Source organism: Gavia stellata, chromosome 7 (assembly GCF_030936135.1).
Source record: "Gavia stellata isolate bGavSte3 chromosome 7, bGavSte3.hap2, whole genome shotgun sequence".
Classification (NCBI taxonomy): domain Eukaryota; kingdom Metazoa; phylum Chordata; class Aves; order Gaviiformes; family Gaviidae; genus Gavia; species Gavia stellata.
The window spans coordinates 40,266,078-40,410,256 of record NC_082600.1 but is presented as its reverse complement, the minus strand read 5'-3'; the positions used below and the strand labels follow the sequence as shown (position 1 = coordinate 40,410,256).

Genomic DNA, 144,179 nt, shown 5'->3' with positions numbered 1-144,179 from the left:
AAAAAGCATTATGTTTTTCAAACACAGTTCATTACTAGCAGCATGCCAAAGGGTCATTGTCCTAGTTTTCCTAGTTTCCAACTTGGAAGAGCATCTCCACTTGGGAACAGTGACCTCTGACACTTCATAACTACAAAAAAAGCAACATGGAAGAACTGCAGATCTTTGGTACAAATGTGTATGGTGTGCCAAGCACGGTAATGACAAGGTGAAAATCCTCACTCGCAGAGAGTGCACCTTTAGGGACTGAAATGGAAACCGCGCGCGCGTTTGTATAGAAGAGGGTTGCTGGTCCCTGTTAGTATCAGCCCATTACGGCACTGCTGTCAGGGTGGGCAGTGAAGCCTGCTGGCTCGGTTTCCACCATCGCTGGCTGCCTTATCCCTGCTGGCACGTGTGATCGAGAAGTATTTTGTCTTAAACGTGAAGGTGGGCCCTTCTGTTTTTAGGTTCCCAACATCGGTGCCTAGGCAAGACCTGATTAACAGAAGCAGCGCCTCTCCAAAAATCTAGTGTGTGAAACAGCTCAGCTGGGCAAAACAGGCAGTCAGAAGTCCCAGAGACTGACCTTAGATGGAGGTCAAGTCGGGCATTTGCCCAGGGCAATATACACGCATGAGGGAGAGATCTTCAAGGCTCACAGCAGCCGGACAGCACCAGTCCAGCAGCAGCAGGACCACTTCCCAGGTAGCAGGACACCAAAACCAAACAAGCTCACAACTCCCCTTGACCCCTCTGGCTGCTCATCCTGCTCTGCCCGTCTTTGCACCTCTGCCAGATAAATCAGCTGATACATTATTCCTCTACCACAGCAAAGCCGAGCCTTGTCCAAATCACTGGGAAACCTTGAGCCAGTCCTGATCATGGGTATCTCTAATGGGAACTAACAGGTATTTTATATGCATTAGCCCCCTTCTTATAAAAAAATTTACTAAAATCTAAATTTTGGACCTCAGCCAACTGGGGTCCTCCAAATGCGTCATAAAAATGAGTCTTGCACATTTTTTGCCATCCTCCAAAGACCATTTGTTGCTCTTCCCGCCGCTCTCTGTTCCCAGTGCAGCACTATATTCCACAGTTATCTCCTGCAGGAATCCAGACTTTCATACTCCATCTTTATATTAGCCCTTAAAGTCTTTTGGTGCCAGAAATGCTCCCAGTTCAATAATGCAATTACATTGAAAGACACAAGAAGAAAGGAAAGCAACTAAGTTCCTGTGAAGCGGAATCAATTTGCAGCAGATTTAAGTACTTCAACTACTTTGTAGTGCTCACCTTGTGTCCGGACCCAGAGTCATAGAGGGTCTTGATGGGAAGTCCTGTTCGTTTCCATCGGTCAGTTCTCTGGGGTCCCGGGGAGGAATGCTGCCCACAGTGCATCTCGGAGGACTTTGTCACATGCGTTTGTAAATTAAACAGTCTTCAGCTATTGAACAAGAACTCAGACAGAAGAAGAGCACTGAGGGGAATTTTAGGTTTCACTTCGCTCAGACAATTAATATAATATAATGCTGGCTCCCCATTGCCTCCCATCCTGCACAGTTAGGCAGGCTAAATCTACAGAGAGATTATTCCTTCGTTCAAAATGCAAATCCTCAGAGCCCCCTTTTCAGCTGTTGCCTAACTATGGAGCTGGCTGAATCCCCGTGACACCTAAGATCCCATCAGTAAAGCTCTCTGGTTGCTTAAATTTCTGCCTCTGGGCCTGCCCAAATATACTCAAGTCCTGACAGCACTGAATAACTCAATATTTCATTCCTACAGGGATTCACAGATAAGGCGTTCCTCTTCTAGCAGCTGTATCTGCTAACTGGGATCCCGCAGGAATTTCGGCAACCCAGAGCTAGCACAGACCATAGCTGCAGGAAGGCGGCGGTGGGGTGGTATAAACTGCCACTGCTATAATAAGGAAGAGGGGGGGAGAAAGAGGGGCAAGGTATTTCTGAAGAGCTGTTTGTGGTGTGTGTCTGTCATTCCTGGATGTACCAGCAAATCCCTAGTCTAAATCTTGCAGAAGGAGGATTTCACTTACCTGGTGAATATCATGGATAACAGCTGGGCCAGTCACCCAGGTAATCGATGCCTTGGCTGAGCAGCATGGGTGAAGGGAGGTGCCCCCATCATTCAAAATTAAACAACGTGGCTCCTGCTCCTCTCTTGGCATTTGCTGCTGACCATCTCAGAGAGTCTCGGACTCTGCGTGGCAGCTTTTGTAGCTCTAATTAGGCACCTAAATATCCACTTAGCCAGGCTATTCATTTCACTGGGCATCAGGGCACCTAAGAACTAAGCACTGAAACACTAAAATCAAGTTCTCTGCATGACTTGGCCTCTACTTTGCAAGTGAGCTTTGCCTGGGAATCCCTTTTTTCCTCTTGGATGATAAAAAGCTTGCAAAGCAGCAAATTAGCCCTCTGGATTTAATTATACACACGCGTCAGTAATGGGAGTAATCGCACTATCTCAGTCACATTGTACAGCGAACTTACTTGAAACCAAGCTGAAGAAATACCACTGGCAGCTACAGGAAGGCAGACCAGGTAAGAGGACACCACGTGCAATGAGGCTACAAGATGATTGTTATCTTACCTACTGTGGTAATTAACACCGTGCAGATGACAATTCTCCCTGTCACTCCCTTCTGATGAAGGGTTACTATCAGATTGTGATCCCTCTGCAAAACATCCTCATGTATGAAAGCTAAAGAGCTGCAGGAGGAGGTTTATCTCCTTACTCTGTGTTCACTAAGAGCCTCAAATTACCTGAGGGCTTCCCTGGAGCCGTCTATAGAATAGGGGCATGCTCTGGTATTCATGGTCTTAAGCTGAAACAACCCAGGGCTCATGTCTGCACTGCTAGTCCTGCGCTGCCGTGCAAAAGAAAAAAACTAATATGCAGGGAAAACTTCCTCCTCATCCACCAGGAAGTCCCAGGACAGAACCCTCATCCTGCACTGAGCCCAGCAACATATTACTCAGAGCAATATGGGGACCCATCGTCTGTTCACTCAACAAATTATTTAAGTTGAACTGAATGTGGGAGACAAACCAGAAGTGTTCCCCATGGGCACTGTGTAGTGTTACGAAGTACTGGAGAAGGTTTGTGGGTATGGCTAGCACAGGCTTAGAGAGGGAAGCTCAGTTTAGTCTGACTTTGTGGAGCAACATCTTTTTCTCCTTCCTGGTGCAAACACTTGCTAAGGCAGAGCACACTCCATCGAATTGCTCGTGTTGCTGTCAAACCCTTCTGGTCCTCCGTGGTCTCTCCCAGAACAGTTGGCACTGCCGCCTTGTTTCAAAATAGTCACGTACCCCCCATGGCCGTCTCCTTTCTGAAGGCCTGCAGGTGTTTTCATCTTCTTTGACACCATGCCAGGTTTTAGTTCCTTGATCCCAGCAGTATTCTTAGAGCTCTCCAAATGCACACAGTGTCCTCCAAGCTCACCCTCCTCCTGTCTGTGGTTTTATAATTAGTAACTCAGAAAATAGCAAATAATGGAAATTTGGCACAGTTATCCTGTCATTTGCCTTCATCAGATACAGTCAAGTTTAAAGATCCATAACAAATTACTGAAGAAACATGTTTTCAGATGACACAAAAATATCACATTCAGAGAGGGATGTGTAATGGCACTTGGGAACGAAAAAAGTAGACCTTACACTCCTGAAATGACAATGCTACTGTCAACTTGAGGTTTTATTTAAAATGGCAAGTGAAATAGCAAAATTTTAGGAGTTGAATTTCATGCAGTATTGACAACATGGAAGAGAAATTCTTGGGCAGGTCACAACCCTCTGTGCCAACATGATCAAAGCAAGCCGTTTGCTGGCAAAAGGGGAAGCACGATTTTGGAGTGTGTACATATAAGCGCGTATGGTGATCTGGAAGAAACAGCAACCCTTTTGGTAAAAACGGCGTGTCTGTCACAAAGCATAGGTAGGTCTCACAAGGTGAGGTGCTGGTGGTAAGGACTGACTGATCTATGGAGCTACAAGCATGTGTGGGAAATCGTACCAATTCTAAGGATAGCAAGCAGATCACATGCTTCTGCTGCGGGGTCTGTTGTGTATGGGTGACAGGGTAATAAAATGACTTGACAGAAGCTTTTTAATGCAAAAAGGTTTTACTACTTTCTTTCATCTTTTGTGTTATGCTGACTTTTGTCTTGGCAAAGACAGTTCAAATGAGTGCATAACACGACCTCTGTCTCCAGTGAGTGGAAAACTCTGAACAGGTATGTACGTGCTCAAAACCTATTTTCCATAAGTGTAAGCAATTATAAAGATTACATGACAAAGAAGAGTCAACGCATTTGTGTATGGAGTTTGAGTGAGTGACACCAACCCAAGAACAAAGAAGATCAAAGTGCCACTCTGCATGCCCACATGCTAACTGGGAAAAACATGTCACGTTTATACTCAACAAACCTTCTAGAGCTGTGTATTTCAAGTAAAATGGTATGCTACTGGATAAAATATGCTCCTGTCACTTTTTCCTTCTATCATCTGCCCTGTAAAGCCAGGACAGCCATAAGATGATTTACCTGCATCATCAACTTAAATACCTTTGGCCAAGACACTGGAACTAACAGAGGGGATTTTTGAAGAGTACAAAATCTGTGAGAACACTTACCTAAAACACATCCCTACAGTCATAAGTGTGGAATGAGATAACACCATTCAGCAAACTGACTGGTCATGCAGAGTCCGGCATTTCTCTTTGGGCATTAAAACAGAGACAAAAATATGCATATACAACCCAAGTTCTAAATAATGGAAGGGACTTCCAGCACAGTTAATTAAAGCATTGAGGTCGTTATCTGCCAGTGTCCACCCATCACAATAGGAAATACTGTCCTTCTTTCAAAGGTCCCAAATTATATAGGACAAAAATGCATTCTTTCCTCATCCTTCCCTCTCCCCGTTCTACCCTTCGCTACGAAGATTTGTTTTTCTTCTGAGAAAAACAACATCTGTTTCACCATCCACTTTTAAATATTTATTGGTGAATTTAATGTTCTTTAGTATTCTTCAGCATTCCAGCTTCCCCCATCATTTTACCACAGCACATTAATCCTGATTGGTGAAGACTAGGAAAATGTTGTGTTTGGTTTTTTTCACCCTTTCTCAAATCAGTGTGATATAAGCAGCCTCCATAGCCACTGAAGCCTGTGGTTCTTCATCAACACGAGGAGCAAACACAGCCAGGACTTACTGGCCTGCGGGAAGCTCCAGCTGAAACAGTGGTAAACTTCTGCTGCTGCTCTCAGTGGCCCTAGAAGAGGGCAAATATACATATATGCATATGTATACATGTGTATATATATATACACACACATATATATAATGTATGCACCCACAGAGTAAAAGAGACAGGTGAATTTGTAAAATGATGGCTCTCCCTTCAGAGAATTGTCTGAATAGCAAAACCACCATGGGAGAGCTCCCTAAAGCTGAAGGCAGTGCTGGCTGGAGGGATGAAGCTGGTGGGGTTCATTCTGAAGCAAGTTCACTGCAGACATAAGAAGCCACTATCCGAGAGCGAGGCAACACGTGGGATGAAACAGCAGGACAGAGATGGGCAGAGCAGGCACGTACTGCCCTCAAACTGGTTCCCTGCATCCCCTTGCCAAACTTGTTCCTGACATGTGAGAGCTGCCACTGCTATTGCCAGTGCTGGAAAGAGGGCAGAGCCTGCTCCCAGGGAGCTGGGAGAAGATAACCGCCCTTTGGTACTTCAGGGCTAAACAGCATATGGAGGGGAAAAAAGGTCCAGCCATCCTTTTCCAGTTCAGGGAACACCTGTGAGCTCTCCTAAGAGATGACCTAAAGATAATTTATTCTGTATTACACTTTTATTAAGCATTAGTGCCCTAATTAAAATGATTCACAGCCCTGTTTTAGTTTTGTGGTGGTGGCAAATGGGATGAAGGAGGGATTTTAATGCCCCTTTATATGATGTCTGACAAGAGACAGCTTATCTGCTCTAGCCTATCCCAAGGGTCCTGTTCAGCTTTCAGTTCTGCTGCCACCACTGGCACATCAAACGCCATGGCTTTTAGGGCTAGGTTTCCTTTGCAGGGTGGAAAAGATGAGGAAGGACAAAGGGGACTTCCCTACCTCTCAGCCACATGCTGGCAGGCAGCTCCAGCCCGCCGGCACTGAGTTCTTGCACTGTCAGCCCCAGTGCCGGCATCACTCCCTGAGGCGCTGCCAGGAGGAACCGCGGTGGCCCAGCTGTCCTGCAGCGAAAGGGTGGCCCCATGGTGATACTCCGCACCAGCCAGTCCTGCCACCCGCATCCTCTGCTCTGTCATTTTCTTTGCATGAGACAGCACAATTGGAGTTATAGCCAAATACTGCAGGTAGGTAGCAAATACTAAATCGCTCTAATTAAACAATGTCAGACCTTAGAAACTACGTGCTTCATGTTAACATGCCTGATGCTAACGTGACATGTCAGGATGGAGAATTTCAGGTTTTCCTCCAGGTGAAACCAAAATCCAAGACCTAGATCTTGATTCCCAAGGGAGCCCAGACCGACTTGCATAGACAGCCTACATCGTTACTACAGTGACAAAACCCAGTGGCATCATAGGTTTTATTAGCTAGTTCCAAGCTCCATATTCTGCCTCAGATTGCTGAAGTGCTCTTTCAACACTTTACTGAACTACTGAGTGGCTGATTAATAGTTTGACCTCAAAACCAGTCCAGATTCAAATAAGTTTCCAAAAAATTTCAGGCAGGTCAAACCCATGTGACTATATGTCTTGGAAATGGCTGCTCACAATTCTCAGAACAAATCCCCGGGGCTTTCTACAGCTTTTATCCAAACAGTGGGCAAATACTGCAATTCTTTGGTGTAGAATCCCTGATATTCTCCACCACCCCTTCAACGCACACCCTTGAAATACAGCTTTCAGAATGGATCAGAAAGATTATAAATATAAAAGGTAGCAAATATACTAAGCTGAAGAACTAACTCAAGTCCAAAGCCTAAGGATATTTAAGATCACAACAAAATCAGTATCACTCATAAAATAAACTAGACAAAAAAGCAAAGAAATAATTATACAAAAGAGATGACAGTAAAACAGAAAGGTTGGGAAAAGGAATGCTAGTGTGAAGCTTAATATCTCTGCAGAGATCAGTTTGCGTTGTGTCCTGGGATATATGTTCAGATGGAGCCAAGTGCACATCTTGCTCTGTCTACAAGGAGCAGCAAAAGCTCTGCTGACACCCTGCAGTCAGCAGCTACATCTATTTTGGGGCTCAGTGCACAGACTTTGTGAAGGAGCAACGAGGAAGGGAGCAAGAATAAAGGCTATCACCTCCAAAATCTACATACATCCAAGTGGGAGTTACTGCAGTAACAACACAAGCAATACAAATCCCAACAGGAGTCTTGTCAGTTCTTCTTACAAGTGCCCCTTAACCTGATTCTCTGCTCCACCTCCTCCTTACACAGGCAATATTTAGCAATAATCTGGTAGTTGTGGATCACAGAAGATCCTGACAGAGAATTTTCCACACAGGAGGAACACCCACTGATAGCGCATAGGTTCACAGGGGATCATCCCTTGTTCCTACAGGGAGCTCCACTGAAACAACGAATCAATGGGACGATACTGTGGATGACCTAGCTTACATTTAAGAAATTAGCAGTGACCATCATTGCCGACATTGCTCAGGAAAACTCAGTGTAAACAGGGTATTTCCTAGAAATAAAAAGATGTGCTGCACCCCTGAACTGTGGCGAAAGGCATCTCTCACTGCTTTCTGGTATCTTTATTAAGAACTTACGCCGAGTGACCATATTCAGTAAAGAGCTTTAAGATTTTGGTGACACAAATAAGCAGCAGCAAGATGAGCTGTGGAATGGGTAATAACTTATACAGTAGGTCATAATCATCATCTGTCTATTATAGCCACAGTAGAGTGTTACCAAGAGAACAAGAAAAAAATTGATATCTAATTGAGTCATAGGGCAATGACTTCTTTTGCTACAGTGATCAGTTTGAATTACAACGAGCGTAGAGCATAAATTATGATAGACAGTCTATGCCATTGTCCCTGTGTTTTTAGGAAGCACCATTTCCATCAACTTTCGTCACCATACAGGAAAATCTTTCAGGTCACTCATTAAATAAGAGGATGTCTTCCACTTCTCTGATAAGTACACAAAAGGCCAGTAAATTGTGAGTGTATATCAGAGTTCGAATGCTTGTATAAAGGAATTTCATACTAATTCTGAAAAGAGGATAAGAATAACCTACGTTCTAAACATTTCTGAGGGCTCCCAAGTGATGGCACATCAGTTGGGAGTGAGCCGGTGCCGTGCGCCCAGGAGTCCCTGCGATGGAGCTGTGGCAGCTGCTGGTCCTGCAGAACCAGGCGTGCGCGTGGGGACATCTCTGTGTGACAGTGCCCAGCGCTCCTGGCTGCGTCAGGGAGAGCCTGCAGGATGTCTCTGAGTTGGTTTAATTCAGAGAAAATAATCTTACTGCCAGAACAGGGACGTGGTCACAAGGGTACGGTGTCTGTGCCTTAATCCATCCCTCTCCATTCCTGGGGGGGGACATGCAAATGTGAAACGATTGCCTGTTTTAGCCGGTGGTAAGTAAAATGCTCTAAAGCTGCTCACCACAGCTCAGCCCTGCCAGGAACCCGCATTAGCCACTGGCTCTGGCAAACGCTGTAGTTCCCCTATCTCGCGGGGGGAGCTCTGCCAGGGTTTTTTGGAAGTCTTGGTGGTTTCTACAGTTATCGGATCGTGCCATGAATAGGTCTGTATTTATTGTCAGACTTGTGATGCTTTCAGCCCTCTCCGTGAACACAAGGCTTTTTGTTGCCTTTCCAAAAAGTAGAGCTGCTAAGACTCGCTGAGAAGGCTTCCATAAGTGCTTCTAGTCCTGGGGACATCATAGCAATCAGTCTAAGACATTCCACAGAAACTTTCTCGTAACTTTCTTGCACTAACTGCACACTGCCAGGGTTAGCTGTAGTAACTCGACTGTGCTATAAGCCATCTCAGCAGAATACCCTGGATTTTCTGCCGCCTGTCATTAGCTGATAGGAGGGTCAGCCATTCTATCCTTATCCCACTTGCCACACTGCTCCAGAGGTGAGGAGCGGACACAACAGAGAGAGGGAGGTCATTAACAACGCAAAAGTCCTTGAGAAAGCAGATTGGGAGCTACGTTTATTAATTTCTCTGCTACAGTAAAACATGTAAGTATAAATCTGATTTACCGTCAGTGGGCAAACGCTGTACGCCAAGTGTCCCCCAAATAGGAGAGACTGGCAAAGAGGTTCTGGAGCTGCATGTGGGCAGAATGGACAAGCTGCAAACTGACAGCGGCCTCCCCTGGCATCCCCCTTCAAAGGGGACGCTGCCAGTCCTGCGGCTCAAGATGAGCACGGGGGGAAGGTAGGCTGATGAAGCAACACCTTGTCTAGCCCACAGCACACAAGATAATAAGAAGAGATTGAAGCAGTATGGAAATTCTACACATATAAAATGTTAACGAAACACAGTTTGCTTTTGCACAATAGAAAAAAACCTGAGACCTTGGAGAATTACATTAATTCCTTTAAGATTCACTTAAGTGTATGTTAGATTAAGATTCAAAGTGTATGTTACAGCAGAGGCACTTAATAGTAAGTACAAGCCATTTACTAAGCTTTTTTATATTACTGTAATTTCCTCTTTTTAATGGCTTTGCTTTATTGGAAAACTTTTTCTATTAAAGGTGATTGTTGTTTCTACATGTCCTTCTCATGTAGAAAAAAAGATAGTCAGGTATGCAAGGCGAGAGGATTTCAATGCCCCGAAGTTAAACACATGCTTAAAGCGCTTTGGTGGGTGGCTAAAGTGTTAACCAATTAATTGGGACTGAGCCTTGAGCACAGGAATACTCCTCATTCATCCTTAGGGGGAGCTCAGCCACAAATTTCTGTGACAGTGCCTGCAACACAGTTCAAACTTCCCAACAGCGAGAGGTGCCAAGGTCGAGATTATAAAACTGACTCATGCTTAGGTCCTCAGGAAACCAACAAGTCCTTAAGAAACCAACAATACCAGCATTAAAAGGCTTCGTTAACAGTGATGATCAAAAGGAAACTTTACCTTGGTTTTTCTTTTTCCCTTGGCATGGAGTAATCCTGTAAGAATTCTTTTCTAAAACTGGCAGGTGGATGCGGAGTCAGTTTCCTCTGATGGATGCTGTAATTTTTTTGCCCCCTGTAAAGGTGTATGGCACAGCAGTTACCCCACTAATGCTCCCAAAGTGGAAGAGGGTGATGCAGAAATCGGGAACTGACAGCTGAGGTCATCTCGTGGTTTTACTACTCTCCCAGCTTGCTAGTGCTACCTGCCGCCCCGCTGCGTGTGCCGCTTCCATCTCCAGGTATGGGGAAAGATGGACGAAATCAGGAAGGAGTCTGCCGGAAGAGCCATCAAAGATCGGCAGCAGCGCCCACCATGACCAACCTGGGGCCTGCCCCCGGGGCAGCCAGGCTGAGAACAACAACTTGAAGAGATGCCAATATTTGTTAAACCTTCAGACCTTTTTCCATGTGTTGTTCAAGCAGGACAGTACAGCACAGGCTAATGGACTGGACTGCTCTTGTAACAGGATGGTTTTGCTATACCACACTGTTAATGCTGAATTTATTTGTAAACTCTGGGTTGGTCTCTGTTATATAGCAACAGTTTTGCACATACACGAGCACGCAACTCGCTAAAAATAGGTACAGAATTAAGTCAATACTATCACAGAGTAGTCAAAACCGTGATTTGGCAGCGTGCGGCACAGCTCCCCTGCCAATTTCAGCAGCTGGGGCAGGGAGGTGGTGTGAACTCTGCGCTGCTGAACTCCACACATGGTTACAAGTCCCCTTCCAACCTGCCTAATGACGAGAACTTAATCTGGAATACACACAGAAAGAAAAACCACTAAATGTGATTGTGCCATTTCAATGAGCCTAATTAGCTAATAAAGGTCAGTCTCATTAGAAGCTCTTCAGGGAAGGATCCACTGAAATAAATTAAACAGCAAAAGAATTTTAACAAGCTGTCCTCCCTCGCCTGCACCAGACGTTTCAAGGAGGACTCGATGAGAAACCAAATTTCTTGAACAAGCGATGAGGGAAGGTGTTGATACACAGGCGTTCTGTGGCAATAAAAATGCATTTTTTTAACCGTCGGATAATTCAACGTCACGCGGAGGGACTCTGCTTACTCTCTGCACAGGAGATATTGGCTGCCCTGGGTCCATAAAGCAAGATTGCCTCTGAACTACATCTCCAATTTGCCTCTCTACTCCCCAGCACCCAGAATCCCATCCTGCTCCCTGTCCTGGGCAGTCGGGCTCCTACACAGCACCCTGATACACCATTTCCTTTGGTTCCAGCACATTCTGCCTCTTTCAGCTACAGGTTACTAAAAGTTGTTGTCTGCTCACGGGTCTGCCATCCTACTGCTGGGATAACTCCACTCACGTATTCATTCACTCCAGTAAAGACCACTCCTAAGTTATGTCTACCTCCTACTCCCCTCCTCAGCAAAATCTACCTCCAGAAGTCATAAAGTGTCACAGTACAAATCTGTGCAACTAAGTTACACCAAATATTTTTTCAAAGCATAGGATGGATCTTTGCCACGGTCTCCACTTTGACCACCCCAGCTAAGGAAATGCTTTTAGCTTTTTCCCTGTTCTGAAATGGGTTAGATCAAAGGTGTAGGTGCGTTGGATTTTCCTCCCATGTTACTAGACCTTCCTACAGCATAAAAGGGATAAAGAACAGGTCAGGCCATTTTGGAAGCTGGAAGTTTAACTGAGAAAGGGACTGACAGCTCTCTGGCTTGCACTGGGCACTGAAAAAAAAATGCAACGGTGAAGGAAGAGAAAACAATTCTCTGTTTTTTTCCCATTGCTAGGCCAGAAGAATCCAGCAGCAGCACTCCTGATGCTAAAGTATGTTCTAGTTCCAGATGTCCTCTAATCTTCTGTGGTCCTTCTGCCACAGCAGATCCCAGAAACGTGGAGGTTTGGAGGCATAATGGGGAGACAGTTGTTGCTTTGGACCAGGAACATGCACTGGTGTTAATGAAGACTCATAGCATCTCAGAGATTTCGACACCTATACTTTTTTAATGAGACATGAAGATATTTTTTTAGCTGAGCCATGTTGAGAGGGGCAGAGCTTTACCACGTCTTCTTGTCTGAGACCAGAGAAATTTGACCTAGCCCTCAAAGAGACAACCATCTCGCTGGGGCTGGGCTGATGTGGAGACCGATTTCCCATGTGGACAGTCACGGGAACAGACTCACCTTATCAGCCTGTCCGTCTCACAGACATCTACTGCAGGTCCCTGCAGGAGGTACAGGCATCTTCCAGCAAAGCAGAGTAGTAAATGCATAGGAAGTGTGTGAGTGCAGAGGATCTTCACTTCCATTGGGGACCAGAGTAAAATACAATAGGCTTTCTCCCACGGGGCTGTTGTCCCTCCTCTGGTTTGATCTGCTTCAGCGGAAAGGTCTGGAAGAAGGGATGACTGGTCCATGAGATCTATATATAATAACAGATGCATAGCTGCTACCCAGACAAAGAAAGGGATAAGGGGAGTGTCATTTCTCTAACAACGATGTAGATGAACTTCCTTATCACCGATCCTGCAGTGCTCAGCAGGCTCTGGGCACCCTGAGTCACGCTTTTGTGTTTCTCTGCTGGACACCTTCCCCATGGGATGGAGCTGGTGGCGGCTGCAGCATCATTCACTCCCGTTGGGCTCTTCTCTAGGTGCTTGGTGCAGCTCCAGGGGAAAAGAAAGAAAAGAAATTTTTAAAACCTCCTGAGCATCCTTTAAATGCTGCTGTCTGTGACAGAATGCATGTGGGGGTGTCTTCCTTCCCTTAATGTGGGAAGAAGAAATATGTTTTGTATTTGTTCATTCTTTTGTAGTAACCACAACAAAGATGAAGAAAACATATTGAAGTTGATTTTTCTTAGGTAGACAACATTTTAAAAAATTCCCTGTAATCTTTTGCCTGAGGTGGAGAACAAGCAGAGGAATCAGGGAGTTATCAAGTAAATAAATGAAGCAAATCCCCTACATTCAGATTTTAGAACCATCTCCTGTCAAAATGCTTTGATTTTCTTTGCTTTGTTTACTTTCTAATTTGTTACTAAAATCAAAATTTAAACCCCTCCTAAATATTCACCTTCATAGCCAAATCTTACAGAAAATTATTTGGATTAAATTGTCTTGACTAGCTCTTTTCACAGCCATGGAGCCTTTTCTGACTGATGCTCTGCCTTAGTGCTACAGCACTAAGTTACTGCTGCCATGGGGCTTGCAAAGGTAACGTTTGGGAAGACTTGGGCTCTTATGTTTGCTTTGTTTTTAAAGACAGAGTTTAAGGGGCTTTGAGGCCCTGAAGTGGCCCCTTCACTCCTGATTAAGCGATAGCTGTTCACGGGGACTGGTTTTCTCCCCTTGTTTTTATACAGAGACATTCGCTAGCCTTTTTTCTAGTAAAATTCAGCTTTGTCCCTAGCTGGCCAGAAGCAGCTCTTCATTCAGTGTTGCCTTGCCCCTTCCCCGTCTCTGCTTTCCTTGTGATTTTTGTACCCCAACCTTTCCGGACAGGGAAGCGCAGCCAGCAGGCAATAAGCAGGGAGCTGCTCCACCCAGTGGGTGCAAGCAGCAGGCACCACGCACCCTTCCTTAGCAGAAAAGCGTAGAAAACCCCAAACAGTGAAGTAGTTTGAGTGAAGGCTGCATACCCCCTTCCCTCGTGGGGGGAGATCACATCCCATCACGTCCCATCTTCCGGCTGCTCCAACTCTAAGTGGCATGATAGAGTTGGGAAATCAGGTCTGAACCCACAGAAGAGCGGTACCCAGTGCAGTTTGTTACTCGTAGTGCTGAAGCTGGATGCTGGTCTGTTGGCTTGGGGCTGTCTACAAAGGCTGGCCAGTTGCATGGACTCTGCCCCGGCCCGCCGAGGAAAGCCAGGGTCCCCAGCCTGACACCGGAGAGTCAAGAGCCCCGGTCGGGCAGCCCGGCTGGGAGCACGTGGGTCACATAGCCCTGGCAAGGGAATGACAGGGCCGCCACAGCCGAGGGCGGGCAGGGCTTGTTACACCAAAAGTAGCACTGTGCAAACGTATTTGAGCTAGTCTGACCCCACAAAACCTGGCTGCAAATAAAAGCAGTCCTTGCTCTCAGTAGTCCAGTATATCAAAGCTCGCGTGTTGAACGCACATCCCCACAAAGCGTAACTACAACATCGCAATAGATGGGGGCCAGGAAAAACCACTTCAGCCCGTGTCCTGGCCTTTCCCTCCTATGCACTTCGGCACCGGGCACAGTCGGGCAGGCTTTTGTGTCAGACAATACAAGCGGCTCTGCGGACGGGCGAAGTGAAGCGCGGGCAGAAGCACTCCTGCTCTGCTGACTCACCCGGGCAGGCAGTCCGGGTCAGCCCCATTAATGTCAGCTCTGAAATGTTAACAGCCAAGTTCCCTGGGGGAAGGTAATAACTCAAAGGAGAGGCAAGGCCAGGGCATATACAGTATAGAGAAATACTTTAAGGTTGAAACTGTAAGTACAGCACTATTTTGGAAGGAGGTAAGCTCAGGTGATAAACCACCGAGCGCTAGAAGCTACTGAAAAATAGTTGTAGAACTGGATTTCTGCCTGTCCTTTTCTGCAAAGGGATAAACAAAAGGGAGATTTAAAAAGAGTGTTGTGACACAAGCAGCCCTGGACGGAAAGAGAAGACTTCTGTGCTCCTCACATAAACCAGCCATATAGGACTTGACCCTCAGGTGTACTTTGCAGGAGGCTACAATGACTCCAAACCAAATGAGAGTTTAGAAAGCTGACATTGGTTTCTTGCAGCACTGGGTGCATGGGGGATTTTTCCTCCTAGCATGCACACCCAGTTGAAATGACAAGTATTTAAACAGTTAACAAAGTTAGTTATATCTACTGGTCCCACCCCTTAGCTAACTATTGCTTAGTATCTTTCTTACTTCATCTCAAAGATACAGTTCTCTCTTAATTCACTACACATGCCCAAGGAGTAGGGGGCTTATTTGGGTTGGGGGCTTTTCTAGCTGGGAGGTGTGGTTTTTAACATTATAAATTAACATTATAAATTATAAATTATAACATTATAAATTATAAATTTAACATTATAAACTAACATTACCTACCTGAGGTAGGTCAGCCTTAGGACACCCATTTGGGGCATTTCACTGACTTTGCTGTTTGGTGCGTAAACAATACCAAGTCTCAAGGTTGTATATCAGTCATTGTCAGGAGACCCAGAAGCTCCTCCAAGGTGCTATATCTCAGTATATCGTTTATCTCAAGGTAAACAACACCAACATAACCCAATACAGCCAATCACCACAGCCAGCCCGTTTCCAGGAAAACTAATGCATATTTCAGTTAATGGGACACAGTACCTTCTTATCTGTACAAAGTTTGCACAAAAGGGGTCTGTTCTTTGTATGCTAACTAAATTGTTTAAGTCTTTGGTATCACTATTATTATTTCGTAGCTTCATACTGCAACAGCTGCAAGAGCATCGGGAAAGTTCATCTGAACTGTGCGAGGTGCCGCACAGATTTATAATTGATGGTGCCCCCTTGAAGCATCTCCAGCGCCTGACAGCGGGCAGGCAGAACAATCGCTTGCAGCAGGTGGTTCAGGTCAGTGCGTAACAAAGCATGACAGGCACTATTCTCTGCTGACCAGAAATTGAGATCGGAGCTCCTTGATGCCTTCCTCCCTCAGGTTTGGGTGCATGGAGGGCCTGGCAACATCAGGCAACTTCTCTGCTCTCACTGTTGCTCCTATCCATCTCCCCCAGGCTGCTGGGAAGATGCTGAACACACCACTGCAGAAGTCTGGGGGAGTGCTGGAGGCTGGGATCACTCGGGGTTAGGCTTTCACAGAGGGCAGGCTTCTCACCCCCGAGAGGACCTGGGCCAGCGGAGGAGGGTAAGAAGTCAGGGGAACCCATCCCGAGCATGCCTTCACTACAGCATTAAACCTAGCTTTTGAGCAGGAGCAGCCTCTCTCCACATCTCCTCTCCACGTTCACACCAGGTTTTAACAGTGCTCCCAACCTGGGCTAGCGGACCTGGTGTGGACCACACACTCAAGATAACTGCTGGTTTTGCAGAATTAATAATCTACTCACCTTGGCAATGTGGATGCATGCAAAACACATTTATTTCAGACCTACAGTGTTAGTTTTATGAAACTGCTCCACAGCTACTGCCCAGACGAACAAAATGGTTGCAGGAAGGTGTAAAGCTTCCCAATTGCAATTGCACACATGTTTCTTCTCTGCTCCGTAACACCGCACAGTGCTGGCTACGCGCTGACTGCGAAGTACTTGTGGGACTGACGAGCCTTTTCCACCTGGCTTCAAACACCGACAGCTGTGGGGCAGAAGAATGCGATACGTCAGAGGTGGCCAAAGAGGCCATTTTGATCTGAAGAATGAGCCCAGCAGGAAGACGAGATGATGTGTGTCAAGCTGTCCCCTTGAGTGTCAATGTGGCCTCTGGACCAGCCTTGCTGACTGCATCACCTCTGGCCTTTTGGGTCCTCACGGTGCAGCTGATGGGCTCCCCGAGAAGAGCAGCTAGGGAACCTGACATAACTTGCATTGGCTGAGCAGAGAGAAAGACCTCAGTGTTTAATTACCCTGCGTCCTCCTTGCTGGGCTGCAGCATTTGCAAACATTACGTAGGATAAGGAATAACCTCATGTCGCCACGGCAGTAGCGATGGTGCAAAGTGCTGCAGCTGTCAGGAGGACAGGCAGGACGCCGCACGCATTGCTACCATTAAGTTATTATACTGCCTCTTTCCCACCATGGCATTAGCAGGACTTTGGGGATTTGCTCACGAGGCGTCCAGTGCAAAAATTAGATTCTCAAAATGTGTCTTACAAGCAGAAGGATAACGAGGATGAAAGAAGCAAAGTTCATGAGAGAAAGACTAGCTTGGCAGGCTGCCTGTTGGCATTCACTCACCTTCATTTTGAAGGTAGGAGCGGAGTCAGTTTTTGGCAGTACCTCCAGCTTTGCTGATCCACATTCTTTTAGCAGAAGCGAGACAGGTGCAGGAGAAGGACGAGCTCCCAGCAGCAGGTAAATGCAGCTTTGTCTCCGAGTCTTGCTGCTTGTTGCCAGGAAGACTAGAGTGGACTATATACAACTCCGTTACCAAATCCCGCATCTTGCCTTTACTCCTCTTGCCCTGGGAAAATTGTTGAGATAGACTGCTCTTCAGCCAAATCTTTAAGGACAAGTTTTTCACCACTCATAAAACCGCTGCTTCTTTCTCAGCTTGCTCAACTGAATACAGCTGAGCGCTTCAGCTCTGAGCCTGCTGTAGGAAAAGGGCTGAAAGAATTCAATAGTGATGGCAACGGACATACACAGGAGGAGGAACTGGCTGGCCTTCAGAGCTCTGTTGGGGCACAGGCCTACAGAGGATACACCCCCTCCTGTTGCCCCTTCTTCTTAATTAATGTGCTGCTTAATCAATTAGTGTGGCTGCAGATTTGTGGTCCCAGGCAACAATAGCAGCCCCACACTGCACCCAGCTGCTCCTTGGGTCCAGCGAGCTGCCAGCTGCCCCTAGGAAAGAACCTCCTACATGTGGCAAAAGCTCTGTTATATAAACCCTGTGAGCAAACCAAGTTTCCAGCTGTTCGTGTACGGACAATACGTTCCAGCATCGTTTCCATGCTTACGTAACTTCACTGGAAGCATCAGAAAAGAGTCAGCAGTTTTCTTTTAGCTGAGGAACACTTGCAGCAGCAATTTTACAGGTGATGCTTACAGATCAAACTGACCCCGCCGCCACCTTACGCCCAGCTGAACAACTGAAAACTTCATCCCAAGAAACACTAAGGCATAGCCAGGGTATGTTCTGCGTCTGCTGCTGCTTTAAGCTTAGCAACCACATCCATTAGCCCACAACAGTGCATGTAAAAAGCAGAAATTGCACATTTCTTGTCACTTGACAGCTGATTCCACCTGCTGAGAAGAAGTTCTGCTGTCTACAGCCTTGATTCAGCACAGCAGGAGGAAAATGGCCTATGACAACCACATTACACATCTAAAACGCTTTACAACCATAAAAAGGTAGGAGGAGAAACAGGGATTGGGCAGAGCTGCCACTTATAAAAAGTTGAAGGAGCATTCTTGAGAAGACAGTGGGTTTTGCAAGAAAACCAGGATGTGCAACTCTTTTCATCTCCAGCCTGGACCTGTGGAAGACGTGAAGCAAGAGGAGAATAGGGAAATCGTGCAATAAGAACATTACATGCTTTCTTTTACCAGGGAACTTCTGCCAAACTACCAGCACGCTTTCTTCTTTATCATGACAGCTATGTGATATTAATAGCATTTACTAGCTGAGAAACACACAGTTACCCCCAGAAACACAGCTGTAAAACCAAAGATAAATCAGTTCTGATTGCTTGAAGAAACAAACTGCAACTTTTATGCTTGAAATAACACGTGGACACATAGATTAAAAACTGTAACTGTAAGCAATGGGATCTTTTTCCCAGCAGACAGCATTCAGGCCTGCAAAGAACAGTTTATTACAATAACCTGGGCTTCAGCGCAGCCCCCAAGTGTGGGGCTGCCCCAGGTCTTTCCACGAGGCTAGCAGCAACACTCTTCCTACGCAATGTTCTTCATCAGCAGAGAGCACTGTTCCTATAAAAGTTCTTTTATAATCAGATTTCAAAACACTTCACAAGGAAAGTGAGCTCCTGTGCCTGTTCTCCTCACTGGGAACCCGGAACAGAGGCATGAAATGGCTTGCACAGGCTTACTCCCCCCCGAATGACCACACCACTGGGGAAAAAAGCACAAACCTCTGGAACAACTGCCTGTCCTTGTATCCAAGGGGCCAAGCTTTCCACCCAGCTGTGACGTAGCGGGGCCGTGTCCAGCTCCGCGGGTAGAGGAGCGGGGAGATAATAGCGTTTTTCCTGCCCATCAAGGAGCAAACGGCCTCCTGGGTGCTAAAAGCAGATGGCAACTTTTGGGGAGGGGGGATTGTTGGAAACCACTTCCAAGAGCATCGCAGTCAACGCCGTCAGCGCAGCCCCGAGCGCGGGGTTTCGCCCTTCGGTTTTAACGGGCATTTCGAGGCCATTGCCGCGGAGGAGAGAGGTGCTCGGGCGGTGTCTGCTCTTCGCGCCGGGCCCGAGGAGAAAGGGACTGACAGTAGCAAAGGGGGGAAGCAAAGGAAGGGGCCAACCAAAGGGCGAGGGCTGCCTGCAAAGAGAAGGCTGCGTCAGGAGATGAGGGAACCGCGCGCTGCTACGAGAGACGTCCTGGCGCTGGAGAGCTGCCCCGCCCCGGGTCCCCGGCCCGCACCTCGCGTGGCGGCTCTGCCGGGCCTGCGAGGGGGGGAGCAGAGGGGCTCGGGGGGAGCAGAGGGGCTCGGGGGGAGCAGAGGGGCTCGGGGGGAGCAGAGGGGCTCCCAGCGCCGGCCTCCCGCCTCGGCGGGCTCTTCCGCAGGCCGGGGCCGGGCAGCGGGGCCGGCGCAGGTCCCGGTGCAGGTCCTGGCGCCGGTTGGCGCAGGCACCAGCAGAGGGCGCCCCGGCCCTTCGCACGCGCCGGCCGCCGCTGCGCCCTCCGCGCTGCGGGGTGGAGCGGGTCGGGCGCGGTGCGGGGAGGCCGGGGGAGGCCGGGGCAGCCCGGCTGCGGGCCCGGTGCCTCCGCCACCAGCGCTCCGCCCGGGGACGGAGCGAAGGAAACCCCGCCCGAGGAGAGAGGGTGCGCAGGGCTGAGCGGGGGGGGGTGACCCAGGAGGACCCAGGCGGGGAGTGCCGCCCCGTCAGCGCCGGGGCCCCGCAGCGCCGGGCGCGGTGCTGCCTGAGCCGGCGTCTCATGGCTTGACTGTCTCTGAGCCAAAGCACTTTGCAGGGAACGCAGCCCCTCCTGCAGGCAAAGGGTCCCAGACTAAGTCCCACAGGCCCGTTACCAGTGACCAAACTGACCGCAACAGAGTCAATCACCCCCGGAATCGCAGGGTCAGTGCGGGAGCCTCCCTCCCTCCCTCCCTCCCTCCCTCCACTTCATGGGAGGGGAAAGAACCCCGCCATGGCGTACCGGGCCACTTCTCCCCTGGTTAGCTAACCAGCCCTGCACATCTTCCCCACCAGGCCCCTCCACGCTGCTCACCTGAGACGCTCTTCGACCCACAGCGAGAGGAGCCCCTCCGTCTGCCACCGAAGGGCTGTCACACACAGGGAGGAAAGGACTGCTCACCCCACCCAGCACGGAGTCTGCTTCCCCGTGAAGCGTTGCGCGTCTCTCACTGGTAAGTTTACACCTGGATGCAGACCCAGACTTTCCATTACTTGTGACAAGTAAGCGGATGGCTAGAAAAGCCTTTGGAGGTGCCCGAAACCTTAGGGAGGCTCAATTGGCAGCAACTGAAAGCAGCCTGTTCTAGAGCAGCAGGCCCACTTAAAAACAACACCTGTGAGCTACGGTAGACATGTTCTGCTCAAAGCACGGGAAGTGCGCTTATACAGAAGACCCGTAGATAGACCCAGACTGATTTCTCGTGGTCAAGGTCAAAGATCCTGTGTTCAGTGGACCAGTGGACTTTGGCTAGAAGAAGCCCTAGCTGAGCTGCCACGGGAATGGAGAGCACTTGACACCTTGTGTGTTGGTCCCGAGCGCCTGTTGCCACCTCTCCAGCTCAGGACAAGCACTTACAGAAAAGCTCGCATTTCTAACAAAGTTTTTACCTCTGCCTAAACCCTAGATATGCAAAAATTGCAGTGCAAAGGCCAGGCATTTCTCAGGTGTTACATTCTTTACCTTTCCAATGGACATCTTTTTCAGACCATGGTCAGAAAAACATGCTAATGACAAGGCTAGTGTTTTGTGGCTCCTACCCGCCTCCCCCTTCATCGTTACCAAAGTTGGTGTTCTCAGCTATGTCTGATCCCTCCTACTGCATCAAGCTACCTCCCAGCTGCCTGGCAGGCCACAATCTGCTCCTCTTCTCCTAGTTCCTGTCTGCCACTGAAGGCACACAATATCACAATCTGACAGCCATGCAAGCTGCCAAAATCCTACCCGATGTGAGCCAGCACATGCTGAATTCAGTGCAGATCTTCCTATTAGCTTCGGCCGGCACGAACCAAAAACCCTCTCTGCCACTGAAAGTTCTTTCCAGGTCAAGGGGCTTTTGCCCCCACCCAAGCAGCTCCCAGCCATCACAAGGCTGTTCCCAGAATCAGCCGCTCGGTAACTGCGGTGATCGGAGAGTTAAACAGAAGCAGCCTTGTGGCACCGAGAAGGCCACTGGAACCAGGCAATTTCCAAGAGCACTGAGTACACCTGAAGACATCAAAGCACTGACAGGAGAAGCGGTTGGGTCCAAATTATTATCTGAGGCCAAAGGGTTTAGTAAGGGAGTCCTGAAGCCAAGTTCCTGGCTCTGTCTTAGCAATAGCTTACCGCTCTCTTCTGCCTTCTTAAAAACACGGAGGAAAGCTACCACACAGAAACATTTTTATCATTGTCTCTCAATACCCAAAGTACCTGACACAGCAAGAAGAAACCTCTCCAAGGAGGCCCTGCAGTTCTGAAACACATTTTGGAAACAGCTGTCTGACCTCATGAATAAAAAGTAAATTACAAAGTGCATTGGAGTATCCCTGTGTCAGCTAATACCCTGCTAAGGGTTTCTGGCTTTATCACAGACATCGGATACAGAAAAAAAATCTTATTAGGCCTAGCTCATCCTTGGGGAACACAGCAGGATTAGTCTCTGTAGGATGAGTGCAAGTGCTTTGTTTTACTTCGGCAAGAGAGATTTGCGACCGATTTCCCATCTGCAAGGTCCTAAGGGTGGAAGTAGTGAAGAGCTGAACTGAGCAAATGCTCCTCTACTCCTGTCCAGAGCTTTACACCATTACTGCAAGCCCAAAGGGAAAACAGTTCCTTGCTGATCAACTGTCATTTGACTTAATTATAATCCTCCTATACCTACCTGGTTTCAGTGACATCCTTTTTCCCCATCAGCTGGCAATGTTCATCCCTGCTTTCCCTACCTCTGCCAGAGAAGCTGTCCATCACATGTGCTGGGATCTGGCTAGGTCAAGGGGTTGTGAATATCCACAATGCGCTTGCTGAGAGCAGTGACATCCACAAGAAAGGGAAATGCTCTGAAGAGCTAACCCGGGCACTGACCTCTCCTTTCAGCCAAAAGTGGGGCTGAAAACTGGCTTGCAGCTTGTCAGAGCACTGAGAGGCTTCAAACACGGTGAGGTGTTAACAGGGGGCTCCCAGGACATCACACCAGCTAGGGACCCTTTGTGTCCCTCAACACACCTCCTTACCTATTTCCCTGCCTCTGTCCTGTCCTTCATTCCAGGGATCACTTGCAGGCCCTTCTCCCATGACAGCTGTGTGTGCCCCAAACCTGCCTTCTCCCCATCATGTTCCCTTTTATTGTGTTTTCCATCTTCTCCTCCAAGTGCAGTGCAGGATTTGGCAATCCTCCCTGTTTCTGGGGTCTCCTTCCAACTTGTCTGCTAGATGTTAGGGTCACCATTCCTTTCCTTGTTGTAGGAGCTCTGGGCACACGCATCCCTGCGTAGCTCGCACTTCCAGTAGTTCTGTCCCCAACCTCTTCCCCATGCGCATCATCCCTCAAAATGTCTGAAGACAAAGCAGGACTGTTCAATAGAGTAAGGTGTTCTCTGGGAGGAAGAGGAGCAGGTGGATGATGGAGGCTGGACTTCACTGGGAAGAAGGTGGTTGAGGTCTCTCTGGCAGTGCCACAAAAGCCAGCACAAGCCTTCTCAGATCTACGTCTCTCACTCTCTCTCAATCAAGCATCCTCGTGTGTGGGCTGTAAGCAATTCTGCTGTCAGTCTTTTTCATTGCCATTGGTTCCACTTTCAACGGGAGGAACCAAATATTCACTGAAACAGCAATGGATCAAAAGGAACCTAAATGACAGTCACCAGGCTAGACATTCCCATCCCTGAGTCAATGCATATTTTAAGGCAAATGAAAGAGATCTAACATGAAAAGCTGGGAGAAAATACAAGTTAAGCTAATAGTCTGGTACTTTGGATGCTTCCCTGGGAGATGCAATATCAAATCCCTTTAGAGAAAGGAGGCAATGAAGCAGTCTTTCAGCATCCCGGACAAAGTCTATACCCACTGGGCTGTTTGGTAGAAGGGAAGTAATACTGGCACTTTCACCCTCTCTCTCCGTTTCCACCCCCCACGTTGTCTTCTTGCTGGAAAATCTATTAGAGGTCTTTGAAGCAGCTATCAAGTGTGTAAACAAAAAAGGCTCGGTGCATAGAAGTGCCTGCTTATCCTACTGAAGGGCCTTGAAGCAAGCTGCTTCCCCAAAGGTTCTCTAGGAATATAAACTCTCATGGGATAAGGAGTGGATGAATGATTAAAGGATGGGAAATAAAAGGTGGAAATAAGCAGCAACCTTTCACAGCAGAGGGAGTTCACCAGGGCAGTATCAGAGGGATGAGTGTTGAAGGCTGCAATGTTCAGTGGACTTGGTAAATTACCTGGCAAATGAGTGGGTAATAAATGTGACAAACCTCCTGGTGGCATGAGGATATGCTGAGTAAAAACAGAAGGGTTATCTGTGAAAAGCTGCAAAACAACCATATGCTACCAAGTGACAAGGTGAGAAATCAGCAGAAAAACCACAACCTCGAAATTCAAAATAAATGGACATGGGAAAAGCAGTGCTGACATTCTAGCAAGATGGGTTCTTGAGCTGATTCTTAGAAATAACGTCAACTTAGTTTATGTTCAGTAGCAGTTAGAAAACGAAGTGTTAGGAATACTTTGGGAAGGGGTAGAGAACAGAATGGAGAATGTCAGGATAACACGGCCGTGCATCTGCATCCCAAAGGCTCCAAGCACTTCTGGTCCTGCCATCTGCAAAAGGACTTAGCAGAATGTAAAGGGTTTGGAGAAGAGCAAGGGGAAAGATTTGAAAGTGCTTCCATACAAAAAGTAAGACTAAGGCCAAACTAAGATTGGAAAAGAGACAACTGAAGGACAACACAATAAAGGTATTTTAAATTATGAATGTTTTGGGGACAGTAAATAGGGAGTGATCATTTGCTGTCCCTGCCTTCCACAAACTGAGAAGAGTCAGGTGAACTAGTGGGTAGAAACTCAGAATAAGCTAACGGGGGTTAGCCGCAGAGTCACTGCGGGACGGACACAGGAAGCTTACACAGGTTCTGAAAGACATAAAACAAGTGCATGGAAGAAAATCCACTGGGCGTTTTGCATACAATCATGACCTCCCTGGTCAGGAATTCACTAAACCGAATTGCCGTAGGTATATTCTAGGGGAATAACCCTGTACACCTGCCCTGTTCTTGTCTCTGTAGCTAGACACCCAGTGCTGAACACCAGGCTGGGCTGGCTTCCATCCCATCCAATACTACCGACCCGCTGAGCTAACATGTACCCCGGATGGGGAGTACTGCTTCAGATCAAGTAGAATACTTGCTTTATGTCAAATAAATAAAAAAATGTTTTATTGGTCTTTATTCATGTCCAGATGAGGATAACTAAAACATATTTCAGCTTAATAAGAACTAATTTATTAATATATCTGGTCTCAGAAATTAAACCAAAACTAGCTCACAGCATAGACATGGCAGCAGAAGAAACTTTCAGCTGCTGTCAGTGAGGCATTAAATATATAGATGGCTACAGACAGGCCAGAAGCATACCATCCTATGTCACTACATTTTGATTTCTCTTTTTTTTTTAATTTCAGAATCAGCCTGGTTCTGTCTGTGATGCTACATCATTCCCTGAAAACGTGAAAACAAATGGATTTAGCATTAATGTATTTTTCCATGGCAGGCAAATACAAACATGCTATGACAATTTAAGAAGTTTCTGCAAGACTGGCTGATAAATACCATTATAAGCACTAAACAGTTTAATTACCAAAACCTTATATGAACAAATAATTAATGGATTACTCTACATGCCACAGTTTGCCTGTCAGGTAGCTCCTGGTATGTGTTATCAGACCAAGACTGCAAAGAACTTGGAGGAAAGGGGATGGCACTAAGATTAAGATGTCCTCAAAGGTTGCTACTAATTTTGAATGCCTTAATTTGTAAATTCTTTGTAGGAAGCGATTTTTGGTCATGCCTTACATACAAGGCTTCGACCTCGTGAGTACACAGTAGCAGTTAAGCGATGGGTGCTGGTGCCCTGAAGGTTGGGTGTGCAGAACTAGCGAGTACTTTGGCAGGGGACCTCTGCGATGTCCCCTCCAGTCTCACATCAGAGCATGACAGATCTGGGACGGGAGTCTTTCAACCCTGGCTCCCCAGGCCCTGCTGCCGGCACTGCTCGTGGGTGTAAATTCAGCTTCCTGATCCCACCCTTTTAAAATAATGCCAGCACAGACCAGTACACATGAAATAATCTATGGTCTGCTAATAGTATTGAAATCATATTAAAATAACTCCAACAGGACATTTTTTACTGACACTTGAAAAAGCAGGTAATCCAATGACTTGATGGAAACCACTAAGAACCTGGAATCAACATTCACTAAAGCTCTACAGCTGTCTCTCACCAACAGGCACCCCTCCTGCAGGTGCAGACAATGTATTCCTCATTCCGGTTTGCCAATTAGTGCAATGCAGCGATCAGCTCGTTTAAAGCTGAGAAACAAATGGGAAACTGAAGAAAGAAGGCTTCTCCCTGCTTTTTCTAATCTAGGTGAAAAAAAAAAGAGATTTAGCAATTCTAAAAGTTATGGGACAAGGGGATTTGGATCAATCATTTTAATTAACTAAGCAGAAATAAAGCCTTTTCATTTAAAACAGAAAGTAAGGTCTAATAAATTATTTGTTTTTTTATTATATCGTACTTAATGATATTCTTTTTAACTGATAAATCTTGCTGTATTGTTGTACTAAGTTTCAGTTTCCATCCAAATGGACAGAAGTCAGGCATGTAAATTAATCAAATTAAAAAACCAAATGCATCAGCCATTATTTTCTGACATAAGAATGAGGACAGCAGAAATGCGACTTGTTAAAATCCATACAGCAATCTGTATTTCAGTAATTAACGTATCCCCTGATTAAGAAAATATACTGTAATTACAATACAAAAGGTCACGTTTAGTTGCAAACCAGCATGCTTCAGTGCTGTGAGACACACTGAGAATCAATATATCTTTCTTCAGCAAAATATCTAAAAAGTATAAACACAGGACAGAATAAGACCCCTCTTCTATAATGGATTTCTCTGCATCCGACAGCAATTGTGTTCAACTGTTTAAATAAGCTTAATTTAAAACACCCTCCTGGTTTATTTCTTACTGCAACATAACCAACCCAGAAGCGTTCATCCAAATCTTTCAGCACAGGGTGCAGATAAAATACGAGCCAGAGCCAAACCACAGCTGCTGGTGAATTTGCAGGGAACAAAACCTCCACCGACGAGAGCTCGCCCAGGAGCACGAGGCCTCCCCGGCTCATCGCTTCTTACGGAGGAAGCGCAGCGTCTGGCTCAGGCTGTGGCACGGGGACCCAAATCCCGTCTCTGACCAAGTCCACAAGAGCTCTCACTGCATCCAGCACGGCGTACACAGGGAAAGCTCGTTAGTGGCTACAGGGGGGATCAGCCTACTCCCCCAAGCCTGAAAATCGATTATGCTTGGCTTAACAACAGCAACTCCAAATGCAATAGTCTAAAAAGCGGGTCAGCCAGCCCTTTCCCAGCTCAGCCTGGGCACAGCCTTGGCCCAGGACCCGGCGGCGGAGTGCCGGAGCACGGGGCTGCCCCGTGCTCCTGGCCAGGCGTACCTGGGCTTGCTGCCGCCTGGGCACCTCACCTGCTCGGGCCCTTTGGGAGATCCCGCTCGGACTCTACCAGCCCTCTTCTGCCTTTGAGAAATCTGGCCCCATTTTCTTGCTTCCAACCTTTCTTCAGGTCTCTCGGTAGTCTCCCAAAAGGACTCAAACTCATCTGCTTTCTTCCCTGACCCAAAGAGAGGCTCTTCTGAAAGCATGAGCCTTCCCTTCAAGCCTCCTGTTTTGAGCTGATTGTGGCTACAAAGCCCACAAGTACAAAGCTACGTAAGGGGAAACTTTGTTGTTACTCCCCATCACAGCGGGACAGTGGTGAAGCTCAGGAGCCAGCAGAAATTCAGCATTTTACCCACTTCGGCACCTTGTGAAACCAATACAGCCATTATCTGTGTACTGAGATGCTGCCAATTGATCTTTTAAAATCTGCCCTGTAAAAAACCGCTAAAATACAGTCTATTTTAAAACAGACTGGGCTGCAAGTGGATAGCATGCCTTAAAAAAACAACACAACTCCCCCACCCCTCCTAAAAACCCCATGAAGCTGAAGCAAAATTTTCTGTGTTCCCACAGGCATGCTCCAAGACTACTTTGCCGCTTCTCACTGGGGAAACTTCAGTAACAGAGAGCCTGGTGTGCGCCTACATGCAGAGTTTCACTCTGCCTCTCCCTTTTCTTTTGTGCAATCGACAGCATCTCACCGAGAGCGGCCCTGGTTTTTCCTGTTCTGCTGGCCGCTGGCTTGCTGGGAAAACACCCCAAGGGCTCTTGTCCAGGCTGGCTGTGGCTCCTCTATTGACTGTTGTGTGAGGAACTTGTCTGCCTTCTCTTGACCTCAGACAGGGATGGTTTTGCCTGCCAGCACCTTTCTGTGAGGCGCTTCCCATCATTTCTACCCATTCCAGCCACAAAGATGACACGACACAGGTAGCACACCCGAGACCCACAGAGTGGCAGGACTCGGGGAGGACATCGTACAGCAGACTGGAAGCCTACATTACATGCTCCAAGTCTGATGTGTTTCCTCTACGTAGGCTGAGATATGTCCCATATTTTGTCCATCTAATGATGATGGCTCAGTTAGAAAACAAATCTGGCTAAAACCCGCAAGTGGAAACGTAAGATGAGATCTAACTGGGAAAATTAGGGTAAACAAATCAGAGCTCTGGAACTAATGGTTTTAGGCCATGGAAGCCTTGAAAGAGAAATCACAGACATGGAGGAGACTCATGTTTTCCATGCTATAGATGTGACCTCAGCAAATTTCTCATCAAGAAGAGGAGACAATTTCTTGCTTGGTGCTTGAGTGGCTAGCAGAATACGGAGCAGCTCTCAGATGTTTGCCTTCCATGAGGGACTTCCAGGTCATCTTGAAAACTTCATGCATACAAAAGTCTCCAGTTTCAACAGTCCTAAGTATGGCAAAACACAGGCAAGCATCAACATTAAGAGGCAAATACTCAGTAGGCAAGAAGCTGGTTCTATGTACTCCTCTCTGCCTTCTTTTTCCCCAGGCTGCAATGTTGAGCATGAGCAAAGGAAGAATATAAAGCAAAGAAGGTCACAAAACAATCTGCCAGTCAATAATACTACTAGGACTCACAGGCTGTGGTGACTGACCGGTCTACCAATGTGGAGCTGTCACTAGGTAGAATGACATTTGTCAAATGCTTGTGCACAGCTTGGAAAAAAGTAACCTCTTAAAAAAAAAAAAAGAGTGCTGCAAAGAATGTTAAAAGCAAACAGACATGTATTTATATTATCCCAGTATTAGGATCAAATGTGATGGGTCAGGGAGGAACCAAAAGACTGAAATCTCCCCAAACTGTCATCCATGCTATGCCTGAAGCAGAAGTTGGCAGAGCAGAGCTCTGGGACACTCCTCTCCGCAGAGCTGGACTGAGCTGAAACCCCCAAGCGATGAAGTGCCAGGCAAGCACATACCGGTTGTTTCTGCTGCATGCGGGTAGGCATATCCCAGGCGTTATCTCTGGCATATAGCTCTTTGGGCATGACATAGCTTGTTCCTTCCATACAGGTAAGTTATCACTGAACCTCCCAGCTCCAGCTAAGCAAACTCAATTTTGGGTGTGAGATGCAAAGAAGATGCAAATGCACCTCGACCCCTTTCAGAAAATCAAGTGAGCAGTCAAGCTTTTTTGTTCAGCCAAGTGCTTCAATTGCTGGACTCAGTCTTGCGTTTCAGCTCAGCCACAGGCAGTCACTGCTTCGCTGCCAGGATCAGCGCAGCAGTCACTCTTGCTGCAGCAGATCCCGGGCAGCAGAACAGCAGTCACCAGCCACCAGACAAAACGAACAAACTCTGCTGAAAGAGAAGTGCAGGAGCAGGTAGGAGGAAGCAAGAGAGAACAGGAATGAAGTTTAAAACAGCACCAGGACAAATCCCTGGTTTTTTGCCCCTGTGATGTGAGACCTCTTTTAGTTACTAGTTGGTGGCATTTACCACTATCATAATGCGAGGTTAGGGAACCACATTCAGTCCTAGTCCTTGAACATATCCTGGTTTCAGCCTCTTTGTGTGCCAAAAGCTGACAGGCTTCCTTCGGCTGCCGAGAGCATCGCCGGCCCAGCAGCCGCACCTCCCTGCCTGGCAGCACGCCTGTCCTTGCAGGCAGTGCAGAGTGAAGCAGAACCAGGGGGCTCAATCCAGGCCTTGGTTAAAGCATGAGTAAGCGGTACTGAGTACAGAAACGACAAATCTCTATGAAAAAAAAGAATCAGAACTGTACCGTAGGAAGCTGATTAGTGGAGCAAAGCTCAGCACACACCAAAGCCGCAAGGCCTCCCTCCTGCCAGGCTCAACAGAGGGAAAGAAAACACGGGTGCTCTGCTGCTGGCCCCAGGCAGGGGACAGCTCGCAGGCTTTCAAGGAGGGAACAGACTCCTGTGCCATGAGCTCTTGGAGGAATGCAGGCAAAACGTAGTCTGCAACTGCTGCTGAGGTTACACATTTCTACTAATAACCCTGATAAAAAGTGTTTTTCATGATGAGGAGTCATGCATTGCCCAGAGAGACCGTGCAGTCTCCATCCTTGAAGGTTTTTTTTCCAAGACCCCACTGGATAAAGTCCTGAGCAACCTGGTCTGACCTCAGAGCTGACCCTGCTTTGGTTGGACAAGAGACTTCCTGAGGATCCTTCCAACCTGAGTTACCTCGTGATAGACCACAAGTTCTGCAGCCCCTTCCCCTGCGGTTTGGGAAGGCCATGCATGTTGCTGCAGCACCCTGATTTTACTCCCCGTAGGAGCTCCCACTCGAGTTGGCCACACTTCGCCATGCCACAAACAACCCGCTTTAAATCATTCAGACACCAAACATCTGGGAGAAACACAAGCTAGTTGTGACACACTGAAATCACCTTCTGGAGGGAGACAGGTCCAGGCAAGCGCAGGACAAGCCGGAGAGAGGGACTTGCCTGCTGTGACCGTGCATACCAAGTGGGGCAAAACCCCGCAAGGCCCCCCCGGCAGTCAGCTGTGTCTCCCCAAAGCTGAGCGCAACTCCCCCAGGCTACTGCAGTGGAAAGCGGGAGGGGGGTCTCCCTCTCCCAGACAGTGGCTGCAGCTGGGCTTCATTGCAGAAAGGGGGTGTGGGTAGCTGCCATCAGCCACCACCTGCCTTGGGGAAATGGGGCTCCAAATCCAGACCTTGGCCTCCAACAAGTCCGACTCACACAAACGCCTCAGCCTCGCTCCCCTCATGCCAAGCTGAAACCTCTGCTAGGGGAAGGGGCTCTTACTGCAGAGCTCTGAAGTAAATGAGAGGTTTTTTTCCCCTCCAGCATTGCCTCAAACAGCACAACAAGGATTTCCTCACCACAGCTAGGATTAGGAAGAGGTGAAGGTTATCTGTACAAGCCTCATCATCTCATCGCCCAGCTCCTGTCCAGTAGTAACCGCCTCAGCAAAGCCCATGTCTCTGCTCCAGCTGCAGCAGTGGAGGAGGGACAGTGTCATCTCTCCTGCAGGGAATCCAGTTTCGGATGCCACACCAGCTGATGAACAGCAACCGCCTCTGTTCACCTGCTGTCTTGCAGCAAAGCAAGTTGCTCACATACAGGACTAAAACCATACTGAAGTGTCTGCTAGGAGGCAGCCGACTGCTTTAAAAGAGGATTTGTTAACTGCCTCCCCAAAAGAAGGCACTAGGAGATGAGAGGATGATTACATAAAAGTTTTTAAAACAGACAAGACAACCCTCCCAAGTTGTGCCTGGTTCATGGACACCTTTCCCACAGAAGGAAAAGCTGGGGAAAAGGCTTCCTCACAATACCCATTCATCAGGTCTGGAACACAGCTTCCTAAAGAAACAACGGACTATTGTACAGTAACCAGGCTTTTAAAGGAGTAAAACCTGGATGTGTTGCATTTCATCCCCACATCTCTCCCTTAAACCCGTAACTGGCTCCCCAGTCCCCTTCCCACCAGCCTCTCTCCCCTCACAACCCCAACTCCTGCGTGCCTTACAGCTCACCTCTTACCACAGCCCGATACCCTCTGACCTGTTACCCCCACCCTGCTTCACTTCTGATAGAGTATTATCAACCATGCAAGCTGCAGACCCCCTGTGGTGACCCCCCCCCCCCATGTGGGGATTTTGAGAAGGCAGCCTTCTGCTGCTGTACCAGCCACATCTGGCTATCCAAAACACTCACAGGGAGAACAGTACTTTCGCACTGGAACGTAGACAAAGAATACAAAACTTTCCAGGAATATAAAAAAATCTCTGTCTTGGGAGAAACAGGTGAAATAGGAAGGCAGCCCCTGTTACCCACACTCCTCCCACAGCCACCCGCCTTCTGCCAGTAACTACTCAGGCTGTGAGGAGATGCCTGCAAGTTAGGTCTTGCTCTGGTCTAGACTGACCTGGCAGTGTGCATGGTGGAGTCTGGGAACCTCTGGCATCAATTAATTACAAATGTGGGCAGGGGAACCCCTGGACCTGCAGGAAACTTTCTGCTTCAACTCAATTACCAGTACGCAATTACAAATGGTAAGACAGCATCTAGTTTTCTTTCCAAGATTCCACCCCTATTTTTCAATCAGATGCTTCTGTTTCCTCTTGCTGCTTCAGAGGTCTCTTGGTTGGGTACTTCACTGCTAGAAAGAGACGGATTTTCTTTCCTCACGTGCCTTTTAAGGATCTATTCAGTGAACCTGGAAGATGCTTTCCTGCAGACCAACCACATTTTTGAGCTGTACAGAACGCTGATCCACTAGGCCAAAAAAAGGTTCAAAACATGTCCAAGGTCATCTCCCAAGTCGAAGGAGGAGATCTGGAAAACAAAACAAATGGAGCATCTGCTTCCCCCACCCCAGCCAACCCCAACACCTGAAGTTGCATGCTCACAGGTTTGGCTCTGGGATACTGAAAGCTCTGCGTGCCCTTGGGCAGACGTGCCAAGCAAGTTTGGTTTTGATCTAAATTGGCTTCAGTTTTTCTAAGTAAGTTCTAAAATCCTGATAAATGATAAAAAAACCTAACCCTCCTTTACTATATGAGCCTGGTGAAGCTCAGAGTCACCGTTAAAGGTAGCAAAACCTTCTAAATGGGGAAAGAAAATACATTTGTGCAGTAATACAAGTAAAAAGTCAAGGGATGAAGTGCATGTATACCTACCAAGTAATGGCCTTCAAAGGGATAAAAAGTAGAAATCTGATAGAGAACAAAAATCTTCTATCGCTAAGCACTGAGAAAAGTAGTACAAGAAGAAAACAGGAAGAAATGGACACTCTGGAAAGTCTTAAACAACAAACCCAACAAAATCAGAAGAAAATGGTTTAGAAGAGCCTTTAAAATGAGTTTTATTGTCAGAATTTTACAAGTAGCCTTCAGTGGCATCATACAAGAAGAACTCTGTTGCAAAACTCTAATAAATAGTCTGCCCCAAGTCCCAAAATATTTTTTGAAATAAAATAAAAACCAAACTTAAAAATAAAAGAGAATAAAAGCAAGACTTCAGGATGCTCAGAGATGTTAGCAATATTTCCCATTTACAAATAATATCAGGCATTATATAAATCTCCTTCATACAAGTCATTAAAAAACCCAAGACATTCTAAACCTTTACAAAAGCACTCCAGAAATAGTTCCAAAGAGATCCATTTCCATGACAAAACATTAGAGAAGAACTCCATGGGGATTAGCATCACAAATGAACTTTTGAGGTTGAAGTGTAGTGTGTACTTGTGTGGAGCAAGATTAACGGGCATGAAACAAGGATTTGAAAAGAGCGTGGAAGTTTCTGTGACAAGACTATGCCCGATGATTTTAATCTGTCTATTTGAGAATGTGGTAAAGGGGAGGGAGTGGATGCTCTTGAAATTAACCCCCAAATATACTGCACTTTATGCAAGGCAATATTTATTAAGGTAGTGACTATATCCTCAGAAGGGAGTAGAAAAGGTTTCTCAGCACGCTGCACAGTTCAGTGCCTGTGCAGATTGCGGCGCTTGAAAGTCATATTCTGACACCTGAAAGAGTATTTTCTGGAGAGGTAACACGTTGTGGCAAGTTAGCTGTTCCTTCAAAGAACAAGAAATTAACTTTCCCGGCATGAGGCAGTTTGGGAAATCTCATGCTAGACAGTTTCACTAGGGATTGGGGATTTCAGAGCTCTAATCCTATCCCAGTACTTTCAAAAATACACTTCTCTAATTCACCCTTACATATTCCTCTGTCTACCATAGTAAAAGATTTATAAGACCTCTCATGTAATAAAACACAAGTTGAATAAACATTTCTCAAATCTGTTGTGATTTGAGAAGTCCAGAGAAATGGAATGGGAGGACAGGTGCACAGAGATGGTTTATGTGGATTTTCATGGAAACCGTTCAGGGGAAAGAAATCTTAAATCTCTTTACAACTTCAGCCTAAGTCTTCTGCACATATGCAAGTAACAGATTCCCCTGGAAGGGAAGGGGACTATACTTAAGCGGTACAGCAACAGTACTCAGAATCTCTCAGCCTGCCTGATGAACTCCAGCATGCCTGGTTTTGCTGTTCGTAAAGTTACTTGCAGCCATTGTTTCCACAGGAAACAAAGGCTACCGGAAATGCTAATGCAATAGATGTGTGATAATATGCCTCACCCATGGCTCACGTCTCTATAGTCTCTCTCCAAATGTTATGACGCTGGTTGTACTGTACCATACACTATGGACACGCGTTCTCTGTAATGTATGGGAAGGTAGCACTGGCAATCAAGCGCAAATTGCTAAGGAGACACCTAAAACATTGCATTACATCCCCTTGTCTGTGGCATACTTCAGAAAACAATGTAAGAAGAGCAGTAAAATAAACATTTCTTTCTAATTTTCTAGATGTTGTAATATTTGCCAAAGCTGCAAGGAAAAGCAGATTACCTGAAACAGAGAGAAAGGAGTTAATGGAAACAGAGGCAGACGGAACAGCAAGCCTGATCCAGCCTCCAAATCATTTTGTACATGACAGATAAAGAGACAATGTGCAAAAAATAGACATTCACATTTTAGCCGTTAAACTTTTATTTTACCTTTTTAAAATTATTTACTTTGTTTTTTCTACAAAAGGCAGACATTGATTGTTGATCTGCAATTGTTCTGAGTGCGCGCAGAGATGCAAAAAAGGGTTACTGGAGGATGAAGGACAGGGAAGTGCTCTGACTATACTTTCACATGTCATGATTAAGGTGGCATTAAAGCTTAAGTCCCAGTAACAATATTCATAACAGATAGTTTCCTTCCCCGTACACTGTTCTCAGTTCATATCAATTGTGTTGAAAACCCATTCGGTGAATTTCTTCAGTTTCTCGGTTGCATTCTGGGATTCCTCCTGTAACCTCAAGTTGTCTTCCCGCAAGTGTTGCACTTCAGCTTGAAGACTGGCCTTGTCCTCTTTTTCCTTAGGCATGTGGAAAAATACAGATCTTAGTGGAAATCTTAGGTCATGCTTCCTATCTCTATAGAAAGGCAAGAATTTCTTAAGAGAGCATGAGTCTCATTCTTTTTAAGGATTTTATGTGCAGTAACACATGGGTTTATATCTAAGGGACATCTCTGACATTTCATTCCTCACTTTTTGCTTGAATGAGCAAGATTTCTCTATATTAAATTCCAATACAGAAGCTAGCTCCCCAAGTGGTGAAATAAAATTGGGCATGCCCTGTTCCGTATGTACAACATGTATGTACAACTGCTGATGGTTAACTAAATAAGGGATAGAAATATTCCTGCAAATACTTCCTCAGCTAAGAGACTTTTCACCCAACCACAGCAGATCCTTCTTGGACCAAGCAGCCAGTAACAGAATACAGGAAGTTTCCACAGTAGAAATTATATGTTTAGGTAACACTGTCAACTTTTCAACATCAGCAGGATATATTTACATCGACTAACTTCAAGCCTTTCGCAGTGTTACCTGAATTAGGAGTGGAGGTACTCTGAATCACCCTCCTAATTTAAGCAGAGGAATCAGATGCCTACAAATTTAGACACTCCACCCTAGCCTTGCATAATTAGAAGTATGGTCTGAGAAAAGTAGTAAAGAAATGTCTTTTTCTCATACAAGGATGAGACTGTCACAGGCTCAGGCATGGCAAAGCAGGATTACACAGTTATTAGCATCATCTATCCGCACTAAATGTATGTCTTACAGATTTTCGGTAGATGAAATGTTTACCTTCCTTAAATCCTCTTGCAACATCTTCAGCAAACCTTCCAGTTGGTCGACTTTAGAGGCAAGAGTTGGAGGAGATTCTTTACTGTTGAAAGCAGGAAACAAGAATAGGTATTGATATGACTTACTGTCTTCACATAGGGTAGCTAACAGTCTTATCTATACTAAGCGGCGTTATGTAGATATGCACTCAGGTACACCAAGAATTCACAAAATGAACCTAACAAAGAGTACATGGAACACATGCAGCACATTAATCAACAGAAGAAAGTTGTTGTTCTTTAATTTAACTCATGATTAATTGGGGCCATCCCATCACTCGACTTCTCTCTACTTCTACTCATTGTATGTGGCTTGGAATTACCATTGCTTTGGACACCTTCATGAATATCTCGGACAAAGAACCTGCAAAAAGGTTAACCGTACTTATGATTCTTCTGTTTTCACTTCCCACCACCATCTTGAACTTGTGAACAGTTCTTCTGTGAAGCCTGGAGATGGCTTCTAAATAAAGATGTTCCTACTCTTTCCCTCAGTTTGTAGGTGAGGAAGCCTGCATATCTGGTGTATTTACTTACCCTGTATAAGGCTTCATCTGTGCAGTAAGCTGGTCCTCAGCCTGATCACTACTGGAGGCAGCGCTCACAGGTCTGTGATTTTCATCAGCAGCAGCAAAGAATGAAGCTCGCTGAACTGAGAAGGCAAACATACAGAGAAAACAATGGCAGCAGTAATGATTACTTGTTCATGCATAGCACAACAGCTACACTGCAGGATCTCAAAGCAATCTATAAAGTCTGTCTCAAGCAAGATAAGGTGATGATATGACATACCAATATCCACTTGACAGAAGCAAATTGGCATTGCAAGTGTTTGCACCAGGTTCTCCACTGTATTCGATTCAACAAGCAAGTACTAGCTCTGGCACAGCACTGCATGCTCACACAGATCATGCATCACCCTCAGGCTAAAAAGGCCTCTGGGAGGGAGACGCGAGAGAGTGCAAAGCAGAGATACCCTGGCAGCACTTGCAGAGTCCACCCAAGGCCAGTTCCAAGAGAGGCAAGAAGCCAAGCTGCAACAACAAATGCTGTGCAGAACTTCCTGGGTACAACTGCATGACACTACTCAATAACTCAGTAACTACATTTAGTTTCCTTCACTCCATAAAGGACCCCTTTATCTTGAGGAAAGAAAAGTTCACTGTGCACAATTTACATGTGGAAAGTAAAATGACCAATGTAATTTTTCAGAACCTGAAATTTTTTCCTTATACCTTAGAAAACATTTTCAGACTGAAATGTGAAACCCCTTTCCTGCCTTGTGTCTATACTTTTTTGTCCTGTAACTGCTCAGATGTTTTAACACATCTCTAAATCACTATCACATGTGGTGTGACTGTAAACTACCGACTGCCCTTGCCTCTGGAGTTTCCTAGCACAAACAGTAACATAAACACTTTTTAGTTTAATAAATTAACATCTCTCTCCCTCAGCAGCTGCTGGTCTCTCACTGGAAATAGAACGGTTATTATCTTTTTCTGCTTGGCAAATTTTTATTCTGTGCTTTCAACAAGGCTAAAATTAACATGCCTTGGTATTTGACGGAATTTTTCCTGCTCCTCTCTTTTTTCCTTTGAATGAAAATACTGAAGGTTGGTGTAGCTCAGGGATCCAGACAGCTTTTGTTTCAGCTGGTTGCAGTTATCACTATTTCTAACTTCGGGGGCTTGTGCTGAAGACACCAACCAACAATGTAGAAGAGAGGTGTCCAGGATCACAAATCAGAATTTAGGCTGCTTGGCACTTGTCAATCCCTACTGGCACCTGGCAGAGACTAAAGACTGCAATTATACTGACATCAGACAGCTGTTGCCTCTCCAAGTCAAATCGAATATATTTTTACAGCGGTGAGATGAAGGTGCCAGCGAACACATTACCCCAGCTTTTCTTCATTTGAGCTGTCAGTTTGTTACCTTCACCACACTGACTTTGTTCACACTTCTGAAGAGAAACACAAGTGAGTTTGAGGCCTACAAAAGTGAGGCATTCAGGTTAAAGAGGACAGTCAACTAAACCTAACCAAAAAAAGGGGATCTTTAAACAGAAATTGAGACCACAGTGAAATGCATTAAAACGTGGGTTTCATCCCTATGTGGTGGTGAAAAAAACATCACTACAAGTTCATCTACTCTTGAGGACTCAGGTTTACTTTGAATACTCTTTCCCAAGACTGCACAGCAGAAATAAGACATGCTGATCCTACAAATTCTATGGCAAAAGAGCAGAGCACACATGTATGTCTTGAACACCAGCTTAGACATGCACTGTCTTAATGACGTATATGGCTACTACCAGAGAACAGCCAAGAAAGCAAGTTACTTCACAGCCTTCTCCAACCATGCAGAATAATGTCTAAAAGATTCAGGACCAGTGAAAACACTTTCATGAAGGTGGGACAGCATTTATGCAGACATTAGGAAAAGGCACTTCTGTTTAATACACCTAAAAGACTTTTCCATTGGATTATAGTAACTGTAAGGTAAACTCCCTTTGGGCTGAAGTGTATTTAATTTAAATTCAAATACATCTAGGCAGCTTACAGTTCTCTTCAGTTTACTAAGTGTCAAGGAGATGGAAAGTGCCATAGGACGAAACGACACTTATGTGCAAGTCTATGTATTCGGAGTATGCAAAGGGAAGAATGGCAATGGAAAAGTATATACCAACAAGGCATATTTCCCAAATTACCCTGGCAGCGCACTTCAGCTGCACTGCAGAAACTTCTTGCTAGTGCAGTAAGCAAGCAATCATTAGCGTGCTCATGTGCTTTTCCCTTGCTATTTGACTTTACTTTTGCACTTTCGTGCCAGATGCCTTTTCCACCCTAGCTGTGATGTCTGCAACTGCTCTACATGAAATGAAAAGTAGCCAGTGATTAAGTAGAAACAGTAACAACAACAAAAGCAAGACTCAGGATTAAAAAAAAAACAACACTCCTTAATGAAGCATGCACAAAGACCAGTGTAAGTATTATGTTCTGAAAACTTACCTTCAAAGGCTTTGGCAGCATCTACCAAGTTTGACCAGTCCAGATCAGAGGCAGAATCGGGCAATGGCATAAGACCAGGGTCTGGCATGGGCTGCCGTCTTTGCTCCTGGATATCTGTGAGGGAGCTGTCTGAGGCAGAAAACTCTCCTAGAGTAATGCAGAACAAATTACAAACTCCATAATAAAACCCCAAAATTCCTTTCTTAATACTAATGCATTTTTAATTTTTCTGGGATAGCACTTTTGGAACCAGAACTCAGCAGAACGTTTGAGCAACTGTAGTTGACCAGATACAGCATGGTACAAGCCAGTTTTCTGAGACAGTGCTTCTCACCAGGACATTAAGCTCCTTTCTAACCTGCCTGAATCTTTGTAGCTTAGCACCTCAAAGGCCAATCTCTGCCTCCCCCCAGCACTGGGGCTGGGGACAGTACTCTTCTACCTAACGATTCCTGCCTCTGCACAAGCTGAAGATACTTTGGAGGGCTCTGCAGCTTGCTGGGACTTCTACACTCCCTGGCACCTACTTGCTCCTGCAAAAATACAAAACTCTGGGGTTTTTTTTTTTTTCCTCCTCTCTTTACAATCTCATAAACCAATGGGATCAGACTTAGACCTACCAAGATGAATCGGAACAAGAAATCCCTTAAAATTACTTCCAAAGCATTGCGCATCTCTCAGCAGTTTAGTGAAACCTCTTGATCTTTACTGAAAATACCCACACCCACCCACAAGTTGGTACATGGCCTGCTATAGAAAAAGCATTGGCAAGCTTGAAAGAAGGATATGAAGTCCCTGTAATTTTTGTGCAAACCAGTGCCTAGCAAAGTGAAACACTTGAATTATTGCCACTAATTAGGGAAAGACCAAATTGTGAACCAACAATTACCTACTTTATTTCAGTTTACTGACTGGACAATCAAAAAACGAGCAATGCCTGGTCAGTCAGCACATGTGTAAGCTCAGAATTAGCAACAACCTGCTTCCTCATGCCCTTGGTCAGGGCGTAAAGAAAGTTTTGAAAAATTTGTAGGTGGTATTAGAAGCACCAGAGATGTAAGGGCCAGAAGACGGACTGGGCACCTGGGAAGAAGCTGCAGAGAAGGGTATAGGGAAGAATCCATTTGGACCAAAGTGAACAGAAAGACAGGGTGGTAGGCAGGGCACAAGCCCATTGGAAGACAAATGCCACTAGTTGTGTTGCTTATTTTTGCCCCCCCCCCCCCCCCTTTTTTTGATAGTCTAATAACTCTGTAACTTCAATAACTAAAATAACTTTCTAATAACTTTAGCTAAATAATATTTCTGCCTGGGAAACAATGACCAGAAAAGCTACACTACATTCACATCTTTGCTCAAACATCTTGACATTTTGTTGTCTCTGTGTGTGTTTACTTTTTATAAATGCAAGTTCAGCTCAATATTAACTCTGAGGATTCTTGTATTATCTCCCCAAAAGAGGGCAGTTATTTGGGAAGTTATTAACATGAAAATATTTACAATTAGTGAAAAGATACACAGAAATAAAAGAAAAACTAACCATTTGAAAAATTACCTGCCTTAATTAACAATCCAAGTCACACTTTTAAGACAGATGAGTAAATAAGAGTATTTTTAGCTCATTGTTTTCCCTCTTCAAAACAAATGAAGGTGCTCTGGAATGGCTGCTTGTTGTTATTAAGATCTTTGAATTAAAAGAATTTTGAATGGCTGGAAGCCAACAAATACTTGTGGTATTAAATATCCAGCTCTACTTAATCCTTCTATCAGCAAAGGCAAGTGGCAGAGGGGAGACAATTCGTGTGTCACTCAAATAGCAGGTTCTTTTATCATGCAGGCCTACATTTTATAGAAAATGGGAAATCTTGTTTTGTTGACAAATGTAGAAAGCTTATGTGCCAGGAGGAGCAATCGGTTTGGTGTGGAAGAGAATGTTACAATGGAAGAAGGTTTTGTGGTTTTCTTTTTGGAAAATACAGGCATCTAACCAAAAAGAGACCAAGTGCTGCTTTCCACTTTTACTCAGATGGCATCATTAATCTTCTCCCCCCAAGCCCTCAGAAGCCAAATCCACCAGTCAGTTACAAGTGTGACCAAGTCTGCAAAGTTATTTTTGTGCATATAAAAAGCAGAAGTGAAGAGAGGTCAGTTTCCTAACTCTTATGCAAGAAATGTTATACAGAAACAACAGCTCATGAAAATGTCAGGTTCAACACTGAAAACTGATGCCAGGTGATCACAGACAGGTGAAAATAATTTAAAATAGATTTCTTCAGCAGCCTTCACTGTCAAATGTATCTTAAGCATCTAAATACAGACTGTGCTTAAGGCCCACTATAGTGAGTTGAATCTATTGATAGCCTTGTGTTTTCCTCTTGGAACATACTAAAACATGAATAAATTAGAGCAGATATGTACTTCTTCAGAAAACATTGCAGAATCCTACACTGTGAAATCTAGCTCTATTTCTGGAAAACACATTTAGTACACATTTAGTTATGAGGTACAGAGGGAACCTGTGAAAATTCCCTTTCTCACCAACTGAGACATTCACATGCAGCAACATACAACCTATCAAGATAATTCTACTGAGACTTTTCAGTAAATTAACGGGGGAAGGCTGAGTGCCTTCTTGACAGCAGTTTACCACGTAACTACTTCTTGTTAGCTGTTGATGTGTGACTAAAATTACGTAACTTAAGTCCTGGAAAATTGAATAGTGTAAGGGAGTGAATTTAAAAACAGTGCAATAAAAGCTGTATCTGATGTATTTGTATATCCAAATGTTCACTGGTATTTATCCACTTTTATATCATTATTTTCCTAATAGTATTTTATTCCCATAACCACACAATAAGGGAACTGACACCTGAAGTTGTCACTGGTGGGTAACCAGGCATACATTATCTGCCCATTGGTCCAACTGGTCCAGATGATTCCTGGAAGAAATCGTGAAAACTTAAGAGCCGTTGAGGCAAATTCTTGTACTCCCTCCACAAGGTAACTGCATGACCAGTCATCTAGTCTTATACCCACTGAAGTGAGGGGGAAAAAAAAATTCCCGTCTTATTTTATATTTTCAGGCATGTGAATTGACTCTCCTCATTTTAGCAAAATCAAGGTGGAAGTACTAATTGCTGTAACAAACATTTTCCCTTAACATGATTCACAAACGATTCCTTTGAAAGTAGGAAAATAGGAAACACGCTTACCATGTAGTGATTTCATTCCCAAAGTATATGATGGTCTCCGTAATGGCAGTGACTTTGGGAGAGAAGGGTACGTGCTGGTGAACAGGACATCATTTGGCATGGCTTGGTCCAAGAGCGAGGCCCGCGAGGTGAAGAAGTGGTCCCTTTGACCACTGTAAATACTCTCATCTGACAAAGTCCTTTGCAAGGCACGCCTTGTGGTAGGAGTGCTGGGAAAGGGAGACTGACAGGACAGAGTGTGTGACTATACATTCATAAAAACAAATAAAAAGAAATGAGAAAAAAAAAAATCAATAAAGAAACTTTTGAAGTCTATGTTGAAATCGTTTTTTAAAACTTTTTTTTTAATAAGCAAGCAAGTGTTAACGTACTATTTTTTTCCAGAGTGGATAGAAAAAAGAACTAAAGGAATCTGCTTTGAAGGAGGTAATAACTAGATAACATATATAGGGTTTTTTTAGCCAATCTCACATTCTACCTTTTAAATAACTTTCAAACTTTTCCTGAAGTGGAAATCTCAGGCAGCTCTCACGGATTCTAGAGCTGACGTGTAGCAGAGATAATATTTACAGAAACAGACTGAATGCTGCATAAACCAGAGTTCTCCCCCGTGCCTGGGGGAGGCTGACTTCCTGCAGGCAGAGCACCAGCAAATGCCAACTAATTAAAAGTCTCATATTACTGAACAACTAGGAACGCCCACCACCGCTTCGATTCTTCAGAAGGATTTAAATCAAAATTAAATAAGTAGTCCCACGAGTAAGAGAACTCGTGTCTTACCCCCACCATCAGCCCAGCTTCCCCCATGCTCCACACAGGAGAAAGCAATGTTGCGGTTAGCCTGGAGTTACATACTCTCTGGCCAGTGCCAGCAAGCTGCTATCAAAGAACGCATAACCATTCCCATCAGCAGAGACGCTGATTTTCATGAACACTGTAGCAATGTAACTATCTCTAAGACATAACATTTCTTTACAGTTTGGTTGAAATTTGGTCCAAAGGCTTTAATGGAGAAATGGCAAACAGAAAGGAAGACCTCACCACCCTCATTTGCTCTGCAAGCAAGTTTAAACAAAAAAGGAGATCATAGGATTTCCAGAAAGAGTGATTCAACATTATGAAGAGTTGCTCACTTGCACAGAAAAATAGTTATCTCCTCTCAGAAAAAGTGTTTAAACAGATGGTACTCTATTCCTGTGATCAAAATCCCACACTACAAGGTGGGAGAAAAGTGTGGAGGAGGGACTATTGGTACTGTACAGTGGAAGACAATCTGCCAGAATTTTTTTTTCCCCAAAACATTACAAATTTTAATATTAAAAGACTGCCGCAGGTTTTGCTTTTACAGATTAAGGGTCAGAAACAATTACGATTATTTTCAAAAACCTGCTATCATGAAAAGACAAGGAAGGAAAGAGAAGCCATGTTCCATGCCAACTTTCTATTACATCAACCTCCCCCTTCTGCATTGCCTCCCTCAGGACACACCCATCACGGTATGGACCTTGCATATACAGTAACACTACAGAAATTACAACTTCTGGTACACAGTTGTCACTATGTTACATTGAGGATCAAGCTGCTTTTTTATTCTGAAATATAAAAGCTCAATCAGCAGGTTCATGTTATGATTCAGTGAAATCTCCCAGCACTTGCCCTGAAGTGGTGAAGGAAAAGAGCTGCTAAGGCAAGCAGTGTTTACTCAAGGGTTGTATAGTTCACTTAGTGTTAAAGAATTAGGAGCTGGAACCACCAGTTAGTATCAGACCTTGAGACTAAAAGGTTGCACAGATATGAACATCTGATGGGAGTCGAAACAGAGGCACTACCGGTAGGAATTGTCTTCTGGTAATAGAGCAGAGGGTAGAGAAAAAGAAGGGTGACTTGCCTGAGAAGATATAATGCATAAGTAGTAGGTAATGAGATAAGGACGTCTGGGAAGTTAATAAAAAGACACACAACACACACGAAATCACAGCCTAGAACAAATTCTACTAGCAAACAAAGCCTTTGGCAGCCAACAGACAGGAAGGAGGAGGATTTTTGGTCTTTGTGCAGTGAACTGCTGAAGGGCATTATCATTCTTTTTCTTTTTTTAAACTGTCAAAAAATTTTTATGCCATAAGAGCAACTTTTTTGTAAGATGAAATAATATAAATCATGCAGTAGGCAGAAATGACAGTTACTTTTAAAATTGAAAATATTTGATTTATTGGTGTGCTAGAATGTTAATAACTTGCTGAAAATTATCAAAAGTGTAACGTGAGTTAACATGTTACAGTCACCAGGAAATAAAGACCAGGGTAAGAATCAATTCATTAACCCCAAAGCAGAAAACAACAAACTTGGCAAGATACACACTTTTCATGGTTTTCAGGTCACCTCTTTAAACACAATAGAGTTTCTTGGAATGAGAATAATCCCCTTGCTCAAAACAACCAACAGGAGATGCTCACATTGACCACCTCCCACTCCCCTCAGAACTACTACAAACCTAAGAAAAAAGACATCTTGCCATTGACAACGTTCTTCTTCCTCCTGCCTCAAAGGTAACATCTGATATAATGTGTGTACGGAACCTATCACTTACAAGTTTTCATAAGCCACTTTGGGTTTTTACAAGCAAAGAAATAAGGTGCAGCTCTCTTCTGCATGGTTGCTGTGGAAACCATTTGGGCTCTAGGTAATGAGCCTGAGCTGTTAAGCACTGACTGTACATGGAGACTGTAGAAATCAAGACATTCTCTTCAAAATGATGGATTTTAAAAATAAATATATGCACTTTTGTGTTATTATACACATTTTGAAACACATCAGGAAATGTTTCTAACTATTTATTCTGTATAAATATTTGCTTACGTTTACAGAGCATTCTTGGCTTTGACTGCTTTGAAAGCACTCAGCATTTTCTACACAGAAATCTTAAAGCTTCATGGCCTTCATCCTTTTCCAAATTGTGATGCATTTGCTGTATTAGTTGATATGCCTAGGCAGAAATTAACTCAATCATCAAATTCTTATAAAGCTTAACTTTACACATTTCTATTTTGTAACAACTGAACTATGACTTGGATCAGAAGAGGACTTGTGCATTGCTCTTCAGGTATTCTCAGATTTCACTTAACTATGACAAGAGATAGCCAGATGACAGACACTCTCTTTAACATACCTTAAAATTCTTCTGGGATTCAGGTGTTGGGCTATCAAGATCTATCAATTTCTTCAGCTCTTCTTCAACGGTGGACTTGGATGCTCGTTTTGGTGATGCTCGTAGATCTCTCGCTGAAGCACGCAGCCGAGGGTGGGCCATTTCATTGCCATCACTCTGGTGACGTCTTAAATGAAATGGAACAGACACATTCAGGTCTCAAAGCCCTGGGGCAGGAGGCATGAATGAAACAAGAATTATAGCACTCAAGATTTTTCAAAGAACAAACCCTCAGTAGGGGGCACAGAGGAGGGAAGGAGTTTCGCTAATACAGCAGAGCCTCATCTTAATGAATACCTGCTGAAGCAATAAACTTGTTAAAAAAAACCAACCAGCAATACAGTCAAAGGTTATCGTAATCAATTTTCCCAACAAGGGACAGAATCTATTAAAATAATGTATATTCTGTAGAAAACTGAAAAATATAGATGTCTTAAATGAGCCCAAAAGCAGCAAATCACTACGTTTCTTTAATCTTTTAACTGGCTTTTTATAATGCCGTTTTCACAAAGTTTCACCATCTCCTTTTGACAGACAGTTATCAGTATCATCTAGGGATACTGTGCTTGACCCAATAAAAGTCAAGAAGGATTCAACAAATTACTTTAAATAGGCTTTCTGAATCACTTGCTTTTCAAGTCATGCTAGACTTAAAGGAACAATAATTTCATTAGTAAGTTGTTTCTCAATTTCTCTTCCAAAAGAGACGCTTGCATATTGTAACGCAGAGAGATCTTGGCTTGCTTTAAGCCAGTCAGACTGGATATTGGCAGCAATCTTAACAAGGCAACATGGAGTGCCACAGAGCTAATGCATAGCATGCATGGTGCTACTACATGGATGAGAGGCTTAAGGAAGAACTCAAGGTCTATGTTAAGAGAATTTTTAATATTTGCAAATAGCATTTCTGAGTCACCTTTAAGAAGTCCCAAGGAAAGATAAGCTTTAATAGGACTGAAATCCATACAGCTTTCTAGAAATGATAAAAAAAATCTTGTACAAGTGAATACAGTGAATTAGTTTAGCCAACTATCAAATATTTAAGCCTAACTGCAAAATTCTAGATTAAAGATTAAGTTCTACAGAAGATTAAGCATTCTATTAAATAGTCTTGAGCTCCTCTGTACAGAGAAGTGTTACATATCTCAATGCTTCTTTGCAATTAAAGTAAATAACCAAACAAGGTAACCAAAAAACAGTCTTACTTTCTTGAATCCATAAACCCCACTGAGTTTATTGTCCCTTCTGGCTTTTTCCATCCGATCAGATACTTGCTAGTAGCACCCTGGCGAGGGTAGAAAGTCCTAGGACCAGATGAGGAAGAAGAGGAGGAGGAGAAAGAAGGTGCGAGCTGTGGAGAAGTAGCAGAATGAAGCTCTTCTTTAGGTGAACTTCTGGCACTGGTAAAAACAACTGGGCTGGCAGAGTGTCGTGAGCTCATAGTACTAGGAGAAAAACATAATAAAGACAAAATTTGCCTCAAATGTCTGTATATGCACCTCGTTTAACTATTTTTAAAGCAGAACTCTGGGCACAAGATGTTAGTCTTATCAATAGCGGGTAGAGTAGCAAAACCAGTTTGCTGCTCTTGAGGGCCTTCCACCAACGTTTCATTAAAAACATCTCACATAGCAATGAAAAATTTTGTAAAGCAACCTCTAAGGATGCAATATAGCACCCTCCCCCCATTCCCCTTCACAGATGGGAAATCTAGGGTTCACGGTCATTAGGCAGCTTGAAAGTAATACAAGAGATTGTAGTTGAATTAGCAATAAAGAACCCAAGTCCAGTTTCTTGCTGGAATTCCTCACGGTGGAAGAAAACATATTTTGAAGGAACTTAAGCAATAGGAAACATCTCTTTAAGACCCCACAACAAACCAAAGAAACCCATACATCTTTCCAAAGAGGGCTTCCTGGATTTTGCCTGAAAAGCAGCTACCATTTGCAAAAACCCCCTTAAATTGAGAAGTTTGATCAGGTTTCTAACACATATCACAATGTGTCTAGACAGAAAAGAGAGTTGGGATGACCAACTGCAGCTTATTGTTGGAAGAAGGAGGGGGCCCTTTAGATGGGAGCTACTCTGCAGTTATGCTGACACTCAAATCTGATGCAACTTGCATCGTATCAGGAGCACTATGGCTTAAGACACTATTTACTATAAAAACCTTAAAAGGTCAGGCATTTTTAAGTACAGTTACAGGAAAACTTTGTGTACAGCCCTAGTACTGAAATAGCATTATATATTTGGAGACCAGTTTTCTACCAGCTCTCTATACAACTTAGCCACTTTTTCATCTCTGTATCCAACACTGCAAGGAAGTAATTTGAAACAGATGGCCCCATGGTAAAGAACAGTTTTGGACTGAGAAATAAAAATTAGCTGGAAAGCTGAACAAAGTCTCTGAATCATCTCTTCGTTCTTAGCTTAATAGAAAATTCTTCACCACTCTTTTCATATCTTGATAAACCAATGCATTTTCATATCTCTCTTACTGAAACAGAAAGAAGAATTTAAGGTTAAATTTATGTTGCCACCTGGGAAAATAATCTCACCTACATTTAGCCTTACAGAAGTCAGTTATCTAATCTATACCACTCATCTGGCTCCTGCTGTAGTCAATGGAGAAATATCCTTAGGAGGCGGTTCTCCTCATCTTAAATTAGGTATTTTGGTCAGACAGGGAGAAGAAATGCTTTGGAGTTTCGCCTCTCTCTCCATTGACAACAGATGGAGTCTAAAAAATCACCTTCAACTATGTTTCATTTTCATGTGGCTCAAGTTAAGCACCATGAGTCCCAACAGCTAACTGCTGTGGATTTAACGAGGAGTTTGAGTGGACTGTAGTCTTCCCACCTCAAAAGCACTGGCTGCTGCAGCCCACACTTCCACCTAATGTACATGGGGATGGCTACGAAGTCCCTCACATCAGGGGCAAGATACATCTCCCCATATGTATGCAAATCAAATGACAATAATACAGATTTTCTATTATAAAACTGTTTTTTTTTTTTCTTCCCTCCATCTGTACATTTGAAAGGCCTTTACAAAAGATGGCAGATTGGGAAAATATAGGAAGAGATTTTCCTGTCCATCAAGCCCGTATATTTGGCGCTGCACATCACAACCTTTGTATTTGTAACAGATGTAAGTAAACATAATTTATAGCAAGAAAGCAGAGAAAAATAAGAGCTAGGGGGAGAGGCAGTAAATTTCTCTTCATTCCACTTTCTCTCTTCTTTTTCAATACTGAAAGAAAACTCCTACACATGCTGAGTAAACCAGCCCATCTGTGAGGCATCACCACTGCAAAATTAAATCACCAAGATTTGGGAAAGATGTGCATCTTTAAAGAAAATGTACGGGGCTATTTTTTTTTTTTTTTTTTTTATTTTTCCCCTCTTCTAAAATCACTCAAGAAGCGGATAAGTCTTTTGCTTCAGTGTAGGAAAACGGAAGGTCTGATCACATTTTAGAATTCTTTAGTCCATCAGGTAGTTCTCAAGGAAGTGCTAGTTGTGAGAAGACATTTCTTGATAAAAAACCAGTAACAACTCCTAGGTAGGCTGGTAGTGTTAATCCTTAATATTACTAGGCAAAGAGGGCAAAAAATGATGTGTGGTACGCTCTACATAAATTTTATATGTTGCATATATGATAAAATAATTATAATATTTTATCATACATCATTTTGTAAATACACATTGTGTATTTTAGTATTATTACTTTAATATTTATTGTAATTTGTATCATATAATAGATGCCAAAAGCAGCCTGGCAAATAAGCAAGAAAATTAGCATACAGTTTTACATACACTCTTCTTCGAAGTTTATTGCATATTTTGAGCTGTGGTTTTACAATATAGTATTTTGGGAGGATATTCTGCTTCAGGAACTATGTACGGAACTGTGGATATGACTGAAGCTTTTCACCCTACAAGTAAACACAAGGAGGTCAATAGGATACTGACAGACAAAGAGACACACTTGTTAACTGAGAGCATATTTGGAGAGCAAAAGGCTTTGGATAAACTCTAGAAAAACCTAAATCAGAGGTGGAGCACTACAGTAGTGATCGGAAGTTATCAGAGTAATTGACACCAAGAAGCATGCAGAGGATTCCTCATACTGTAACAGACACCTGGACCAGCTTGACGATATCTGGAAGAAATTCAGTCCTCTTCTCAGAGATAGCCACTGTTGGTTGCCCACCTCCCACCTCAATTATTGAGGCATCAAGGATTAAATGAAGGAAAAATTCAAATACTACATGACAATCAGCAAGAATTGCAGATGAGCCATTCATAAAAGTATTCTACAATCATTAATTAATATTTTAAGTATCTTAAAATTATTAGAAGTAATGAAAAAGATATCTGATTAGAAATAGCCATGATTTTCCTTTTAGCTTTGGTAAGAGGACCATAAGAAACTATATCGTTTAGGTGGAAATGTCAGTTTGATTGTATTTTTTTCCTAGGGAATTCATGCCATCAGTGCATATGGCTTCACTTAATGACATTCAGCTATAATGATTCTGTATAATTACTGGCCTACATAATGCAATTCTCCTGGGATGCTATGAGAAATCTGCACAATCATCAGGAAGGACTTTGGGAATGGGGGTGGAGAAGAAAAATAAAACCCAGCCAGAAGCTCTGCTGTAAAAGTTAATCACTATAATTTACATTTTGCCACCAATTCTCAGGTACAAGTTCTTTTATGCACCATCAAATGATCTGAACACTAATTATCGCTCCTGTCTTCTACAGATACAAACACTCTAATTTGTCGTTATTTTCTTTTCTTTTGTCACCAAGTTCTTTTTAGGGCCAAATTCCTTTTCTTCTTGCTTAGAAATGCGACTCTAAAGACATTCTGGCACCCACAGGCAAAAGGTAAAAAAGTGAGAAGCAACAAAGGATAACAATTTAAAAACTGATAAGAGAAAGACACCAATTAAGCTGTTCATTTCTCATGAAAAGTAGCCTGTTCAGAATCAACCTTTAGTCTCCCCTCCTTCACCTCCTTGAAGCAGGCAGCTGTGCTTACATTTTGGAAGTGCCAGTTTAAAGAGCCTCCAGCTCCAAGCTGTCGCGCCTCCGTAGAAAGAGCTATGGGAGAGCTGGAGCAAAGAGCTGGACCTAGGGTCTCCTCAGGTCAGCACTGCTGTTCAGTGTGCAACCACCAACTGAGGATGCCATGAGAAACAAAATGAAAGCTTTTTAGCCCAGACTGTGCCTTTGCTTTACTGTGAGGCATCAAACACATGTTCTAGTCTTCAAAAATAAGAAATAATAAAGAAGGAATGCAAGTCAGTCTGGTTTTTTCTACCAAAATAAACCATGTGGGTGCAAAGAGTGCAGTATTTCTCAGGTATCATGCCCCATGTGTTCTACAAATTGCTACTACACCTTTTTGCAAAGAGCTGCATTTTTAACATCTGATTTTTAAACGAAACCGGAAAAAAATCCCCAACCGTTTTCTTTAGCATAAAGCGTAGGGAACCTTTACCTGGAAATTTCAGTAACAGCCCCCCAAAAACATGTAGAGAATCATTTCAGTATCATCAGAGAAACATCACATAAATTAATCCAAATCAACCAGAGAAAATACCATGTTAGGAGACACAATGCTATCATATACTAAATAATGAGACAGCATCCTAGGCTTAAGTTTGCCATCAAGTTGCAAAGTATATCCTTGGAAGACAAAGGTGAGAACTGTCAGGGTATGCCTGCCCTGTGAAGGTATGTTTCTTTCTATTAAATTTTCACGGCTTTTCTACTCAACTAAGCCTATTTGGTGCTCAGAGAAGAGGAAACCAGAACCTCAGATGTACAAAGATGCCATTCCCATTAGGCAGACCTTACATATAGAGTTACATGTAAGTTTTCCAAGCTGCTTTGTGTCGCTTCTGAAAAAATCCTTCCAAATGGAAATGCCACTGACAACTTTATTACAATCGGCATTTTGTGTAAGAATTTCACATTTAATGCTACTGTTAGCTACATTCAGACAAGTACCACAGGGCATGTGGTAAATTCTAATGAATGTTAAAAAAAGCATATAAACACGCTTCTCTCAAAATAAAAGGGATAAAACTGTAGATAACCACCATATAGATTTTTACCTTCAAGAAAGGGGCACATGCTAACATTGCCCAAAATCTAAGTAAATCCCTCTGCGTAGTGTTTTTTACAGACTTGCTCAAGTCCTTCATGCATGCATAGCTACTAGAAACACCAGTATCAAAGACCTGGGTGGGATTTATACCAACTGAGTGTGAGCTTTAGTGCCAAAAATGGCCAACCAAGAGAGGCAGAAAACTAGAGGGGGACCACCATTAATAGATTACTTAGTCGAAATTACCATGACAAAGTACATGGAGACCATTCACTCCATTACAGTCTCTATGACAACCCCTATTTGCAGCTACTGTATGAGGAGTTGTTAAACTGCCTGATAAACACCTAGCCTTGCATAAATGCAGTTTTGCTCAAAGCAATTAGCAAAAATTGCTTCAAACTTCCAGCCTGTAGGTATTTTAGCTGCACACTCAAAACAGATGTGCCTTAAGAATCAAAATGCAACAGTCAGGCTCCGCAAGGCCAACAAATTATGATGATCACACATCTTCCTTGAAAAAGCTGTGGTTTTTTTCTTGTTGCCAGTACAACACAGTATGAGTATTTTTCAAAAAGTGCACTGAATACTTCTTGGGAAATGGATTAGGGAAACAGTCTAAAATATTTTCTGCCTCTAGCAGTTCTGATTAACTTGTAAAGTGGGTATCTTCCACCTGATGTGTTCAAGCATATTATACATGTACTTGATATTGCCAATTTTACAAATGGCAAAACTGGGGGAGAGAGGGAAGGTGACTGTAATGTGTCATACCCACAAGCTTGCAGCAGAATGAGATTTAAATCTAGATGCTAGCACTCCTAAGCAACTTGCTCTCAGTCTTGATCATACTGACTGCAACCAGATTTCTAAACAAAGAGATTGGGGAAAAAATGCAAACCACCTGAAATGCATACTTGCAAGACTAAAAAAGAACCTCATATTAAACACACATATTAAATATTATGTGCATTAATAAAATGGACTGATCCCCTTTCTGATCCATGTATGAACTGCAGCTCTTGCAAGATATTCCTTATAAACACATCAGACACATGTCTGTCTTACATTAGTTTAGTAGCAGCAGCATGGAATATACTCTCAAAGGCATTCTTTAGTGTTATAACCAGTAGCAGATGCAAAGAGTAAAGGTGGTCTCAATTTTCAAGCATTCTGCACAGTGAGATGTTTCAGAACACTGGTTAACATAAGTAGAAACCTCTTTTCAACATCCATTTCTCACTTTTGATAGGCTAGAGAGTGAGAATGGGAAAATGAGTGTGGAGGGGTCAATCTCGTAAGAGATGAAAATTACCTTGTATGCGAGACGGCATCACTAAGACTGTAAGCACTGTTCTCTCTCGTTAGAGGACTGGAGGCTGGTTGACTCTTGCTGTGAATATCCAGGCTCAGTGAGGACTCGGTCTTTCGGTCTATGTGGCTCTCTTTTTCCAATGTCCTGTCTGCAATGGAGACCACTTCGCTGGAGCTATGCCACAGCGGTGCCACTTTCTCCTTTGTTAGCCCTGTACGGGGAGATGTTGCTGCTCCCAGGGAGGCAGTGCTTCCATGGCTAGGTCCGTAGGAGGTGGTGTCTATGCCACTATCAGCAGAAGTCCCTTGAAGGTAGTTGTAGCTGTTCAGTTCTGATTCAGTGCGCTCCCCACTGTCATACCATTTCTCATCACTGTGAGCACTGGAGGCATTGCTAGAGAGAGTATTGCTGCTGGAATGGCTGGAGTAGTGGCTGTCAGACTACAGAAGAAACAACAATCAAAAAAACCCACACTTGTAGGTTTATTTCAGAATTACGGCAATAATTTCACAATTATGGCAATAAAGAGGAGGAGGAAATAAATTATTACAAAAGTCACCGCTGCACAATAGGAGCTCTTCTGGTGAGCTGGTGGAGGTGAGGCATAGGACAGATACATTGAGGAGACTAATAAACTAAAAATTTCATTCCAACACAATGTATGTGCTCTGTTCTGGGTGCACATAAAAAGCTTTCATATGGATTTGGAAGCCATACCTTAACTACAAAGGCAAAGCCAGAGTTGTTTGTACTTTGTCCCAAAATACTTTACATTGTTTCCTTTCAAGCACAGTTCTGCTCAGCCCAGTGCAATGAAATTGGCTGAGCTGTGTAGACTTTGACTTGGTTTATAACTACTATAGTTAAAAATATTCTAATTTTAAGACTCCAATGTTTTAGAACATGAAACATAATGTGCATTTTCTGTGGATTAGTTATTTTAATAATCCAATTGCCTATCAAAAGGTTAAAGTAGGGCAAAATAACCACTGCTCTTCCTACCGCTTTGTAGTAGGGTATATTTCCTCCTCAGCGGGAATGTCCTTTGGAAGTGACCACTGAAATGCCATTTAACTAATCTGAAATTGTTTTCCAAAAGGCAAAATTGCAAGAAAGCAAGCTTTAATGCAACACTTTGAAACTGTCCCATCAGGGCACGCCAGTGTCTGGCTGGCTTGTGTTCTGTTCTTGGTTACAGCCAGCTGTTACGAAGAAACTGAATGTCCTCAATTCCACAGTGGGCACTGTTGGAATATCCCATTACAGGAATAATTTCTTGCCTTACACTCATCATTGCTTAGTAGCTCACCTACCTTTGGGGTATTCAGATCCATCTGAATTCCTTATTTTTAGTTTCCATCTACAGAATTTACCTACGTTCTCATCATCTATATAATCAGAACTGAAGCAGTTTTTCGGTAGGCAACCGACTTCTTTGGTAACCAGATGGCCCAGGAATAAGGGAAGGGATAGAAAGGAAACTTAGAACCACCCTTCCTATTTGTCTACCCCTGGATTTTTAACAAACAGGCATGGGCAGAGATTCCAGCCAAATATAAAAGATTAGATACTGTTTCTGTTTTCACTGGAAAAGAGGGAAAATAGAGAATGGATGTATACCGAGAGCAAGAAATTTCAGCATCCACATTTCTTATTATACTAAAGCAAGAATTGACAGAAAAACAGGAGGAATATTAAGTTGAGCTGGACTCCTAGTTATCTCCAATTAAAGTCACTGGTCTTCATTAGGAACCGCATCACTCCCGCCACCTACCTGTCTACACAATAAAGATTTACTTTAACAATGACTAAATGAGAAGAATGCAAGCATTAATAATTCCAGTGCTACACACTGCACACAAGCTAATGAGTTATGTATTACACCATTATACGGTCAAATACATCTCATGGAAAACAAGTCAATCTAAATATAAAAAACAGTTTGTGCTCCTAAGAATACAAAGACAGGTGTGTTGTTGTTGGGTTTTTTTGATGTTGGGTTTTTTTTAAATAATAAAGATATGTTGTTATGAATTAATAACCTAAAACCAACACTGCCAATTGTACTGAAAGAAGAATGCTGGTAAGCAGGAGAGAATAACAGGAACCAGTTAAAGACTTTCTCACACCTAAATAAATGCAACTAATACTTTCAGTATAATCACACAACCCAATTCTGTATTTTAGCTGATTGTACAAGTAAATAAAAACCTAAGTGATACAGCTTATTAGGTAATTCAAAGTTTAAAGGGCGGGGTTTTTCGAGTCTAGTGACTTAAATGATTTTCAAGACATTTTAAATTTATGAATATTACTGCATTTATCTATCTCTGTATGTAAATCAGGAAGTGACAGTCTCCAAAAAGGTGTGAATATCTAACTCTGCAGAGACAGAAAGGCAGAATTTACCATTTAGACACTAAACACAAATAAAACAAGAAAGATTTTTTCAGCAGGATTCCAGCAGACCTTTCAGACAAAGTCTTCCAACAATGTGCAAGGTAGGTTAGGGAAAGGAAGTAATAGTGACACTAGATGAGGAAAGTGGAGAAAATACAAAACCAAAAGGAAGATCACTATTCTGTTTCAAAGCAGCAGCTTTGAGTGTTGCATTATAAAATATATTAGTAAACTTTGAGTCTCACATGTGAGGCCTAGGAATACCTTTACAAACTCCCACAAATCCTCTACTTACCACAAAATAACAAGCAACAAGTTGCTGTTCAACTGGCAACAAAACTTTATTAACTAATAAATATTTCAGGAGGCTGCGCTTAGCTTCTGTAGGATACAGGAAACAACAGGTCTGCTCTACTGCTTCCTCCGTGTTCTAGTAGGGAACAGGGCTTCAGGATTTTTCTTCTTTCTTTTTTTAACTGACACTCTAATTATAAGTTTGAACAACGCTTTTGGTATCAAGAGCTTGTGGAGCAAGAGCAAAACATTAAATAATTCCTTTTTGAGGATAACTTACATGACCCTGCTTATTTGGAGACAAGTGAACCACAGGATCCTGCCTCATCAGTCTTCCACTGGGACTTTCTCTGAAGGATGGCAGTACTTTTGATACTGCTGGGAGATGGCATGTTGGTTCTGCAATACAGCACACAATGATGTACTGAAGAGCGTAAGCAGTGCAACAAACCAAGAAAATGTGTTATTTAATTTTACACTGCAATTTTTCCAATACTACCATTAGCCAAAAATTTTGGATACCTAATATGAAATTCATTCCAAATAAAAAAAAAATACATATTGTGACAAAACACAGGTGAGTAAGTGAGGGCTCATTCCTGCCTGGCGTAAATCATCAAGACTTCATGAAAAACCAGCAGCCACCATGCTGGCTTTTGTTAGAACAACCTGAATGGTATTAGGCCCCTATTGTCCAACAGCACTGTATCAGAGCATTGAAACAGCAGAATATTCCTTTTCACAGTGTATTGACATTGTATCTCTATATGCACATTGCCCGTGGACAAGAGAGAAAAAACCCTGAAGATACACATTTCCTTAAATTGTATTCTACGCAAGGCAAGATGATAGCAAAAGTCTACAGTGATCACTTAAATGAACCCATTTTCTCCAGTACAACTACCACACATATTTCTTGTCGAAGTTAAGGTGAGTCAAATAACCATTTTCTAATTGAAGAGATAGCAAAAATCTGTTGAAATCACAATATTCCCTTAAAAATTGATGGCTGTGAACGTGGAAACTGCATAGATGGACAAAAGAAAGGAATACTTAAACTAAGCCAGACAAAAGTGGACAGAATTCAAATCATTCATCTCACATGGACACTTGTAGGAATGCTCTTTGCCAATTAAGCTTATTTTTTTCCTAGAAGATAACCATGGAGGTCTAGAGGGTGTTCACACACAGCCCTTCTGGTAGGTAACTGCCTTCTCAGAGTACAAGGTCAGTATTTTAAAAGAATCTTTCTTAGTTTTAACTTTTTATCTGTATCTTCTCTCCTGTGGTTATGCAATATTGTGCACTTCTAAAAATGCTGCTTTTAGGTAGAATATGTGCTTATGAACATCAAGTACTTAACAATACCAACAGTAATTAGCAGTGCTTTAAAGCTTTCCCTGTTCTTTTTGGTCTTATTTATTTTGCTAATACGGTGACGCTTGACTTTGTGCAACGGAACTTGCTGGCAGCTCCACTCAGTGCCAGCATCAACACCCAACTGTTGGTCTGCAAAAGTAATGCTGAGCAAAAGATCAGTTTTACATGTGTTGTTACCATCACAATAGTATCAAAACATATGTGATTAAAAATTGTTCTGTCAAAATGAGAACTGCAGATCAGTATAATCACAGCTTTTTAGTGAGAAGTATGGGGGGAGTTGTGAGGGAGGGGACTGACAGATGGCTTCAATAACAAGGCACAGCTCACTGAAGTTGTGAAGGTATGTGAACAAAATACATCTCCAGAACCTGAGGCTGGCATTTGCCTTAAACTCCTACTGATCTCACTGAACCTTATTCTGTGTTCAACGCTAGTCCATTTGTATAGAACAAAAGCTGTGATGCAGTAAAATTATGATCTATATGTACAATAGAAAAAGCATAGAACTGTTTAATCTATGGTAACAAAGTTAGAAAAAAACAATCTAGCAATCTTGACCATGGTCATTAGGTTGGATCAATGCTCTTTGTAGACAGGACATTTCCATTGGTGTCAATCTCATTGGTATCCACTCAAGTGAAGCCATAGCTATAGCAAAAGGTCTGTGCGCAGAAACTTCAAATGAAGGCTTAACAAAAGCAAATTCTCAGTACCCAGCTGTTTTATGTAGTTAGCATGTTCTCTCAGCTGACACATTAATTGCCAAGTGCAATGAAAATGTATACACTGGTGGAAGGCGATTACCGAGTTATAGATTTACTTTACTATTTAAACTTTAATTGCATTTTTTTCCATTTTGTACATGGTATTTTTATAGCTTCAATGATCAAATAATCAATTTGCATTTATATGGCACCATTTGAAAGGGAGCATCACAAGTACTTTAGACAAACTAAGCAAAAATTAAACTAAGCCAAGCCACTCGGGAAAGTCAATGAGGTCAAACAAGTCCTCAACAAAAAGATAAATTAGTAAGTGTGTCTACCCAACTGCTTCTAAAAGGACAGAGTGTTTCAGGGTAAGAGCATTAAGGTAGATTTAGTCCCACAATCAAATGAAGAACTGAAATCAGTTCTTCCTCAGGTAATACTCACAGGTCTCAAGGAAACAGACTGCAGAAGCTAGTATATGCGCCAGACCTAATTATTCATCCTGATGAACAAGGTTAACTTTAAAAGACACTGAAAACACAGTGCTTAAGAGGGTTCTCTCTCTGCATGGAGAGGTACTGCCAAAGTCACCTTGTGGTTAGCACCACTTGCTCGTTGTAAAGAATTAATTACCTACCCATCTGGTCAGCGATACTATCCTCACTTCTTTGCCAGCTGGGTGTGGATTTGCCGCTACCACCCGCATCTGATTGCGTGTTCTGCCTGTCAATGGAAGCAGGGGATCTACGGCTAATTCCAAACCTGTTGTAACACCCCAAAAAACAAAGCAGATAATGGTTTTAAATATGCATAAATCTCACATAAGGGGAAAAGAGCACTTTTAAGAAGCTACTGTCAAACAACAGGGCAGAGCAACGCACAGCACAAGTGCTTGAGGGATTTATAATGATTTTCCATTTGATTTTTGTGGCAGCTCCAGGACCCATTTAGCACCTTTAATGCTTAAGATTACAGTACACATTAATTTATTGAACATCTTTGATAAAGATCACCTAGTTACAGTGCATACAATTAAAAAAATCAGACCCAAAACATCCAGAAATAAAATTATTAGTTTTCATTTACATAGACATTTACATGGAAAGGTGACCAGACCATTACATGGTTACAGAAAATTGACCGGAACAAATAAAACTTAAAAGTTTGGATAAAAGCCACAGAGAAATGAGATGTATTTATTGGGAAAAGATTTCCAGGATGGATCCTTTTAACTGGGAAAGCACTACCCCAATCTAGTCAAAGTGAGCATCATGAAGTTTGTTGGGACAATCCCATGGATCTCAGCCACTTTTCTGGGTTCTAAGCAAAAGACTATTAAGGTCATACCTAGGCGACGCAGACACATATGCAAACAACATAGATTCATTTGGGGCAATATTACATGACAAACATTTTAATTAAGAGTTTATGAAGTTGACTGTATTGGTTATGGACTCCCAAAACCTGGGAGGCATAAATTCTGTAAACTATGAAGTTATTGGATCATAAAATAATTTGAGTTTACTAGTGTAAACTAAATACAGGCATAGGAAAGCAGTGAGACGTGTATACCTAGTGCTGTGGAAGAAAGCATTCAGAGTTCAATGGACTTTTTGTAAATCCTGCTAGATTAGTCAGATGGATTTTGGAAAGCTCAACAGAGATAAAGTAAACTCAAGGAGAACAATCTAATGACAAAGGAGACACAGGAGACCGAAGTCTACATGCACTATATGCCTAAATGCTGTAAGAATTAAATCTAGATATAGTTCTGCATTACTTATAAATCATTCATAAATCTGTAAGAATTATAGTTGGGTTCACAGTTCGCAGATCAATCACTAAGAATTAGTCAGAAATAATGCATTTCTGAGTTGTTGGGATTTTTTTGGTTTTTTTAATCAGACATATGCTGAAGGAAAAAAAATTTACCAAAACTCTACATGCCCAGAGTAACACCCAAAAGAATTACAGGCTAATATATTCTCTATATATCAAGGAGTTTCTCTAGCTCTACGTTGTCTAACATAATAACAGAAAATAAAACATCCCAAACTGTGCTTTCTAACCACTCTACTACCTACAGACTGCCCCACACGACCTCCAATGTCAAACAGACATCTGCCACTATCAGAACAAGCTCAATCTGGTTACCCCATTTGAAAGTTTATGTACTTATTAACTCAAATGAACCCACCAAAGAAACATCACATGTCTCCGAACAATAAAATCCCACTCCTATCCTTAGACAAGCAGCTGGATGTGTGTGTACATGCAGCACAGCTCAATAATGCCACATTTTGAAACTTGGGCCTTCTAAATTTTACCCAAACATGACCCTACTTCCCGTTTGTTCACTGCTCCTTGGTACAACACATGGTTTCATGAAGTGAAGAACACCTGGATGTATCTGCCTTCTAAATGCAAACAATTTAAATTGAAATTGCATTATGTGAGTAATGCTTTTCCTTTTCTAGCCACGCAGACTACCTAGGATTTCTCTTAATCATATACCTAAAGTAAACATGATGAATTCAATACCAATTCAACAGATGCATAACAAGTCTAAACACAACATTTCAAAAGCTGATTGATTCTTTAAACACTGATCTGAGGTAATTTTCAAACTTATGACTTGTAAAGTATTTTGGGAAGATTAACTTTTCATGACAAAATAATTAGAAGTTGTTATCTAAAAGAAAAAGCCAAAACCCCAAGAAACCTTGGTGTGATGAAGTTGTGTTGTATCAATATTGTACTTTCTATGCATTGTCCTCTTACCTAAATGCCATAATGTTCATATGTATGCAAGCAGTCAGTTTTGCATTTCGCATATTTTGTGATGTGGGATCTTTTTTTCCCCAAGATTAGAGATATACAAGACCACCATAATGCTAATTTTATTTCATTAAAATCACCGCTTTACTAATTGAGCAGCAAGAAATGTCATTAGATTTCCTTTTTTTACATGAAGTGGGCTATTTAAAAGCAGGAATAGTAAATGCAGGTGGTGCTATATTCTATGCTGCTTAAATACATAGCCCATTAGGGTATGTAGGAACGAACCCATAAAATTCAAAGGAGAAATCAATCTGGATTAAAAGAACAGGGAATTTTTTTAAATATATATTTTATATATATGTCATAAAAAGAAACTCATTATTTCGGTATTTTCAAATTTCATTTTTACATTCTATAATCAGTTATTACATACACATCCCTTCAGGTAAACACAGGATAAGTATACAAAACACATATATACAGCAGACCAATCTGGATGTTCTTGAAGGCAGTGAAGTTTTTGCCTATACCCAACTTAGGATACGGACCAATAATCTAGAAGAGGCAGCAGTTACCTCTCTTACCGAAGTCTGACAGAGGTTGGACTCACACCCATGCTTCCAGTCATTTAAGTTTCACAAACCTTTCAAATCTGTCATATCATGCAACAAGAAAGAAACATGTACACAAATTACACAGTTGAGATTTCCTACACTGGGAAATCTCAGGGACTGGCATACCTAGAGCACACTGGAGCCTCACCTCAGGAAGATTACCTCAGGACATGGTGCCCCCTCGACTAGGTACCTACTCCAGCCCATTCTTCTCTCCAACATCTTAGCAATTGAATGCTACAACATCTCTTCCCTATTTTAACAACATATATGGGTTAATCACCAATCAGCTCTACCTGGTACATCAAACACCACTACAGAGCTGCCCTGAATCTGGTCTCTCAGATGAATCTCAACAGAAGATGCACATGGAACCGCAATGATTTTTAGTAATGTGACAGACATTACTTTGCTTTTTGAGGCAAGGGAAAGTTTCCTTCATAATTACATTTTTCATGCTTTCCATTTAGCCTGGTAGAAAAAGTTTGGGAAGTCCTGAGTAAGTATGATTCATGTGTACAAGGACAGTATGGGAGGCAAAGCGCTTTTCCTATAAGAATAGAACATAATAGTCAAATAACCGGAGTTTAATAAGTGATTTAAGAAAAAAAATCCAGTAAGGAACATGCAAACTTCTTGTATTAATTACTTCTTTCATTATTGCATTTAAACAGTGTTTCCTTGCAACAAATTAAAGCTTCAAAACCAAAAAGACTGCATACGCAAGGTTTCTAGGACACATCTCTTTGCTGAACTTGCAAAATGCTCAAAGAATGCTGTAGCGAACATATGTGTATAATTAACTTGAAAGATGGAAAAGGGTTGGGATGGACGCTGGTGTGCTCTGAGGCCAATTCAAAACAAAAACCCTAGCGTGTCTGAAAATCCCTTCCTACTCAATCAGTTATGGTCATGATGGTCTAAGGACATATGGCAGCAATACCTTTTTTTTGTAGGCCAAATGACGTAGTTGGAAACGAGCAGACAAGATATTGGGAGCACAAGCTGCTCTTCAGAATTCAAGGCAACACGTAAGTGCTGCCAGCATGAATGAGCCAGGAAGTATGCGGTGTATAAAGAGGTTAAGTGCTTTTTCCAGCTGCAGATCTCTGGACACACTTCTATTTATTTTCCTTACAGCAAAATTTAATGTGTTTAGAGAAAAATCTCCTACTGTCAGTAGGACTTAAGCACAAACTTAAATAATGACCTGAACAGGCCTGATAGTCTCATGAATCAAAGCCTTCAGGAAGGTGGGCAGCAGAGAAAAGATGGCCTCTTCAGAAAACCTCAAACTGAGCTGCAAGGAGAAGGACAGGGAAGACAAATCTTCAGTGCTCTGGCACAAGCAGCAGCACTTGTCCAAACACATGTTCAGAACAGCATTCTCTGGATTGACACAAAGCAGCATCCTCTTACAGGCACCTAAACAGGCAAGAGACAGTGCCTTGTGCTAAGCAGTTCCTGACGATGGTATTTAATCTTACTACTAATATATTTTTTTAAAGTGGAGAAAAAGATACTTCTACTTTACAAAAGACCCAAACCAAAATGAATTACACACAATGACCTGCAACATATTCAAGAAGACTTCAGAGGGAAGCTTTGCAGTGTGAACTATTGGCAGTTTTGCCCCTTGATCTTCTCTACAGGAAGTAATTTGGAATGTGGTCGACAGCTCTCCTGCTGCCAATTATTTTTTTCCCTACTTGGATATGCTGGATCTATTGCTCCTTTCAGTGCTCTCTGAAAATGATACAGATTTGATTTCTTCCTCTGCATGCTGCCCCTTACATTGACACTGGATCACTTCAGAGAGTTTGAAGACTTCTGGAAAGTTGGAAGAGAGCACCTTAAGCCAGGATGACTGTGAATATGCAAAAAAGATGCCAGTTGTGGATTACTTAGCACTTTTGTGCCTACACACCTGCAGTCTCATTTGCACTCAACACTACTTTGCAGTCTGTGCTAATAGTTGAAGCAAAGTCCCAAACCTATTACTTGTTTTATTTTAGAATCTATACCTGTGAAATGAAGCAATTTGCAACATGAAACCAGTACCTTTAATGATGATTTTTAAATACATAAAAGTCCCTTTGTGGAGTAACCTGAGCAGCTGTAGACCAGGATCAGAGAGAGGGTCACAAAGGGAAAAGGTGGAAGCAAGGAATTTTTAAAACTGACTTTTCCAAGAAGCATGACAGCGATATTTGAAAACAAACGTGTTTTAATGCATGTAAACAACAGCTGACAGGAGGCTGTGTAAGCACTCCTTTAGTTCAAGATACATTACAACAAATGGAACAGAGAACAAAAAACCTGCCTAAAAAGAATATGAAAAAAGTCTGGTGCCTACCCTTCTGGCATAGATTTTTGTCTGTATGTGCCCCCACCAGAGCCAGTCTCACTTGAGGATGATAAGTTGCTTGGAGAATTACGGCACTGTTGCGATCTTGCTAAGGCAATGGATGAAACTGTGACGTAGACATCAGAACCGGGAGACAACCTGTTCAGAGCAAACAAACCAGGCACATCAGCAATACTGAACAGCAGTATCATAGCGCAAAGCATGATGGACAACATCATGCAAATTGTCACATCAGCAAAGAACATGGCATCATGGAGACACAGAAATGAAGTCAGTTGAAGATCAGACATTTTCCCCTTATTAATTTGTTGGAAACCATGGAAAATCAGCTGTAAAAAGCTGGATGCAAGGCAGTAAACTAAGAGAGGCAAGTGTGGGAGGAAAATCCCGGCACACACTAGGAAAACAACCCAGTTTCTAAAGTCCTGATTTGTTTTTGCAGATTACTTGTAAGGAATAATGAAGCATGACATTCCTCACCCAAATACCAAACAGAACAAAATATTTCTAATTCTCAAAACAAACTCTTGGCTGGAATTTAAACTAACTATAGTGGGCTGTCTATGCAAACTCTTCCAAGAGTATCAGGCTTATCTCTATGCCACCAAACTTGTCCACATTAAATCACAAGGACTAAAAAATGGAATGTTAAATACCTTAAAATCCCACCTAAAAACTTAAGATTCTAATATAAAGCTCATTCAGTATAAAACTGATTCAACATATCAGAACTCTGTTTGAAAATACAGACCTGAGTGATATGAAGCCTCCTCCTTTTGGAATAACCATACAGCAAATAAATGGGCTAGAATTGCAACACATGCACCTGGACAGAATGGCTGGAAGCAGCAGGCTTATACTGCTCAACTCGTATATCTTGTTCTGTAGATGAAGGCTTTTTTAGATCATTTTCTGCTTTGTGCATTTTGTTTCCCAAACCCCAACCGAATTCACTGCTGCTAGCTAGTTTCTTGTTCTACTTGGTGGTGACTGAAGCCATTCAGAACTTCTGCGGTGATTTAAGTGGAGTTTGAATTATGCCATCCATGAACATCAAAATCCTACTGTGAACATAAACCATTACTCATTTTAACTAGGGAAAATACTATAACTTACACAAGTTAAATAGCAATTTAACTTTTAACATTTAAAAAATGCATTTTGACTTCAGTGAAACACACAGATAGTTGCCTCAGTACACAACTTGGGTCTGAGGATTTACAAGATCTTAGCCTAGCCACTTAATCAGATATACTGTAAAGGAATGGCAGATTTTAATCAGCTCTCACCATGCTGTAAGAACTTTTAAAGTTCAAAAACTCTTCTGAAAATGAAAAAAGCATTGCACTGATTAACGTTACTTACATATGTGTATATATCCAAAGAGAGAATGTGTGTGTGTGTATCTGTATCTCTCTCTCAAATTTGCATTTGTCCCCCTCAGTACTTTGCAAAAAAGCAGTAAACTAACAAAATTTTAAAACGGAACAAGCAATGTGACTGGGCCAAACACCTTGATCATCTGGAATTTCATAAAGTGCATATGACTAATAGCAACTCTTTCCCCAAACAAGAAAGGAATGATCCAATGCCTAACCACACATTTATCACACACCAATTCTGAAATATTTGATTGCAAAGAACACAGTTCAAGAGTTGAAAACTTGGGGAGCTGTGAGCCAAGCAGTTATTTTTCCCCAATGGCACTCTTATAAAGAGGGAAAAAAAAAAAAAAATAGTTCCACCAACAAAAATATGTGCTTTCAATAGCATTCACCCATCTATATAGGCACACAAATTTAAACTCATGTACGCTTGCAGAGCAATACACAGTTTAAAAGTATGACCTTTTTTCCCCAATACTAAATTAGAATTTATGGCAAGGAAACCAATTACTTCTCAAATTATTTCTGTAAAATTATTTCCTGTTGGAAAATGCTTCATTTTCACTTCAGATTCAGCTATGCCTTTTCTTTACTTCCTATGCCTTACCAAAAAGTGACAGCACTGTTCAGAAGGAATGTCAAGATTTCAAAATTATGTCATGGAGTTACAACTCATTTACAAAGATGAAAGAACTCGAGGGCAAACAAAATTGTATTATAAATGTGGTCTGAACAACAGCAATGAAAAACCAGTCAGGTAGGACATCCTATTATTTAAAGCAGCAATACATTTTGTTGGTACAGTTCACAATAGCACTAAAAAACATTAATAGCGAAAGACATTTAATTTTATGTGAAACATATAAATAAGACAAAAGAACTTCAGAGTAAATTAGTTCGAATTGACTTTTTGAGCTGCTTTGAAATCTATTGATGAAAGGCACTTCCCAAGACAAAAGGAGTACTGTGTTAGCAGTATGCCCCTATAGTTAAGATATTCTGTGCTTGTCTTTTATTTATAATTAAAAACCAGACTAAACCAAGCTATTATCTATTTCAAAAGACAGCTTTAAGAAGAAATTCCAAAATGGCTAAGTGCATGAGTCCCATAACTGAATTCAAAAATAGGCCAAGCATCCATTGCACTGAACAGATACAATTACATTGCAGTCAATTGAACTGGGATTATACCATGCATGATTTAGTTCTAACAGATCTAGTTCATCCTGAAAGGACTGGCTGAGTCTTGCCAAGTATGGGAAGAAAATAATCTTTTGTGAAGGCAGTGAGTGGGATGGGTGTACGTTTATTTTGTTTAGTATAACACCACAGACATTGAAAGCATCCATCTTGCTCTTAATAAATTAATTTCCATGTCATTAGCTGTAATTTTCCCCAGGTCTTCAGTATGGATATGTTCATAATACACACATCATAAGAAAAACATCAGTAGCACGCTTTGTGCCTATGGCCTAAAGCAGTCTCTAGTTATATGATCACACACAGGTGCCTTCTCCCTGAGGACCTCTGCCTCATGCAGTTTTACTTTGTGCTACAACTTCTCCTGCAAGAGCTGCACAGCTCGGAAATGACGGAGGCGAAGGCTGGCAGAAGAGAAAGGGTGGCCTTATAGTCAAGGCATTTCAGTGCTGACTGAGCAAACTGAATTCTTATCTTACACTTGCTGCAGCTCTCCTCAATATGACCACTGGCATATTTGTTAAAGAAAATTTTTCATTCATTGTCACTAATTGCAAGTTTCTCAAAGGCCTTATTTGATTCCAAGGCCCAATTTACTTCTGAGCTGAAAACTTACCAAAACAGCTGAAGTCAACTGAAGCTGTAATTTGAATACATAAAATATTAACAATGCTGGGCACACTTCCAAATATGAGATGCCCAAAATAGGACACAGCAAATGATTAGAACATAATTTCTCTCACTACCTTTGTTCTTAATCTGAAGAGGGCCAAAGACATCTCTTCTCAGAAGAGTTTTGAAAATTAAGTTTAATTAATACCCGTGAAGTATTCAGAAACTAAAGTAATGGGCGTCAGTGTAAAGCTTAGAGGGGAATTAATAATTGCATCTTTACAACAGGATTTGAATGCCATCCAGTAAATAAGGGATAGAGTAATGAAGAGGAAAATAAAATATTAAATAGCTCTTCTTTAATGAGCTGCATCCACCGTGTGAACTGAATGAGGCAGATGTCCTCTGTTAAAAGAAATTCTCGTAATTTAATCAAAGGAAGTATCAGAAAATACGGTTACACAAGAGTTCTGAATAAAATTGCACAGCAAATCTTAATTCTGGCATGCTTACCTTCCACGTGTTTGATTTCTGCAATCCTAATAATACTGCAAGATGTGACAGTTCTCTGAAAACACTGACTCAATGCTCTCATGTTAAAAAGGAAACCAAACCATTCAACAAGGAAAAAAGAACATCAGCAATTTTGGGGAAGGAGATAGCGAATGAAACAGAAAAAGCAATTACGCTGTCATATTGTAACTTCTCACACCACACTGTATACCTTCTCAAATATTTTTCTTCAATTTGATCTTCACATTTCAGAAAACACATATTATAACAAGAAAGATACAGAGGCAGGCAACGGGCAACCAGAGTTACAGAATGGCTTCCATATGAAGAAACTCTGAATAGGCTATATGGCTCCACAGATTGTAGAGAATTTTATCACATCTGCTTCAATCTGTCCAAACATGAATTATATTGGGTCAAGCAAACAAAATGATTATTCATTACCCCTCAAGACAAAAGAACAAGCAGGAGAGCTGGAACTATCAAGAGACCGATTAGCAGGCACCTGGATGAGGACGTACCATCCACAGCTCTTAAACATGTGGTACAGGTTCGTCCGGCTCCAGGCGATCTTAAACAGCAGACAGCCAGGAGACTGTCGGACCTGGTAAGGAGGCTTCCTTTATACTTGTAAGCATTTCTTATGCTTTTCCCTGGTCCCTGCTGATGGTCACTGCCAAACAAGAGACACCAACTCTTGACGTGACACAGCATGGCTCTTCTCACATGTTTTTGGAACACAAGAGTTTGGCCATACAGCCTGGTGAACCAACAAACCACTGATTTCCCACTGCTACATCCAGCTCTAGGTCCTAGTGCCAGTAGGAAACACATAATTTATAATCTCATGTTAGTACATGTTTTAATTTGAAGACTGTCATAAAAACTTTAAAATAACAAATCCTCATACCCTGTGAGGTAGGCAATGCGTGTGCTACAATGCTCACTTGACAAGCGGCAAGATGAGCACAGACACCTGCTTGTTTATATTACAAAAAAAGTCGCGGATCCAAGCTAAGCAGCAGAAGATGCAGATTTTTATATAACATGGGAACAGTTTAAACCAGAATCTGTCTGCAGGAATTAATCTATAAACTACTACTGGAACAGTTACTGTCACTGATTACACTGGCATTGTTTAAAGTAACATGAAATTTCAGGCAAGACTGTGCTCTGAAGTCCTCAGTAAGACTTAAAACCATTCTTTATCAACATTATTCTAATACTGCCAGACTGTGGAATTTTACAGCCAGTGCTTGACTGCAGTCATGCCATAATTCAGTCTTCCATTTGGTTTAAAGTATTGGCCGTGCTCAGACATTTTCTAGTTAGAGCCTTGAGCTTTCATCCAGTACAGTACTGAACTGCACACTGAAGTGCACGAGTCCAGCAGGATGCTCTGCTCACCGGTTTTCACACTTCCCAAATGTTTGTTGAATCAAGTTTTAGTTAAGACTGGTTCCAGTTTACGGTAAGTTAATTAAGATGAGATTATCATCTAACACTATCTCATCTCCTTTCCCTGCACATTTTTTTCTTAATGAAGTGTGGAAACCAAGTATACAAAATACAAACTGAAAATTGGGAGGAGAAAAAATAAAATAATCAAGCTCTAAAATTATATCTTCTATAATAACATTAGCTCTGGCATACTTCATATATATGTGGTTTATTATTGTTTTCCTTAATGTATCACTCTGATATTTATTCTGGGTTATATGCTATATAGTGAACTAAATGTTGTGAAAGAAGCCATAACTTGGAATTCATTGCATTTATATTATTAGATTTTTCAGTCTTAATGTTGCAGTAACATTAGAGACTTATTCTAAAATTTATAAAGTTTCAGGTTATTTTTCCTGCCTACAAATATGCATTCAAGGACCCAGGATATTATGAGGAACAGGGAGAATTTAAGTATAAGCTAGTGAGTTGGATACATGAAGACAATCCTATAAAGGCAAATTTATATCCTCTGCTGGTTAGGCACAGGCCTGGGCATTTGTCTCCCTTCTGAGAATCAGGGACTGTCAAGCAAGCAAGCTACAACAGTAGTCTCCATACGGAGGCAAGATGTTTTTATGTATATGAAGTGAAATCCTCCTGTTCTCAAGACCGGTAATGCAGCTTTTATTTATTTTTAAAATATAATTAAATGGACTAAAGTGAAAATATCAACAAAGGTAAAAAATAAATTTATTTCACTCAGTATGCCTATTTAGAGGCATCAAATATCACTAGCAGGTAATTCAAAAAGAGTTACACCTGTAGCCCTTGTACTCTGAGAGCACTTTGTACTCAAAGAGGGAAATGCTTGTCTATTAAGCTGGTTTTGTTCAAATTAAATCTCTCGGATCTTCATTTTTTTTCCTAAAAACTTAATATAAGTCTGGGATTTATTCTGATATGTTACCATTAAAATGAGTACTATGTCAGGTCTGACACATCAGAAATATTATAATGCCTCTATTTTATTCTTTGAAATCGCACCCGCTGGAGCTACGGCTAACGACAGTACAGACCTTCTGTGGTCCTGGGCAACTGCTATCAGCGCTAGTTCCAAAAATCATCTCAGATTCAGAGCTCAAAGAGCCATGGAGATCAATTTACTATGGGTTGTCTCAGCTGCCACGTCCCTTAAAACATAGATCACAAACTATAGATCGCTGTTTCTTAGTGGCAGATGAGATCTACCATCACTGTCACTGTGCCTGGCTCCATGAATGAAGAACATGCAGTCAAAAGGCAGGAGCAGAGAGGGATAAATGCCCCGTCCAGTCTCAGAACAACTAAGTATTAAGATCAGTCAAACATCAACAAGTCTGAACTGCAGCTCAGCACCGCAGAAACACAAGTGATAGCTAGTGATATCTAGACTACAACCGATGAATAAAATTGAGGTTACAGCTGTAATTTAGTACTGAAATTGCTTATTGATGCTGATCTTCATAGGTAAGTTTCCAGCCCCACTGACACCTAGGCAGTACCTTCTTTTCAAAAGTGAAGCTCTAATGGTAGTAAGGAAATCTAGAATATCTCTATTGCTTTGCTAATGAGCCATAATGACAGGTGCTTTTTTCTAAACCCCCTTAAAATTGCTCTATAGAACATAAATACTGCAGCAAGAGAGAGACTGAGGTAGCCATCTTGTATACCATGGTATGTTTATAATCATGTTAATTAGAGGGCACTTTTTGGATCACAGGGACCACCAGTATAGATCCCAGTACCCATATTACCCTTGGTCCTCCATTTCTCCAACCAACTGAGAGCTGAGCAAAGAACAAATCATAGGGATCAAAGCACAGCGGAGCATCGTCGCAGCTACCTGCACCAGAAACATGCACAGACTCCAGCACCTCCTGCTAGGTGATCATAAAATCAAAGAATCGTTTATGTTGGAAAAGACCTTTAAGATCATCAAGTCCAACCGCAACCCTAACACTGGCAAGTCCATCACTAAACCATGTCCCTCAGCACCTCATCCACGCATCTATTAAATACCTCCAGGGATGGTGACTCAACCACCTCCCTGGGCAGCCTGTTCCAATGGCTGACAACCCTTGCAGTAAAAAAATTTTTCCTAATATCCAGCCTGAACCTCCCCTGGGGCCACTTGAGGCCATTTCCTCTTGTCCTACCACTCGTCACTTGGGAGAAGAAACCAACACCCACCTCTCTGCAACCCCCTTTCAGGTAGTTGTAGAGCGCGATGAGGTCTCCCCTCAGCCTCCTCTTCTCCAGACGGAACAACTCCAGCTCCCTCAGCCGTTCCTTATAGGACTTGTGCTCCAGACCCCTCACCAGCTTCGTCACCCTTCTCTGGACACGCTCCAGCACCTCAATGCCCTTCTTGTAGTGAGGGGCCCAAAACTGAACACAGTATTTGAGGTGCGGCCTCACCAGTGCCGAGTACAGGGGCACGATCACCTCCCTACTCCTGATGGCCACACTATTTCTGATACAGGCCAGGATGGCATTGGCCTTCTTGGCCACCTGGGCACACTGCTGGCTCATATTCAGCCGACTGTCAACCAGGACTCCCAGGTCCTTTTCCGCCAGGCAGCTTTCCAGCCACTCGTCCCCAAGCCTGTAGCATTGCATGGGGTTGTTGTGACCCAAGTGCAGGACCCGGCACTTGGCCTTGTTGAACCTCGTGAAATTGGCCTCAGCCCATCGATCCAGCCTGTCCAGATCCCTCTGCGGAGCCTTCCCACCCTCAAGCAGATCAACATTCCTGCCCAACTTGGTGTCATCTGCAAACTTACTGAGGGTGCACTTGATCCCCTCATCCAGATCATGGATAAATATATTAAACAAGACCTGCCCCAGTACTGAGCCCTGGGGGACTCCGCTTGTGACCGGCCACCAACTGGATTTAACTCCATTCATCACAACCCTCTGGCCCGGCCATCCAGCCAGTTTTCACCCAGTGAAGAGTGCGCCCATCCAAGCCATGAGCAGCCATTCTCTCCAGGAGAATGCTGTGGGAAACAGTGTCAAAGGCTTTACTAAAGTCTAGGTAGACAACATCCACAGCTTTTCCCTTGTCCACTAAGCAGGTCACCTTGTCATAGAAGCAGATCAGGTTGATCAAGCTTGACCTGCCTTTCATAAACCCGTGCTGACTGGGCCTGACCACCTGGTTGTTCTGTACATGCCATGTGATGGCACTCAAGATGATCGGCTCCATAATCTTCCCTGGCACTGAGGTAAATGCTCGATCTTTATGCACTGATCTTTATGCTATGGAAAGTATGAAAGTCAGTGGTGAAAAATTAAATGAGACAGTAGTTAAGAGGGCTATGAAAATCTCATCTTTGTTGATTTTAGAGATTTTTACACAATAAGAATAGAAGTATCTGGGTTTCCCCAAAATCAAAGCTTTCTTTTATCATGCAGAGAAAAGACAAATGAGTCTTGGAGTGAGCTTACTGCTTTTTTTCCCCCCTCCAGTGTTCCTTTAAAATGACAAAAATGTATTTTTCTTCACTTTAACTGGGAACACGTTAACCTTATGCAGCTGCTATTATATTTAAACTTGATCCAGCCAAGACTAACATGTTTAGCAGACCGGAAAGATAAGAGAAGACAGTTTTCAGGGATCCAAAAAAATTCCCAATGAAACTTAAAAGCTACTTTGATAATATACTTTTAAGGATGAAAAGATCTAATAGAACCCTTTTTGAATAATAATAATAAAAATATTTAAAAGAATGTCTACAGGAGAAAACCCTCAGCTACATGCCTTGAAAATGAAGGAAATGGAAAGTCAAAGTTTCACTTTTTGAAAACAAATACTGAGTATATGGAAATGTAATTTTCACTTTGCAAACATTTGACAGGCCATAACCCCCCTCTAGAAGCATCCAGTGACTGGATAAATCTTGGATGCTTTAGGTGTGTGATGTTGCCCACATAGGATTTTATGCACAAGAAAAACACAGTTAATAATACTCCATCTCTCAGTGCAGCCAAAGGCTCACTCTTCTCGGCACGAGTCATGGAACAGCCAACTCGACACTCTAGACAAAACTCTCTGGTTAATACCATGCAGAGATGGTAGCATCTGAAAAAACCAGCAACTCAACTGAATCTGATCTTCTGCCACTGCCTTAAACTTTGCCCAGGTATTACTATGCCTTCTGTAATTACAGAGTGAGATTCTACCGCACTGGAGAGAGGGAAAAAAAAAAAACCACAACACCCCAACTCCTATTCCTTCAAATTCAGCATCTGCCTGTCTTCAGCTGCAACAGCCAGATATGGCCTGAAGCCATGCCATTATGTTGGTCCAAATATACCATTAGAGAGCTAAGTCCAGTGTCTCACTAGGTTCTGCAACCTTTTTCACAGACAATCTTATCAGGTTGTCTGTGAAATTATTAGTGCTTTCACTGTTGCAAATTTTCTTTTGCAGCTCACACTGATGGAAGCTTTAAGTATACATTTACTGAACTTACATAAAGCTACAACTGGGGGGGGGCACTCTCTAATCAGTTTGAGTGCAGAAGTACAATAGTGTCTAATGAAAAAGAAAGAAAATGAAGTCCTCACCAACTGTTATCATTTCTTAACAATGTGTCCTACACAGAAGTTTCCATTTCACCATGGTAGTTTCTTGGTCCTAGCTGTACCGTATTTGAACTTTTTTTTTAATCCCCAGTTCTTCAGGATGTGAAAAATGCTTTAAGTTAAATCATTACAACGCTCTTTAAATTTCCTACAATATGCATCTTATTTCCACCTCCTTGTATCTTTCAGCAATGTAAAACAGGATTAGAATCTGTCTACAGCTTTTTTTTTATTTTAAGGAATTGTCTAAAATAAGAAACACAAGCTACAAGTTTGTTTCCTGCAAGGGATCTCTTTGTAAATGCAGAGACAGTGACAGATTTGTATAGATAATCAAAACAATGACAGTTCACTGGAATACTATCAAATACATCTTTTTCTGTGAAAGAATGAAAATACTGTGACAGGATGTGCCTGATACCTTTATCTTAATAACAACTGCTTTCTTGTTTAAAAAAACCAAAACAACAAAAAACCCCAAAATGCTCTAGAGAAATGCAAACTTAAAACAATCTCTTCTCTAGCCTAAAAAGTTTGAAAATTCCCCAATCAGATATATTTGCTTTCTGTGCTGGTCAGAATTCTCTTGCTAATCACCCTGTTAGATGCTATTTCTGCCTTGGGAGCTTTAGGCAATGCCACCAAGCCCATATACAAGCTAAAATTTTTATTTACTTCTTCAAAATTAAGTACTCCAGGAACACTTAGATCTAAAACTTTGATTGTAACTCATTTAAAACTTAAATAACAATACAGAAGTTTTAGAATACCATCTAACACAGGGAAACAGCCTAGCAATCCCGTAACACTTCATTTTGTGGTTAATCATGCCAGGAAAGGTATTTCCTTTTGGCTAATGTTTCACTCATATTCATGTTGCCTTTTGACTAACTAAAACAGAGATTAAAAGAAGTCTTCAGATACTTAGATAAATCTATTGTGCTTTTTTCCAGACAAGATTCTGAGCAGCATTGAAAGGCCATTTGTGAAGACGACACATACCTCCGGCTCTCCAACGGGCGCCCATCACTAGAGATGCTTCGGGGGATGTTGGCTGCTCGTTCTGGGGGTGGCATTTTCCCTTCTCCTTTCCCAGAGCCAATCCTAGATGCTACCGGACTTTGTATTTGGGATGGTACCTGAGCCACATGAGGTCCCTGTCCTTTGCTTGCATTTCGCTGCCATTTGTTATTATTTCTGAAGGGAAATTTGAATTCATATGACATTCCTTCATTCACTTTGTATTCCATCACTGGCATACGGTAGTTTTCTGAAGAACTCCTGGAAATGAAGAAATTTAACATGCTGCTATAAAAAAATAAAATAAATATATCCTGTTCACAAGGACAGAAATCCGAAGACAGAAGCTGAATCAACTCTATAAAACAGTAGATATAAGATTGTACTTTTTAGAAACATATATTTAACAAATTTTGATACTCTTCATCTGATTACTGGGTTATAAAAGCTAAAAAAATCTGCTAGAAGGATATCTCCCCTTCATAATTTAAAAAAGTCATGAGTTTTAGAACTTACCTGCACCCAGACAAATAAGACCTGAAATGTTTGTTCTTTTTGAGATAAATCTTTCTGATGAACAGACATCCATTAAAAGACAAGATTCCCCTGAAATAATGCATTACACTTAATTTTCAAACATCTTTGGCTTTGGAGTACCTCAGTTGATAAATTTACACATTATGAAAACAAGACACTTGCTATAAATTTTAGATGCCAAGCCCAAAAGATGCCCTTTGCCTCCTGAGGATGTACAGCAGCAGGACAGCATAAGAATTGGAGTAGAACAGGACATAAGCTAATGCAGTCCACATAAGATGCAGGGCAAACGTCTGCATACATTTAAAATGAGAGATTTGGAAAGCAGATGTGACCTTCAGCTTCAGTGAGGATAATTTTGGTATTTCTCTTATTGTGATTACTTTGTTTATCTATGCACATCATTATCTAATGGGAAGGAAAAATAAACAGTGTAAAATTTTCTACTTCTAGCTCTTCCTCTAAATGATTATACCCTTAGTGCTCAGAAATATCAGTATCTCCTCCCTGCTAAAATACGAAACAAAGCAGATAACTTGCTAATGTCAGCATAGCCAGATAACAAGTTGTGCAGTCTAACAGGAGTAGACAAAGTGAAAGAGTTGGTGCTGAGGTCTTGCTGTCCACAATATACACATTTTGTGGTTCTACTTTGGCCTACCCTCTAGTCTTGACCTGCAAATTAAATTAGCAGTTGGAAGGCACGAAGTATGTTTCCGAAGCACATGTAGTTCAGCTTCATCTGAAAAGAAATGTTTGTGTGCTCCCAGGCCATGCTGTGATGTGAACCACTGCATGGTAGATGGCGATGATCGGGAGGTTTGTTTTCAAAGTCCACTCACAACTTAACTAAAATCTTGATATGCTTGTTTTTTCTTTTCCCTTCATATTTTATGTCTCTGCCATTCTTTCTCTAGTGATTATATACTTTAGTAGCTTGGGTTTCTCCTTGTTTTTGCAGACATAGATACAGTTTAAGAAGCAAGAATACACAATTTCCTCTTGCTGCTGTGTCCTTAACTTCAAGGTCAGCAATCAGTCTGATAAATGAGTTCAGTGGCAATGTTTTAATGACCATCTTTTAGTAGAGATAAAACCATAACAAGGCCTGCCTCTGTGTAGGGCATTAGATTGTGAATCAGGGTATTTGGATTTATTTTTGTATCTGCTACTGACATTGTACCTCTGCCTGTTGGCAAGTCATCTTATCTAACTGCACCCCTGCTCTTCCTCCAACTTTGTGCCAATCAATTTATTAGGATAGGGGCTGCTTCTCATATGGATGTGCTATACCAAGCAGAACTGATCTTCATTTTAGTTATGGTCTGTAGGAGTTACTGTAGTAGAAGTACTAAATGACCTCCAGAGGACACAGTGAAAGGATTCCTGTTTTGGAAGACTGATTGCCAAAGGAGAAAATCGCTTTGTGCAAAGATTTAAGTCAAGTCTCCAGTAATATATGTAGGATAGCTACAAATTCAAGACACAGTTCCTAAACCTTAATGATTTTGGATACAGCAAGCAGGATTAAGAATTGCTTTATCAATTTAGGCTGGATATTAGGAAAAATTTCTTTACTGAGAGAGTGGTGAGACACTGAAATAAGCTGCCCAGGGAGGTGGTGGAGTCACCATCACTGGAGGTGTTCAAGGAACATGTGGACAAGGCATTGCGGGACATGGTTTAGTGGGCATGGTGGTGTTGGGTTGATGGTTGGACTTGATGATCTTGCAGGTCTTTTCCAACCTTAGTGATTCTGTGATGTATGTGGTGTTCCATTTGGAAGACTGGCTGGTATTATTTTCAAACTTTGTTCTAACTTACCGAATCCTTAAACATGATGAGAGAAATCCCACCTCCCCCCCCAAATCAATAACTGAGATTGCAGAAATACTAGTAAAGCTTTTTTGGGATGGGGCACACAGGAACACCAAAAATAAAAATTTCATAAGTAGGCTATAACCCACCATAAACATTTGCTCACTACAAGACAACAAAACTCACTGATGCCGAGTACATTATTTCAAAACGTGCAGTAATTTCTCTTCCTGCGATGGGTCTGGATACACTAAAGCTAAGCCTGCTTTTGGCTGTACTTAATTTAGTTCAGGAATAATAGGATCTGTGCTTTCCACACAGATTTTTCTGCTCTAATCCTTTTGCTATGATTGCAGCTGAACTTTCCATTTGCTCGGGCTGCTAAATACTGTACAAAAGCTTTCCAAATACCTCATGGGTGACCTTATGCCACTGCTCATTTTAATCCCTGACATGTATTCAATTTTCCACTGACAACTAAAGGACAAATAAAACTCCTTTTCTCTCTGCTCCTGTTTTGCTGCCATTTACAAAAGGAGTTAATATGGCTCACACTAAAAACAAACATGGATTCTTCTTTTATGCAAGTACAAGGTCTTTGCTCAGAGACACGATTTCATATCAATGTAATAAATATGCATTTAAGTTCAGCCGCAACCTTAAGTATACCAAGATTTAGCATCTACCCCTACAAAGATATTGCCTGATTAGAAAACAGCAGCGCAAAAATGCTCTCAGTCTCTCACTGCAAGGAACACGCTGACTTTGATAACTGTACTTTCTTCTTGGCAAATCTAGCATAAACCCTGAGCTAGCCTGCAGGCAAATTTAGTCTATTAAAGATCATTCCATTTTAATCATATAGCATTTGCAAGATATTAATACAGGATGTCAGGAATATGGGAATCGGATTTAGTGATGTGGCTGAATGCTACAGACAACTGCAGAGAGTTCAGATGAGAGCAGTAAAAATTATAAAAAGCTTTAGTGCGAGTTCAGGAAAAATGGAGGGACTTAATGTCCCATTTAGAAAAAAAGCACGCATTACTGCTTATTTCTGATCAAGCAACATTTTAAAGCTATAAAAACAATAATACAGTTGACAGAAGCCTCAGGCTTAACACAGATGGGAAGCGAGAGAGATGCAGCAAGATCTACTACTGAGTAAAGAAGAATTACAATTTGCAGCAATTTCTCTGGCCAGATCCATAGCTTTGATAAACTCTCATCATTTACAGCCTTACTTATTTGTGAAAGGAGAAGAATGTAAGTCTATTCATAGCATTCAAGAATTACATCCACAGACATTGCAAACTAACAACAAATGGGAAATCAGGGAGGGAAATGTACAATTAATTTTGAGGAATCATAAACAAACAACTGTCAAAAAGTTGTTTGATTTCCATGTTAAATTCCACAGAATTTAAAGGATACATAAGGTTCTTTGTACATTTTATTAAATTCTGGTATTCAATGAACACTTTGTGGGGCTTGGAGTCTGAATATGGGCAGTTTTTCCTGCCCTCCTTTTTCACCTTACAATATTGGATACTATATTATAATTATACCATGTTTTTTTGGAGGTTAACACTTACTCTGGAATGTTTCTTTCCCCCCGACCTCACAAATCAAGATATAATTTCAGACCAAATGCAGCTATTATACAATACCTGCGTGGTGTGCAGTCCTCATATGGAGGGACGATGACAACCTTCACTGTTACTGATGTTCTGAGAAGATCAATCATTTGCTCGTGGCTCAGAGTGGCTACAGCCACCTTGCAGATTTCCACCAGCCGGCTGCCTTGTCGCAGTCCTGCCTGCCATGCATAGCCGTAGGGCTCAACATCTGCCACAATGCCTTCATAGTTTACATGGAAACCAAGCTGACCCAGACCATTCCTACGCAGAGTCATCTCCACTGTTTCACAGCCCTTAGTCACAAGCTGTGAATTGAAATGAAGACAGATTTTAATGCATGGGGAGACCTTCAGTGCTAATAGAGGTTTAAGGGCTCCATTTTTGTACACTCAACCAACTCCCAAGACAATGGTGGGATACAACGAAGGAATATGTGTCACAGTCCTGGATACGTAATCAGCTGAAATGGGTCTTGTCACTCAAACTAGTATTTTCAGTAAAATCTGGTTACCCAAGTTCTGCCTTGAAATTTTTACTGAAACCACAGGAATTTTAGAACATACATGGCAGCACACAACAGAAAAACACATAGAGTTACACAAGCATCTCTACTTTATCTTTTACGCTTTAGTAACCAAAAAACCATTCTACACTTCTAGCTGTTTCAGTAAACTGCAAAATTACTTTCAGTCCGAATGTGGTGGCATGCAGCTACTAAAGCACACTAAACCGTGGTCTATGCCAACATTTCTATGTACCATGAGCATCAATACCGTCAAGACCAATTTAACAGGGCCTGGTTTTCCCTTTTTCCTGGTCATTATACAACTACAGTTGTGAAATTACAGGAAAGACAGTGAAACATAACACATTCTTTCATAACTTAATTGGATAAAAAAATGAGCACGGACAGATGTTTTATAGACAGATACCATGAATCACTGCATTTTTAGTTTATCACATGCATTCAGAGAGTATCTGAAGGTTGCAACAGGGATTGGAACTGCACCCTGCTGGCAACATACTAAGTCAGCCTCAAAGGTGTTACAGCTTCGTTTGAAACAAGATACAACAAGCCTGTAACACAAAGAAAGGGAAGGAAAACAAGGAAAAGAAATAAGGTGACACTTTGGTATTTATCGTGCAGGAGCAATTTATGCATCTGAAGGCCCTGCTTGCTTCTTTTTTCATATATATATGAAGACATTTTTGACACACACAACACCAGCTGAGGTTGGCTGGTATCCGATAAAAGTGAAAGCAATATTGGATTTTGAGAAATAGAAGCAGGAAAGTCCTTACAGATTTCATGATAAACAATTAGAACAGTTTTAGGGATCCCAAGCATTACTTAAATTGAAGCCTTACTTGGCACTGGGGCGAGAGGAGAAAGCAAAGAAGAGGAACCAAACAAAATAACACATTCTAACCTCCAGCCTTTTGACGATCTCTTTGATATCATCAATGTTGCTGATGAAGCTCTCCAAAGAAACACATTCACCTCTCTCATAGAATATTTTGATATTTGTGTCCGTTGAAGTCCACCCTATCACATCTCGACAGGAGCAGTTGAACACCACGCTTTTTGTGTCCTGTTCAATGAGGACTACAAACTCATTAGAGATGCCTAGGAGACAGTCTATTTCCATACCCTTGCTATAGTCTTTTGCGTGGACGCTCCATACAATAGCACCAGAACTATAGATCTCTGCTCCTGGATAAGGCTTGGACTTTTCTTTCTTTTTTGAAGCAAGCGAGATGAAGGGGAACTTGCCAGAAGGGTCAATAGGTGTGTTGGTGACATTCTTCTCTGCCAAGTCTTTCAAGTACTCTTGACGGGTCCTGGTGGCCATTGCACGAAACTTTTCTGATTTATGAGCAGCATTCTCTGCATTAATGACTTTGGCTAGTAAGAAGTCCCTGAACACATTTGATTTAGGAAACGTGACACCTTTTGGAATAGGTGGTCCAAAGGATGGTACATCTCTGGATCTTGTCACAGCAACACTAAAAGATATAAAAGAATAAGGAAGAATCAGAGTGTTTCACTGTACGCAAATTCAGCAGTTTTTGAATACAGAAAATCCATTTCCTTTTTTCCTTAAGCCCTCAATTATTCTCTCTTTTTCTCAGCAATACGACTATATTTACATTTTAATCTTGCCCGTGTGGAGATTATGTCCCCCTTACAGAAGGCCACTTATTTTTGCATTTAGGCATTTTTGAGTCATCCTCAGTACCACAGCTTAAAGAGAGCTTCAAGTGCAAAATCATGCTTTTTTGATAAAGTAATCACTCATGTATGGTAGTTCTGAATTTTGTTTGTTTTTACTATAAGCAGAAAATTTCTAACACACACTATTACAAAGGCTAGCTTATAATTTAGCTACCTAAAGCTGAAAGGCTCATCTGAAAGCAATGTGAAGTATATGATCAATACTAGAAACATAGTTAAAATGGACACATTAAAAACAAAGACAATAAAGTCATCTCACAAGGCCAGTTTCACTGTGAGAATCATCTTCCTGGTGACTGAATGCATATAGACACCACACTACTGATTATGTTTTAAATGTCTGGATCAAAAACCCCACTAGCTGATATTGCATGCTACTGATAGAAGCAGACTCCAAAATACTAGAAATAAGAAGTTTTTTGGACGTTTGGAGACATATATTAGAAATAGATGCTTTCTTTTTCAACTCTTCCTTTTAGCTTCCGTACCGAGTGATGGACTGACAATAAGATTGCCTTAGGCAATGCCAACAAGCTTAGATATTCTCCCTGGTCAACCCTCTTTTGATGCAGAGAGGATGAGAGTTGCTTGGCATCACTGAAGATTTGCCATTCCAGTCCAGTATCATTCACTTGGCAGTCTGTCCTAAGACTGACAACTGTACTTCAACAGTTTTGTGACAAGAAATGCTCTGACAGTTTGAATATGATTTACACGTATCTATAACTAGATCTGAAAAAGCACTAACTAATTTTGGCCAAAATATCATGATAATAGAGTTTTATAAAGAAAACATGATGGAACATGAGCACATCAGAAATAGTGTGGCCAGCAGGAGTAGGGAATTGATTGTGCCCCTGTGCTCGGCACTGGTGAGGCCGCACCTCAAATACTGTGTTCAGTTTTGGGCCCCTCACTACAAGAAGGACATTGAGGTGCTGGAGCGTGTCCAGAGAAGGGTGACAAAGCTGGTGAGGGGTCTGGAGCACAAGTCTGATGAGGAGCGACTGAGGGAACTGGGGTTGTTCAGCCTGCAGAAGAGGAGGCTGAGGGGAGACCTCATCGCTCTCTACAATTACCTGAAAGGAGGTTGCAGAGAGGTGGGTGTTGGTCTCTTCTCCCAAGTGACTAGCGATAGAACAAGAGGAAATGACCTCAAGTTGCTCCAGGGGAGGTTCAGGCTGGATATTAGGAAAAATTTCTTTACTGAGAGAGTGGTGAGACACTGGAACAGGCTGCCCAGGGAGATGGTGGAGTCACCATCACTGGAGGTGTTCAAGGAATGTGTGGACGAGGCATTGTGGGACATGGTTTAGTGGGCATGGTGGTGTTGGGTTGATAGTTGGACTTAATGATCTTAAAGGTCTTTTCCAACCTTAATAATTCTGTTATGTATGTGGTGTTTCATTTGGAAAACTGGCTGGTATTATTTTCAAACTTTATTCTAACTTACTGAATCTCTCATCATGAGAAATTACACACCACACCTCCCCCCCCCAAATCAACAACTGAGATTGCAGAAATACTAGTAAAGCTTTTTGGGGATGAGGCACACAGGAACACCAAAAATAAAAATTAAGTCACTCAGTCTTTAAACCATATCTTCTGGCTTCGTGTGGTGGGGTGTTTTATTTGTTTGGTTTTGTTGGTTTTGCTTTTTTTAATCATATTTTCTGGTAACTGATATTGAAAGCTGTCATTGACTGTCATATTTCCTTCAAATGTATGCCAATATATCTAAAAGTATGCAACAGGGGGTGCTAATGATATACCCATCTGACTCTTGATCATCTTCAGTGGTCTTAAAGGGTCTGTTATTAAGAGATAGAAGCCTAAGCGTTAAACACAATTACGGGATATAATGAAAAACTACAAGTGACATTTTGTTTGATTAGGTTTTCAATATCATGAATCACAGGGATAAGAATTTAATCTTTAACATATGCTAGAGAAGTTTTAAAAAGCAAACGATGCCAACAGAGAAGCCAGACTTTTGAAATATTGTTTATCTTAGCTGGGAGGGAGAATCACTGGCCAAGACAGTGCTTGATTTTATTCCTTTTATGTAGTTTTTAATATAACTTCCAGTACATTTTTATGCTATATGGCTTCCTGTTTTGTCTAGAATTATGAATCTATGAAACTGTTCCAAATAATTCAGTGAAAAAGAGGTCAAACTTGCTTTGAAAAGTTTCCTAGAAAAACTTTTCATAATGGAATTCTATAAATTTAAATGAAGTGTTTGCACTGAGAGGACAAAAAAAGAAAGGATTTTAATTTTAAGGACAGTACACAGAACATACAATGCTCTGGCAGTCTCCTGTATCAAAATGAACACTGACACTCTCACAATTTTTTTTCCTACCTGCTCCCCCCCCTCCTTAAAATTTAAGCCTGTAGCATCACTAAAGCTGAAATTCTCAAATTTTATTCACTAATAGTAACCAGTAAGGTTCCAGCCCTTGTAGTTGTGAACACTTGAAAAATGAAAGCGATTCAGAAGTCTGAAGGTCAGAAATAGAACCCTGAGATATTAAAATTTATTACAGTATAACAAGTATCTTTCCCATGCCTTTTAAAAGAAAGAAATTGAAAATATGCATATTATTTAAAATAATAACAAAAAGCAGATCTTTCTCTGTGTTTGTAATACCCAATTCAAACAAAAAAGGCATCTGTAGTCCTTGTGGTTATCTTTCCCACTTTCCCTTTACTTCAAAATCAGTTTGTGTACAGAATAAGAGCCGAAACATATGTCTAAAAGTTTAAGAACAAGCTATGTCCACATAAATTATGTAGCAGTGGAATTTGTCAATAAGCTGCCTTGAAATGACTATCAACATGAACATGCCTACTCCAGGAGAGTTTAATACATGTACAAAGTTCATCATCACTTCCAGAAGTGCTGTGTGAGCTTTACCAAAAGCTTATGTGGAGGGAAAAGCCTTTAAACCTTACTATACTTGCTTGAAAAACATGAATACACCATCTCAGATACTTCAGCCTTAGCTCTTCCTCTAAATAAGCACTGGACTGAACGAAATACTTAGGTAAACAATTGTATTTCAGTAGAGACAAGTTAATTCTAAGGCTACCTCATTTCAAGATAACTACTCTAAATCCATTACTCTGACACTTCATATTTTAAATAAAAAAGCTTTAGAAAAGTTTCCTGAGATCAGTCAACATTTAGAAATAAAAATACATTAAGAGTTCAGGATATAACAAAGCTAAAAAGTTTCAATGATTGTAAAAAAGTGTAACTCAAAACCATTATTTCTATATGCTTTCAATTTCGTTAAGAAATGTATACCTAATAGGGATCTTATTTTGCAATTTTTTATTATATGTTGCTATCAATTACCATTTTCTATTTTAATCATATTGACTTTAAGGTCACACTAAGATTTTTTTTTTGCTACATAATGCTCTGGAATTTTTTTGTTGGACTGAAATGAGGTAAGTAATGAAGATATTTCAGACAAAATGTTTCTTATTTTAGAACTTAGCTTCTTTCTGAAAGGTTAGTAATACTTTTTCATTGTCTTAATTTCAAAAATGGAACATAAGCTCAGATGGTCTGAATTATCCGAACAAAAAGTGAATTCATAAGAATCAAAATAGAAATACTCTTCTAGCATACTCTTCATGAAGAGAATAAAAAGGAAGTGAGAACAGAATTTTAAAATCATTCCCAAATGATTGATTTTTTTTTTTAATATATGTATGTGTGTGTGCACACACCAATTGACAGCATTAATTTCCTCATTGGATGTGTTTCCTTTACATACTCATGTGTGTCTACTTACTTTTTAAAAAGTGTTCTAAATTCGCATGACCCAAAATCTCCTCGACCCCTATCTTTCATTATGTTTCCCTACTGAGAATTTGAAAGAGTAATGACCCCTCCCTTTGCTCTCAAATTCTATGTTTTCAGTGAACCTATTGATAGCTACCTGTAACAAACGCTGTCAGTACAGGGACCGTGCACTCTTACAATGACAAAGACGTGCTGGAAGTGGGATCGAATGTTCTTTGGGCTGAATGGTTGTGCTCCAGGCTCCTGGAAAACTATTGTCACAATATCATTTCCAATATGTCGTTTTCTCAGAAGCTTTAACAAAAAAAAAGCATAGGTTAAGACACTGTCTTTTCACAATTTTCAATTCTTTATTTCTGATTATTATGAATTACTATTGTTTGATTTTTTTATTCCAAATGATACCTCAAGATTAAAACAGAAACAGCTGAGGATTTGTATGATAAGTATGAGAATGTTAGTTATTAATTTGACAAATTTCAGGTATGGGCATTTTCATTTTCATAACAATTTCATTTCTACACATAACATACAGGAAGATCTTGTTACAGAAAATTTTAAGCTAAACAAAGAAGAAAAACAACAACAAAACCTGCTAGTATCAGAGTAATCAGTGATACATGGAAGCTGGAAGACATTCCCCACTTCACACATTTTTACAAGCCAGAAGTAGGTTTATTTCAAGTTGAAAATAGTTGTCGCTGTCCTTAAGACACACTATAATAATTTTCTGATAGGCTTCTTCAGTAAATCCAAGACTACAGTAAGAGAGAAAGGTAAACTACAAAGCAGTATAACATTTAGTGTACAAAAGCAAACTAAAAAGAATGCTGTGTTATCTTTTATTGTTAAAGGAAATTTCTATTTTATTTTTAGAAACGCGAAATAACATGGTATCTAGAGTAAAATGCATCATACACAACAAGATGGCCTAGTATTTAACAGGACCATGTACTTCAGAGTAACAAAGCAGTTCAACCTACATAGCTCTTCAGTATAACAAAAAAAATTAAAACAAAAAAAAGGATTTTGTCTCATCTTCTTGTGTAGTGTGCTGGACCACCCACTCATCACCTCTGATTCTCTGCATATTACAATTTGCTGAATGCAGTCCTTAAAGTGCAATGGACTTTGCTGCAGAAGGTTGAAAATCACGTCAAGTACGCCATGGTCCTTTTGACATAACATATGAACTCTTATTTATGTAACACAGATGCGCTACTGACATTATGGTATATTTACATCAAAATTTCAGTAAATAATGCATAATTAAATAGAAAATAGTCCTATGGAGAAAAATCTACCTATGATGTACCTACAATGATCTGTTTTGCTCATCTTCCTGACCCAAAGATGGCTGGTTTTACTTTTGATACTTTTGACTGTAAGTGTTTTCTTTGCTGGTAACAAATGAAAGTTGTCATAAATATTCAATAGTTCAACTAGTTTTGAGATGGAGGAAAAATAGTTCTAAATAGGTAAGGTCCATCTTACCTGTTGCTTGTTGTTTGGAGTATATGGCAACATAGTAGAAACGTGGAACATGATTTCATAGTCCTTGTATGTTGTGTATAGAGAGTGAGTACCCGTTGAATCAGCTTTAGTTAAAGAAAAAAGAGAAAATAAAAGCATTATTTAAAAAAGTTTAAAAACAAGGTTTCGTTATTATCAAAGAAATTCATCAGGCAAGACAAGAATTACTACTCATCCTTGATCCTAACTGAAATGTCAGCAAGTAAAAACTTACCCAGCTTTTATTCACCTGCGAAAGCAAATGACACATATAGATGGCAGGTATAATTTTGCATACTTTTCCCCAATGAAGAACTTGTTAGGAATAGGGAATTTATACCAGAAAACCCTGAAGAAAGCCTATTTAAGCATGAAAAGGGATAACAAAGTCTGAAATAATTTTCAGACACCACTCAGTATCTCTGGCTAATCGGAATGAAACTAAACTGTAAGGAATGTGAAAAGGACTTCAGAAAGGAAGGTAGACAGATACTGCGAATGAATACCATAATCTCATGCATAATTAAATATCAGTGGACATATAACCCACAATATATGAAAGAACAGAATGGGTTCTTTTAAACATAAATATCAGGACTCTAAATTAACTGTAATGAAGTCAGATAAAACCTTCACTAAAACAGGTGCTTTATGGACAAGAGCAGTCAAAAACCCAAATAGGATGCTAGCATGCTTACAGCTGATGATGGAAAAAGCCCACAACAATGACATTATGATGCTGGTATATTAATCAAAGGTACTCTCACCTGTTTTGGGTTCTGGCCACCCTATTTTAAAAGTTATAGAAGAAAGAGAAGGGATCCAGAAACAGGCCACAAAAATAATTATACGTGGATGGAGAGACTTCCATGTGGAGAGAAAATGATAAAAACTAGGATTATGAAGTTTAGAAAGAAAAAAGAAGAGGGGATATTATTAAAGTTTACAAAGTGTTGGTTGAAGACAACACTTGATTACAGACAAATTGGGAACTTCTGGGTTTTTTTCTTTCTCTCTCTCAAAAAGAGACCTCGAAAAATGTTCCATTAATTTAAGTAGTAACACAATTTAAGCTGAAATAGTAAATATATTCTACTAAATATAACTGCTGTCCACGGTGCAAAAAGCTCATTTTCAAACAGAATTTTAAAAATAACTAGGTTTATATATGGAAAAAAGCATCCTGGTTATTTGAAGTTATATAAACATGCTACTATATTATATAATTCCAGCTATTTATAGCAATGTATTTTAATAAGCTGTTAAATACTACACCTTGATATTTTTTTTTATTAGCAGAGAGATCATGTTACTGAAGAGATAATAGTTCTGAGATTTATGAGGCATTTACAATAACATAAATATACAGTTTATTTACCCAGATTTTGGGTATAAGCTTTGACAAGAAGTTTTTGCTTTCTGTCAAATTTAGAATAATAAAATAGAGGTAGCTTTGCTGTAAATGAAAGACCACAACATCATCCATAAAATGAAATGGCAAGTTTTCTACATTACAGCTGCACAGAGATTTTGCATTTCCAAATAATCTATACAGAATAAAATGAGAATAAGAAAAAGATTCCTAGAATCTTACAAAAAAACCACCTCAGTTGTTTCAAGGAGACTGGGCTCTCTTCGCCAACACTCAACATTGCCATTATGAAGAACAAGCTAACTGCTAAATATTTTCTTTTTAATGCTAATTACAACAGTACAACAGCTGAAAGGGAATAACTTCATCTTGCACTCAGTTCACAGCAGCCTCTATCCTCTGCCTGATCATTACAATGCACACTGAAGGAGGCAGATGCACCTGAAAGTCACCTAAAGATCAACAACTCCTTACCGGCTTTTTTTTTTTTTTGTCTAACTGTAGATATGCTACTTTGTACATCATCTTTCATAAATAGAGTATATTAAAATATTACAAAGAACTGGAAAGGGGGAGCAGGTGCAAAAAGAAAGGGAAGTGGGTAAGGAAACAGACAGAGGAAGGAAAGCCCCAAAAGAGGGGAAGGGGCCCAAAAGGGGTTGGGGGAAAGAGGAAAGAACAAAGCAATTCTGACAAATAATACGCTTGAACAACACCTATGCACTTCAGCCAAACTTTCAACTTTCCTGGATGGACTTCGTTTCAGGCAGAAAACGGTTCTTTCTCAGAACAGCACTGGTTCTGCACACTAAGTAATAAGGCTACAATCCAAATGATGCATTTAATGATTCCAGTAATTTCCAAGTACTTCACAGCTTAAATCCCTGATACTCAAATCCAACTACAAACAGAAGTCCATATTCACTACAGACTGTACATCTTTCCGACCATTCAGGTTTCTTCTTTCTTACAAGTCCAGAATACTTTTTCTGAAGTACAACACAATAATTACAGGTGTTTGCTTTAAACCAAATCACTGTCATTGCAGTAAAATCCAAGACTACGCACTGGAATAGTAGCCATCATTTCAAGGTCAGAACTGTAAGCCAGCACTGCAACCTACTTTGATTTCCTTGTATTTAACAGAGGCCTGAGGGATCTACAAATTCATTAGCACCTTTTTACACTGAAGGCATCCCCTCCTGCCATAAGTTTATGGCATACCTACTGATGCTGCCTTCTCAGTCTTGTCCCATTACTGAATATGGTTACTTAGTTGAGGACTTACCTGATCTTCTTTTCCTTCCATCATTATTCATCTTTAAAAAAAATCGACCTTATTCTTCTGTCCTTTCAATGTTTCTCAGCTATCTTCACAAGGACTGTCTTAACAGACTCCCATTTAAGTGTTTTTTCCAACACCAGCGGTGCTCAAAACTCTGATTGACACTAACAGCATACTGCTGATAAATTCACCTCACTGAAGCCACAGGACTTTGTCATCCTGCTTCTACAGCAGCTTTTAAAACCTCTGCACTAGAAAGCTGTATAAAAACCAGTACGAGTGGAAAATCTAACTCAGTGTTTCAAAGGAAAACATGTTTCAAGGAACTGTAGTAAAACAAAAAAGAAACGATACTGATGAGGCAGGAGAAGGAACAGCGATTGCTACAAACTGCAGCAGTGCTCACAATTAAAGGCACAAGAACAAGAAGTTTCAGAGCTTAATGTTGTTCCCATCTACCTTTGCTGTTAAAGAGCCCTGCCTTATTTCTACTTTCTCCTAGTTATTGGCCCAAATTCAGCACCTGTCAAACCTGTGCTCCTTCCTGTTGCACAGAAGGATTACACCAAGCACTCATGTTCAACTTCTGTAATATCCAAGTCATTTTCAGACACTATTTCTGAGGATGGAATCCTTTATTTTGTAACATACAGAAGTATATGTGTAACACAAACAGAGAAACGCAGATGGACTTCGCCCCATCCCCACTTCTGCTTCTTAAGCAATCAAGGAACCTCTGGCCTCCTTTGGCTATTGGTCTCCCAGTGAATGTCTCAGACCCAAGAGTAAGTCTATTCTTACTTTCATGTGGTTGAAAAAACGTTAAATAGTACAAGTCAAGAAGGTAATCTATCTGTATTATTTCATTAGAAACACTGGGATTTTCTGACAAGCCCTAAAAGAAATGTTAATTTGAAATCCATTAATTCCCTAGATTTTTAATCTATTTAATATCTTCTGTGCTGTTTTTATGTTCTTCTCATGTCTTAACCAAAAAGTCAGGCAGTATAAACATCTAATACAGAAACCTACCATTATTAGCTAAGTTTGTATGAGTTGTCCGTCTGATGAGATTAAACTCTTACAACTCACATTAATCAATCTCCTTCATTTCCCGCTCCAACCACACTACCACTCTGCTGGACACACATGCCAGGTTACCAGGCCTAGCATTATCCAGCTGATTCCATTTACCAATTCAAAATATTGAGAAATAAGACTAAGTGAGGGGGAGGGAAATAAAGCAGGCATTACAACTAGAAAATAAAGTAAAATGACTGAAGTTATAACATGAATTATTACTGTGATGTTTATTACTTTAAAGTGATGCCCATAAACTTCCTAGGAACCGTGGGATAGATGACATTTTCAAGCTCTATTTCCTATCCAAGTCTGCAGGCTGCCAGGAGATCGACTGCTTCCCCTCTGGTAATTCTAGAAATACACAAACAAAACTTTAAAAGTAGCAGCTCTTTTCCACAGTGGCACTGGCAGAGATCCAAAGCTAAAGCCCTTGAAGGATCCAATATACTTAAATAGGCTTTCAGTTAATAGGACGCGTGAGATTCCTCCTTTTAAAAATTGGCTCTGTTACGGATACTTACAATTAGGCCCCTAATTCTAAAAATTTCTAAGAAAAACAACTGTTCTGAAACTGCCTTTTGGTAGAGCAACTTTGGTTTTAATTTATGCAAATTTAGAAAAGTGTCTTGTGAAAACTTCCAGAGTACATAGACAAATCAGCTTCCCTCCACACTGAGAAAATCTTCCATCGCATCTTACATCATGCATCTGCCTTTCATAGGTTGCAAATATTGTCAAAGGTATAGGAACTAGCAAAGTAGGCTACATAGCTCTGACCTTTCTTGCAAGTTAATGAACAGACATTAGTTTTTAAAAGCACCTTTGCAATCAACTATGCTGACATTAAACAGAATTTTTATGCAGGAAAACTTTCTGAGTAATGAGATCACAAGAATTATTTCATGACAGTGACCTCTAGCAACAGAAGAGCACAGAGCTGGAAAGGGAGAAGCTCGCTTCCTAGTCATAGACCTAGCTGTTTCAACGAAACCCTATAAACCTAAGTCATGGTAAAAACCACAACCTCCTCCTTTTTGCAGGCCTTTCTGTGTTAGGGCCAAGGCAGAAAAGACTGATTGATTACTTTGGGCAGCTATTGAAGGTGCAGTGCCTGTCTGTATTCTGCAGTTCACATATTCCCCATACCTGAGCTGCAGCTCTTGTGACCTTCTCTGGTCTTTAGCATTTTGCCTACCACAAGGCGGCTTTTTCTTTTTTTTGCCATTTCCTATGCAGTACCTGTGATAAGGGTTTCCGAATGCACCTATCCAAACAGCTTAGTGTTGTGGCCCCAAAACACCACGTTCTCTTCCACCACCTCCAGCCTGTGCTTTGCATACTGGCAGAAAGGAAAACATAGCACCATCAAGATAAATTACAAAAGTTTGTTGCCATTGTTCACATTTGCTGCTGTCTAAACCTGCTCGTTAAGAACTCACGTATGCTGTGTAGTTGCATGTTTCCTCAGTGAGCCTGCAGACCACATAACCCAGAAGATTTCAGACAACTTAGGAGTTCCTAAGCAGTTCTGACTGATGAGGTCCCACGCATGTGAGCTTGTAAACCTTGACTGAAAGAAACTGTAGGAAGCCCTTCATGAAAGCAGCAGTTTCCACTCAGAGCATCCTCCTTCCTCTCTGATCACAGCAAAGTGTTCATGTAAAGCCTCTCCACTTTTGTATTTTTAGATACAGAATGGAGCTGGTAGGTCTACTGGACAACATGAAAAAGACATCTCAGCTCTCAACATGGAATAGAAAACCTTCATTACAAAATGACAATTCTTAAAACCAGGAGAGATTCAGTCAGCTAGAAGTTTACATATGTGCCCATTCAACAGATGCTAGATTGTAGTACATAAAAATCAAAACCTGACAAAATTCTTTCCCTGAGTCAGAGGCAACATGAAGGAACTCAAACATTACTGGAAAATTCTGCTGTTTAGAAGAAAATTTCAAACGAGTACTTAAGACAGTTACAGCTTTCATGGGTATATCTGAGGCAGATGAGTCAACTCTTAATCATACAGCATTTGCATGCACTAGAAACCAGTGTGTGTGGACTGACACCAAAAAAGGGGTTTTTTTTAAGATATGTTAAATAACTAAACCAGAAGAAAGGGAAGAGAGGATTTTAACTACTGAAAGTAACAAGGAGATCACAATATAAACCCAGAAGCTATGAAATAACAAATATTTTCTGTTTTCCATACATATTTGATTTTTGACCCAGCTTATTTTTATAACTGATAAAGTAACACTCTGGAGCTGCAGAAAAGGAAACCCCAGCCTGAGAATTATTGTATAATATATTTCCAGTAAAGGCAAGGAAATGTTACAGCAAGAAACTGCCTGGATCTCATCTGGAATAGTGTATATAAACCTAGCCACTAAAATTAAATAGACTGAATTCAAATTTGGATAAACGCATAGGAAGGTTACCAGGTAATACTGGGGCAGGGGTGGCAGGGGGGAGAGCAGAGAAATCCATGCCTCCCATACCAGTAAGGGAGACTTGGCTTATGAAGGGTAACATCATAAAAGCATAGAGGAGACACAACTGCAACGTGTAAATGCACTCAAGGATGTAAATACAACAGAGGGAAACGTTACGTATTGCAACTAAAAGAAAGCTGGCTCAATAGTAAATGTGTGCAAAACGGGTATTAAATTAGGTTTAAAACCACAGGTGGTGTTATAACCCTCTGAGGAGTGATGATTAGGCTGATCAAGAACAGCCTGAGAAGATGGCAACACGATCCCTATAAGGAATCAAGGACACAAGGCAGAATGGTGGAGCACTAAAGCAGCGCAAGTTACTGTATTTGTGATAGCAGACCCATGACAAGAGCACAGTTTTTGCTGCACTGAAGTTGATGAATGCTTTTCAGCTTTCATGAATCATCTCCTTATTTAATTTCTTTTGCTGCAAGTGAGCAAAATAGCAAAAGATTTCCATAGGAACTGGTTAGTTCTAATACTCAAAGAAATGGAAGACAGGCCAAAATTTCCCCTTGAGTATTTTTAAATAGATTTACAAATAGAATACAGCATGCACTAGCTGATAAACAGGTATTTCACAAGCTTGATTCCAAACATAGGGAATTTCTTTTATAGATACTGTCACCAAAGATCATCTTTCCACTGCATTTTTGTTGCACTATGTTTTACAGTTAAAGCTGGTAATATAACTGCCAAGACCAGTTTAATTTCCATAACTCAAAAGAAAAATCACAGAGGGAGGAATACATTTGATAGCAGGAGTAAGACAAAACTGCATACAACAGTAAGAAAAACTACATACAACAGAAACAGCAGAAAAGCAATAGATCAACTTGTCAAGGTGGAGTTACATAGATGAGTTCTCAAAACTTTCTGGGACAGTCTATTAGCATATAATTAAAAAAATTATGACATACCAACTGTATCAATTAGTCTTTAGACAACACACTGATGATGGATTTGCAGTGCTGGTAACTGTTCCATAGTTACTGGTTTCTTGTTGCAGCTTTAGTGATAATTTCATACCAAATTAGTACACAAACCCAGTAATTATCAGAGTTGAAAGACCATATGCATATGGGTCAAATGACGTAATTGTCTGCTTTCACTTTTAATACCGAGCAACTGTTTTCCTATACCAAAGAGGTTATTTTTAAGAACTCTCTACACAAAGTCAGTTAGCAACCATATGATGCATTCTGTTCACTTAAGGGGAAAAAAATGAAAAAGCCTTACTCTTTGTATCCAGCTGAGCACGATACTTTTCAAATCCCTTGAGTCGAACTCGTTCTCCCAAGAGCTGAAGAAACTCTTCAAAGGCTGGACCTGCTGATTCATTATTATACATTTCCTCTTCTGTGCTTTGCCCAGCTTTGCAGTACATGATGCCCACCTTAAGTTGGTAACTTAACTGCCAAGAGAAAAAGATGAAAATCTTATGTGTATACCAAGTGATGCAGCAACTTGTTTATTGAATTCACTTCAAATTTTTTATTAAACCCATAATTCACAAAGAAAAAAATACCAAATTATCAGTCTAATTTCAAATGTTAGTCTAGTTCCAAATACTCTCATTGTTTTCCACCATAATTTCCTTGATGATGGCATACTTCATCTGAAGGTGTCAAAATGCTTTCTAAGTGAAACAAATGTTCATGTTCCTTATTTTCAGGAGGACAACACTGCAGCTTGCAAATGGTGAATGTCTTACATTAAGCCACGTGGCAAGTGTTGGTGAGAAATGTCAGGAACTTGACTCTCACTCTTAGGCTGGTACCATGGTTACTATCCTATGCTAAACCTTCCATGCAGAAGGGTAAGGCACAGCATGTGCTCGTTTCTCTAAGCGACAAAAATAACATTCCCTCATTTCAAAGAGAAGATAAAAATTTTTCACCTATTAGTGCATTTATCTGTTAGCAATGTTGAAAGAGTCCATGGCATTCGGTTGGCCTTCTCTGACTTAAAAATGCAGTAACAAAGAAAACAGCTAAACTGAGAAATGCTGGTAATACTTTAAAGATACTATTTACTAGCATAGATCTTCAAATATATTTTAATTCCATTTTTCCTCTAATTTGGTGTTTGATGTTCCTAATATAGCAGAAACTGAAGATGTGAATAAAGTAATTTTTTACCTAACCATAATTGTGATTCTTCAAAACAAACTGTTGCCACCAATTCCAAATTGACGCAAACACAAAAAGGACAACATCTGTGCCCTTTACATCTGGACCACAGGAACAGAAGTTACAGAAAGGAAGAAAGCAGCACCCACAGCCATTTACTGCCATCTCCAGAACCAATTTCACAGGCAGGAACTCTGACTGGCAGAGTGCAAAGGAGAGCCTTGGAATTTATGCATGTAGTTCATCTAGTAAAAACACTACTTCTTGCACCGTAAATAATCTTTCCTCCCACACATGAATTTCTGCAGAGGTTCCATTTTAAATAAATACCAAGCAGATCTGCTAGAGCAAAATCACAAGAAAGTCTATTGAAACTGGCATGAGTTTTACAAGTTTGGGCTACAGGTTAGTGAAAACAGCAGTTTGCAAGGGCACTGGAGGCAAAGTCATCTGAATATACTGCCATTTGCTCTCAAAGCTTCCATCACAGGTCGTGAGACAAAAGGTTTTGGGACCTCGCTGGGATGATGAGGACACACATTAAGCTGAAATTCATTAATTTTAACTTATTATATTTACGGTGGGATAATTTAAAAGCCTTCTGAAGTGGTCCTACTCTGTCTCTAATTAGATTTTAAAATTAAAAAACTCTGGAAATTGCAACTTTACTGTATTCTTCTTTTACTACCAAGGATGAATGGTGACAGGGATAAAAGTATTAGCAGTAGGAAAATGAGGGGCTAAAAGAAGGGTAAAGATAAACGTGGCTCGATTACTCCCATTGAAGAAGTTAAGCATATGTAATGAGTCACAGTTCTAGGCTGTTTCTTTTTTCCCCTCCAGAATGTCCCTTATTTTATCATGTGACACAATGATTACCTGACTTTCATCTTCCAAATATGTCCAAATTTCTTAAGATAAAATATGGGTACAGCATAGAATCGTAAAATGGTTTGGGTGGGAAGGGACCTTAGAGATCATCTAGTTCCAACCCCCCTGCCATGGGCAGGGACACCTTCCACTAGACCAGGTTGCTCAAAGCCCTGTCCAACCTGGCCTTGAACACATCCAGGGTTGGGGCATCCACAGCTTCTCTGGGCAACCTGTTCCAGTGCCTCACCACCCTCACGGTAAAGAATTTCTTCTTAACGTCTAACCTAAATCTCCTGCCTTTCATTTTAAAACTGTTACCTCTCTGATTAAAATTTAAATTTTCTCAGCTAGATGAGGTTCATGGGTACAGTTCTACAATCTCTGCTTAGCTAGCGAACTACATGATCCCACTCGCTGCAAGCTTACTGCCTCACAGCAGCCAAACTCAGTGTCTTCTGCCAACAGGGCTATGTGCTCTCACAGAGAACCTGGACCAGCTACCGCTGCCATGCGGGAAGGGAGGAGAGAGGAGGGGAGAGAGGAAGGGTGGGGAGAGATGGCACTGCTGCCGCTCCTGCCAGAACAACTGCCATCGCTTTCCCTATCATCAGTAGCAGGTCCTGACTCGGACCATTCAGGCAATGTTTGCTGCGTAGATATGCTCTCTGTCCACTCCCAGGGAAATACAATCGATGGAAGTGTTTCATGGGACCACAATGCCTCAGCTGCACTGCTAATTACAATAGTTTATAATAATTTTACTTAAACAAGTTAGGACAAAGAAAACCATTCTCACCAAGCACACCTACACTATTTAAGCTTCAATTTCAGGTGAAGGAAGTCTTTTCAAGGGCATAAACATAAATGGGACCTGCAGCATCCATGAGCAACCAAACAACTCTCCTTTATTGCTTTGAAAACGTTAGCCTAAGCAACTAAATAAGGACTATGCAAAGAGCAGGATATGCCTTCTAGCTGTGTTCTAAGATCTGCTGAAGTTTCATAAGGACAACACAAGCTGGTATTTCTGAATCAAAAAAGCAGATCTGAGGGAAGAAGCATGCAGTCCCCGTTACTACACCTCCTTTTGATAAATCTAGGATCCTTAAGAAGTGTATTAACTCCAAGTAAAAGCTAAAAAAGCACTTAAAGTATGAATTTTTGCTGTGGTAAAACTCCTAAAGTAGCAGCTTCATTTTAATCATCTAAAGTATTTACATATTTATATATGTGGGAAAAGGGCACTTCAAGTATTTGTCTAGCACCCAGTGTAAGACAGCAGGAAGCTTATCTTGGATTTAACCAGTCAGCAAGTTTATATTATAAATACAATTTCATTAAAAACCAACTGACATTTCGCAGTATTTCTGTGAATGAGGAATTGCCATAAACTTCTACTGGAATAAATCAGTAATTGCCTGATATTCAATTTTTTACATCATATTTGGAAGTAAACCTAAAGTTAGTTACCATGACCTCTGCATTCAAGGCGAAGATTAGTAAGTAAATGGTAATTAGCGAGGAAGCTAGCGCAGCCTTACAGAATGACTGGATTGCTTTTTACCACCAAACCATTCAAATGAATGCATTTTAATAAAGCAAATAAAAGAACAGCTAGGTGACAAGCAATGTGGGCCATATGTACAGAACAGCAGATGTTACCATGACTCTAGCAATCTAAGGGGAAGTAAGGAACATGCAACTTGACATACAATGCCAGTACAAAATTGGGGCAAGAAGCATATTCCCATTCTGACACTGGATGTCATATGCAGATATTGAAATGGTAAAAGAGATAGAGCTCAGCCATATAAGTGATATGAAATTCAGAGAAAATATGTTGCAGTGGAAGACTTGAAAAGCACAATCTGTTTAGTTTATCATAAACAAGACCAACAGATGATTTAATCACTGCGTACAAAAACCTTTGCTGGAAAAAAATCTCACACAAAAATGACACTTAAGATGTAGTAGAGAAAGACAGCAGAAGTCTGGAAGCCGAAAGTAGATAAATTCAAATAAAGACCTGCAAATTCTTAAATATGAAAACAACCAACTGCTTTAAAACCTCACTCAAATATAAAAAAAGATATCCTATCTTAATCAAAAGTCGTGCATGCAAATTTGGCTCAATGAAGAGGCTACTCGGTCAAATTTAATGACTAAGTCAGGTTAAGGTCACTTTGTAGTCTTAAATCTTAAATTTACAAAACATCTTATTTGCTATATCAAACAGGCACCTGTTTGTGCTTTAATGAAACAGTGCAACACTCAGCAAGAATAAATGATAAACATTCTGTGTACCTAATTAGTAGAGCAGCTGTTACCCGAATTTTTCTGTTAGCTTGGAATGGATAAAAATTGCAGCTTCTAATTAGTACAGAGTGTGCTTATCTTTTTCTATTAGAAGTGTCAAACTGTTTCATTACCACAAAAAAACAGAAAATACTTTGATGTAGGTAATACAATTTTAACTATCACTTGTCCTTAATGATTTTCAAAAGTTTAAGTAGTAACAGAAAACCACACTATACACCATATTGTGGGAGCTTAATGACATACAGGATATGAAATAAGGATAATTTAATCTCACACTTTTTTAGACATAACCTATTTCCGAAGCGAATTATGCTAAATTACTTTTGAAATTAAGTATTTACTAGAAATAATTTTGAATTTATTTTTTTAAATAGAACTTTCTGATAGATTTTTTTGTAAAAATTTTCCCATCGAGACTATTGAGATTGCAGGTTCTTGAAGGGCGTATCTGAAGGTACTGATCTTTGAATCCAAAGGCTCACTTATGAAGCCATGTTGAATTAAATTGCATTTTCTCCACTGCTGAAAAAGAAAACTTTGGAAAGAGATTGAAAGATATCATTGAGTCTTCAAATGCCTGACAAACTTGACTCTGGATGAAGGGCAGATTAGGTTTAGGCTCAAGTAACAAATCATAAACACTGAATATGTGAATATTTGGAAACACTGCTCTAATCATCTAAGGAAAACACTCAGGCCTCCCACTTACTAGGATCTCATCATGCAAAAGAGGATAGTTATACTGAGCAGCGTAAGCATCTAAGATTCCATCCTTCTTTTAGCAGGCTATACAGTAAGCCTATCTTCCCTCAACCTTTGTGTCTGCTGGCTCATTGCACCGTTGTTCTGTGCAGGAGCCAATAAGCACATGCAAGAGGGACAGCTGATACAGAGTATACTTGAAATTACAAGAGACATTTAACAAAGCTTTTTCTTTAAAAAGTCTTAAAACCCCTAAATAGCCAGGGTACAGAAAAAGTAACTCAGACATGTAACTGGCGAAAAGACAAAAAGGAATTGAAGAAAATCATCAGTAGAGTAAGGCACTGAGTAGAGTAAGGGATCTGAACTTGGACATACAGTGTTCAACACACACTTTAGCAATCTGATAGACGTGGTGTATAACTTGGCAAAAGAATGGCAGATGAACCTCAGTGCAAGTAAACCTTCAAGTGATCCATGTGGTGCAAAGATACCCACCCTTTCTATCTACAGCAATGAGCTGACTTACACCCCTAAGGAACAGGATCTTAGGTGTTCATGAAAAGATACTTTCAGTATTCAGTAGTGACCATAAAGCAAATAAAATATCAGTAATTATTAGAGACAGAAGAGATAAGAAAGCACACTAAACCAAAATTTTTCCCCATTTTCAAAACTGCACTGTTTTAAAATACATGTGGGAGAGGAGGAGGGGAACTGGAAAAACTCCAGAGAGGCAAAAGCATGATCAGAAGTACAGAACAACTTCTACATGAGAACTGAGTAACTAAACTAGGACTCATCAAACTGGTAAAGCAGAAGGGTAGGATAGAGAGCCCTATAAAAGCCTACATGTGATCAGGAGCTAGGAAAGTAACACTCCATGCTCGTCCTGTTCTCATATTCTTAGCTAGGCACACACTGTTGGTCATAGTCAGTGACAATACTGGGCTGCACCTACCTGGGTGGGCTGACCACACATAACCACTCCCACATTAGTCTGGATGCTCTGCAATAGCCACAGCTACCCATTTCTTCATCCTCTTGTATTGTGTTCTCAGTGAAATAGATGAGGTTCTGAAACTAACTATAGGACAAAGTGTTTTGCTCAAGTTTTGCTTCTGGTAGGTATTTATTTGGGGATTCTCTCTCTTGTCCATTTTAATAACCAAACCACAAGGCGGCTGACAAAATCTTCATGATAGTCACTTATAAACCTGTTCAGAATAGCTATATTCTCTCCATTGTGGGGCAGATAATGATTAGATGTTTTTCAACTTTACGATGGCAATGGTAGACTGACAGCAAGAAGAAATAACAACATAGATGTTAATTCTGTGCAGGAAAGGCTGATCATGAGAAGCAAAAAGGACCAGGAGGAAGAGACAATGTCAATACTCAGAGCTGTTAAATGTCACTGTTGATGTTTTTAATCATAAAATTCACTTTATTCATTGACTTTCATTTTGCCAAGTCTAAGCTATATAGCTAACGAGCCTTGGTTCCATCTTTAAGAGACCAGGGGACTATCACCTAATTGAAAAACACTTGTATGAAGAAGAGGCTTGCCATGTAGTTTGTTTCATGACAAGGGGAAAAAAAAAAGGAAAAAGAAAAGAGACAGGCAGCCCCCTGGCAATGGTTGTGCCAATACAAGATTACAACAAAACATTTAGTAACATGGGACACTTCTATTCTCATTCTAACAGCAATAAGAAAACCAGAACAGAACTCCCTCTTCCCCATGGTCTTTGAAAAACAATCACTTAGTCTCTTTTAAAGTAAATTAAAATGGACAATTGCCATAACATTAATCTAAAACTTTAGACTACTTGATTTCATACATACCAAATATTCTGCAAAACTTGGGGGGAAGACATGTAACGTAACTCTCCCTACAGATGACAAGTTTTAGTTTAAATGAGACATTTTAATAGACCGACTCTAATCAGTTAAAGGTAAAAAGTAATTTTGCAGTTCATGGCAGCAATCTGACAGTTTAAGACAATTTATCTCATTCTCTAACTCTCCACTCACCCCTTGCTCATCCAGCTTCATAAGCTGTTCTGTGACTTTGGGAGTGTTGAAGGCCAGCCTTAGGCAATGGATATTCAGCTCAGGAACTACATACTCGAGCACTTCTTTTAGGGGGAGTCCTCTGGCTGTGCAGTGCTTCGCAGTTGAAGGGATAGCATCTTCCAGCACAGAGCCTCTTAATGTCATAAGCTAAGCATACAAAACAAAAATAGCTTATATATTGAATTATGCACTGAGAAAATGTTGATTAGCAATAGCAGTGGAGCAAAACATACTATTTTTCCAACTCTCAATAGAGATTGAGGGCATTAAGTAACTTACGTTGTGTGAAACAGACACTGATATGCAAAATGTCACTCACTCTGATAGCTAACAGTAGTCAGAATATTTCAAATGATTCAACAGATTTAAATTTTACAGGGAACTAGTACTTGAAGAAGATTATTAGTAGTATTTCTAGCAGAGCATTTCAAAGTATAAAAGTACGCTTCTCAGGTCTACCCACTGTCACATATAGAAGTGGAGGAAGTAATTTTCCTCCTCTTTGTTTGCTTCTAGCTAATACAGCTCCCATAAGTTTCTCAAGCTTTAACCAAAACAATCTTCACAACCCTCTGTATTGCATATTACGCAATAACTCACTCACTGATACACTTACTTGTATTCTGTGTAACATAAATATGCGGCATAACTTTGTCAGGAGATTCCTGGATTATACGTATGCAGAGGAGACAGAAATCTATTATCAATGCTGAAAAGCACACAAACCCCAAACATACCACTTGGTTCTGCCTGCTCACTTCTAGCTTCTTTTACTATTGCTCCTGAACTGCTTACCTCACTGGTTCTGAATATGATCCGGTAGTTGTATTGAGGTCCATTTTCTTTGATTTCCTCTGGCTTCTCTCTTCTTATACTCACAGCTACTGGACCCAGGTTCTCATCTGCCCCAAAATAGTTCCAGTGTTCTTGCATAGAAAAAAATAGAACACAAATAAAAGTCTGTCTTACTTCTTACACTTCAACTATATTTTAATGCTTAGTTGTTATATTGGAAATAAATTGCCAGCTCCACTAGAGTCAATAAGAGCATGTCTTCAGTGGTACCAGGATTTCATTCTGGTGCTTCAGTTCTCTAATGAGCTCCGTTTATACGAGGAGGCTGAAATTCAACATTGCGTCTCTGCTTCAACCGGCCTAAAACAGGATACACCTCTTACATTGGCTCTTATTTCGAAATCTGTTTCATTCACATTCATCTAAGTAAGTACAATCAATTTCCCCCCCTTAAAAATAAAACCGAGGAAGCCAAACGCACCAAAGTGGGAAACTCACCAGGTTATGTTAAAATGGGAGTGGCAAACAATTGTACTTAGCAAAGGACGTAACTTTTTTATTTTTGTACGGAAAAAGCAAAAAACAGTCAAACAAGTTACTCAATTATAAAAGGGGAAAAACTGATTAAGCTGAAAAAGAAGTTAGACTTGTTCACAGTAAAAAAAAAAAAAATCAAAGCATAGTACCACAGAAAAATAGAATAAAGTGCAAGAAACAAAATGACTAGCATAAATTAACAGTGAAGTGCTGAACAACCCTAAGAGTAAATCTAAAGTGTTGAGTCTAAAACTAGCCTAGTTGAGAAGGTGTCAGAGAGGAAAATACAGGGCTGGAGAAATTGCTCACTAGCTGAACAGCAGAGATACATTTTTATATTCATTTAACTGTACACATATAAAGCCAAGCTTTACATGAAAAAAATATTAGAAAAGTGCATTTACAAAAATTAAAGCTCAACAATTTAAGAGATTGGTGTTGAAGGCTCTTCTATTGAGCGTTCTGAGCATTATAAACTATCTTGACTGATGACAGAGGTACATCATCATGAATGCAGCAACATATAAATAAAGTTGCACATATCTCAAGTGACAACAACTGAATTTAAACATACAATACCCAAGAGGAAAATTTAAGAGAAACTGTCAAAAAATAGAAGTCAAGCATTGTACAAGAAAAATAAGTCCCATGTCACCATCACTTTCCATATGCTGCATATATGAATGAATTTATACATGCACAAAAATAGAATGTTAGAGCTATTTGAAAATTCAACAATTCAAAGAAGAAATGTGAAATTCAGTGGAATGAAAGACAGATATAACTGCCCTGAAAGGAAACATAACCATACTGCCTGAACTGCTATATACAGATTACTTGTTATTCTTAAAATAACCAGAACTTTAAAACAAGAACTTTAAAAGCAGTCTAATATGAGCTATTCTGCTATAGAAATACAATGTAAAATATTTTAATATCATCACAAAGAACTGCATCTTTAAAGATACTAAAAATAGATCCCAAAATACACTCCATCCAAAGTGAACGGCAGTCATTTTTCCAATGAATAATCACTTGTGTTAAAAATTTGAGCGCCTCATTTTTTATTCTATTTCCTTTTAAAATTGTACTTACTGATTCTTGCTATGCTTTCCTCCAACACACTAAATGCTTTTCAAGTAGGTGCTCTCTCCTTATAAACTTACTTGTCCCCTAGAATTACACCTTTGTCTTCGCACAGCTATCCACCCCTTTAAGCCCTTGGGGGCTCTATTCTATTCCCCAGTATCTGGTAATTTTATTACCCTTTTCTCAGTGTTTTACATTTAAGATTTCAGAGCATGCAAAACACAAAGGAAACATGCTCGCAGCATGAAAAAGCTTGCTTTCTACCAAATTCCTCTGCAAGTCATCAAAAGCCAATACTCTGCACAGAGGTAATTAAGATTCAAAGTTCTTTTAATATCTTGTGGAATATCTGGTAAATATTGGCCTAAGTTTTGGGTGACTGAATTAGTCATGAGTGGGGAAATTATGAATAAATTAGACCATCCACATAAGCCTAATTAAATCTTTATACTACTCCACTGATATGAGCCCTGTAAATGCCACAGAGATCTTCTGTTGTTTAAAAACCCAAACCATCTTATTAACACCCTAGCTTTTCTTCTCCCTCCATTAAATAACTCACGTCTTTCAGGATGTTTATAGCTCAAACAGTTTATGACAGAGATGGTCAACGCAGAAGCAGCAGAGTCATTGAGAATGTGAGATCAATTTTCTACCAGCATATTATGCAGCTTCCAAAACCTGGAGATAGCTTGGCCACCTCCACACTAAACTGCTTAGTGACTTAAAAACATTGATGTACCTTTGCTTACACAACAGAAAATTTTAAAGCAAAAAGATATGTTGGTTAGACATACTTGAAGGGTCCAAAAATTACATTAGTTTTCTGTACTGACAACTGCACAGACGATAAAATTTGTGTATCTTGTAACTCGTCTAGCCTGCAATTCAGGTAGAGAGTTTTCTCAGGAGGAATTACTCTACATCTTGAAAACACATTTAGGAAGGCTGGTAAGAGGAACATTTGAAGCTGCATGAAAATACATCTACAATTCTATCATTTGATTAAGCTTCTTATCTAGCTCCTATTTATTTGGAAAAATGCACAAAGCAGTGTGGAATTTTACACTTCTCTGTTAATAGAAAATGTCTTTTATCTTCTTTCCCTTCACTCTACACTGGGCAGTTGTCTTTCTCGCTCTCCTATGCATCTCCTCAGTCCTCTCCTCTATTCACATTTACTACAGTGTTGTTCATCTTTACCTTTGTCTTTATTCCCTTTCTCCTCCTCTACCCCACCTCTGTATTCATTGTGCAAGCTACAGTGTATACCCCGTGTCTGGCTACTTTTCCCTGCGGTACAGGGTTTCTCGCATCTCCACCTGATTTTCTACCACATCCTGAATTTCCTTGCATCCAACCATTTTCTCTTTCCTTTAGCAGGAAAAACAGTAGCAGAATTTAAGTGCACAAAGCTTATTAGGAGTTTTATTGTAAAAACAAGGGCTACTTCACAACTACAATACAAGAATTTTATGCCAAACATGAATAGAAGACAGCTTTTTCCTCCAGCCCACACAGAACCTCATTGAAAGCAACACTTCAAGCTTCCTATTATTTCATTTAGACTACTGTTGAAAAATTATTTTAATTAAAAGACATTCAGGAGACAACTAGCAACAGCCATAAAATAATTTATAAATCCATGCCAAAAAGGAAATAATTAATTGCTTGTACCTGGTCATTAAAACAGACTATACATGCTTTTAAAAATAGTTAAATATTTATCATAGAATTCAAAAGACACTTCCAGTGAAAGAACCTAAGTGAAAACACTCACTTTCCTGGCAGATATTTACGAGTTTCCCTTGCAAAGGAATTCCAAGTAAACGCACTTGATTTTGAGCAGGGAGGTTCTTTTGTGCTTTTATCCTATTTACCTTTGGATATCATGTTCAATTGATGTATTTTGTGTAATCAGACTACGAGTAAAAATCCCAAACATTTTGCTTCAGAATGAAACTCTGCATCAAGCATTTTCTTCTAATCCTACCACAGCATACACAGCACTGGAAACCTCTGCCCGGCAGTTCTCTGGGAACAAGAGGGCAGCATTTTTAGAGCTCAGTCCCATCATGTCTTCAGACTTTTGCTCATGACCAGACTGTTAACCGTAAGTTTTCTGTAAGTCTAGCCACATACTTGAAAGGTACTGATTTGGGGCTAGAATATGCAGCAGTTTAAAGCATTTCAGCAAAGGGTTTTTTTACTGGCTGCCAACAGTTAAAGGGAAGCTGACCAACAGCTCATTTGTTACAAAACCAGCTCAGAAGACTATTTACTTCTCAGTCAAGTCTTTCATTCGAAACCTGTAACTCAAATTTGTCCTAAATGGTAACGATGTTAGCGACTACTGCCTGATGACAACCAAAGCTAAACAGATGCTCTTGGTTCTTTCCATGAGAACTGTAATGCCCAGACACAACTGGGAGGACAGAGAGAACAGACTGCTCCTCCTGAGCGATATGCTCTCTTTTCTAAGCACCACTTAGACAAGCTGATGGAAACAAACTTTTCACACCCTATGGTTTTATTATTGATAATAAATAAGTCTTTAATATCAAGCTATAGATAGGCTAATAAGCATGGCTCTCCTTGAAAAATACTTTATTGCTAATAACTAACCCATTACCTAAATGTACAAACATTTATAAGAGTTCATCCAGAATACATACGTAAAGCTTTTACCCATGTATGGGAAAGAAATTCAAGTCTCAATGATAAGTTATGGCCAGACAATCAGAATTTCTAAGTAGAAAACAGAAAACATTACAATACTACATAAGTCTGCGGTTTGCTTTTCTTAAATACTGTACCCTGATCTCAACTGGAGAAGGTTCAGAGAAGGGCAACAAAACATGACTGAAGGAAATAATATGGTTGAGGTTTATAAAATAAAACATAGCAAGGAAAGGTGAGAAAACCAAGCTTTTTTACCTAGCAGTGAGACTGCTTAATCTGACCATACCTAGTTTTCATTCTGGAAGCCAGCAGTCAAAGCCTGTAAAAACTGGCTCTTTACAATCAATGCAACCAAGCTGCGGAACTCCTTGCTGCAGGGGTATGGTGAATGCTAAACGTAACGGACAAGGGGTAACAGACAACTGTATAAATGCTGTAAGATAATTCCAAAAAACACTAAATATAAATGATACTATCACCAGGCTAAGTCATCCATTAGGTACGCATCTCCAGAGGCTGGGAAAGTACACCCAGGAAGTACCACTATGCCTTTGCCCTATTCTTACTCTTCCTCCAGTATCTGTCACTGGCCCCTGCCAGAAAACAGGACGAGAGGAAGTTTTGGGTTGACCTAGGATGACTCCTCCCTTCTCTGGGAACTGTATTTGTATGTCCAGAAGCAGTGAGTTCAAGGGTTTTGCTTCTCTATTAAAAAAAACAAACAAACAAAAAAAAAAAAAGAAACTGAAGCATTGCAGTCAATAGTACCAAATGAATTGCGAGGGTATAAAGTTACGTATTTAGGTAAGAATCTCACTTTCTCACACAAAAAGACATCCTTTTCTTACATTTCGCTAAGACGACCTGAACAACTTGTTCCTCCTTTCTGACAAAACCCACACTTTTTATCAAAACCAAAGTTCATCAGCTGTCTTAACGTGTATTTTCTTAGAAGATTAGTTGCAAGGTTTTATACTCCTCACAATCATAGGACAAAAATGGTAGAATGCTCTACAAGGAAAAACTAGCCCAGAAAGTAGACCCCAAAGAACTGACAGGTAACTTGTTGAAATCTTCCCTTCTCCCCCACACCTGCCCTTCCATTTGGTGTACTGTGCAGAAAAGAAAAAAAGTAAGCACAACCTATTTTCCTTCTGATTAATTCTAGAAGCACCATGTTTAGAAACAAAATATTTCAATCATCACAGATTTTTAAAATGTTGCCCAGTACCAGCGTAGTTTGAAACATTTTTATTGTCTTTAACGATCTCATTTGTGTATTTCAGCCAGTACTCTGATATCACGCCACACAGTCCAGATTACAAAGATGCCCTTCGACACAACAAAACAGCAAGAGCTGAAAGCATGCCGATACTGAACTGAAGCCAGACTTACTCTGTCCAGCTACCTACTACATCTATACAAACTGCAAACCCCTCCAATAAAGAGGCATCTTAAAAGAAGGGAATCTATCGGATCAAGAAACAGAGATGCCAGAAGACCCTGTTATCTTAACTCAAACAGGTCAGAAATTGTCTTTTCAGGCATTGAAGTTCAGAGAAGGGAAAACGTCATACAAAAAACCATGACTGACGTATAAAATTCAAACAATGACCAATTTCTTTTAGTAAGTTTTTCCCACGTATAATTATCCTTTTTGTTCAAAGCTTAATCTTATTTCAGGGTCAAATTTGGGGAACTTTCACAAATTTGTTCTTGTGCTGGCTTTCCCCTCCTCCTCTTCTTTTAACACTAGCATTACCACGTATCTCAGTGCCTATAAATGTCTAGATTTAAGCCTTCTCATTACAAGTCCCCGTATCAAATACACCTTTTGAAATACATCTTTAAATAGTCACCTCGCAAATACATCTTTTGCAATAAGAGTAGCATTCCCCTCCTCTAAGTATAAACATCTCCATGTGAGTTAGTTGTGTAAGAGCTTTCCACAGTGAATTGAGGGAAATAAGACTGCAATTCATATCATCCTGCAGGGTTCATTTCTCTCCGCTGAGTACAAAGGGACTCTGCAGAATTAGCTCAGATACAAAGTAGAGGAGCTGAATCCAACCTGGGGAACTACGGTCATAAAGTTCTTTTCCCAACATCTGTATCATTCTTCTAACCTCCACTAAACTGTCTCTGTAAGTATTTTCACATTTAGAAGTCTGGACCAGGCCAGATTATTTATCAATAGTTTTACCACTGCTCTGTAAAGGGTCAAGTAATATGTTGATTTCATCTTAATATTTCCTTTATATACAAATGCTCTTATACAAGACTCATCCATAAATGTCACATGCAAATATTTTACACTAACTAGATTAAGATATTTCAATTAATTTGAACCTTGTTAGTAATACTTCGGCTGGTAGGAACAACGCCCCTGGCTCATGCCTGCTGGACTGAACACGAGCACAGTGAATTTAAAATCTAGTTTTAGGGCTTAACAAAAAAAAAAAAAAAAAAAAAAAAAAATCACAGCTTCTTCTCTCCCTCCAAACCCACTCCATACACATACTGACAGTCATATCTGGTTACCCCTCACCAATACCCCTAGGACTAGGTTATGTCGATTTTATCTAATTCATCTTAATTATGACTAGAAAGAAATGGAGATATAATGGTGACTGGCATTGTAGTTGCATGAGGGCGTGGTTTCCCTTAAGAGTAAGCCAAACTAATAAATTGCTGTTGCCTAAGGGCTGAAATCCCACTCGCACCTCCTTCTTCTTCTGTTGGTCACTCTCATTCCTTACCTGGCACTAAGCTTTGGCACTTCTCTGACTGCAAGGAAAGCTGATTTGATTCACTAAAACTGGTGAGAAATAACCATGCAATAAAAAGCAAATTTATTGTGATGGCAAGATTTCTGCTTGGTTAGTAAACTGAACTGGCTTATCAAGTTTTCAGAAAACAAGAGAACTGGTTCAAGGAAGGGGGAGGAATGAAGTCTTCCCCTTTTAGTGCTGAAATGCTGTTAAATCAGGTCAGCTGTGACATGAAACTGCACCTTTAGTTGCTGATTGCAAAACTCACCAGAGCGATAAGGAATCAAATTGTTCCAGAGGGAGACAGATAGGAAGGTAATCACAGGCAAAGGTCTCTAATCTCAGGCTCTCCCCTCCAAACATACCTCATCCTATATCGCACATCTGGCTTACTGTTCTCAGGAAACCAGTATTTTTCCTCACTCTTTTTTCTCCAAAGGATGGGGATCAGCACTCTCAAAAACCATGCGGCAAAGGCTACCTCTCAGCCCTAAAAAGACTGCAGAAAGAGGAGACTACGGAAAGTGTGACAAGAGCCACCCAACCAAGGGACAACGCAGAGAAGAAGAAGCGAGGAGATGGCCGTATTTTGAGGCAAGGGAAAAGTAGGATATGAGATTATTAGCTGTAATACACAGTTAACGAGTTTAAGTTTTTTTGAGCTGACCATCCACTTACTTTAACCAGGCATCCCTGTTGCTTTAATCTGCAGGAAACAAGCTCTTTTGAGCTGCTTTCACTAAAGAGATGTAACCCAATCCTGATCATTGGTAGCTAAGGAACAAGCACTCTTCAGGTCAGTCATTAGACCAGTTCTATCCATCAGGAGATATCACAGCAAGCTACACAATCCTGCAGACAGAACTCTCTTAAACTTCAAAGGAATTTGGTCTGCACTCCTTTTTGATCATTTTCAGAATCAGGGAGAATAGACAGCAAGATCTGCACCTCACAGTGCCAGCATCATTTTGGTGAGGGGGGTATCTGGGTAATGTTTGGGTTTTCCTTGTTTCTATAGGTCAGAAAGCTTTGATCTGATCTTTTTTTTTTCCTGCATACCTCCAATAGAAATTATAATCCTTCGTTTCAGTAGAACTGTGTGATAAGAGAATTGTACTCTGTTTTTTCAGATACATTGTTGTCATTGCAACACACATATATATGTGTGTATATATATAGTTATGTATATTCAGTGATAGTTTCTTTCTGCAGAATCTGACAAATTAGAATTTTCTTCCTAGAACGATGGCTATAATGAAAACAGTGAGTGAGGAGGACAATTTTTTATCTTTATTTATATGATATTATTGACTTAAAATAAATGAAAAAATCACATGTTTTGAAATGGATGATTAAGATATTAAGATGTCCAAATATTACTGTAAATGCTAACTTTCCAAGCTGCACATTCCATTAAATCCTCAGTACATGAAGTCTTGATGTGGAGGTAAAAAAGTTCTCATATTTTAGGATTTTATTTTCTTTTTTAATCTTTCAAGTGCCAAGCCCTGCCCACTCCCATGGATACCAAAGCTGTGTTTCAAGACACTCATAATTTGTAGCCATTGCTAACTGTTATGTATATCAGTACTAAAATCACGCACATTTTTTCACTCCAACACTGTGAAAGGCTCTATTAGACATAGCATGTACTGACCAGCAAAATATACCATGTTTAACCACTGATGATTAAAAAAACCATATGTATCATTCTTGCAAATACTATTATACATCAGCTGGATTTTGTACGTTGGTAAAACAAAAAATCATTAACAAAACACACGGAGAAATAAAATTTACCTACCTTTCTGATAGAAGAATTTTCGATAATAATATGCACCAAGGTCTACATGTTCAACGATGTATCTTTTCACTCTGTCTAGATGCAAAATCAGATTCTCCTTGGGAACTTCCAGAACTGCTACTCCGGCGTTCGTGCAATGAGAACTCAGAGTTGACTCGAACGAGGCACTTTCACATCCACTGAAGGAACCTGAATTAGATTTGGAAAGGCTGATCTTCCTCTCGCCTTCCCCACCAATCTCATTACGAAAATAAGGACAACTCATCACAAGTTCATTGCTTTTGTCATCCCCCTGGTCCATATTGAGACTTCCTTTTGAATTCAGGTCTTCAGTGCTGCCCATTGGAGAATTGAAACTTGCAGAATGGGACAAGGGTCCAGAGACAAGTGATGCTACAGCAGCAGCAGATGCACCTGTGGTTGTGTTCCTTCTTTTAATAACATTATGCCTGTTGATTGCCGCTTCATTTAAATCAAATAAAATACTCTGTACATCATAATGAGCAAAACACTTTGGACAAGTCCAAGGCTTGATGCTATCTTCGGACCTGTTATCTTCAAGATCTGAACACTTCCCAAGCTCCCCTTCGCCTTTGGCATTGCGCAGCTTACGAAAAATGGATGAATCTCCTGTCTCTGATTTTGAGCGTCTCTTGAGTGGCTTCTCCCTTTCCTTAAAGAGTCTCAGGTTTTCCCTTTGAGTAATAGGTCCGTCTATCACATCCAGAGAGAATCCCGAACCCTTGCTTCCACTGGCGATCAGGAGTTCACTAAGCTTAGCTGTGGCTGGGCTTCTCTGATCAGACTTTTCATCTTTATAGCCCTTCAGTAAGTCAAAAAAACTTTCCCCTGAAGTTCCCTGCTTATCTATGGAAGATGTGCTGCCATACTCCCTGTGCAGAGATGGTCCAGATTTAAAAGTGGGTGAAATACATTCATCAAAACTATCCACATCAAGCTCACTTATGGTAATGTCGCTATTGCTGCGCTGTCTTATTCTGCGAAGAGCTTTCCTTGGGGAACTGGGATAGCCATCAGGTGTAAGAAACCTGGAGTCTAGATTCTCAGATTGTCTGGTCTTGTTTTTAAGTGTGCTCTGGATGCTCTTTAACATGACAGAATCACTAGCATTCAGGTTAACAGAGCTTCCCTGACTCCCAGGACTGCTTTTAGAAGACATGCTGTCAAGGCAACTTGATGTTTCAATATCTTGACTAGATCTGCTTGTTTCCTTGATGTTCTCCTTCCTTGGGGGCCAATCAGCAATCCTTGCCCTGACCCCCATTTTAGGGACTCCAGGAGTAGAGGTAACATGATGGGAACTTTCATTGCGAGGAGGTCCAACTGGAGCCATGACTGCAGATCCTAAGCTGCCATTCTGTGACCTAAAGCGCCTCATATAAAAGTCATCCGAGTGGACTTTTGAGGTGCCATCTGTTCCGACTGATACCCCAGTGGCAACAGCCCTTTCGGTCTGGGACCGCTTCAAGCTGGTCATGATCTTTCAGTATGTTCAATCTTAGTAAGTTCCAAGAGAAAACACAGTCATTTCTGCTTTTTAAATGCACAGTTCTCTTTTGGAGAATAGTCTCCAAAATATACAATGGTTGCATGAGATCTTAATCACGGACATTTAAGGACACAGTTAAATGCAGGTTGTCTAGAAAATTCAGATATTCAGTAGGTTTTGATAAGCAATGATTTCCTTTAGCTTTTCCATTTTAAGAAGTAGCCATGCTCCAATACATTCAAATTGTTTTAGCATCACTTGCACTCGGGAACATCAGAGTTGTAATCCAATTGCTTATGCTTCTTTTAAGCCTAGAACAGAGAAAAAGGGAGATAAAAGCATTAATCATTTAATATAACTTTTTTTGTAGTTGAAACTGTCAAAGTAATTATTACACAGAATTAATATTTCTAACAAACATGCTTTTAAATTTCGTTGATCATCTCAAACATGCAGAGTTGTGTTATATGGTGGTGAAGAGTTTTCTAGATATTGTTGGTTTGCCTTCTGAAAAAATACTTTTACATTTGGATGCCACACCAAAATACAATTTTTTCCTTATGAACTGATTAGTGATACTATTTAGTTGGGTTAGTGGACAGTTTTACAAAGGACAAGTAGGGAGCTAATTTCCTCAACTGAAGGACACATAAGGCATACATTTCCTGTAGAAACTATAGAGGAGCCAGATCAGGACTCCAAATTTTGTTTATAAATGCTTTAAAGAATTCACCATTTACAAGTCATACATCCTTGATTGGAATTAGGTATTAACAATGCCTATTCAACTTTTCTGTTAATGTAAATAACTATGATATGCTAACAAAAAAAGGAAGGAAGCTAATTAGCAAAAAGATTACAAAATGATAATAGAGAGAATGCATGTCAATAACATTTATTCTGTGTTTTGCACAGCCTTATTTGCAGATTAGCTGGATAGTCCAGAAAGCATGTATTCCCTCTGCCCAGATTTCACAACATATATAAAGACTAACGCTAAATAGAAACACAAACCTTTAAGTAACTTGATATAAAATGTTCCATTTATTTCCCTGGCTAACAAAATATGGTTTGCCACAGCTCCTGTATAATCCAGCTTTACAAAGCTGTGGAAATTAAATGCTTTCCCATACCTCATCAGTACTGAAGTGATTACAAAGCAGTTAGTTTAGTATCTTACCCTTTGAGAAGCTAAAAAAAAAAAATAATCCACAAATACATCCTTGCTGGTAGAAGACAAAAGCATGAGATTGTCAAGATAAAATCTTGCACTGCTGTGTACATCCTTTAACACAAAGAAGTTAATAATTTTCAAAGGCTGAACCAATTACACAAAATGTGGCCTTTAAATATTTGCCAAATGTGTGCAGAGAGATGCTGCTGAACCAGCACTGCGTTGACAATACTGTATTGTCTACCAATCAAGGCTTTCTGATGCTTCCAGTGGAACTAGTACTTTCTGCAGTCTCTTCTCAGAACTATGGAGCACTTTGCTCCACACTAATTAAGTATCAAGCCAGGGCACTTTCCGCCTCCAAAGCCGGCACGTTTTAACTTCACTTGCCATAGACAGCACCTCTTTGAAATAGCTGCTATTTATATAAAGCTGAACACATAAGAAATATTTAAAATGCAAGCTGACTGCATCACACAAAAGAACAGTGCAAGTGCTACAATGATACTGCTGAAACAATAGTTTTTTCTACCTATATAATTAAAATAACTTTAGAAAGGCAGTCTATCCATGCAGCTGTTGCAAAACTACTGAATTTTCAGCTGTAACTTTTTACAAATTTCAAACACTCTCCAGCCTAAGAACTGATCAAGCTGGTGAAACAACTTCATGCACAAATCAGCTCAAGGAAGGAAAAAATGCAAACACTGTGTGCTATCACATAACCTAATGTTCTGTCTATGCTTTTCAATGGTGCCATAGCAAATATCATCTATGCAATAAGCTCTATGAAATGGGAACACTGCATAACCCTTTCTAAAGAGCTATACAGGCTTGCTTTACAGGCAGAATGGAAGGAAAATAGAATGAAAACTGATAAGGGTTTAGGGCAGGAGGAAGACAGGCTAAAATGGATAGTGAAGGAAGGGTCAAGCTGAGGGTGGAACACAAAACCGGCAGAAGTACAAGTGTCCACTACCACACGCTCCTCTTCAAAGCCTGCAATGAAACCCAAGACTTCTGTCCCTCACTATTCATTCCCCTTCCACCATCAGTATCTCTGAAAGCAAAGTATACATCTCCTCCCCCTCAAGTGCTGGTCCTTACAGAAACAGATAACCTACTAGTACAAGTTTCTCATTAACTTAAGGGCAGAAGTTCACGCAGCAGCTCTAAAAATTCCCAAGCTTGGTGTTAATCACATAAGCATCCAAATGCTACCAGTTCCCCCCACCCCCCAGATTATTTTTTTTCCCCTTTAAAAATTTCAAGGACAACAATACTAAATAATTAAGAATATATATATAAAAAAACTCACACATGAAAAAATATAACTAAGTGGTCTGTGGAACTTATTCTTGACCTGTTGTACATATGGTACAGTCATTAGTTACATGACCACACAGTACATTTTTCCAAAGGAAATACTTTCTCTGTTTCTGACTCAGCATTAAGGATGTCTCACTCTGCGGACCAGCTGTTTCATGCTCTGCAGGTTTTTGTAACTGTCCTACTTCATCTGCCGTAGCAGCTGGAATACAGGCAATAAATTATAAAGTTAATAGTTAATATCATACTCTGAAGAACTGAACTCCACCCTTGCCTGTGTCTACACAAATTAAATCACTTAAGTTGAAATTTTTGGAGACTGTAACTACCTGTCTGTGGTTGTTTCCCTAGACTTTCCTGTCCTGGCATCTAATTTGAGACCTAACAGTCTGATTTAAAAGGTTTGACTAGCTCCAATCAAAATAAAGTGAAAACTTTACATTTGATAACATTAAGAACTCCTGGAGCATAGGTCCTGGGTACACTGGTCATCAGATTTAACAGAAAAGGAACAGTAATGGCAATCTGTACTTTAAGATTTTCTCATATTCATTACTTGCAAAACAGGGCGGCATCAAAGACAGGGTGAATCACACTTGATTTAAATGACCATCAGTTACCAATAACCAGATGATATTATGAACTGGAAAACCCACATGAAGTTAAAATATTTAAGTAGCAGAATTGCTAACACAAAATATGTAATCTATTGAAATTAGTTACAACTGCAAAATAGGCAGTATGGTACCTACTTCTAAAGACAAGGGCAGTAATTGTGAAGAGTAACAATTCTTATTTCATTACTATTCCAACATAGAAAAGAATATAATTCAAGGTAGAGCTATGAGTATCTATGTGAACAGAATATGGTGAGGACAAGCTAGCATAACGAAGAAAACATATGCTTCTCCAATTCTCAACTTATTGAGGAGGCCAACAAAATACTCAGATGAATGGCTACATATAAAAAGCTGTAAATGAAAACCGTACACAAAAACTGCAAAAAGAGGTACATGAAAATTTAGTACTGATTATATCAATTAAAAACCAGTTAAGAGAACAAGCTTTGAAAACCAATGATCTGCTTATCAGATTGCATGCAATAACTAGTAAAGCAGTCCAAGGATCTGGTCAAAATGGGTTTCAAATCCTTAGGACAAAGTTTATTCATTGCTTTTTACTAGCACCAGAGGACTTTGTGTCTATTCTCAACTCAAAATGAGCTACAAACAAACCTGTTTTCATTCCTTCCCTTTCTATTTACACCTCTTTGATCACTTTGCTGCCTCCTCCAAAACTGGGGTTCCAGCTGTAGGACAAAGGACCATTCTGATCGAACTTACAAGGTCCTTGTAGAGGAATCCCAAGATAGTTTCGCAGTCTTTCATCATTCTTAAAAGGCAGGTAAGTCAAGAGATCCTGATTTCTTATTCCAGTCATGACTGAAGTTAGCCACCAGGAAAATGAAGACCTACCAGTCAAGATTTCATCCAGAGGCCTTTGGATTATAAAGCAGCAAATAGAAGCAGTTGATTAAGAAGAAATGTCTCGCTCAAATCAGCTCAGGATAGCAAAAAAACCTCAACTACAGCACACTAATCAGTTTCTGTCTTGGATTCAGGTAGCCAAACAAGAAAATTCAACATCTACTTGTTCAGATGAATGGAAAAGAGGAGATCAAGCATGACATATAAATTCAGAGACCTTCTCTTACAGTTTTTCCTAGATGTAGTTTACGAGGGATCATGCTCTTTTTCCTTACAAAGTAGTGACTTTACCCACAACTGAGTCTTAACAGAGTAATTATTAAATCTCTTCAAGTATCTGCTGGGAACGTGCTGTGACTTCAGATTGTAGGATCACAGATGCTCATGATCCTAATACTCTGATGTTGAAAGAGATTGATTTGGAGGCACCAAATTATTTATGATTCATAATGTTCCAGAGGAAAGACTTCATACTTCACCATCAGCCCTCATTAAAAAGTGGCATTTTATAATTAAAAATTTGGGAATGAGGCACTCAGTTCTTTAGAAAAGTCTCACTTTTGCCAAGCCACCATACTCCAACCCCAACAATAAAATATAATAGGGGATGGTAAATGCAACGTATTACCAGGGATATTTTAAGATACTGGAAACTGTAGGATAAGGAGCTCAGAATAACATTTTACAGCAACTAGTTTTTAAAAACATAAATGAAATCATCTCTATTCCACAGGGTTTACTGAAATTTAGCCAACTTAGGAAATGCAGTGCAACACACATGTTACTGGCAGTATCCCTTGCTAACTTTTACTACGAAAAGAACTGGCATCGCCATAAAACCTGAAAACTAGCGGCTCCTATGAAACCAGAAAAATGAGAACAATGAAAAATATTTTATATATGAAAGCTTATCTGTTTGCGTCACAAATTCTTATGTGAATTATAACACAGTCCAAATCCCAGGGGGATAGTCATTTATCAGCCAATTAAGCTATTATATGTACAAAATAATGTCTAATTTCATAAAATTAATTCCTCAGAGAGGAAAAAATTAATTTAATCTTTAGAAATACTTGGCTTTATGTGGTTACCTATTATTAACTTTATCCTTTTCTTCCCAGGATTACTTTCATGATTATAATTGAAGGAAAGTTAAAAGGTTCATATTTCAGAGAAAGTTTTTATTAACTAAAAGGCTATTTGAAGAATAGTGTTTGGTATTTTACTAGCTTATCGGTTTTACTTTTGTTACACTTAGAGGAACTGCTGCTTTTGTGTTAACTGAATTTGTGACAATTGTCAGCTCTGCATAGGATGAAAGATACGTTCCCCTAAATTTTCTTTCTTCTCCCTCCACCTCCCCAATTTATGTTATCCACAAAATTTGCCAGTGATCTACATGTCAGCAGGTCTGCGTTTCTGCCTTTTTCTCGGAATGATTCTTTGCTCCCTAATCCTCAGATGAAAACCTTTGCTCTAAGGAAACTGAGTGCCATCCATTGCCATATACACAATGATCACCTGCACTGATCTGCCGAGATTTAATAGTGCTTTATTTTTTAACTTCATTCTCCGCTGAAGTAGCTCACACTAAAATAAATGAACTTGGGCAAGGTTACACTGATTTTTAAGATATAACAGTAATTAATGTGAATTACTACCATCAGTTTCTGCACTCTTTCAGTATGCCTTTCTACAGGCAAACACAAGCTTGCTCTGCCACATGGTGAAACAAATGGAGGGTGTGCAGTCACTACAGAAGGGTGCAGAGGTTGAGGTCATGCACTGTGGTACTCGGCAGAATTTGCTTGCTCAGGTTTCAAGCCATGCTAACCACGGTCATAAACTGTTGGTCAGCTCAGAGCACATCGAACCAGCTGAAGACTACAAAGTCACACTCAATAATCATGCTGGCTTGCAGTCAGTGGTAAAATGCTCATGACATAACAGGATGGCAAGTGAAGCATAATAAAAGCCATCAAATTGAGACAAATACAGGAGCGCAGAGGACAGTAATCCCCTACCTGTGCATTTCAGCACATTTTGCTCCATTATGATCTCCCACTCATTAGTCCCCATGTAAACACTAGAGTATCTCAAGGCAGAATTATGTCCTCAGTTATCACTTCAATTTTGTAACCATTAATCAAGACAAGGATATCACAATACTCAAATGTACAAGTAACTGTTGCTGAAGCAAGCCCTTTAAAACTCCTTTTAACTGAGACAGAGAGAAAACACACTGCACATGGTCATTCCCACTTCAACACTCAAGTTCCACTTTGGTACCAGTGTCACTCGTTTAGTTAATTAAATGCAGAATCCCTTTCCTGGAAGCTAACTTACAGGATTTGAAAAAAAGATGCTGACAAGTCTTACTGTATGCTATACTGTATTCTATTCCTGGAATGAGATTGTTAACAGCAATAGTCTATTTTTGACACCAGTGCTTGCTCTCTAGGAAGCAACTCTAAACCAGTGCCAAAACATGAGAGCAAGATATTCTAGCTCCCAGATACCATCTCTCAAGAAAGTAAATTTTTAGCAACTACAAAAGAGAGTTCCACTTATACCATCACCACCTTTCTTTTAAAAAAAGAGATGTTTCTCATATGTATTTCTTTTTCAGTTTCTAGCTGTTGATATATTACATCCCTGGGTAATGGTTCCAGAAACAAACAGACTGCTCTCCCTGGTGTGTGGACTCCTGTAAAAGTTACTTACCTGCCAAGTGCCCAAGTTAATCAATGACTAACTTCTGATACTGTGAGACTCTGACCTATGAATAGTCACAAACCAAATTCAAACACAAGAAACCCACAGACCAAGAAACAAACCCCAAAGGAAATGGGCTGATACTTGCTGGTATGGGTACAGTTCAGTGTAATTGCTGTAAATTACAGTAAGTACCATGGATGCACTTTCCTGAGGTTTGCATCCTTGCTCATACTTCCACAGCAGAAAGGCTCATACGATGCCCTCCTCCTCCCAGCCTGGCCACAAGCTTGTTTCCGGCATAACTTTGGTACCAATACAAAGATAGAGCTCAGCCTGTGGTCTTTGTGCTGCACCGCTGGCTACGTTCCTGCTGGCCACACTTGGCACACTCGTGCCAGCAGTCATCACCATATGTCTCATGACATCCCACTAACATCGGAGTTGAGTGAGAGACCTCATTTTGGAAGAGGGGGAAAGGGTGTTTAAGCTTCTACCTCTAAACTTCCAGTTGCTACTAAGTAGTCTGGAGGGTTTTTTTAATTTTTTTAAGACAGGCGTTACTAAATTGATAATAGGATTGTTAAAAAATATAAACCCATTATTTTCCTAGTGCTTAAGGTATTTTTCCCAACACTGTTTTATTCCTTTGCTCTATCACTTCAGTTGCTTCTCCCTATACTCATAGTTTGGCAAAAGAATTGCAAGGAGCTGTTCTGCTGTCTTCATGCAAGTCAGCCAGCTCCCAAACCTCCACAGAGTACCGTTTCTCCATAGGTTGATTGATCACGCAGTCATGTGTTTAAGGGAGAAACAAAAGCAGCTTTTCAGAAGTGAAAGTTATATTTTACCTAAAATTAATTTCCAACAACCCCCATATTAACCATCTAGAGAGCATTTCATATTCACACACATTCCTGAACATGCTCCTGCAACTATTGCTCCTGCTTTAAAGGTACTGTTGCAGCACTGGAGAGGAGAATTGGGAGCAGGGAGATTACTACCAGATGCCCACATGAGGTGTTCCTGATTCCTGCATCACCGTCACTCCTTCACCTGTGCCCCAGACCTCCGCAGCAGCCAGACACTGCTATCTTCTCATCTAAGCCCAGCTGCTGGCACTCCCAGTTATGGCCCTCCACAATCCTTCCTTCCCAACCCAGGGACCCTTCTGCCACACAGCCTGTTTGGCCACAGCCCCCAGTGGAGTCAGATTTGAATTTCAGACCTCAGTTTGCTCCCTCAACAAAAGCCACTCAAAAGACAGCTGAGCATCTCATCAAGCACAAGAGCATTTTTTCAAGCTTCCAACTAACTAATACATGTTCAAAGCCTTTGTTTCCTTATCTACTGACCTGATAATACAAAGTAGATCATTACTCGAGTCTATTACAGTTCCTGCATATTAGAAAAACCAACAGAAAGTAAATGGAAGTTACACAGCTAAAATCAAGCGCTATGTTTGTAAAGTGAAAAACAAGTTCATGCTATTCCTGAAATACAGTATTTTCAAAGTACAGAGCTAAAAAAAGTGGTTCCTCCCTGAATAACCTATTAAAAAAAATGTCCTTTGGTCTATCTAAATGGTATTCTTTTATGACAGCACACACAAAACTAAAGTCCTTTCCCCTAAAAAAGGTGTTTTGCTTTTGTGTGTAGGTACATACACCATGTATATTTTTGTATACATATATCTACATATAGTCACACACAAGATATTAATGCTACCTCTCAAAAGCAAGGTTGAGAATACTCTAGACAGAAGTACATAAATGTAACATAAGCAAATGCTGTAATCAATCCTCATGTCATTTAAACAATAGTTCCCACAACTACTAGTGGTTTACATGTTTAATGAATCTGCATTCACTACTGTTACATGAAGAAAAGCAAACAAATTTAAACCTAACAGCACCAAATTTTCATTGTATGTTTCTACAGGAAATTTTGAATTACAGACCCTAATAACCTGGGATAGGCTCCACAGCAGAAATGTGTTTGGTATTCCAATTATTCAAACTTTGGTCAAGTAAAGACAGCATAAAAATAACGATACCGAAAAATCATAGTCCAGACTATAAAGTCATACAAGGGCTACAGAGAGTAAGAGATCCTTTGTAACAGTTCACATGTTAGAACAGATAAGGAAGCTTGTAATCCTCAAATAATCCTTGCAAGAAGTACAGCAGCTTCTGTTTCAAGTGGCTGCCACATACAGTCAAGTGTACAACACCAAGAAAGGAAGACAATTAAAAACCTTAAAGGAAGATACAGACTTGTAAGCAAAAACTTGGACAATATTTGTGGATTTTTTTTCTTTTTTTTTTTAAATGATTGTGGACAACTGGAACATTCAAATTGAAATGCACTCAGCTGAACCCTCCACAGCCTTCCACTACAAATCCTTTTTGGAAAAACCCTAAACACTCAGTTACATTCTTTTCAACAATATGCCAACTTACTTTTTTTTAAATGACAAGTTTCATATTACTACATTTTTAAGCCCTCAAAAGAATACTGGAATATCAGTGTCAAGAACTTGATTTAAAAGTGTAGAATAAAAAACCCAAAATAAATAAAACCCCCTTAATAATAAAAGTAGGTTAAAAGAAAGGGTTTAAAGAAAAAAGTTGTAACTGTATTCTCATTTAGATACTGATCTTAGAAAACAAAAAATTAGCAAGCAACAGATTTTATATGAAAACAAGAATAATTTCCAGCAACTCTTCACTTTCTCATGTTTTCCATTCTTTTCATTTTTCTCTTAGACCATCAGCTTCATACTTTGCCTGCAATCATTTAACTCACAAACATGCAATCCCATTTACAAGCCAGACTTTAGTGTCCTTTCAGCAGAACACTGAAACAGGCTTCAGAATTAGTTATGTATTAATTTGCAAAGGATCCTAAATCATTACCATTAGCAAACATCTAGACCAGTATTTTCCTGATGTTGATGGATTACCGTATGCTGCATTTCTCCAGTATATTCCACCCTAAATGGGGAAACTGAACATTGGGCTCAATCTTCTTTCTGGAACCATGTTTTGTGTTTTCTAAAGCCCACTTTATGCATACATACAAATAAAAACTATAACCAGATGAAATAACATTTTTCTTCAGACAATTAAATTGTTCACATAGAAGACATGGCAACCAATTCAGTAAGTCACTACACATTCTTTGAGGGGTGCTTATAGCAAGCCCTCTCAGTCCTCCAATGCAATGGATATCCCTAAACTAAAAAGGTTGCCATCTTTGTCCGAGGAAAATATTTATTTACTATGTCTGGTTTCATAACGAGCTAAGCATGGGGACCATCCCATGGACCAAAAAGGAAAACCATCTTAGGTTACTATTTGACACACATACTGTGTATATCTAAACTTACGAGGCACCATAAATCCACCAGAAAAATAAAAAAGCTTTTAGGCTTCTAACTCTTCTATAACATAAGCAGGCATGACATCAGAGATCCCTGGGAATAATTCACTTTGCTATTTTTGAGAAAACATATATAAAGAGCCTTTTGTCCTTTGACAACCACATGTATTACACATTTATTTTCCAAAATACCATCTTTATGGCTATAAAGGAATAGACAGCTCAACCTCCACATAGGACTCTCTATAGCTTTTCTTGCTAATTTTCCTGTAGATACTTCCAACATCCTTTAAAATTAAGACTAAAAGAAACTGTGTTTTAAACAAGCATTCACCAATTTTTTGGGGGTATGAAAATCTATCAAAAAAATACAGATGGGATCTGTAAACAGCTGAAATTAATTTCTAAGCACTAAGCATCTGGTGATAAAGATGAGTGTGTTACATGCATTAATGGTAACACCTTAAAAACTGAAAGTCATGTCCGAAGCTTTCAATGTGAAATGCAAAAGACTGATGGATAAACCAGTAAACAGCTCTAAAAACCTAGCAGAGAACAGAGCACTACAGAAGCCTTGTGCTTTACTAAATGAATGAATATTCCAATGGCACTTTTTTTTTTGCATATGGGAATGTACACAAGAACACAAGACAAAAGTCAGACTGGTTGCACATAAATTATTATTCTACATCTAAAATGTTTCAAGTCCTAATAAGGGTGAATAAAACAATGTGGTATGAGAAAAAAATTATCTGCCAAAAATGCAGTTACTCAGCAGAAATCTACATGATTGCAACATTTATAGTTTAGAAAATAACAAAGCTAGATATAAATATTTTGGTTGATTCATTTCTTGTGAGCACTGCACTATGAGTGGGTGTTCAGGTTGGATTTCAGAAGACTTAAATAGAACAACTCTTTACATGCAGAAAACTGAGAAAGGGTTTTTCATTATTTAGAAATTCTCTCTTGTGTAGATATCTCAACAGTGACCAACAGGTAGCCGACACCCTTTGGTTTGATGACATAGGTATGTTATGTTCTATAGTTCTAACATCCACTATTAATAAAAGCAGTTGAAAGCATCCGAATAGGCAATACTTCTAACATCCACTATTAATAAAAGCAGTTGAAAACATCCGAATAGGCAATACTTCAAAATTTAAAGATAGCTATACAAGTCACCTGCTGAAGGCACAGAGTTATCTCCAGTAACTACAAAGGGAAAATAATACATAGCTGGCCATACACACCAACTCTTAAGGAGTGATTGTGAGAATTTATGCACAACCCATTGTGTAAAGCAATCTACACCAAACTGCAATACCAGGGAGGAGCAACATAAGCAATTCTGGTCACGAATCCAGACAGTCAAGCTGGCAAAGCAGGATACAAACCGAAAAGAACAAGCAAGGTGGCACTGACACCTAAAAAACACACTTTGCAATTTAAATAAGAATCAGTCTATTACAAGCACACATATGCCAGCAGTACTGGCACTTCATCCAGACATCTTTAAGCATAAGAGGCAAATTCAGGTGGATGGTTGGATGTTGCTAGTTATCTCGAAGTGTAGAAAACTCGTGTGTGTCTGACCTGCCCACCTGTCCATGCAGGTACACCTCAGGTTTCACAGCACTATAGTTGTCTTTTACCGACTGCCCTTCCAGCAATTTCTTCTTTAGAAGATTTATTGTCTTTCCTGTAAGTTGGGCTACAATATCTGGCAGAAACAAGAAAAATAAACCTGCCTCTTTTTAACTGAATCCCAAACATAGTCCAGCGTGTCTACTTGAGGTTTTTGCATTAAATACTAAGGAAGTACGATGCAAAAGCCTTTTCACCTTTTGCCTTTTTTTCCCCGGCCATGGTCAGTAAAATGAAATATCTACATCTGTTCCTGGTTTACATGCATGCAAAACAATTTATAAAATGAAAACAGATTTGAAATCATTTAGATTCTAATACTAAACCTTCAAAAGCAAATTACCTACAGAAAGTACACGTGTGGGTGTATTCCTCTTTCACTGCATCAACAGCCTTAATCAGCCTTGCATACTATTTCTGATTATGGTTCATTACATAAAATCACACTGGTAACAGTTCAGCAAGAATGTTTCTTAACCCCTTCTGAAAAAGAGAAATACCATTCTTGCACCAGTTTTCACCCCTGAGGTGTGCACGTGAGGGGTGACTTTCCCAAGCCATGCATGACTTCATAAAAGCCTTAACAGCCAACTTTAAACCACAGGAATCTGCTCGAACTACCCATCAGTATGAAGGCTGCGGCTTGTCCCTATGCCGAGTATAGTGACACCTGCAGAATCCTCCTCAGCTCCTCTTGCCATTGCAACCCCCAGGTCCTTGCAGAGCCTCTACAGAAAGCAGACTTTGAAGGCTAATGCACCTCCCAGCTCACACAGACTTGAAATGATTCCCACTGCACCAGCTGGAGCCACATCTCCTGTTCACAAGCTGAATGCCCTGCTAGGATTTCTCAAGAGCTTTTAGTAACACAAACAGTACTTTGAAGCCAAATGTGCCTTCTTCAATTCGCAGGGCTGCATTTTCATAAGCGTGCACAGTACTTCTTTATACTCTGTTACTTGAAATGGGAATTTTATCAATATCCTGTATTATCCATTAGGCAGATCAACATCTGAAAACTACTTGAAAACGTCAGCAATTGTGAAGCATCGCAAATAATTTCTTGGTAGGATTTCTGATCAGAAAGGGATTGTACCTGTGCTCCACAATCTGCTCGTTACATTTCACAATAAGTTGGGTCTTGATTTCACCCTGTAAAGACTAAATTATTTTACACCTCCTTCCATTAAGGAAACTTTGCTCAGTGATACCATTACTGTTGAAAGCAACTCATCTTTCTGTACTGAAGCACAGTTTTTTCTGGGGACAACCTTTAAGGAAAAGGCTTGTCTTTTACGGCCATTTCAGTAGCTGATTCAGTAACCAGTGTGATGTTAGGACCGCTAAGTCTTAGTCATAAAGCAAAATTTCCCCTTGATTATGATAGCAGCAGCATAGGGTCTATCTTGACAAGCATCCTTCAGCAAAACCTACCCCAGGGTTTGAAACAGGGGGGTTGAACACAGGCAAACGTAGTAATGTCACACTTAAATCAGTGCTTTGTGAGTACAGCGACAACAGCAGACTTGTAAAATTCAGATTCTACATACTTTTTAGGAACTCTGTTGTGTTACCATTATTTCACTAGTAAGCAACAGCATGTCAAGCCACGGCCTTTGAACATAAGCAGAAACATGACAAGTGTGTCTCACAAGATGAGACGAAACAAAAGCCCTTCGCTGCCAGTGGGGGCAATTTCTGAATTTCCACAGGCCTGTTGAGAAGGGAGATTTCCAACAGACAACGAACCCAAGCAGATGGGGAAATCAGAGCTCCCAAAACATAATCCATCCTCTCACTGAAAGAAATCCTCTTCAATATGTACATAAGTTTAAGTCTCTAGGATTTTACACAAAGATGCCAGTGTAACTAAGCTGACTTAAGTGCATGTATGTGTTTTGGGGAGGTTTGGGGGGGAAGGAAAAAAAAAATTAAAAAAATAATCAGACCCTGTCAGCTCAATTTGGGTTGTAACCCTCACTAAACCTCCTCTAATCCTCAAACCTACCGTGAGCACAGCAATGAGATTACAGCAGACAAATCTGTTCGGAATAGGTCACACGCATCAAAAAGCTGTTACACCCAAAAATATTGTATGGCAGGTTCTACAGATACTTTTTTCTTTTTTCTACTTTGCCCTTCATCCTAACCATCCAGTCATCATTTACCAAATTCAGTGAGCCAAAAAATTGTGTTTTGAGTAGTGAGAGATGACTCAAAATAAAACCACAGTTTTAAAACTGCTTAGTGAGCATGGATTCCCCTAAGATCACAGAAGTGCTTCAAAATACTAACTTTTATAATGAAAATATTTGTTTTTCTTCAAAGTAAAGCTTTTAGATAAATTTCTGCTCACCTGTACTTTAATACAGACTTGCCAGAGTTCCACTGAGGATGAGTGATCATTCTAGTTGCAAATTTCAAAAATAGACTAAGAGGAATGAATAAATAATCTCTCTCTGAAATTCAACACGTGAAATTTCTGATACTCTTGAGTAGTTCATTACCTCAAAAGAGGGAGTAAAGTTGAATCTCTTTTTTCTTAATACAATGAAAAAAATACAATTACTGGAAGGCAGAAATTCTGCAGTGGAGCAAAGCAGATTAGATGTCTTCACATACATAATTAAGTGTCTGTTCTTTGTAAACTATTGCTGTAAAAATATCACCAGAGAATTTTTACAGCCAGATACAATGTTTCCAATTCATTTTGATCTTTATTAAAGATGCAAGAACTGCTCAGGGCAACTCACCCTACTGTATTTGGTTCATAGGCCAGGAGTTGAAAGTCATCCTTTCTTATAGGCTAACAGGAATGACAACTAGTTTCAGAAGAATTCATAGCCCTGAGACATTTCAACTGCTTACATATAGTTCATACTCCTTTATACTACAAAGATAAAATTCATCAAGAACGCAACTGAAAATATTACTGCTTCAGAATGTAATACAACATAGGGTAAGATTTCTCACAAGACATTCATATTGCCCAGGATGTTGTTGACTGGTCAAAAATTGTTACAAGCCTTCTAGTGATCATTAAACTAAACATAAGAAAAATAAATACAGTAATTAATTTCCCCCAAATCAGTAGATCAAAACAGAATAATGTAATGGGGAGAGAAGTCCTGCCTTGCAGATCTATTACAATTCTTTCAAGGAATCATCCAGTATGAGACACATCTGTTTCATATGTGACTGACTTCCTAAATCCTCTATTAAGATAATTTGCCAAAGACAGTGAAAGAAAAAAGGACCATCAGAACATGAAAGGGGAAGTCCTCATGAATGACTAAATGACTAAGGACAGGATATAAGGGAAAGGACTTTCACATGATCACTTCCACAGAGGAGAAAAGTTACCAACACTGGGGAACATGCAGTTCAACACTTGTGTATAATCTGGAAAAGACACCAAAGTCTGATAATGATGTACGGTTATTTGAGCTGGTAACAAAAGATTCAACAGCGAAGAGATGTCCCACAATGCCTCGTCCACACGTTCCTTGAACACCTCCAGTGATGGTGACTCCACCACCGCCCTGGGCAGCTTATTCCAGTGTCTCACCACTCTCCTAGTAAAGAAATTTCTCCTAATATCCAGCCTAAACCTCCCCTGGCGCAACTTGAGGCCATTTCCTCTAGTCCTGTCACTAGTCACTTGGGAGAAGAGACCAACACCCACCTCTCTGCAACCTCCTTTCAGGTCGTTGTAGAGAGCGGTAAGGTCTCCCCTCAGCCTCCTCTTCTGCAGACTGAACAACCCCAGTTCCCTCAGCCCCTCCTCATCAGACTTGTGCTCCAGACCCCTCACCAGCTTTGTCGCCCTTCTCTGGACACGTTCCAGCACCTCAATGTCCTTCTTGTAGTGAGGGGCCCAAAGCTGAACACAGTATTTGAGGTGCGGCCTCACCAGCGCTGAGTACAGGGGCATGATCTCCTCCCTGCTCCTGCTGGCCACACTATTTCTGATACAGGCCAGGATGCCGTTGGCCTTCTTGGCCACCTGGGCACACTGCTGGCTCATCTTCAGCCGGCTGTCGACCAACACCCCCAGGTCCTTTTCTGCGGGGCAGCTTTCCAGCCACTTGTCCCCAAGCCTGTAGCATTGCATGGGGAATTACCCCCTAAAGGAGACTTTGGCTCTCTCCTCACTGATTATAGACGAAGTCTACAAAACCACACTCACTAGGCTAACATTTGCTGGTGAGAGTGGCACCCTCCACTCACAGCTCCCAAACAGAAGACCTTTTGGCAAAGCCTTATAACATAATGCGAAGATGTAAATCAAAAACAGAGCAGTGGAAAGGTACAAGATTATTTTAACTGTCTGAGAGGATCTAGATAACAAGAAAATAAACAGAGAACAAAAAGGATGTGCCTGGGGAAGACAGACACATAATAGCTTCTTTTTCTTAATGTTATTTATCCCATCCATTCATTTATGACAGCTAATAGTGAAGCTCCAAGAAAGCTTCCTTTCTAAAACAAAAAGGAAATCTTTCATTTGAAGGTTAAAAGTACATTATATACCAAGCTACATCAACAGTACCTACCCTAAATTGAAAAATCTGCATACGCTAGGAAATGTTAGAGCTGTGCACTGCTACTGTGCCATGCTACTGTATAACCAATTTAAAAAAAAAAATCAGTTTGTGATGTTGACATATTATAAATGAACCGTGCAAACAGTGCACTGGGAACAGACTGATACTGCCATTTTCAAAACCACATTGTTTTAGAATTGATATCATAACTTCCCACTCTTGCAAAGTCATTCCTCAACCCCCACTAACTCTATTTTACTTAAATTCAAGGAGAAAAGTCCTCAGTTCCAGTATGGAATAAGAAAATATTTTAGTCATAAGTGTATGTGGAATGTGAACAAAGGAAGACAGTACAGTGAAAGAAAAAAGCAGAAGATAAGCTGGATACAAGTCACATGGAAAGAAACTGGGATACTGCATTACTGCTAATAACACATGTAAAAATAAAGTCAATGGATCTCCTCCCACTGCTCCTGCAAATTACCACTGAGAGATTACAGCATCCGGGAATCATGGAAGAACATCCTCTTAAATATATGTAATAATCTCAGTTACACGATGCTAGAACTTCCCAGTTCATTATGTTTCATAGACTGAGTATGATGATTATTGCTCCTGTGAGAATTAAGTTTTATTGAGCTTGGTTACATCTGAAATCTTTGTGAAAAATATTCATGCCTCTAGTACAGAGTTCAAAAAATTTGAGTATATAAGGATATTTTAATTATTCAGTTCTTACGCAGCACTGTGTTTTAATGTAAATTACATACTCAAAGTAAATTAAGGCAATCCTATCTGACTAAAGAATTTGTAGGAGGGATCAAATTAACTCTGAAAAAGAATATTTATTTTAGAGTACAATAATTCAAAAGTTTCATTTGTTTCCATTGTTTGGATGCTATTTTCATTTTAATACATTTTCTGCAGTACATTAACCCGCAGCACTAGTGATACCTGCAGAACCCCCCAACTCACATCCACAATAACACATCCACACCTACCTCACATGTCCTCAAACAAGTGGTCAGAGCTCCCTTAAGATATATCCACAGAAGAAAACAAAAGTATCAAGAACACAGACCAGAGACCTAAAATTGAACTTTACAAAGACAGAAGGCAACCCACAGTGCAGAGATTAAGTAACAGTTTGAGGAAACAGAAATGATGATGAGAACTAATTGTGAAGGACCGTGAGTACATCCAGAAAGATTAGCTTCCAGTTTTCAAATCTAGCATGATAAGTTGAGTTCCTAAATAGAAAACTATTTAAAATATTGATAAATAAGAAAAATATTTCTTAACTGAAATAGTTACTTATCAGCACAGCAGCTAAGAAGTATGTACTTGAAATACCATTAAAATACACCTTTATCATCATTCCTATATAGACAGGCCAAAAAATTACACCTGCATTGGTAAGAAACAGTATCAGTGGATAATGAATTACTATATTGTTTTTTGAGTTGCTAGTAATATATAGTGGTGTAACTATCTGGTGAGTAGTCTGAACAGATGCTGACTGGTAACGAGAAGAAGTGGCAGCAGCAAAGTGCTGTATTTCTAGGGTATTGATCCTAACAAATATTATTTTAGATCAACAGCCTAACTTCCAGCAGAGAGGCTGTATTAGCACATAATTCCTGCAGCTAATGATCAATAGCTAATGAGCAGAGAGAAGCCTTTGGTGCATACAGAGAACTACCAGGTATCTTGAAATACTTGCGCAAAATGAAATGTTGGCAACAAGAGTGGGGGAGAAAGCAGCATTTGACTAAAAAACACAGTATTTTTATGCATGAACTGGCAATGTAAATAAATTATTATTATCCCTATCACTACTCATACTAGAACATAAGTGAGCAGACAGTACAGTACTACAATATTTTGCAGTTAAAATCAGTTCACGTACTGTGGAAACTCTTGAAAAGACTCCTCTGCACTCTAAGAAGCTTTCAGAAATTGTTTAAGTCTTTATCAAACAACTAGCATGCTGTCAGGAAAAAGGGTTATGACTGCAAAACTGAGGAACCCTACAAAAATGCCGAGTTCCTGCAAGTGGCTTTAAAAGCCTTGATTTTGGTAAAAGGAGGAAAGATACAAAGATTTTTTTTCTTCCGGTTATACTCATAACTGCTTTATGACTTGGTGATCCTTTTAAGCAACCTCATTTGTCACACACTCCCAAAAACTACAAATGTCTTTTTTTTGAGAGCAGATCATCACGACAAGTGTCTAGGAACTAACATGTTAAGAAGTCCAAATCAAACTTCAGGCTCATAAGCACTTGGCTTTAAAAAAGTGGACTGATTTGTTTTCAACCCATACTCACGCTACTCTTCTGCATAAAAAAGCCTTATTGGTAGAACTTGAATTAACATAATTAATCCTCTAACTTGTTAAACCTTTAAAATATAAACGTGGGGATAGGATGAAGATGACAGGTCTTCTACTGTTAAAAAAAAATGTTTTGAGTTACTCTTTTAGTATAACAAAGATGACTTTTAAGTCAAATAATTACTTGAAATAACCACTTTGTACACAACCAAAGCAAGCAGGACACATGGCTGTGCCACAGAAGAAGTGCAATAGATAGGTATTAAAGTCTTTAAGCAAATGGAAAAAAAAATGTTTATCACTAAGGAGTTCCCATTATCAACAGGCTACATTTTTGGCCACAGATCACACTACAGTGGTATGCAGCATGCAGTGCACTGCTTCTCTGATGAAGTCATTAGCCAAAATAAAAATAGACTTCTTAGTAGTATGGATTTCTCTTCAAGATAGGGGTCCCTTCTATATCTCTTTACTTCATAAATAGGAAGAAAGTAAGGCCCAATCAACCATTAATGCAAGACTGAGAAAAACCTAGCATGAAACAATTCACGAGAAACTTCTAATAAAGAATCATGCAGGTATATTAAATGTACTTACATACATTTATTTTCAATATAGTTCCCATTACCTAAAATGCTATAGTGTTATTTCCTTTTTCTCCAAAATCAAGGGCCAAAGTTGATTTCTATATCCATAAAAATACTTCATGGATTTAGTTGTAATCCTCAGCAGAAAAAGCAAAACAATCTAGCCCTAGAAATGCAATTGCCATATACAAGTGTGCACGCAGCATTAATAAATCAAGAATACTATGGGGTTTCTTGTGAAGTAGAAACAGAAACTTCAGTCAGTGGCTCTGAGGACCTGCGGAGCAACTGGTTTTCCTTCCATGCCCCTTCCTAAGGATGCACACTGGAACGTATCAAAGCTTTTCACAGTAGACAAGAAAACGACTCTTACTCACTTATCAAGTTAAAAAATCAAAATAGAAACATGACAACCATGTATTTGAAAGATGGACCAAGGAGTTGCAAATGTAACCTCCTCCTCTAATACTTCCAAATTATGAGATTAATTTTTTTATTCTAAATAAGGCACTGGAATGCACTAGAAATCAAAACAGAAAACACTTGTTTGTCCAGTAACCTCTTACTAAACCATCTAAGGAAACTTCAAGAATCAGCTGTCTCGCACTGTGAAATTGCGTATTTTCATATATTGCAAGAGATAAACAAACATTGTTAATATCTCTGCCTGATTACTCACATTATTTGACAAACCTGACAAGGTTCAAAACAAACCTGTAACCAGTTTCAGAAAAAAAAAAATCCCAAGGAAATGTGTATTTTCAACCTTAATGTGTCATTAGAACTAAATAAAAATTATAAAGAATCCTATTACAGCAATAGGTGCATTAATCCTCCTACATATCATGCCACTTTCATTTTTAGCTTCAATTTTTAGTACTCCTGTACGATGTTTTCATCATCGTGTATGCACTATTTCAGTGGGAGGAGGCAAGAAAGTTCTTAAAAGGTGGTGGTATTTCAAACATTTATGGCTACATGGATGAAGAACTTGCAGTAAGAGAGAAAAAAACCACAATGAAACTGGAGAAGAACAGCCTGAAACTAAAATTTTTCTCTGCCTGTTACAGAATTCTATTACTTGCCCTGGTTTAGTAACCGAGAGAGAATTTGCTACAGAGATTCAGGAGACTGAAGCACAAGTCCCGTGCACCGTTAAAACCCTATTCAGAACATTCATGTGTGAAAGCTCAGTAATGCACAGAACTTGTGCTGGCCAACCAACTGATATCCAAGTTTACAACACACCAAACAGCTTTATCAACCACATTTGTATCCGATACCAATAGCGCTGACAACCAGACAGAAAAAAAAAAAAAAAGTACTCACATTAGCAACACTTTCAGATTTTTCCAAACTAAATTCTGCTTCTATGATTCCTTACAAACTGAAAACTTACAGAATTTCATGATTTGCAAGGTGCCAGAGCTGGCTCCGCAGGCCAATTATTTAACAAATGTTTATGGTGCTTTAACAGCGGCTTTTCATTTAGAGAAGTTGAGGCAGTTATGATCTGGAGGAGAGCATTAATCCTAATTAGCTCTGATCCCATCGCCAAGAAGAGCTGGATCATCACTCTTGTGATCTACAGTCAGAAGATTTCTCAACTTAGTGCTTGATTAAGAGTTCCCCTGCTGGGAACTGTGTTTATTTTGAGAGTTGTTGTCTTGTGCTGCCCTGAGCTTCCTGAATATCCGCATGTGTGTAACAAGCTTCTCGGAGAAGGTGGGAATAAAAGAATCGATAAAGTTACAGATGTCTCCTGTCAAATATAATTGGTGATGATTGCAGTAGTAGCGGTTTGGGTAAACCGCAGGACTGGGAGCACGTATATGCAAAGTAAGGAGCCTGCATTCTGCTCTGTACAATCTTTCTCTCTCCTATCTTGTCCTTCTTAAATTCAGTAGTTTTTATAGTTTGTTTTTTTTTAATTGGACACCAACAATTTATTTTAACAAAGCTGTAGGCTCCAACTTTCAAGACAGGTGAAGGAACAAACTCCTCAAACACCACTGGCTTCAGAAGAGCAAAGTGGACTGAATAAGATGGACAAAGCAAGCAAACTTGTTGGTATGAAGAGAACATGCAGGATAGAAAGAAACTAACCCATCACCTCCCTCCCTGCAGACCCGACTCACATTACCGATGCTTGCTGACACCAACAGGGCCCATTTATTTGCATAGTCTTAGTGCCCTCCTCTCCCCAGTTCATACCTCTGTATATCCTTTCCGTACCATGAAGCACTGCAGCTATAACCAAGCCTGCACACGCACGCTGCTCGGCAAAGCAAGGGGCAGCAGCATTCGTGGCCACCCAGGATAGGTATGGCCTAGGTTTTACCTAGCTGTTTCTCGGTGAATGTTTGGACTTGTCTCCTCTACTTAGCCACAAGTTTTCACAACAATTTACTCTATTCCGAGAGCTTTACACCGCTGTCACCAGTGGAAATCAGCAGCCAGTTCACACTCAAAATGTTGCTGGATTTTTTTTCCTTTTAGAGTGAGGGAGAAGGGGTAAAAGAAAGGGACTGATGGATGGGCAAGGCTGGTCACAAAAGCCTCACTTCCTTAGCAAACCCAGGCTGGCCCTTACAAAAGATCCCCTCAAAAAATGAACTGAAAGACTAGGGAAAGGATTTACACAGTACCAATACTTGTATGTCAACAAAGAACAGAAGCTTCGAAAGGAATACTTGTTAAAAGGCCCAGTCTAACAATGCCAAAAGGAAGGTTAGGAAATCTTTGCATGACAGGGCTGCTTTTCACATGTCTTTAAAATGTGAAGCCACTAGTTGCTAATTGATAAAAGCAAAGGAGATCGCACCCAACACCTGCTTCGGCAATTTTGTTTAATAGCAGTCCTTCACCAGCTTTGACAATTACTCCCACACTCCCCCGTGAGAGACTAATGGTTTGCTAAAAATAAATCAGAGATTAGTGTCTACAGCAAGCTGCTTGAGAGATACACTATTTGACAGAAGGTGATATTAATCAACCTTGTGGTGTGCTGATGTCCGGACTTCACTTCAAAGGATTTCATCTTATATCTAGAGATTTGGGTGTCTTGTTAAAATGGCAGCATGTAATATTACTTTTTGTTCATTTTATTATTTTCTACAGCCTGCATCTTAGCATGCAGTAATAATGTAGTGAGGAATAATTCAGTACCAACACCAAGTCTTTGTGTACAGCAGCTGCTGAAAGCTGAAGTTGTCAAGAAACATGAGATGACAAAGCAGAACGCAAAACCTCCTAAATGTACCAGCAATTCATAACATTTTCCCTAGTATGTGAATTTTGCCTTTAGCAAGCAGACCAAGACTTATCAAGTCAGGGTGGGAGGGAAGGATGGGGAAAAGAGCAGAAAATACTTTTTTAATTTTTCTGAATATGATATATAACATGGTTGTCAAAAACATCACTCAATAGCCTGTATGTAGAATGCAAGTAAATAACACAGTGTCAATCTTCCAAGAGAATTGTTCTTAACTGTTTTAAATCAAAGCCGAATAGTCTTTAAGTAACTAACAGACCATAAAAGCAATATAGAATAGAAGGTATTTTTTAAAAAAAAAAAAATGTACTTAAGCAGTTCTGAGAGAAGTCTGACTTTAAGACAAAAAAATTATACAGATTTTAAGGTTTGCCTTATGTTAAATACTAAGAAAAGGATCTAAATTTACAGTGGGAAAACTCTCACCTTTCTCAAATACAGGGGGCAAAAGAAAAAAAAGAAAAACGGGCTCCGTGTGATGATCAGATACTGTATACAAAAAAACCAACCCACCCCAACCTCACAACCAACCTTGAGCTTGACTTATGGAGCCAAGCCAAACGAACTCCATACTTCAAATCTACAAGATAGCAGACCTATGTCACACAGAAGAGAAACTTTACATTAATTACAGTGGCTCTTAAAAGAGAGTGGCCATCATACAAAATGATTACTGCCCTACCTGGTCAAGCGGGTTAGGATTAAGAAAAGGCACCAAGAACTACAGGTCTGGATCTCCCCCTCAAAGATGGTAACAAGATAGGAAGATAAAAATAGCCAAAACTCCATTTGTTACTCAGCTGTATGAAAAACTGACATTTTAAAAAGAAAAGGAGACACCAGGGATGAGACCACTGGCAACAAATACGTCTTCCTGTACAACTAGAATACCACCAGATCATAGGTGGTGTTGTCAGAAAGTGAGATCAGACAGAAGACCTGAAGAAAATACAGACATCTCCATAAGAAGAGAAAGGAGGTTTGGTGGTGGTTAAGAGGCAAGAGAACTGCTGCCCAAAAGCTGCCTCTTAACTCAGGCTCACTTCTGCCACACAGTCACCTCCAAGAGGTGATGTACAGGTTAAATGAGTCGTACTACAGCATTTCACAGTTCTTCCCCTACACCAGCCTTGAGATGTGATGCCCAAGATCTTGATTTAGTAATCATTGCTTGGGAAAAATATCCCCCACTTTCAAGACACATTTTCTCTAGTGCCTTTTATTTAGTCTCATAGCTAGCAAGTATTTTTAACTGTATCTCCAGTAAAAATATTTATTAACTAGAAAACCATTCAAAAATTATCAGAAACAAGATAATTAATATTTAACATTAATGCATCAGAAAGAGAGGATCTTTCGTTATGGGCAAGCTTCAACTGAAAGACAAAGTTATCGCGTGATAAGGATATTTAACCTATGTAGGTTTCAATCCCACAGAAACTATTAGGTTATTTATTTATACCTCAACATTTACACTTAGGCAAGAACCACCAAATAAACTGCATTAGTATGATGCTAACATCTCTTGGCAGAGAGCCATTTATTGATCTCTCCAGCCTCCATTAAAACATTGAGTTGAAAATGTGAACCATAGGTGATTCTTTTGTAAACTCTGTGGTAAACTGAAGAGGTAAAGTAATCACATTTTAAAGCTAAATTTTATGTTTCATGATTTTTCTCTTCAAATCCTTTCCATTAAAAGAACAGAGATAAAAAAATAAGGAACCCACCAGAACAGAAAAACATGACTTAAATGGCCTGCAAGGCTAACATTAATCTCTTTATTAAAAGATTCTCTATAAAGTAACTGTGTGATCCCTATTGGGACAAACTACATTTTAGCAGAGTGGAAGTAGTAATTTAAGACTAAATTGGCAAATATCACTGTTACCGCAGAAATTTCTTTTCAGAATTGTGTGGAGAAAAATATTACCAGCTTGTTCGCACTGAATGTCTCCCACATGATTATTTAGCACACATGAAAAATAATTTGATGGTTCTGAAGCTTGTATTGATTCCAGATAATCTGCCTCTGCTTCTGCCTCATAAAATACTGATGATATGTGCAAAGAAATTCCCTTTATTGTATTTTACCACCCTCCAAGAGGTGTCCCCAATTTCTGTTTTACACAGAAAAGCAAACGGCTACAATTTATATTCACTTTTGTATACAGTACCACATTTTCTTTTAATCAACTGGGATTCATTTTAGTATCTAACACAGTAGAAGAATGCTTTTATTTCAAACTTGATTGCAAAATTACAGAGCAACAGGGATAAGCGTTTGATGCAGGTACTGAATGGGCCAACCAGGGTTGATGCACAGCTGGATCTGGTGTTCACAAACCTGGAAGACCTGGCTGGGGGTGTGATGCTCCACGGCAGCCTTGACAGCGACCACAAACAGAGGTGGTTAAGAGTCTGAGGGGAATGAGGAAGAAGAGAAGTAGAGCACAGAATCCTGGACTTGGAAGAGGTGACTTCAGTTTACTCAGGGAACTAGTAGGTGGGACCCCATAGGAAACAGAGACCATCCCTGGAGGTGTTTAAAAGATGTGTAGATGTAGTGCTGTGGCACTTAGGGACGTGGCTTAGTGGGACCTGGCAGCGTTAGGTTTATGGTTGGACTTGATCTTAAAGGTCTTTTCCAACCTAAACGGTTCTATGATTCTAAACAGGAAAGTCCTGACTGAGCTCCAGGGCAAAACAAAACAGTGTACAGGAGGCACAAGCAGGCAGAGGCTAGCAAGCAAGTAAGAATTTGGAAACACTGCCCAGGCACATAGGCAGTGTCAGGAAATTCATATATGGTACCACCACTACGTGGAACCATCAGTAATTTAAGACACCTAAGTAACTCGAGATGAAAACAGAATCACTGTAGTAAGTGAAATAAGAAATAAAGCAAAATGCCAACAGAGCTAAAAAGAATTGAAAAGCAAGTTTATATCTTGATCCTTATTGCTAGCATTTTCTCCAGATTGGTTTTTTTTGTGTATTTGTTTTGTTCTTAACAACAGTGATGGAAACAGAAGAAGCAACTTCCTACACTGGAGATTCCAAATCTCAAACCACTGAATTATCTTCCCTTGGCCACCCAGATTTCAAGAGTATTCCATACATCCAACATCATGCTCTAACTGTTCCTCCAACAGATCCTGATGTACAAAGATACTACATAATCCACTTCAGAAACAGCTGACCAACAGGTATTACATCTCAAAGAATAAGGCTGAGAGAAACAGGTTTTCCTCTTCCCAAATTGATTAGCCAGTCATTTAAAGACATGGGTGTACTTTATTTCAGGCAAAAATCAAACACCTTAAAACTTGACTCCACCTTACAGTACTGACCTGTAGCAAAATATGAATGTTGAATAAAATATATTTGCTTAAAATACTAAAAAAAAAAAAATCCCAGAAAGAAAAAACCCCCACATTACTGTTTAACCTCAAAGTGACTGTAACTGACCCATAAAGAAAATGTTCGTTTGGACTTTGATGAGCTGGAATTAGCTATCAATCAAGCTTGCTAAGAGGAAAAGCCTAAAGTTCATAAGGAACCGGCATAGTAACTCAGAAAAAGTGACGTTGTGGCTGTTTAGATGCAATTTGTTGGCAAGTTGCTAGGAAAACTATGTACACTTTTCTCTTTTATAAAAAGAAAAACAAAACCCAAACAAAAACAGAAAAGCCAGCCAAAACTGTTGCAGTTACACTGACAAATATGGCATAACTAAGTTTTCAGAGTGGGCTGGCAGCAATGAAAAAACTTCATGTACAGCGGATTAATTTTAATTTTTGAAGCTGAAGATTACATGACTCAGTCTGTAGTCATCATCTCTATGAAGACATCACTCTGCTGCTGAAATGTCAGCTCCTCAGCTTCAGCACCCGACAGAAATGGAAGCGCAACGTTTGCTTTCTTTCAAAACTTAGCATTTTGGCTTGAATTCTCAATAGCTATGTCCCTTCTGAAGTTTGATGTTAAGCCAATGCAGCACTCTACCCACTACCAAGTCACACACAGAAGAACAGATGTATTTCCTACCGTCACATTCTGCTCCATTCAACTATGTGGTGATTGCTCTAACTACTGTTAAGTCTGGCAACCAGTTGTGCTCCCCTCACCTTCGTAAGTCAGTGCCCAAGACAGAGTTCAGCATATAAAGACAAGCATTTCCTCATCAGCAACAGTATGCTTACTGTTGTCAAAAACAACTATTTGCAGTTTCTACCCTAACACACTAAAAGGCACAGACCGACAGCATGCACTGGAAACCAGAATTAACGTAGAAGTCCGTTTCATCAGTCTTTTTTTGGGGTAGGTATTTCAGACTGGCATTTTTCACTACTGGCTGAAAAACAGTCAAGGAGGTAAGTATTCAAGTTGCAATATATCACAACACCATGCTTGTGTAAGTCCTAGTAACGTCTCAGATGGTTTAAGACCTTACTTTTTCTGAGTGACTGACAACAGACATGATATTTTGTACATTCTTTTTTAGCCTCAAGCCAGATTTACACATTAATAAGCACTATACTTTGAAGCTAACTTGTGGTGTAAAAACAAGGTGCCATTCCTAAATATTTCACCATGTTTATCAGTTCAGTATTTTAGTTTCAGAGTAACAGCTATTAACAGAATTATCACATTGCTCCTGAGTGACTGAGGAGGTTTCATTCTACATATAATACACTTTCAAACCTAAGCAGCAAAAGAAACTGAAGAAAAAAGCCCTCAGCTTGCATTTAACAATTACATTGTGTTGTTATGGTAACTAAATATCTCTGAAGAAGCAAGAACAAAAGGAGGAGGGGAAAAAAAAAAAAATCACATTGCAAATCCTCCTCTAAGGATGTAGATACATATATATTTTCTCCATTGCAGATTTAAATGAACACAGGGTGCAGTATTGCTCTAAGCATCACATCACCCCCAGAGACGTAGGTAAACATTTTAAAAGGCTGATGGAGATACTGAAGCATGAAGCTGAAGCAAAATTTGATTCCTCTACAAGGAGGATGGCTGCTCAAATCAGCTGTTTCATGAGACCATTAAATTCCCAAATCCAGGTGTCCTCTAAGAGGCTCCAAAGGAATCTCTTTGTGCAATTTCTCTGGAGCCCACAGCTGGAAAATGCCAGAAAACCTTAGCACAGCTAAAAGGGGGCAAAACTATTCTCTTACACAATATTACACAGAAGAAAGAGGGACAAGCCAAGACCTCTCTTCCCACCCTCTGTGTCCCCACTTCCAAAAGTTTTGGTGAAGTTACACTGATAACGGCTATCCAAGAAACCGAAAACCTAATGAACAAAATATAAAGCAAAGCAAGAGTCTGTTTTGCAAGAACTGCGATGAAGTGTCAAGGAGATTTCTTTGACTATATGTATCAATATATATTGATATAATGTATGAACAGTTTATGGATGGGGACAAGAATTTATCGTTTTAAGCAACAGTCATAGACTCAAATATTCGCTTTACTCAACCCAGAATCATTCTGAGCATGTAAGAGGGTTGAGGGAGGTGTCCTTTTTTGGAATTAGAAGTCTTCAGTTTTAAGTTTAGTATCTCTAAAGCAAGTTTCAGAAAGGTTTTCATTACAGAATTATTCATAAACATATTTGAGTGTCTACACATGAGGAAAGTTGCTCAATTTTCCTGCAGAGGGGAAATCAAGTTAATAGTACAGTCATTAGCAGGAATCCAAGAGAGAATCTGTGGAGACTGTATCCCTGAATATACTGTTTCAACTCAAGAATCTCTCTGGGTAAATGCAAACAATTTTTTTTTATTATTTTTTTTTTTTTTTAAAGTTCCTACTTCAGGTTATAAACAACTATAGTCTAGGTTCAAAGAACAGCACATACATATTTTTTAAACTTACACAAAAAAAACCCCAAACCCCTGAGGTTCATTCTTGGAACTTGCTGGATCATATCTGAAGTCAGTTGAAACATTTAAGGGACTGCAATCAAGCAGTTACAATAGGGACTCTCAAATACACTTCATTGTAAAGAGCAATGTTACTAGCCTTTGTCAAAAATGCGATGGTAAACCATCTGTACTGTCTACCAAGTGCTGTTTTAACTACTTAACCTAGTACCTAGCATGTGCTTTCCAAACCAGCAATACAATTCATCAGGGGGAAAGCTATTGTCTTCCTTTAACATTCACAGCATGTACCATCATCCAACCTACCCAGGATTTTAGTAAGGTTACAAGGTATTTGCAACTTACACATTTCACGCTGTCACTCAATGACTCGACTACAGAGCCAACACTTTAGGTAGAGCTTCAGCCAACTTTTTCCAAAACACTTAGTATAATGTCACGCACTGTAGATAAAGCATGCCATAGAAAGTGTATTTCAACAATGAAAAAGGTAAGAGAGCATCCCTAACTGTGATGCTTAAGATACTTCAGCAACTGCAGCTCAGACAGAAAAATGCTAATGACAAATATAACCTTGAAACATGAGAATAAGAGACAACTATTAATAGAAGGCTAATCTAAAGTCTCACTTTACATAATACACAAAATTGCAGTAAAGTCAAAGTTCACGAACATCAACAGTGTACTTCAGAGCTCCACCTAGGCTGATGATGACAAGCATGAAAAATTCTCAGCACTTTTAAAGCATTTTGTTACTAGAAGAGTTTATTCTTCAGGCCCTTGAAAGCAGCATTTAATGACAATCTGACATTATCAAGGGGAATTTTCTCCTGACCATTCACGCAACTATAGTAGTTTGTCTTTTTCCTCCTCTCTTCCTGGAGACCACAGTGAAAACATAAACCTTGTGTCTGTGGCAGAACAACATCTGCCCCAAATCCCAATCAAAGCGTACGAATTCTGGGCAACAGCCATTTCGCTAAACTCACCAAGATTACAAATACAGTCACACTTTACATTCACTATGATGCAATTTTTTTTTTTTCAAGGCGATGCTTGAGGAAAAGCATAGTGACTCAGGTGTGAGTAATAGCAGAGGTGCTGAGAGCAAGGTTTATGAATACATTTATAAGTATTTTTCAACTGTGAGGTCAATCTTTTGGCGAAATTGTTGTGTTACTGGACCCAGAACTGAAAGACAGAAAGCATCAGACATTCTCCATCTGTCGGGCTCACAAGATTACAAACACTGCCTCAGCTGTAAAGGCAAACATACTCTTTAACCATTGACACATAAATACCTATTTATTGTCAGCATTTCTCTCAAATTTTGTTAAAAACTACAAATTAGGTAGAGTTCTGGAAACCCTTTTAGATCTGCTAGATAGTGCTTTCTACACCTTTAAAAAGCTACTATTTCAATTTTTTTTTGGTAGCACAGCCAGATTTTAAAAGGCATATTAAGCAAAGGATGGAGGGAAGCTAGTGTTTAACTTTTAGATGCCAGTTTGGTGGTCCAGGCAATTTTACACATATGAAATCACACAGCGTAAATTAAGCAAAGCTCACCGACTATTAAAGATTTAACTCAATCTATTAAACTGTTACTCAGTAACCTTAATATTCTTTCAAATTACTACTACTGACCCATGCTCCCCACAGGCACAATCTTACAAAGCAATTCTTTTCGAAAAACTTAGGTGGGTCTCAAAGCCCTGAGAAATCAGTATACCATGAAAATGACACCAAGCAATGAAACCGTTTTTGCCCTTCACTGAATCATGGAAGATACCATCCTGCCTGTCCACTTACAGTCAGTGCAGTTCCACGTTACACGTAAATATTTTACTACCTCCCCTACCACTTGGAAAGGGATAGGATTTTTCATTTAATCACATTTCAAACATGAGCTCTTTAATTTTTTTTCTTCAGCAAAACATGACAAAGACCATTTTCAAAAAGAAAAGTGATATAACAGTTTCATCACTATTACCTACTTCTCAGTACAACAACCATCAGCAAGAAAGGGTTAAGCCATTTAAACTCTGTACTGCACCATATAGCTTTCCCCAAACCACTGAAGCTGGATTGAAAATTGAAACAGCGCTAACCTCAATGAATCTTACTCTATCCCATTAAGTGATCAAGAAACCAAGAAATGAGTAACAGAGCATACAGCTCAAGGGTATAAACAGATTTTTGTTCAGGAAAAAAGTATTCAGTAAAACCCCAAAGGACTCCTGTATCAGATTAGGAGAGTCACTTCGGCCACAACTCCCAGGTGACTCCTGAATTTTCTTAATTTGCTGGAATACTTCCATACAAATTTGAAGAGTGCTGTCCATTGCCTAATGCAATGAAAGCTGGAAAAAGCCACAAGTTTAGCCACACTTGTTAGTAAAGTATTAGCATTGAATTTGCTATTAAGAAAAAATCAGCAACAATTTTTGCTCTTCTGTCAAAAATGTAAAAGCTGAAACAAGTCATCAATTTTTATTGACTCTAGTAATTTCCCCAGTGATCAGAAAAAGCAGTATTTTATTTTAATTCACACATATTAAACAACCTGGCTGATTTACTTTGCTAGCAAAGTAGATAAGGAAGGTCATCTTCAAGAAGTCAAACCTTAGAAATGGAGTCTGAAGTCACTGGTGAATGACAAAACAAACTGATTTCCTGTGGCAGACAAATCTCATCTAGGCATGTCATTTAATTTCTCTTCATGAGATATGGGAAGGGTTATTATCTATGATGATCAAATAAAGATACGTTTTCAAGAACATTAATGTCTCACATGCTTTAAGGAGATCAAACAACAGATTTTCTAGTGCTGTATTAATAAAGCAATAGTTGCATAAATGACTTGGCTACAGTGGGGCAGAAATATAGGATTCAAGTAAGCTTAGAGCATATCAAACAGATGAGAGAGAAATCCTTGGAAGACAGAAAGAAGGTGAAATTTCCTCTGATTCACTTGAGGGAAAGGAAATCTCTTCAAACTACAAAAGAAGAGTCAATGAGCTTCTGTAAACTCGAAGTCATCCTTCTGAATTTAAACCAGACTCATTAATGCAGCAGTCCTGAAGCAAAAATTTCAAACCAGCTAGAAAGGAAACTGAGGTAGATGGATGTTTCAGCCAGCGATGTGCAACTACACTATCATCCTGTGAGTTATGACAGCTCCTACCCTGCAAAAATGAAGTCCTGAGGAGGGGAGGAGATGGGGCAAACACCTCCCATCAGCCCGGAGGGAATGTGGAGCAGACACTGATAGCTCCACCGGGTTCCCAGGAAATTTCTTGGATGCTCATCCACTGGAATACCAGTTCAAAACCAGAAACTTCAACAAACCACCAACTCTGAGGACCCTGAACTTGAGAGACATAAAAATGGGCTCATTTGAGGCATGTAAAAATATTCATAATGGGTCTCTTCCTGAGACATTAAGAGCCGTAACAGCCCTGTTAGAAAACTCAGTTCTGACTCTGCTCTACACCCTTTTGGGCATCTCAAAGACTCGACATCCCAGATCACGCAGAATTCCTGCATCAAATTGGTAGATTTGGGAATATTTTTATCTGATACAGTCTTGGACAGGAACAAGCAGATTCACTGACAGTGAAAGAAAATCGTAACAGATACCAGCCAAGTGAATTGTTAAGAAAACCCTAAAAAATACAGAAATTCCTTCCAAAAAAAGGCCTGAGCAATGACGTTAGCTCAGAGAACATTTCACAGGCTCTTTCTCCTCCTAAGCACTTCAGACGTTTGGTACAGACAGTTCTACTCAAGTCTGGCCTTTTTTGCCTGACGTTAAACGATATGCAAGGAAACCCGGGAAAGAAAAACACTAAAAATTGTGTATACTTGAGATGCATTTTCAAGCTTTTAACAGTTTGCTAGATTTACTACTGTTCTGGCTAAGACCGTACCACTGTAGACTGGGTGCGTACCGGTGCGGGTTTGTGCAGGCCACAGTTCTGTTAATCACAGCAGCAGCACAAAGCGATGATGCTGAGCGTAACTGCATACTCTAGCTGACGAAGAACCGCAGGTGGCTCCTTCCCCTCCTCTTTCCTGACAGTACCTGCTTAAGTGCCTTAGGTATCTAAGCTCCAAGTGCAGGTCCGTTTACCCATGTTAGGCCACTGCTTTCTAGATGAATGCAGAACTCCAGGTTCCAGATGGGACCTCAAAAGGTCATTTTCAGACACCAAGTATGTATCACAGTTTGAAGACCAAATTACTGCGCTAAGCAAGGAGTCCGAAATCGACAGGATCCTCTTCTTCAACAAGCAATTATAAACAGACAGCTACAGGATTTTTACTGTTCAAAAAAGACAATCCATATTTTTAGAACAATGCTCAAGTTTAGCACAGCAAGGCAGAAATAGAAATTGCTTCTAAATCCAGCAGCACAAATGTTTGTTTTAGCTGATGCCAAAATTTTCAACAGTTTACATGAACAGAAGAATTAACTTCATTAAAAAAAGCTGAGCACAAACCAAAAACTATACAACCTACACTTGAAATATAACAGAGCATACCATTCAGTAGCTTACTGATTTTCAAAACGTGCCCAGACACAAGCATAGCACAGAACAATCCCTTTCAGAAAAGTCACAACAGATCAGCTCAGACAGCTGATGTTCCAAGTGGACAGCTGAATCCATTCAAACAGTGAGTACATATCGGGGTGAGTAACTCTACCCCCTGCAGAAGTACTACACAGCAGCAAGAGATGAAGCACAAAAAGCAGAGAAACAAGCAGAGTCTTTCAGAGAGAAATGCAGAAAGCCATAGTAAAGGAAACACAAGATTGACACGGTAACACA

General features: G+C 40.3%; 1 protein-coding gene across 3 annotated transcripts; it reads right to left on the bottom strand.

Annotated features, from left to right (window-relative positions):
• Positions 1-32,754: 32,754 nt before the first annotated feature.
• Positions 32,755-111,047, bottom strand: SIPA1L1 (signal induced proliferation associated 1 like 1). 3 transcript variants are annotated; one of them, XM_059819357.1, is made up of 20 exons: positions 109,457-111,047; positions 100,574-100,704; positions 99,737-99,925; positions 92,913-93,087; positions 85,418-85,521; positions 84,060-84,217; positions 79,298-79,874; positions 77,898-78,172; positions 73,855-74,133; positions 63,056-63,205; positions 57,942-58,066; positions 55,492-55,610; positions 52,518-52,957; positions 46,279-46,518; positions 45,035-45,200; positions 41,866-42,109; positions 38,654-38,800; positions 36,181-36,295; positions 35,606-35,687; positions 32,755-34,828 (listed from the first exon to the last, which is right to left on the bottom strand). In XM_059819357.1, exons 1-20 carry the CDS (start codon positions 110,952-110,954, stop codon positions 34,685-34,687), a joined length of 5,358 nt encoding a protein of 1,785 aa, XP_059675340.1. In that variant the 5' UTR covers positions 110,955-111,047; the 3' UTR covers positions 32,755-34,684. The 3 variants fall into 3 exon arrangements, with proteins under 3 accessions (XP_059675340.1, XP_059675341.1, XP_059675342.1); XM_059819358.1 differs by having other exon boundaries at positions 41,866-42,088; XM_059819359.1 differs by lacking the exon at positions 32,755-34,828 and having other exon boundaries at positions 35,612-35,682.
• Between the last annotated feature and the right edge of the window lie 33,132 nt (positions 111,048-144,179).

What these genes read in the sequence shown, in the direction of transcription:
- SIPA1L1 (XM_059819357.1), bottom strand. Translation starts at nt 110,954, where the DNA reads ATGACCAGCTTGAAGCGGTCCCAGACCGAAAGGGCTGTTGCCACTGGG. An exon ending in ACTGACAGCGTTTGTTACAG is followed by an intron (nt 79,875 to 84,059) that starts GTAGCTATCAAT and finishes TATATCTTTTAG; the next exon opens with TGTTGCTGTGACAAGATCCA. An exon ending in GGGAATGAAATCACTACATG is followed by an intron (nt 38,801 to 41,865) that starts GTAAGCGTGTTT and finishes GCATTACTCTAG; the next exon opens with GAGAGTTTTCTGCCTCAGAC.